Source organism: Hyperolius riggenbachi, chromosome 4 (genome assembly GCF_040937935.1).
Source record: "Hyperolius riggenbachi isolate aHypRig1 chromosome 4, aHypRig1.pri, whole genome shotgun sequence".
Classification (NCBI taxonomy): Eukaryota; Metazoa; Chordata; class Amphibia; order Anura; family Hyperoliidae; genus Hyperolius; species Hyperolius riggenbachi.
Genome location: NC_090649.1, coordinates 218,910,389 through 219,043,625, shown reverse-complemented (window position 1 = coordinate 219,043,625; position 133,237 = coordinate 218,910,389). Strand labels below are relative to the sequence as shown.

The 133,237-nt window shown below is 47.0% G+C and overlaps 1 protein-coding gene across 1 annotated transcript; it reads right to left on the bottom strand.

Moving 5' to 3' along the window:
- Positions 1 to 12,769: 12,769 nt before the first annotated feature.
- On the bottom strand, positions 12,770 to 59,501 carry TMEM14A (transmembrane protein 14A). The gene is made up of 5 exons (XM_068279361.1): positions 59,392 to 59,501; positions 48,943 to 49,022; positions 25,281 to 25,382; positions 15,920 to 16,007; positions 12,770 to 13,133 (listed from the first exon to the last, which is right to left on the bottom strand). Exons 2-5 carry the CDS (start codon positions 49,016 to 49,018, stop codon positions 13,091 to 13,093), a joined length of 309 nt encoding a protein of 102 aa, XP_068135462.1. The 5' UTR covers positions 49,019 to 49,022; positions 59,392 to 59,501; the 3' UTR covers positions 12,770 to 13,090.
- Between the last annotated feature and the right edge of the window lie 73,736 nt (positions 59,502 to 133,237).

Genomic DNA, 133,237 nt, shown 5'->3' with positions numbered 1-133,237 from the left:
TTATATAGCACTAACATCTTCTGCAGCACATTACAGAGTACATAGTCATGTCACTGGCTTTCCTCAGAGGAGCTCACAATCTAATCTCTGCCATAGTCATAGCTCTACCCAAGCCATGCCCACATTCTGATGCGTGGTAACACCCATTTTTGTGTGTGCCGCAGGACTGTCTGGGTTAGGGCGCAAAGACTGTCTTTGTCCCCGGGCGCTGAAAACCCTAGCTACGCCTCTGGTCTGAGGGGGTCTGCCTGCTGTCCCTGGGCCTTTGCTGTTTGTGGGTGAGAGGAATGTTGTCTAATTATCTTTGGGGTCACTTTGCTTCTGTTTTGGGAGAGAACTTGGGCCCACTGTCTTTACGTTTTACTGTTACATTACAGTTAGCTCTAACCGCATGTCATGGCCACACCCATTTTTTGCTGCGGCATGACATCCTCTCATGGCCACACCCATTTTTTTTGCCATTGGGTGGTTTGCATGCACTCCTGTTCTGGTCCACCCCCCCAGTTAATGTTAAGAACACACTATCACCCTCAATTCAAATACTTTGCCCACACCTGTTCTAATCCTAGACAATAAAACTAAAGTGTCGCTGCGTCCAGTAGTTTGCAGCGTTCCTGTGTCCCAGCTTTTTTGTTACTGCGCATGTGCGCAGTAATGGACAGCTGGGACCAGAGAGCTGAGAGGACGGGCAGGCGCGTGTGCATGCGGAAAAAGACCTAGAGCCCATTTATAAACGGGCTTGGGTCTACTAGTATGCTATGATAGCTATCTTTTGTACACATTTAAAATAGTGTGGTGGATGTGGTCTATGTCCCTGATAACCCGGGTGTACCAATAATAAAAGAATAAGTAGCATTGAACACCAGGCAGGCTTTTTTTGTGTAGGACTGTAAGGTATGAACCACCCCTGTTATCAAGGACAGCTGAGGCTCCCTCACACATCCACAGAATTAATCAAACACTATGCATTAGTGTTGTCCGGATCATGAACGATTCGGTTCTTTGATCCGAATCTATTTTGTGAGTCGAATCATCCGAATCATCAAAATGAGTGATTCGGATCGAAAAGGGGGCGGGGCCAGGAGCGGCACGCCCCCTCTCAGTGGGCAGCGGGGTCCTGGAAGCAGAGCAGAGATGGATTGCTCTGTTGGAGGGGTGGCTCCCCTCCCCTCCTTGCAGCCAGGGACAGGTAGATGAGAGAGAGGGGACATCGGTGCCACTGCCAGATATGTGTAGAGCACACATACTGGCTATAATGTGCTGCTCATTATAGGCTGTCTGTTCCGTACTTGTGCACAGTGAACAAATTGGAAACTTTTGGCACAGCTCAGTAACGTTACAGGCAGCGTGCTTGGCTAGGGCAGGGCAGGCACTGTGATTGCAGGGCAATATGATCCTCCTGCACTGCTCTAAACAGCTGCACTTCACTTCTGGGAATGCTTTGGAGAATGCTTTCTTCCACTGTGCGACGTTTGCATTCAAAGTATACAGATGAACATATAGGTGAAATATATGTAAAGCATATGATTGCAGCATGTGGGTATTGTGTGCAAACAAACATTTCTGCTCTGTGCTCGTCCCTCCTCCCTTCTCTGTCCACTCCCTGCCCTCTGTCCATCTTCTCCCCTTCTCTGTGTGTCCACCCCCCCTCCCCTTCACCTGTCATTTCACCCCCGAATGCTTCCCTTGTAAAATGATCCGAGATTCGGATCAAAGATCCGGATCTTTTCAATGATCCGAATCGAATCATTGGAATCATTGAAAAGATCCGAACTTCGCATCTCTAGTGCACATAAGGAAACATAGGTGCTAAACACTAGCAAATAAAAGCTTAGGAAATAGTGTATCTATCCCCTACAGCAGCTCTGTCCGGTTCAGCGTGCGGTTTGGGGCCTTTGTGTCTGTAGTGAGGCAGCTTGTGTGTAAGATGGGGGGATTGTGTGTGTGTGGTGGTGGGGGGCTTGTGTGTGATGGTGGGGCTTGTGGTGGTGTGTGTGTGTGTGTGGGGGGGGGGAACCTGTGTGTGTGATGGTGGGGCTTGTGTGTGGTGTGTGTGTGTGTGGTGTGGGACCTGTGTGTGTGTATGTGTATGTGTGTGATGGCGGGGCTTGTGTGTGGTGTGGGACCTGTGCGTGTGTGGTAGGGCGGCTTGTGTGTGTGTGTGTGTATGTGTGTGATGGCGGGGCTTGTGTGTGGTGTGGGACGTGTGTGTGTATGTGTGTGATGGCGGGGCTTGTGTGTGGTGTGTGTGTGTGTGTGGTGTGGGACCTGTGTGTGTGTGTGTATGTGTATGTGTGTGATGGCGGGGCTTGTGTGTGGTGTGGGACCTGTGCGTGTGTGGTAGGGCGGCTTGTGTGTGTGTGTGTGTATGTGTGTGATGGCGGGGCTTGTGTGTGGTGTGGGACGTGTGTGTGTGTGTGTGTATGTGTGTGATGGCGGGGCTTGTGTGGTGTGTGTGTGTGTGTGTGTGTGTGGTGTGGGACCTGTGTGTGTGTGTATGTGTATGTGTGTGATGGCGGGGCTTGTGTGTGGTGTGGGACCTGTGCGTGTGTGGTAGGGCGGCTTGTGTGTGTGAGGAAGGCATACAGCCGAAACTCGAGTCGGGAGAGGAGTCTACGTGTTTTATTACGTGCAATAAACAAGTTCTGCTTCTAGTAAGTGATTCCTAAGCGGCGGCCACTCATTTCTCTGCACTATATGTTGCCTATCTCTCTTTTAGGCTGTCCGGTGCGATTTTATTGGCGCACGGAACTACATTGCAGTGCAGCACGCACCCTACTGGCAGTAGGGCTTGAAGGACCGGAAACAGGAAGTGGTAGAGCGAGCTAGCTCTTATCCCCCGCCGCTGTGATATCGGGATTACTTGAAATACAGAGATCGGGATTACAGCAAGTATTTGGGCAGCTAGCTGTAACCTCTATTAAGGTACTGTACTGTCATCTGCTTACATCTCGAGTGGGCTTGCATAGCCCGGGGCAAGTTCCACACCCTTTTTTGCGCTGAGGTACTATACACACATGCTGCATAACTGTGTATATTGGGTGACCATGCTGCATAACTGTGAGTATTGGGTGGCCTTGCTGCATAACTGTGAATATTGGGTGACCTTGCTGCACAACTGTGAATATTGGGTGACCATGCTGCATAACTGTGTATATTGGGTGGCCATGCTGCACAACTGTGAATATTGGGTGACCATGCTGCACAACTGTGAATATTGGGTGGCCATGCTGCATAACTGTGTATATTGGGTGGCAATCCTGCACAACTGTGTATATTGGGTGGCCATGCTGCATAACTGTGAGTATTGGGTGACCATGCTGCATAACTGTGAATATTGGGTGACCATGCTGCATAACTGAGTATTGGGTGACCATGCTGCATAACTGTGTATATTGGGTGGCCATGCTGCATAACTGTGTATATTGGGTGGCCATGCTGCATAACTGTGAGTATTGGGTGACCATGCTGCATAACTGTGAGTATTGGGTGACCATGCTGCATAACTGTGAATATTGGGTGACCTTGCTGCATAACTGTGTATATTGGGTGGCAATCCTGCACAACTGTGTATATTGGGTGGCCATGCTGCATAACTGTGAGTATTGGGTGACCATGCTGCATAACTGTGTATATTGGGTGGCCATGCTGCATAACTGTGTATATTGGGTGGCCATGCTGCATAACTGTGTATATTGAGTGGCCATGCTGCATAACTGTGTATATTGGGTGACCTTGCTGCATAACTGTGAATATTGGGTAGCCTTGCAGCATAATTAAGAATATTGGGTGACCATGCTGCATAGCTGTGTATATTGGGTGACCTTGCTGCATAACTGAGTAATAGGTGGCCTTGCTGCATAACTGTGAATATTGGGTGACCTTGCTGCATAACTGTGTATATTGGGTTACCTTGCTGCATAACTGTGTATTAGGTGGCCTTGCTGCATAACTGGGTATAGTGGATGACTATGCGGCACAACTGTGTATAGTGGATGACCACGCTGCATAACTGTGTCAAGTGTTGGAGATAATGGTTGTTGCATTTCAAGTGTCAGTGGTAACGGTTGTTGCATTTCAAGTGTTGGATGTAGCGTTTGTTGCATTTCAAGTGTCGGAGGTAACGGTTGTTGCATTTCAAGTGTTGGATGTAGCGTTTGTTGCATTTCAAGTGTCGGAGGTAACGGTTGTTGCATTTGAAGTGTAGGAGGTAACGGTTGTTGCATTTCAAGTGTTAAAATGGTATGCAAACACACTGTGCGCTGATATTCGTGTTCCTCCCCACCTCACTAGACTGGCTCGCCCCCTCTGCACAGCAAATAATAAAGACAATCTCAGAGGCTGGCGCTCACAGTCTGCAGCACACCCCCACGTGTCTGCTGCGTAATACCTCCCCTGACACAAATCACATATGTTTTATTACGTGCAATAAACAAGTTCTGCTTCTAGTAAGTGATTCCTAAGCGGCGGCCACTCATTTCTCTGCACTATATGTTGCCTATCTCTCTTTTAGGCTGTCCGGTGCGATTTTATTGGCGCACGGAACTACATTGCAGTGCAGCACGCACCCTACTGGCAGTAGGGCTTGACGGACCGGAAACAGGAAGTGGTAGAGCGAGCTAGCTCTTATCCCCCGCCGCTGTGATATCGGGATTACTTGAAATACAGAGATCGGGATTACAGCAAGTATTTGGGCAGCTAGCTGTAACCTCTATTAAGGTACTGTACTGTCATCTGCTTACATCTCGAGTGGGCTTGCATAGCCCGGGGCAAGTTCCACACCCTTTTTTGCGCTGAGGTACTATACACACATGCTGCATAACTGTGTATATTGGGTGACCATGCTGCATAACTGTGAGTATTGGGTGGCCTTGCTGCATAACTGTGAATATTGGGTGACCTTGCTGCACAACTGTGAATATTGGGTGACCATGCTGCATAACTGTGTATATTGGGTGGCCATGCTGCACAACTGTGAATATTGGGTGACCATGCTGCACAACTGTGAATATTGGGTGGCCATGCTGCATAACTGTGTATATTGGGTGGCAATCCTGCACAACTGTGTATATTGGGTGGCCATGCTGCATAACTGTGAGTATTGGGTGACCATGCTGCATAACTGTGAGTATTGGGTGACCATGCTGCATAACTGAGTATTGGGTGACCATGCTGCATAACTGTGTATATTGGGTGGCCATGCTGCATAACTGTGTATATTGGGTGGCCATGCTGCATAACTGTGAGTATTGGGTGACCATGCTGCATAACTGTGTATATTGGGTGGCCATGCTGCATAACTGTGTATATTGGGTGGCCATGCTGCATAACTGTGTATATTGAGTGGCCATGCTGCATAACTGTGTATATTGGGTGACCTTGCTGCATAAATGTGAATATTGGGTGGCCTTGCAGCATAATTAAGAATATTGGGTGACCATGCTGCATAGCTGTGTATATTGGGTGACCTTGCTGCATAACTGAGTAATAGGTGGCCTTGCTGCATAACTGTGAATATTGGGTGACCTTGCTGCATAACTGTGTATATTGGGTTACCTTGCTGCATAACTGTGTATTAGGTGGCCTTGCTGCATAACTGGGTATAGTGGATGACTATGCGGCACAACTGTGTATAGTGGATGACCACGCTGCATAACTGTGTCAAGTGTTGGAGATAATGGTTGTTGTATTTCATGTGTCAGTGGTAACGGTTGTTGCATTTCAAGTGTTGGATGTAGCGTTTGTTGCATTTCAAGTGTCGGAGGTAACGGTTGTTGCATTTCAAGTGTTGGATGTAGCGTTTGTTGCATTTCAAGTGTCGGAGGTAACGGTTGTTGCATTTGAAGTGTAGGAGGTAACGGTTGTTGCATTTCAAGTGTTAAAATGGTATGCAAACACACTGTGCGCTGATATTCGTGTTCCTCCCCACCTCACTAGACTGGCTCGCCCCCTCTGCACAGCAAATAATAAAGACAATCTCAGAGGCTGGCGCTCACAGTCTGCAGCACACCCCCACGTGTCTGCTGCGTAATACTTCCCCTGACACAAATCACATATGTCTATGTTATTCCATAAAGAAGTCCATCATCTTGCAAAATACACTGGATTATGACTCAGAATGTCCACATCTTCAAAAGACAGTCAATATACACTTCTTAAGGTTTGCTAGTTGTCCCCAGATATCTCAGTAATGATTACACTTTGGATAGTGACAGCCACCACCACACCCCAGTGAGATGCACTCACCGTGTGCTGAGACCCACAATCAGGTCTGTTGACACTGTTCAAGGGTCGTCCCCCACCACTCAGGCAATATCCAGCTCCCCTTCAGCGAATCTTCTCCTCAGCAGAGTACCTCAATAAAAACGCCTCACATAGCGTAATACTGTTTCTTTATTAAAAAGTTTTAAAAAATCATTGCACTTACAATCTCCTTGATAAGTATAGGGCACAGAGTTTTTCCACGGGCTCTCCCCCGTCTGTTGGCCAGCTGGCAAGCACGTCCCCCGACAGCCTTAGGAGTCCTGACCGCCGCGCGCTCGGTCACCCTTGTCCTCCTCCGCCCGGGATCACGCCGCTTCCCACGTGCGTATGGTGTAGCGTCTTCTGCGTCTAGGCCCCGCCTGACATGTTTCGTCACTCTGGACTCATCAGAAGCTGGGGCCAGACGCTATCAGACGCTATTTCATCATCAATCTCCGCCCCCTCTCACTCGCACACCCTCCCTGCTCCCGCCCCTCCCCGTATTCCTCCTACGACAGCGCGTACCGTATTTTCTCTCAGTTTGCCCCTCGTTCAGTGCGTTATCAGCCTACCGAGGCTGTATTGGGCTGCGCCTGCCAGGTGGTTCCATGGCATTTACCCCCCTACATACAGTACATCATCCACTCCGTCCACATTCTCATCTCATTATCCGTAGACTTGTGGACAACCTATTTCATTATTTAAAACCTGTCACATATTATGCTATTTAGAACCTATCACATATTGTGCTACGCTTTTGATTATTCCCACAACATTCATTATGTTATATAACAAGGTACCATAGATGCCCCCATTAATATTATACACTGCAGTACAGCAATACATTGCATTACAACACAACATGCGCTCCCATGCATATATCATATATCCCCACATTAATACCATATATTACAGCAAAACCATGTGTGCATTAACATACGCCGGGTTCATCCGCTACTATTATAGGCCCCTCCCCTCCTGTAAGAGTAAATCTCCTGTCCCCTCATACCCCCTCAGTTATCCCTTTTGCACACTATATGCGTTTGAACCCGCCGATGTCGCTGCAGACATGTAAACGCTAAGAAATGCTCTACCATAAAATTCCCATTAGCATACAAATACTAAAAAAATGCTAAAAAGATACTCCATCATAGAGGCCACCATTGGGTCCACAGCATGGGGACCCCAAAGCCCTATTCCCCCAAAAAACATACCAAATCTATTTCTATATTCAACCCTTCTGGTCTCAGGGTCCCCATGTTGTAGATCCACCTGGTCTCCGCCTGCGAGACCTGTTTCACCCTATTGCAACCTCTCCAGTCTGGGGTCATCTTTTGTAGCGCACATTTCCCTAGGATCACAATTGTGCTCATGCCCAAAATGTGCAGATAGACTGTGGTTGGCATAACCTTTTTTGATGTTTCTAACGTGTTCTCCCATCCGCCCCTTTAGGGTCCTCGTCGTCCTCCCTATGTATTGCCAACCACATTTGCACCATGTCATATATACTACATATTTATCATTGCACGTTATGAACTGTCTGATAGGGTATTCTTTAACATTGCATTTTGTGCGCTACAAAAGATGACCCCAGACTGGAGGGGTTGCAATAGGGTGAAACAGGTCTCGCAGGCGGAGACCAGGTGGATCTACAACATGGGGACCCTGAGACCAGAAGGGTTGAATATAGAAATAGATTTGGTATGTTTTTTGGGGGAATAGGGCTTTGGGGTCCCCATGCTGTGGACCCAATGGTGGCCTCTACGGTGGAGTATCTTTTTAGCATTTTTTTAGTATTTGTATGCTAATGGGAATTTTATGGTAGAGCATTTCTTAGCGTTTACATGTCTGCAGCGACATCGGCGGGTTCAAACGCATATAGTGTGCAAAAGGGATAAATGGGGGGATGAGGGGGTATGAGGGGACAGGAGATTTACTCTTACAGGAGGGGAGGGGCCTATAATAGTAGCGGATGAACCCGGCGTATGTTAATGCACACTAGAGTTGGGCCGAACCTCCGATTTTAGGTTCGTGAACATTCGCGAACCGGGTTCGCGAACTTCCGCGGAAGGTTCGGTTCGCGAACCGCAATAGACTTCAATGGGGATGCGAACTTTGAAAAAAAAAAATTATGCTGGCCACAAAAGTGATGGAAAAGATGTTTCAAGGGGTCTAACATTTGGAGGGGGGCATGGCGGAGTGGGATACACGCCAAAAGTCCCCGGGAAAAATCTGGATTTGACGCAAAGCAGCGTTTTAAGGGCAGAAATCACATTGAATGCTAAATGACAGGCCTAAAGTGCTTTAAAACATCTTGCATGTGTATACATCAATCAGGTAGTGTAATTAAGGTACTGCTTCACACTGACACACCAAACTCACTGTGTAACGCACCGCAAACAGTGGTTTGTGTAGTGACGGCAGTGGCGGGTTCACTGAACAGGAATACAGTGGTGGGTTCACAGAACAGGTATGCAGTGGCAGGTTCACTGAACACAACAGGTATGCAGTGGCGGGTTCACAGAACAGGTATGCAGTGGCAGGTTCACTGAACAGGTATACAGTGGCGGGTTCACTGAACAGAACAGGTATACAGTGGCGGGTTCACAGAACAGGTATGCAGTGGTGGGTTCACAGAACAGGTATGCAGTGGCAGGTTCACTGAACAGGTATGCAGTGGTGGGTTCACAGTACAGGTATGCAGTGGTGGGTTCACAGAACAGGTATGCAGTGGTGGGTTCACAGAACAGGTATGCAGTGGCAGGTTCACTGAACAGAACAGGTATGCAGCCAGGAACAAGCTAAGCCTAACTAATCTTTCCCTATGAGAGACAGTCTGCAGCAGCTCGCCCTACTCTCACTAACGCAGGCACACGAGTGAGCGTAATAGCCGCCGCTGCATGCCTTTTATAAGGGGGGGAGTGGCTCCAGGGCTAGTGTAGCCTAATTGGCTACACTGGGCCTGCTGACTGTGATGTAGAGGGTCAAAGTTGACCCTCATGGTGCATTATGGGGCGAACCGAACTTCCGCAAAAGTTCGCCTGCGGGACGCGAACGCGAACCATTGAAGTTCGCATGGAACCATTCGCAGGTGAACCGTTCGGCCCAACTCTAATGCACACATGGTTTTGCTGCAATATATGGTATTAATGTGGAGATATATGATATCAGCATGGGAGCGCATGTTGTGTTGTAATGCAATGTATTGCTGTACTGCAGTGTATAATATTAATGGGGGCATCTATGGTACCTTGTTATATAACATAATGAAATGTTGTGGGAATAATCAAAAGCGTAGCACAATATGTGATAGGTTCTAAATAGCATAATATGTGACAGGTTTTAAATAATGAAATAGGTTGTCCACAAGTCTACGGATAATGAGATGAGAATGTGGACGGAGTGGATGATGTACTGTATGTAGGGGGGTAAATGCCATGGAACCGCCTGGCAGGCGCAGCCCAATACAGCCTTGGTAGGCTGATAACGCACTGAACGAGGGGCAAACTGAGAGAAAATACGGTACGCGCTGTCGTAGGAGGAATACGGGGAGGGGCGGGAGCAGGGAGGGTGTGCGAGTGAGAGGGGCGGAGATTGATGATGAAATAGCGTCTGATAGCGTCTGGCCCCAGCTTCTGATGAGTCCAGAGTGACGAAACATGTCAGGCGGGGCCTAGACGCGGAAGACGCTACACTATACGCACGTGGGAAGCGGCGTGATCCCGGGCGGAGGAGGACAAGGGTGACCGAGCGCGCGGCGGTCAGGACTCCTAAGGCTGTCGGGGGACGTGCTTGCCAGCTGGCCAACAGACGGGGGAGAGCCCGTGGAAAAACTCTGTGCCCTATACTTATCAAGGAGATTGTAAGTGCAATGATTTTTTAAAACTTTTTAATAAAGAAACAGTATTACGCTATGTGAGGCGTTTTTATTGAGGTACTCTGCTGAGGAGAAGATTCGCTGAAGGGGAGCTGGATATTGCCTGAGTGGTGGGGGACGACCCTTGAACGGTGTCAACAGACCTGATTGTGGGTCTCAGCACACGGTGAGTGCATCTCACTGGGGTGTGGTGGTGGCTGTCACTATCCAAAGTGTGATCATTACTGAGATATCTGGGGACAACTAGCAAACCTTAAGAAGTGTATATTGACTGTCTTTTGAAGATGTGGACATTCTGAGTCATAATCCAGTGTATTTTGCAAGATGATGGACTTCTTTATGGAATAACATAGACATATGTGATTTGTGTCAGTGGGGGGTATTACGCAGCAGACACGTGGGGGTGTGCTGCAGACTGTGAGCGCCAGCCTCTGAGATTGTCTTCATTTCAAGTGTTGGATGTAGCGTTTGTTGCATTTCAAGTGTCAGAGGTAACGGTTGTTGCATTTCAAGTGTAGGAGGCAACGGTTGTTGCATTTGTTGAAATGCTACCTAAATATGGGATTGTGCTGCCTAATTATTATTTTTTCCTGGGTAAACCCTGTGTAGCTGTTTTAGTTTAACATGTTACCTGAGAGAACACTGCAAATGGTGCTGTCTGATGCAAACCTGCTGAAAAAAAAAGTATTGTGTGTGCGTGTGGGGGCTGGGGAGGAGTTTACTGTGGAAAATATCATTTTCTTTCTTACATTGCAGGTTTTTTTCATATGCATTTAGGGCCTAATTTTCTGTGCAGGGAGAGGGGGCCTCTACTGCTATGTTTATGTACACCCATAAGTCTTTTATTTAACTAAAAAAAAATGTATTCAGGCCGATTTATACATGATTTTTACCACAAGGACACACAAAATCGCATGGTAAATGCATCCTATGTTACTAATAGGATGCATTTACACAATCAAACTGAACGCAGCTGTACGATGCGCTCACCAGGTTTTGTGGCTAGGTGGATGTAGTTTAGACACTGGTTATGTGTAAGTAACCCCAGTACCTTAGATGTGCCAGTAATTAAAGCAAACCTGAACTGAAAATGGCGACAGGGAAGCCCATACAGAACGGGATTCCCTGCAGGTTAAAAGCGCCGGCGGCGATCGGAGGGGTGGGAGGGATAGCGAAGGGTGGGAGGAAGCATGTAGCTAGCGCTAGGCTAGCTACATGCTTTCAAAAAAAATTGCTGCGCTGCCCCCTGGCGGATTTATTGTACCGCCAGGGAGGTTAATCTTTTTCTCCTCTCCCGCGTCCTGTTTGTCCACTGTGATCAATGGAATTCTCTATCCTCCATTTTGAAATTGGCCAATACCCCATAACAGCTTCCTGCTTAACACACTGTTAAACTGTAATATCACCCACTTGAGCCATAGGAAAACATGGACATTACCTTGCTCGTCAGCTGTCCTTTCAGTGATAACTGACAGCAACTGATATATTTCAGTTCTGACAAAATCTTGTCAAAACTGGAAGAAATCGTTGTTAGAAGAAAATGTTGAGCTTCTGAGAGGAACTGATGGCGAGGTAAGCAAGTAATATTCATTTGCATGTACATCATGTGTTTATTTTACATAATTTTACTCGGTTCAGGTTAACTTTAAAGGGATGATTGGGCAACCTGGAATCGAGCTTGTGTACAGGTGTGCCATGAGCTCAGAAATGCAAGACCTTTACATGGCGGCGACACTCGAGCACAATGTTCTCCTCCTTACCCCCTTGCCAGAAGCAGCTCTGTCATGCGCTGTACCAGGAGGGGCAGTGGGGGCAGCGGTGGGGAGGGGGGAAATATCCCCCCCTCCCTCACCTGGGACCCCTCCTTCTGCCTCTCTCCCCCTCCATTCAGCGGTGGCAAGTGCGAGCTCGGCGGCGGGGACACATGCGCAGAATTACTCACCACTTCCACGTTCCAAGCGCCGGCAGCGTCATGTCGTCACAGATCTCCGCCTTCAATCTGTGACGACATGAAGCTGCCGGCGCTTGGAACGCGGAAGTGGTGAGTAATTCTCCGCACGTCTCCCCGCCGCCGAGCCCGCACTTGCCACCGCTGAATGGAGGGTGAGAGAGGCAGAAGGAGGGGTCCCAGGTGAGGGAGGGGGGGGATATTTCCCCCCTCCCCACCGCTGCCCCCACTGCCCCTCCTTCTAGCGCTGCTTTCCCCTCCTGCTCTGTGCTGTGGGGGGTCGTGGCGACACCCCCCTGGGTGTCTGTCACCCGGTGCGCCCCGCCCCCCCTGCGCACTACAGTAAGAACGCCACTGGTGTGTGTGTTTGTGCGCGTATATATATATATATCTTTATTTATTTTTTTCCAATTACTCTATCTTAACATTTCATACAAACAACTGATAAAAACTAAGCTTAATTTATTGGGCAAAGAAGACCTGGGCCTGCCGTAGCCTTGCCTCTACTACACATCCAACACTTTAGGACATGCTCAACAAGACTTTCCTTATCACAACGTGTAACAAAATCATTTTTTCTATAAAAATAAAAAGTGGTTTAGGGGAAAAGCAAGGCCAGCCTTTATGTCATCTAAAGCAGCCGGTATTTTGATGGCATAGCAAAGGGTCCATTAGATTTCAGATAAATAAAACTCTTAAAATAGTTTTTTTATCAGCTAGGTTTATTTACTGAAGAAAATGTGATTGTTAGCAGACATTAGGTTGATATATGCAGTGTTTTATTACAGAATGATTTGTATTATGTTCTTTATCTTGGACATATGCGTCATTCAGAGCAGTCAAGCTCGCTCAAAAATTGCTATAAAAGCTACAAATTGTAAAAATCAGCAATGCAAAAATAATACAATTATTATAAAATCAGTGCACATCTTATGTTACAGTGGAATGCATAAACTGGACGTCTTGCAAGTAGGCAGCAGGAGGTCATTTGGTTGTTGCAGCTTTCTGGTGTCTGCAGATCTCTAACTGGCACTGAGCAGCAGCAGCCTTATTACCATGGAAATGCTACACAGACCATAAAAAAAATAGAGTTAAATCACAGAAGCAAGTTAAACCAGTCATTGCAGCTAATTTACAAAAAATCCGTCCCCCCTTCCATAAAATTATACCTAGCATCGGGCTGAACTGTTCCTGACCCTCTCGGTGTCCTCAATATGAGGAACTCCAAGTTGTATTCCAAATTTGTGTCACTAAGAATAACCTAACCAAGTGACGCTGCTTCCTCAGGCAGCGTCATGGCAGCATCCCGCCCACCCCTCCCTGGCCACTCACCCCCCTTCCCTTCCCGGCTGCCGCTAGATTGATATTACTTAACCCTCCTGGCGGTTCACTTATTCTGCCAAATAGGCAGAAATCCAATTTTTTTTTACATTTTTTGTTTTGTTTCATGTAAAGCTACCAGAGTGGTAGCTACATGAAACACCACTAGAGGGCGCATGTGTCCCTCTAGTGCGATCGTCGCTGGCATCAATAGCAAACAGGGGAACGCGTATATAATGCGTTCCCCTGTCTGGTTTCTCCTGTCGCCATGGCGACGATCGAAAGGACGTCATGGACGTCAGACGCCTCCAATCCAGCCCATAGCGCTGCCTGGAACTCATTGGTCCGGACAGCGCAGGGCTCTGGCGGGGGGGGGGGCCTCTTCCGCTGATGCGTGCAATTGCCGCAGAGCGGCGGCGATCAAGGTGTACGCGCGGCTAGTAAAGTACTAGCCGTGCGTACAGCTCGGGCTTACCGCCAGGAAGGTCAATTTAAACCAGTAGCGGCCAACTCATACAGCAGGACAGACTCGCCGGATCCCCCTCGGCTCGCCTGCCTGCTAGAAGACCTCAGATCGCGTGACCGGCAAAGCCGCTGTGAAGAGAGGACAGCAGTGGCTCCGATTGCACGTATACAGGAAGTACGCGCAGTGGGAGCCTCCGCTGTTCTCTCTTCACAGCGACTTTGCCGGTCACGCGATCTGAGGTCTTCTAGCAGGCAGGCGAGCCGAGGGGGATCCGGCGAGTCTGTCCTGCTGTATGAGTCGGCCGCTACTGGTTTAAGTAAGGTAATATCAATCTAGTGGTGGGGACAACTCTACTAACTACATATAACTACATATACTGGGGGCAACTATACTACCTATACTGGAAACAACTATACTACCTATACTGGGGGCAACTATATTACCTTTACTGGGGACAACTATAGGTGGCTACCTGGCTACTTAACTATATTGAGGGTGAACATTTTTGGGTGCTGTGCATTCCAAATTGGAGGGGGGGGGGGGGGGGGGGGGGTTGCGCAAAGTCTAGATCCGGCCCTGAACCTAACCTGTCCCTAGCTATTCTACTAAATCCATACTGGCACCTAATACTTTCCCCATAAACTAATGCTCCTAACTCAATACTGAGTTTAGACTAGTCCATCTCATCATGGGAAATTCTCAAGCTTTTCTTTGATTTCAACAGCATTTTCTGAACGGCAGTTGCTAAGTCTAACTTCCAAAATACTGAAATAGCGAGGCTGGCTGGTATCTTACGGTTTTGGAATTTAAAGCGGAACTGTAGATACATATCAAATACACTGTTTCACTTACCAGGGGCTTCTGCAAGCACCCACCAGCCGTCCTGTCCCGCGCCGGTCCTCCTCGAGCCTCTGTTCTCCCGCCGCCGCTCTGTTCCTTGAATTGTAAGTCGAGGCCAGCCCAGCCCTGCCAATCGTATCTTTTCTTCACGTTCCCCTCTGCAATAGCGCTATTGCAGTGGGGAATGCGAAGAAAGGACACGCTTTGCCAGAACCGAGCAGGCGCAGTGGCCCGGCGGCAAAACTGAAAGTAGCTGGCGGCGGGAGAACGGAGACTCGTGGAGGACTGGCGCGGGACAGGACGGCTGTTGGGGGCCCCAGAAGCCCCAGGTAAGTAAAACAGTGTGTTTGAAACGTATCTACAGTTCCGCTTTAAACTGCCACCATTCAGGAAGTGCTTCTGAAAACAAAGAAAACCCTGAGAATCCCCATGAAAAGATGGACTAGTCCAAAACATGTCGGTTTTATCAGCTTTTAACTGCTTACTTTTTGCGATAGTGGTCCTTTAAGTCAGGAGTCCCACAACACAGGCAGAATTCACAAGCACCCTGTACAAAATGTAAATATGGTGGAACCTAAATAATAAGTACAACTTATCTGCGGCTTCTAATGGCCCTCCGCAGACGTCCTGTGCCCGCGCCGGGACAAAACGATCCTCCAGTCCCCTCCGTGGAAAACACTTCCTGGTTTTTGCGACTTTAATGTTGCGGTTCACTGCGTGTCCTTGCTCCTGTTGACGTCACCTGCACAGAAAGCTAATGGCGACGTCAGCGGGGAGGAGGACACAGGCGGCCAGGGCCGCACAGGTGCAGTGGACTGGGACATTAAATTCTCAAAAACCAAGAAGTGAGTCGCGGCAGGAACTGGAGGATCGTTTTGTCCCGGCGTGGGCACAGGATGTCTGGGCGGGGGGGGGGGGGGGGGGGAATTGGTGGTGCGTAAGAAACCCCAAGTAAGTTGAACTCTTCCCCCCCCCCCTTTACAGTTGTACTTTCAATTGTATTATTGATAAAATGAAGGAGTGAAGTTCTCATTTGCCTATTTCACTTCAAATTACCAATCAGATTCAAGAATGTCTTTATTCTGCCAAACCTGTTTGAGTGTTTGAAGAGAAGACAGGCATGGTGAAAGGGTCTCTCTTGAAAGCAATAGAGGTGAATGTGTTGGAAGGTCGCCTCTCAGTGGATAGAAAGTTTGTGAAATCACAGGTGGGTTTATATACTCACCTAATTCCAGCTACAGCTCCCGCAGGAATGAATTTCCTGGAGTGGTTGTATCTCACACCCATGATAACACTGAGCGATCCTGCAGCAACTATAGAAAGGAAGAATTAAGTTTCCCAAAAGAGATGACAGTTTACATCTACAGTACATACATATGGATGCTTTCCGCCAGTTTACATTTTTTTTTGTTACCAATAAATGTTTATTGGTCACAGCACAAAGTTGACAGCAACACTGGGTCCTCAAAGAGACTGCCAGTTTACATTTTAGTGATGCACTTTAATTGCTTGAATGCAGTACAGACACAACCGTACCACCTCTGCACCCTTCAATATTTGGAGTGGAGCTGGTTTACTAGAGGTGGCATGCACTGAGGAGTAATGAGATTAGCATCACCCCGTGTGTTTTATCTTGCCATTTCATAGAGAATTGTCTGCGCTTCCCACTGAACTAGGACAAACTTTGGAATCATGCGTAAAGTATAAATGTTTAGACATTACCATATATACTCGAGTATAAGTCAAGGTTTTTGAGGCCAAAAAAGTGGCCCAAAAGTGGAGGTCTTGGCTTATTATACTCGAGTCAGCAGTCCCTGTTGTGATATGGAGAGCGGTGTGAGTGCGTCTAGAACTTAATGGTCTAAGTTGCATTAGGTTCCCTCTGCCATTCAGTCACAGTCTCGTCGCTACCTCCCTACAATTCACATCATTCGAGGCCCACACCATCCGCCTCTACCACCCTCTCCCTGCCATTGTTGCGGTCTTATACCGTCCTCCGGGTTCCACCCCACAATTTCTCGATGACCTTGCCTCCTGGCTCCCTCACATCCTCTCCTCTGACCTCCCCACCATCATCCTTGGGGATTTCAATATTCCCATCGATGAAGCCCAGAACTCCGCTGTGACCCGGCTACTCACCATTGCCAACTCACTTGGACTAGTACAACACACCAACACCCCCACTCACACTGCACGTCACACTCTCGACCTTATAGTCACTAAATCCACCACTATTGCAGACCTTGACATCGCACCCTTTCCACCCTCAGACCATCACCTTCTCACCTTCAACCTCCTCACGGAAGGCACCTCCAAACTACCCGCCCACCCACCTGGTCGATGGCAGCGAGACCTACGCAAGCTCAACCCTAGTGTCCTTGCTGACCCCCTCCATGCCCTCTCCTCCACTCTAACCTGCCCTAATCTTGCTGCAGCTCAGTATCGTCAAACTCTCTCATCAGCCCTAGAGAAAGCTGCTCCACCAATATTTTGCCGCAACCGACCCCCTAACCCCCAGCCCTGGCGCACTACCCATACTCGCAACCTCCAGAGGGAAACGCGCCACTGAACGGAAATGGAGGAAAACTAGACTTAACCAGGATTTCCTACAGTACAAGACCAACCTGCTGCAGTTCCACACTGCCCTTGCTCATGCGAAGCAGGAATACTTTACCAAGCTCATCGGAGCACAAGCTTCCAACCCCCGGCGTCTCTTTGCCACTTTCAACTCCCTGCTTAAACCCACCCCCCCACCCCCCGTTTCCTCCCTCTCTGCCATAGATTTAGCCACCCACTTCACCAACAAAATTGTCTCCATCCGCCAGGAAATATCCAATCTCAAATCTTCACCTCCCACCCCCTCCCAACCAGTTCCTCCTCTACTCTATCCTCCCCTCACATCATTCACTCCTACTACCACCGAGGAAGTCATCCACCTACTGCAGACTTCCCATACCACTACTTCCCCCCTTGACCCCATCCCTTCTGATTTTCTCCAGCCTCACTTCACGGAATTGGCCCCAGTCCTCACTACCCTGTTCAACCTCTCCCTATCCACAGGCACCTACCCCTCAGACTTCAAGCAGGCCACTGTACTACCCCTGCTCAAGAAACCCTCCCTCGACCCCTCGCTACCCTCCAACTACCGTCCTATCTCCCTCCTCCCCTTTGCCTCAAAACTCCTTGAGCGTCTGGTTCACTAACGCCTGACCCAGTTCCTCAATGCCAACTCACTGCTAGACCCACTGCAATCTGGATTTCGGCCTGCCCACTCAACCGAAACTGCTCTCACCAAAGTGGTCAATGACCTTGCCTTAGCTAAAGCTGAAGGTAAATACTCCATTTTCCTCCTTCTTGACCTTTCAGCAGCTTTTGACACAGTAGATCATCCCCTACTCCTCCAGTCCCTCCAGTCCATGGGCATTCACGATCTTGCCCTGTCCTGGCTTTCATCCTACCTCTCCAACCGCTCCTTCACGACCGCCTTCAATGAGTCCTCATCCACCCCCAACCACCTCTCGGTGGGAGTCCCCCAAGGTTCGGTCCTTGTCCCCCTACTGTTCACCCTATACACATCCTCCATTGGTAAGGTTATTTCCTCCATGGGTTTTAACTATCATCTGTATGCAGATGACACCCAGATCTACCTCCACGCCCCTGACATATCCACCACTACCATGGACAAGGTCTCCTCCTGTCTATCAGCCATCTCCTCCTGGATGTCCGCTAGGTTCCTGAAACTAAACCTAGACAAAATGGAATTAAGGATCTTCCCACCCCGGACATCCATAAACCTCCCAGATGTGCATGTCACTGTTAACCACACTACCATTCGCCCTACCTCTCAAGCCCGCTGTCTGGGTGTCACCCTGGACTCCGCACTCTCCTTCACTCCCCACATCCAAAACCTCACAAAGTCCTGCAACTTCCACCTTCGTAACATCTGTAAGATTCGCCCTTTCCTGACCTCTGCCACCAGCAAACTCCTCATCCATGCCCTCATAATTTCCAGCCTTGACTACTGCAATGCCCTGCTGTCTGGTCTCCCTATGACCCGAACAGCCCCACTGCAGTCCATCATGAATGCGGCAGCCAGAATTATCCACTGCTCCCATCGCTCCACCATGGCGGATCCCCTCCTTGAATCCCTCCACTGGCTTCCTATTCAGTACAGAATCAGATTCAAGATACTGTGTCTGACCTACAAATCTGTTCACAAAACCTGTCCAACCTACATTTCCGATCTTACTCAGAGGTACACACCTAGCCGCTCACTCCGCTCTTCCAATGAGCTTCGCCTAACCGCCCCCCGCATCACCCACTCCCATGCACACCTCCAGGACTTCTCAAGAGCTGCTCCAACACTATGGAACTCCCTACCTCCATCCATTAGGGCAGCCCCCTCCTTCAACATCTTCAAGAAAGCCCTCAAAACTCACCTTTTCACTCTGGCCTACTACCCCTCACAAGTGCTCTAAACCCACAGCTGAACTCTGGTCTCCTACCTCTCGTGTCCCTACCTCTCCCTTTAGATTGTAAGCCTTTGGGCAGGGTCCTCCTCCTTTTGTGTCCAACCTGATCATGCACCTCCATTACTGTGAACCCATGCTAGGCATCTGAGTGAACCTAACTTGCCTAATCTCCATGCTCCCATCCAGTGACTGACTAAGCATTACCTTGTACTCATACTGTGCTGCATGATCTGGTCTTTCTTGTATTCAGGTATTGTCATTTTGCTGTATGTCACCCCTAAATATTGTATGCATCCCTATTTATTGTCCAGTGCTGCGTAATATGTTGGCGCTTTATAAATACAATAAATAATAATAATATGTTGAGAATATAGTGGCGCATGTGATAAGAGCTGCCACTAGAGGGCATCATAACAATGAGCCCGTGACTGACAAGCTACAGAAGAATCCTTGCGGTGCAGACCAGTAAGCAAAAGAACCACTCTGCATATTCTGGGAGTAACACAAATGACACATGAAAGGTCTGGCACACATTTAGATCTGGTGATGGGGGGGGGGGGGGGGGAGGGGGCTGCCACCAAATGTGCCATCACTTCTGCACTCTGCACATGGTGTGGGGGTCATGCGGCCATCAGTGCTCAATGAAGGGGGGTGAGGGGGTACAGGTAGGCTTGCCATTAATACTGCCCCAGTCTGGCAAAGTGGCACATGGCCTTTAAAATTTGCCACAACCAACAAACTTGGGCTAGTTCAGGATAATCCAGGAGGGAAATCTACATGCTGCCTACACAGCCATTACTTACACCTGCCAAAGTGTCGGATTTAGTGTAAGCTTTATTGTCAAGTATGAGGGCAAAAACAGTCAGACGTGATTAGACAGCTGTGTGCTGAGAACCGCTTTATCTACACTTTCCAACTGCTTGAAATGTTACAAGCGGATTTTTTGCGAAAAGCAGACAACTTTATACTGTGCATTAACTGTTCTGTGTATGTATAGGGAAATAAAGTCTGCATTAATGAAAAATATAGGTTCCCTGCCTTGTTAGTTAACGGAAACCTAAACCTGGGGCTTCTAGCAGCCCCCTGCAGACAACCTGTGCCCGTGACGTCCTGGAACGATCCTCCAGTCCCCCGCTGTGGCTTAGTTTCGGTTTTCACCGACTGGCCAGTTGATGGCTACTGTGCCTATGCGGCCCTGGACGCGCGCATACCTTAGTCGCCAGGAGCGTCCTGCGCAGGAGCAGTACAAGATTTCCAAGTACTGTGCCTGGGCAGGACACGCCTGGTGATCATCGACTGTTCAGTCAATAGAAACCAAAACTAAGCCGCGGCGGGGGACCGGAGGACCGTTCCAGGATGGCGCAGACACAGGACATCAGCAGGGGTCTGGCAGAAGCCCCAGGTAATTGAAACACTTTTTTTTCCAGTTATATTTAGGAACACTTTAATGCAATCAAAAGTGGAGATGAATTTCCTAAATAATTGCTCCAGACCAATGCTGCTGCATTTCCTACCCTCAGCTTATATTCGTGTCAATCATTTTTTCCAGCTTTTTTAGGTAAAGGTTGGAGGGTCGGCATATATTAGGGTCAGCTTATGCTCAAGTATATAAGGTAATTATTTTCAGTGCTTATGGCAAAAACATATAGGAGTCGCTGTACTAAGGTTCTCCCAAGATAAAAACATAAATGATCCAGCAAATTTGGACAGCATTTTTTTGAAGTGTGTTAATGTTTTACACTCCCATCTGGGTTATAATACAATAAAATGAAAATTGGAGAAATGTTAGTGAAACAGTGTTTGTGCAATTGAAGCCATCAGCACACACGCACAGCTAGGACTTTTTAATAAATCCAGTATAGCTGTAATTTTAAGTAAAAGAAAATAAATCTCAAAAATAAAAAATATATACATACCTGGGGATTTCTCCAGCCCCCTCAGGCCTGATGGCTCCCTCTTCGTTCTCGCCTGTATCCTGCACAAATTGCCACGGAAAGTCCTTCGGACCAGGGCATACAGCGCATGCGCGGCCCAGCAACACACATGCCCCCATTGCGCTCCCGTACCCGGGAGCATTCTACGCCTGCTCAATACTACTGTGCCTGCGCTGACTGGCCCTGACTGGAAGACTTACCGCGGCCAGTTACGGACAAACCAGGCAGAGACTGAGGATGATGAGGGAGCGATCAGGACAGAGGGGGCTGGAGGAAGCCTCAGGTATGTATACATTTTTTTATTTGGCCCCATCTCAGGTACACTTTAAAGCAGTGTTCCCCAACCCTTTCCTCAAGGCTTAGCAACAGTGCATGTTTTGTAGAAATCCTCAGAGGTAGGTAATCAGCTCTGCTGAGACACTAATTACCTCACCTGTGCATATGTGTGGTTTCCTGCACAACATGTACTTGTGGTGGGCCTTGAGGACAGGGTTGGGGAACTCTGCTTTAAAGGACATCTGAAGTGAGAGGGATTTGGAGGCTTCCATATTTATTTCCTTTTAAGCTGATCCTCTGCCTTTAATACTTTTAGCCATAGGCCCTGAACAAGCATGTAGCAGATCAGATGTTTCTGACATTTCTGTTAAATCTGACAAGATTAGCTGCATGCTTGTTTCTGGCGTGATTCAGACACCACTGCAGCCGAATAGATCAGCAGGGCTGCCAGACAACTGGTATTGTTTAAAAGGTAATACATATGGCAGCCTCCATATACTTCTTGCTTCCGGTTCCCTTTACAGGTAAAAAAAATCCAGTTTACGTGTGTTGGATCACTTATGGTCTCCAGTGTTTTCCGGCTCCAGAAGATTTTAATGCATCAACTTCACTGTATCCAAAAGTGGACATAATTGAAATGCACTAAAACTCCATATATGTATAGGTTCTGGCTACCTGCAGACTAAGCACAACTGTGATACACTAGCTGTGGAAAAGGGGATAATGTGGGAAGCCTGGGAACAGAGCCGGGACAAGGTCCTTCAGCACCCAAGGCTGAGACAGCAAAGTGCGCCCCTCCATCCCTCCCACCCCAGCCGTCACACACTAATTGCTGTTAGACTAAGAGGCGCCCCAGGGTCCCCAACACCTTAATCTCTAGTTATCTGGCTTGCAGTCACTGCTATGTATGCCCTTTTCTTATTTCTTTGTGCTTCAAACACAATTGGGAATGACAGCTGAATGAATTGTGCGCCCCCTCCTACACTGTGCCCTGAGGCTGGAGCCTCTTCAGCCTCTGCCTCGGCCCGGCCCTGCCTGGGAAAGCAAGCTACAAGATAGATATGTATAAAGCACATGGCCATAATGAGAGTTTCCACCCATTATTAACGTGTAATTAAAACCGGATTACAACAGTCACGGTTTAGACAGGGCAACACATGGTCATTATGAATAATTTCATTTTGGAAATCTGTAAAAAGTAAATTATATAGCTACAGACAGCATCGCATAAACAAGGCACAGGGGCTGAGACAGCAGATTTCAGTGTGGGAAACTCATCAAAAACCAAGGAAAACCCTAAAGGGGCACTATGGCGAAAATTGTAAAATGTAAAATATGTGCAAACATAAACAAATAAGAAGTACGTTTTTTTCCAGAGTAAAATGAGCCATAAATTACATTTCTCCTATATTGCTGTCACTTACAGTGGGTAGTAGAAATCTGACAGAAGCGACAGGTTTTGGACTAGTCCATCTCTTTATGGGGGGAGACTCAGGAATTTATTCATTTTCAAAAGCACTTAGTGAATGGCAGTTGCTCTGTCCAACTGCCAAAAAACTGTGTAGCAAGCAGGGAGGCTGGCCAGCATCATTGTTTAAATGCTTTTAGGGAATATCTTCATAAAGAATAAAGGCCATGCTGAGAATCCCCTATGAAGAGTTGGACTAGTCCAAAACCTGTCGCTTCTGTCAGATTTCTACTACTTACTGTAACTGACAGCAACATAGGAGAAAAGTAATTTATGGCGCATTTTACTCTGGAAAAAATGTACTTCTTATTTGTCTGTTTGCACATATTTTAAAGTTTACAATTTTTCACCATAGTGACCCTTTAAAGATTAACTGACTTATACTTCCACAATGGGCATCAAAAAAGTAAGTAAGACCTCCTAGGTCAGTAATGGCTAACCTTGGCACTCCAGCTGTGACAAAACTACAAATCCCATCATGCCTCTGCCTCCCCGAGTTATGCTTAGAGCTGTCAGAGAATTGCAATGCCTGATGGGACTTCCACCACAGCTGGAGTGCCAAGGTTAGCCATCACTGTCCTAGGTATAAGGTAGACAGGAAGTGGAGATGGGACTTCCAACATCACAGGTAAGTGAGACCTCCTAATTATGAGGTAGACAGGAAGTAGGGCTGGGACTTCCAACATCACAGGTAAGTGAGACCGCCTAGTTATGAGGTAGACAGGAAGTGGGGCTGGGACTTCCAACATCACAGTCACAGACTGCTGGTAACAGCAGCCTCCAGCCATCAAATGTCCCCTAACCCATCAACCGAACCTCTTAGGTAATCTGATGACTGTGATTATGGGAGGCTGAGGAGAGCATTTTGGATAATATTCCTTTGTATAAAGCGTCCATATACTGTGAGACATTCCGGTCTTACATGCTACGTGATCATAATTTGGATCACTGACACTATCAATCAGGGGCATGGTGGGGATGTGGTGGTATCTATGCGAGGAGGGGGGGGGGCATGGGAAGGGGGTAGAGCTGGTCTTGCCTCCTCCCAGCTAACGCTCCTCTCCCCAGGGGCCTTTGCAGGATATTAGCGCAGTAAAGGGCTCTCACTCACCTTTGCAGCTGGCATGCTTCTTCCTCTATGCTGTCATGACCATCTTGCAACGCTGATGCATACCACGTGTCACGTACGTAATGTGAATGCTACTGCACACGTTGATAATGTGTGTCCCTATTACATGCATTATTGACTGATACCACACAAATGTTGTACAGCTGAAGCCAATAATAACACACTTAATAGGGTCACACATTACCATCCTAAGTAATGATGCTTGCATTACAAGTCATGTGTAAGATCCTTGTAACCTGTGTTATCCTGGTGTATAGCTATGAAGTAGGGCTCCCCACAAAAAATGTTGATGGGTCCCAAAACAATAACCACGCTCCCCCCCCCTGCAAGACTCATTTCTCTTTTCTATAGCCATGTGGCCCTCCCTCCCATGCAGAGCAATGCAGGGTAGCAGAAGTCCCTTACAGCTACCTGGATCAGAGCAAACTACACTCTCTGTTCTCCCGCCTGCCTCGCTCTCCTAGTAAATTTTTCCTCTTCAGGTCTCGATCCCCCACAGTTGGCTGTTGAGTGATGTCACAGCCATGCTGGCAGGATAGTGATGTGTGCAGGGGTGTATCAGCCAAGCCCAGAAGTTCATTTTTTTTAATTTTTTTTTGAGTAGAAGTTATTTTTTTTATTATATATATCGTGTGGCCACCTTTAGGCAAGATACACACATTAATATTGATTGACCAATGTTACCACTCTGATGTAGTAATGCTAACAGATTGTGAATACTATAAACCGATTGTGTATGGAAGCTCTCAAACTACATGGGGGTGGTAAAATTGGCAAGTAACTGACAATCAAAGCTGCATGTGTGTCGCACACCCTCAGACTGGTTTCACACCATAAACCAGTGTCAGCGATGCGGTGCGTCATGCCCGAAGCACTGCATTGCACCTTCAAAAACAGGACTTCAGGGAACACCACACGTTTTCCCTGTCTGGAAGTGACGCGTACGTGACGTGTGCTTGCTGTCATTTCCAGCTTCAGGTATGGTTAAGTGTATTGTTTAAATACACTTCCGCGCATGCGCACCGTAACATCGCGTCGGTAAATTTTTTAAACATCCAATCGTCGCCATAGACTAACATGACTTCTGGGCCGTCGCAGATCGCTGCAACTCGACTCAGCGCCTCAGAGTTAATGTAGTTCTTGACCTGCGTTGGGGATACGAGCCATAACGCCGTAGTATGAAAGTCTCCATAGACTTTCATTGTACGGCGGTGGGGGGGGGGGGCGGTAAAAATAAAAAATGTGAAAGGGCCCTCAGTCTTTACCTTGAAATCAATCTACCTCGCTATTAATATTACTTTACTTACTCAAAGATATTTTGATGTCACTTGGATCATATGAAACACGCATTGCCCCATAGGCTGCAAGCAAGCCAAAAGAGAGTCCCGCAATCAAGGATACGATACTGCCTGGAAAGCAAATAGGAAAACATGTAAATTAATTTTGAGTCCTCACTATTTATGTAAATGGTTAATGATGAGTTACATACATTCATTATTATTAATGTATTATTATTATTATTATCTGTCGTGACATATCACCCACTACAAGTCACCCACTATTTGTCACTACTCATCACCCACTATCTGTCAAGTCACTACACATCACCCACTACCTGCCACTATACATCATCCACTACACATCACCCACTGCCTGCCACTACACATCACCCACTGCCTGCCACTACACATCACCCACTGCCTGCCACTACACATCACCCACCACTACACATCACCCACTACCTACTCATCACCCACTGTTACTACACATCACCCACTACCTGCCACTATACATAATCCACTACCTGCCACTACACATCATCCACTGCCTGCCACTACACATCACCCACTGCCTGCCACTACACATCACCCACTGCCTGCCACTACACATCACCCACTACCTGCCACTACACACGATCCACTACCTGCCACTACACATCACCCACTACACATCACCCACTGCCTGCCACTACACATCACCCACTGCCTGCCACTACACCTCACCCACTGCCTGCCACTACACCTCACCCACTACCTGCCACTACACCTCACCCACTACCTGCCCCTACACATCATCCACTACCTGCCCCTACACATCACCCACTACCTGCCACTACACATCACCCACTACCTGCCACTACACATCACCCACTGCCTGCCATTACACATCACCCACTACCTGCCACTACACATCATCCACTACCTGCCACTACTCATCATCCACTATCTGTCACTACACATCATCCACTAACTGCCACTACACATCATCCACTAACTGCCACTACACATCACCCACTACCTGCCACTACACATCACCCACTACCTGCCACTACACATCTCCCACTACCTACTCATCACCCACTATCTGTTACTACACATCACTCACTACCTGTCACTACATATCACCCACTGCCTTTCACTACACATCGTCCACTACCTGTCACTACACATCACCCACTACCTGCTTCTACACCACTACACATCAACCACTACCTGCCACTAAACATCACCCACTGCCTGCCACTACACATCACCCACTACCTGCCACTAAACCACTACACATCACCCACTGCCTGCCACTACACATCACTCACTCCCTGCCACTACACATCATCCTCTACCTGCCGCTACACATCACCCACTGCCTGCCACTACACATCACCCACTGCCTGCCACTTCACATCACCCACTGCCTGCCACTACACATCACCCACTGCCTGCCACTACACATCATCCACTGCCTTCCACTACACATCATCCACTACCTGCCCCTACACATCATCCACTACCTGCCCCTACACATCGCCCACTGCCTGCCACTACACATCACCCACTACCTGCCACTACACATCACCCACTACCTGCCACTACACATCACCCACTACCTGCCACTAAACCACTACACATCACCCACTACCTGCCACCACACATCATCCACAATCTGTCACCACTCATCATCCACTGTCACTACACATCATCCATTACTCATCACCCACTACACATCACTTACTACCTGCCACTAAACATCACCCACTACTTGCCACTACACATCACCCACTACCTGCCACCACACCATTACACATCACCCACTACCTGCCACTATACATCACCCACTGCCTGCCACTACACATCACCCACTACACATCACCCACTTTCTTCCACTACACATCACACACTACCTGCCAATACACATCACTCACTACCTGTCACTACACATCACCCACAGCCTGTCACTACACATAACTCACTACCTGCCACTACAAATCACCCACTTTCTGCCACTACACATCACGCACTACCAGCCACTACACAACACCCACTACACAACACCCACTACCTGCCACTAGAGATGTGGCAAACTGTTCGCCCGGCGAACATCTCTGGGGGTTTTACTACTTCCGGGTCGCTCTGACCCGGAGCAGTACGCCTGCGCTGCCCGGCGGAGCGCGTCCTAGATCGCGCTCCTGTTGCCGGGCACTCTCTGCGCATGAGCGTGACGTCGTTCAGGCGGTGGGGAGTGGGTTACATACATTTTTTGGGGCACTATTTGTGGCAGTTTGTTTTGGAAGTTACAACTCTAATTTCACACATGGTTCAATTTGTAAGCAGCATGAAAGCCTACCACAGTGCATTGCACCACTGCATGCAGATTGGTCCCTTCGGCCTATAGTGCCAAAAGGGAAATCTGCATGCCCCGCCCCTCAGATTTGTAGACAGGAAGTGCATCACGCAACTTAACCGCTATACACATAAGCGCCACACCGCTGCCACAACATCTGTAAAGATTGTTGTAGTGCCATTGACTCTAATGCAATCGGGCGCTGAGCGGTACAGCTCGGCAACACGCTGCAGAGTCTGTGTCGCCAAAAGCACTTTGTCACACCACAGGTACTGTGGCCTGTCTCAATGGAGGGGGGGGGGGGGGGGGGGAGGGGAATGTGCGGCAGGAGAGAGTACTGCAATGCCAGTTGCTCTGGTCCCACCGGCTTTCTCAGGATTGCTAGAATGGCAGCATTCTCACGGCTATCTATTGTGATCTTGTCCATGCAGGATTCATGCCATTAGTAACTCCAACCCTGTATAGCTCCTATTGGCTGCCATGTTGTCTTTGAAGGAATGGTCTTACATTAACACGTGTAAACCACATGTCTGTAAATCAAGATGCCTTTTTTATGGCGCTGTGGCGTTGGATCGATTACTTAACGCCAATGGGCTGTTCATATTCATAAAATATATTGAAAATTATTTCCATTTCAATTCACGAAAGGATGGAGAAATAAGGATTATCCTTATACTGTATACACCCTTTTATACTAGGAAAAGTAAGAATGCTGCTATAAACTACATATCAGAATATTGTGTTAACAATATTGTCATCTAGTGGTTTAAGAATATAAGGGTTTGAATTTTCAAACGTCAAACTTCCCATATACATTATAGTTAGTCATACAATCCATAATAAATTTATCAATTATATACCTAATGCTGGGAATATACGGGTCTTTTTTTAGCCTATTAGATGGTTAGATAGATAATTTCCAACATGTCTGATCGCCATTCAAACCTTTTGCCACTCAATTTGTCTTGGAAGTGAACTAAAAAAAGTAAGATAAGAGAATCGCGTGGTAATCGAAAGGCAAAAACAATCGGGCGCAGAATCGAGCACCAGAAACACACACATATATATATATATATATAAATATATCTATATATATCTATATATATCTATATATATCTATATATATATATATATATATATATATATATATATATATATATATATATATATATATATATATCATGCAACTGCTGATCTATAATTACCTCATAGTTATATACAGTACGTGTACATACATTTTTCTTTAATGGTATTTCCAACAAAGCAAGCACCACACCCACAAGTAAGAGTTTGCAAAATGTCTGCAATAGTCTTTTTTCCAGCTTTTAATTTGAAAAGACTGTCCTTGTACAGCATATTTGCAATGGTTACATTTGCCACATTTAAAGCCCCTCCCATGTACAACAGCTTCTTTGTTGAGGGTTGGAGTGGCTGATCACAGTGATCTGGATCTTCTATATACAAGTTTTGAAGTCAGTGGTTCTTTTAGTGCACGTTTTAATGATGGTTTACTAAAGATGTGTTTTTTTACTTTTTCTTTTTTAATTATCATTTATCTACCTCTATTCAAATAAGCTGAGGTATCCCTACAGTATAAAGGTGGCCATACACTTATAGATTTGCAGCAGATTCGACCATCACATAGATTTCTGTCAGATGCCTGTCAAGTCCAATCTGACAGGAATCTATCTGATGTGTGCCATACACTAGGAACAGATTTACAATAGATTTCAGAATGAAATCTATTGAAAATCAATCTAAATGCATTATTGGACCATTAGATCCAATGCAACTTTATGGGCCATCGGTTTGCTGCCACCTTCCGGGCTCTTACAGGTCGCATGTAAACAGACTCACTGTGGCCATCTTGTGTCCAAATAGTAAACTACACCCTAAAGCATTTTACACACACAAATACATTGTTTTACCCAATAAATTAACTCATTACCTCAGACACTCCCCAATTATTATTTTTTTGTAATTTAAAAAAAAAATACAATTAAAAAAAAAAAACATAAATAGTTACCTTAGGGACTGAACTTTTTAAATATGTATGTCAAGAGGGTATAACACTGTTACTTTATAAACTACGGCCTTGTAATTAGGGATGGACGCAAAACTGAAAAAAAATGCAGCTTTATTTCCAAATAAAATATTGGCGCCAAACATTGTGATAGGGACATAATTTAAACGGTTTTATAACCGGGACAAATGGGCAAATACATTTCATGGGTTTTAATTACAGTAGCATGCATTATTTGAAAACTATAATGGCCAAAAACTGAAAAATAATATTTTTTTCCCACATTTTTTCCCTATTTTCCCATTAAAACACATTTAGAATAAAATAATTCTTGGCATAATGTCCCACCTAAAGAAAGCCTAATTGGTGGCGAAAAAAATATAGTTCATTTCATTGCGATAAGTAATAATAAAGTTATAGACGAATGGATGGATGGAAAGCTGAAAGGTGAAAATTGCTCTGGTGTTCAAGGGGTAAAACCCCTCAGTGGTGAAGTGGTTAACTAATGTACAGCGCTGCGTAATATGTTGGTGCTTTATAAATACAATAAATAAATAAATCTGCATATCTTTGGTAATACATGTATGCCACTGATATCCACTTATTACTGGTAAATCTTTGTAATTAATTTCTGCCTGTAATTGGTAATATCTGCGCACCATTGGAGTTTGCTTCGCAATTTATTATGTATTTAAAAATATTTTCAGTTCAAAGTTTATTTATATTATTATTTTTTATTATAGTAAACTACTTGATCAGGTCTCTTGTAGTTTATTATAAAGGGATTCTTTATAGTATTCTTCCATAATACTGTACAAAGTACAAAAACAATAGTGGGGAGATACATGAGCAGTTTAACACAATGTACAATCAGGCAACAAAAGTACAAATACATACAACTGATGTGTTGTTTCAAACCTCACTAATACTGGTACATGTCCATTTGATAAAATACACAGAAACAGGAAACACTAGGGGGCGGTCCCTGCCCGTGCAAGCTTACATTTTAGAGGGTAGTTGGGTGGAAAAACTAGGGGGTTAGTAGATGAGGCATTGAGCCTCAAATTCTGGCTATAACAAATCATAAGCTTGTCTGAAGAGGTGTGTCTTAAGGGTATGTTTGAAGATAACGTAGTAGTAGGAGGCGCCCTTGTAGTATGATTTGCACTTAGGCTTATTAAAATAAACAGTAATATATATAGTAGATCGCCTACCTTAAGAATGGACTCTCCACTCGGTAGGATGAATATAAAAATTTAATAATGATAAGCACTCAGGACAACGCGTTTCGCGGTATAAGCCGCTTCATCAGGTCAAAATAGTGCTTTAAAAAGAAAACAAGCAATAATAGACACTTCAGTAAATCTCCACAATATCATACGATTCAAATACACAATAAAAAAAACCATATCATAGATGTATACACATATGTAGTTAGTAGGTTAGATCATTAGGTTGTTGTAACGATTGTGGGATATCTCCGTGTTCAGCGCACAAAGATGTGCGCTGACACTGCGGAGGTCCTCCACAAGCGTGTCAAGATGCTAGAACCCAGCTTTTGGTGCAAGCACCAGTAGAGGGAAATTCCTGTCGGCAGAGGGCGCTGGGGAGCGCAGAGGAACCAATCCCCTGCACCTCCACAAATGCCAGACAGGAATTGCACGAAGCGCAGAACGCAATCGCAAGAGAAGCGATTGCGAATGAGAACGAGCAAAGGGACAGGTTGTATGTGTGTGCGCCAATCTAGTCGCCACCCCGCGACCGCGCACAAACAACAGCAGGTGCGAAACAGATACGCAACCGCCAAGAACGGCGAATGCCAGAAGTGACACAAGGCAGATCAGAACAGAATACGAGGATAGCAAAGGCACAGTAAATCATACAATGAGAAGATACGGAAAATAATAAACGCTAGCTAACCGCGAACACCGCACTCATTCGCAACAGTGCACGCGGTTATGCGCGGTCTCCACGTGATAAGCACAATAGAGACAAGCACGCCTAACTAACCATCAACAGACAAACACGAAACAAAGAACGTGAACGCTTGCTTAACGGTTACCTCATCGAGCCTACAGCAAGCGCCCGTATCAGACAAGACAGACAAACGAGAAACAGGAACTAGGCAGAAAGGATCCACCGCTCTTCCGCCAGAGCAAGTGTGATCCAAGCAGGAACACAGATCAGAAAGATCCACAGCCGCTAACGCTAGCGGCTAGTGCGATCTAAACAAGACAGATCAGATGAGGTAGCTGGTAGCAACCGCTGCTCCAGCTTACACTCCAGGAACTAGATCAGAAGGATCCACAGCCGCTACCGCTAGAGGCTAGTGCGATCCAAACAAGACAGAGCGATTCGCTATCAACCGCCGCTGGTGACAGCGCAATCGCGACAGACAAGACAGGACAGAATAGGCAGTACAAATTATACACAAACTGACTGCACTAACTAGGAATGCAAGGAGCACTCCCCAAGAATTAACTATACTAAGATAGCAGTGGCTGACACTCCAGGTGAGTCCAGCAGGAACAAACCTCTATGAGCAGCAAAGCATTGTGGGACACACATAGTACTTATAGTACACGCCTCCAATGAATGTGGCCAGGCAATTTGCATGACAACGTATGCAAATTCCTCAGCAAGCACAAGCTGCAAAACTGACAGAAGGTCTTCTTTCCAGAGTCCTGCAGCATGCAGACCTGAATAATGATCAAAAGGCTGCCTGCCTGCGCAGGCAGCCGAGCGGATCGTTACAGTTGTGAGAAACAGAATGTTCAACATCATATTAATATCCTGCCTATAGAGATGGCAAGTGTAGTTTTCACTATTTCGTACCTAAAAATTAAAAGTAAATGCTTAAAAAGATCCAAAGGGTCCTGTGTATAAAAGTAGCTTGCTAAAATATTTTGATATATTTAGAAAAGAGCATAGCAAAAAATCAGTATCTCCTATTGGATCCCTCAGGTACCTGTGTAGGTGAGGAAGTGTCGGGTGAGGGATACCTGGTTGGTATATGCCAGTAATATGTTCCCTGTAGGACAGTATGGTGGTCGGGACTGCGCTTAAACTAGTGGGCATAACCTGGTAGGATGTTGGGGTCTGGATAGAAATGAAGCGTAAGATCTCTTACCTGTGATCAATAGTGGAAGTTACTGGGCGCCAAACCTGGTTAATGGTGGGCGCTCAAAATTATAGTTATGCCGTCTCCGTGCTCGGAGCGGCTGTGAGTGATGGGGAGGGCATGGCTGGGCCAAGGGAGGAGGGGATGGGAGGCGACTGTAAAAATGCTGGCCACTGATAGGTCCAGTGGCACAGCGTGTATAGGGTCGCGTGGGAAGCAACGTAACTGAGGGAAACGAGGCTTGTCCGCGTGATGCGGAAGTGTTTGGGCCAGCTGGGGCTGCATGGTGTACGTGACGTGCGCACCAGGGCGGTATTGGTGCGCACGCGCGCGATGTCATAGTCGCCATATAGGATATGGGCAAAAGGAGGGGGATGGAACATTTAGTAAAGGTGCAATAGATATATTGGCTATCTACATGCTGGAGATATAATATCCTGGACAAAGTATAAAAGTGTGGTGTAGTAAGGAATAGAATGAGGGATCTGAACGAGATCCTGTATAACTAAAGCAGTGCTGCCATCGTGTGGTGGAAGAAGTACAATGCTGAGAGATTGTGTTAGAGATATAGTAGATGCATGTAATAGTATAGCAGCTGTCTATCAATAGCTAACGGGAGATCTCGGGAGGATTTTTTGTAGTAGAAAAATAGATAAAACTCTGGTATACATACAATTATCATTCTACCTATGAGACCAAAATCAATATTCATAGGGTACAGACCAGGGAAGAGCAGAATGCTCTAGTTTTGTACATTTATGTCCTGATGTCCATAGGTGGGACTTGGGTGAGGGGAGGGAGGTGGAGGAAAGGGAGGGGAGGGGGAGGTGAGGGTGGGGCAAAGAGGGGAGGAAGGAATCCGAGTGGGTGAGGGAAGGGGGAGGAAGGATGGATGGCTGGGGGGGGGGGGGGGGGGGAGGAGGAAGGAGAATGGGAGGGAGGAACAGGAAAGGAGAATCGTTCTCGCTCGTACCAAGTGTAATCAACTAGTCGGTAGTTCTATCAACATTTTGCGATTAGTATGTATATAGTATCGCAGATGAGTACCGAAATTGGGCAGTTCACAGATTATGTTCTAGGCATATATTAAGTCCCTCCGGTTGGAGTGTTCTAAGTTTAAATACCCAGAACATCTCCCTTGCCTTGAGTTTTTCGTTTCTGTTTGATACATGTGTGGGTACCTGTTCTATTGGGCAGACCTTTATTTCTTTGTGTTCTTGATTGTGTAGTTCCTTGCAATGCCTGGATAGGCCATGTTTGATGAACCCTTTTTCTATGTTCCTCCTGTGTTGTCCCCATCTGGTTTTCAGTGATTGGGTAGTTCTACCTACGTATTGAAGCCCACATGTGCATGTAAGGAGGTATATGATGAATGTGGATGAGCAATTCATGCTGTCCCTGATCTCAAATACTTCGCCTGTAGTAGTGGATTTAAAAGTTCCTTGTCTCAGTTGCAATTTCTGGCAGCATAGACAGCCTCTCTGCCTGCATTTCCAGGATCCTGTTTTACTTGTGGTAGGTTCCTCCATTCTTATATCCCGTGATCTCAATTTGCTGGGAGCTAGTAGACTTTTTTAATGTTCTGGCCCTTCTATATATGCAGTGAGGTTTTTCTTCAATCTCATTTTTTAGAAATGGGTCATCTCTCAACGTTGCCCAATGTTTTGTCAATATGTTCTGTATTGTGTTGTGATCGCTTGAGAATTTGGTAATAAAGTTGGTACCTCTGCTTAGGCCATCCCCCTCTTTACTATTTTCTATTTTCTTTCCTCCTAGGAGCTTGCTTCTCTCGGTCATTCTGGCCCGTTTTCTTGCTGCTGTAATGAGTTTGCTGGGGAAGTTTTTTTCTTTAAATTTGTCTGTAAGGATTTTGGCTTGGGTGTCATATGTTCTCAGATCTGAACAATTTTTCCTTATTCTTAAGAATTGCCCATAGGGGATGTTGTTCCTCCATGGTTTATGATGGCAGCTTTTATAGTCAATGTAGGCGTTGGAGTCAACATTCTTAAAGTGATTTCTCGATTTGATTGTTTTGTTCTCCGTATAGAGAACTACATCGAGATATTCGATCTCTCTGTTGTTGTATTTTGAAGTAAATGTTATTCCCCAGTCATTACTGTTCATATGGGACACAAAGTTGTCCCCTCAGCCTCTAAAATACCACTTCCAACCAAATTGAACAGAAGGATAAAAAACACCCAAATCAAGGACAGCAGACATATTACGGAATTCTTTATCCCTACCCAGGAATCCTTTAACAACAGTTCAGACTACAACACTATGGATAACGCCACGACCAGCTCCTCTTTTTTAGAGCTACCAACGATCCTGGGGGAACTAACACCACTGAGACCAGCAATTCCACACACAGTGGGCCATCTGGCAGTGCCTGTCATCTCCTCACCCCTGGGATCGGCCACAAGACCAGAAACCAACCGAGAAAAAGAGGGAAGAGAGGAGGAAAGAAAAACAAACACAGACTAAATACTACTACAAAAAAATCAAATAGGAACGAAGAAACGAGAACGATCTATAATCTATCATCCTACACCACAACTAAAGCGGAAGAATTAGTATTAAAACGAGGTCTTTCTTTTTGTCCCAGAAAACAGGCCAATTTATACGACCTATTTGTAGACCTAAACCAGTTCACACGTAAACTAACCCTAAAGAGGTACTTCGCCATAAAGAAGCTAAAGGGTCTTCCCAACAGAACATCTGGAACAGAGAGGAGCGGAGTTATAGTAATGGATGCTGATGACACACCTACTATTACTTATAATCCAGAAGAGTTACAAATTGAGAAATATACTCACACACAACTCCGAAATAAGTCCAACTTTTACCCGACTACCTATAGAGGACCGCAGATCGAAGGTTTTTACAACCAAGTACTAGAGGACTTTAGAAAATTAGAAGGGGAGCTCCATTCCACCACAACCACATCCAATCTCACCAAAGCAGAAGAAAGAGCCATCAGGAGCCTCAAAAACAATTCTGCAATCATAATCAAACCGGCAGACAAAGGGGGAGGAATTGTCATAATGGACAAAGTGAACTACATTAAAGAAGCGGAACGAATACTAAAGGATGAGGAATACTATCAGATCCTGGACGCGGATCCGACAGACAAATATATAACGGAACTGAAATCTCTGGTTATGAAGGCCTATGAGGAAGGAATCCTAACTGGTGCAGAAAAAGACTTTATCTTAATCAAAAACCCGACCACGGCACACTTCTATCAACTGCCTAAAATACATAAAACCACCATTAACCCACCAGGGAGACCGATTATCTCAGGTATAAACTCCATATCTTCACATCTCTCAGAACTGGTTGATTACCACCTACAACAGATGGTGAGAAAACTCCCTAGCTATCTGAAGGACTCTACTCAACTATTGAGTGAACTGACGAACATTTCCTGGGAAGATGGATACAAGTGGGTAACACTGGATGTGTCTGCACTGTATTCAAACATCCATCATAAAATCGGCTTACAGTCCATCTGGTATTTCCTACAAAGAGACACAGTGATGCCACAGAAACAAAAAATCTTTCTCATCAACTCAGTAGCTTTTGTTCTAACACATCGTTTCTGGACAATACTTATCTACAAAGACGGGGGACAGCTATGGGATCAAGCCTAGCCCCCAGCTATGCTAATCTGACCATGGGCCTCCTTGAGCTACTATTAATAGGCCAAAACAACCTCTTTACCATGAACATCATATACTACCGCAGATATATCGATGACCTGATTCTGATATGGAAAGGAGACATTCCCTCAATTGACAACTTTGTGTCCCATATGAACAGTAATGACTGGGGAATAACATTTACTTCAAAATACAACAACAGAGAGATCGAATATCTCGATGTAGTTCTCTATACGGAGAACAAAACAATCAAATCGAGAAATCACTTTAAGAATGTTGACTCCAACGCCTACATTGACTATAAAAGCTGCCATCATAAACCATGGAGGAACAACATCCCCTATGGGCAATTCTTAAGAATAAGGAAAAATTGTTCAGATCTGAGAACATATGACACCCAAGCCAAAATCCTTACAGACAAATTTAAAGAAAAAAACTTCCCCAGCAAACTCATTACAGCAGCAAGAAAACGGGCCAGAATGACCGAGAGAAGCAAGCTCCTAGGAGGAAAGAAAATAGAAAATAGTAAAGAGGGGGATGGCCTAAGCAGAGGTACCAACTTTATTACCAAATTCTCAAGCGATCACAACACAATACAGAACATATTGACAAAACATTGGGCAACGTTGAGAGATGACCCATTTCTAAAAAATGAGATTGAAGAAAAACCTCACTGCATATATAGAAGGGCCAGAACATTAAAAAGTCTACTAGCTCCCAGCAAATTGAGATCACGGGATATAAGAATGGAGGAACCTACCACAAGTAAAACAGGATCCTGGAAATGCAGGCAGAGAGGCTGTCTATGCTGCCAGAAATTGCAACTGAGACAAGGAACTTTTAAATCCACTACTACAGGCGAAGTATTTGAGATCAGGGACAGCATGAATTGCTCATCCACATTCATCATATACCTCCTTACATGCACATGTGGGCTTCAATACGTAGGTAGAACTACCCAATCACTGAAAACCAGATGGGGACAACACAGGAGGAACATAGAAAAAGGGTTCATCAAACATGGCCTATCCAGGCATTGCAAGGAACTACACAATCAAGAACACAAAGAAATAAAGGTCTGCCCAATAGAACAGGTACCCACACATGTATCAAACAGAAACGAAAAACTCAAGGCAAGGGAGATGTTCTGGGTATTTAAACTTAGAACACTCCAACCGGAGGGACTTAATATATGCCTAGAACATAATCTGTGAACTGCCCAATTTCGGTACTCATCTGCGATACTATATACATACTAATCGCAAAATGTTGATAGAACTACCGACTAGTTGATTACACTTGGTACGAGCGAGAACGATTCTCCTTTCCTGTTCCTCCCTCCCATTCTCCTTCCTCCTTCCCCCCCCCCCCCCCCCAGCCATCCATCCTTCCTCCCCCTTCCCTCACCCACTCGGATTCCTTCCTCCCCTCTTTGCCCCACCCTCACCTCCCCCTCCCCTCCCTTTCCTCCACCTCCCTCCCCTCACCCAAGTCCCACCTATGGACATCAGGACATAAATGTACAAAACTAGAGCATTCTGCTCTTCCCTGGTCTGTACCCTATGAATATTGATTTTGGTCTCATAGGTAGAATGATAATTGTATGTATACCAGAGTTTTATCTATTTTTCTACTACAAAAAATCCTCCCGAGATCTCCCGTTAGCTATTGATAGACAGCTGCTATACTATTACATGCATCTACTATATCTCTAACACAATCTCTCAGCATTGTACTTCTTCCACCACACGATGGCAGCACTGCTTTAGTTATACAGGATCTCGTTCAGATCCCTCATTCTATTCCTTACTACACCACACTTTTATACTTTGTCCAGGATATTATATCTCCAGCATGTAGATAGCCAATATATCTATTGCACCTTTACTAAATGTTCCATCCCCCTCCTTTTGCCCATATCCTATATGGCGACTATGACATCGCGCGCGTGCGCACCAATACCGCCCTGGTGCGCACGTCACGTACACCATGCAGCCCCAGCTGGCCCAAACACTTCCGCATCACGCGGACAAGCCTCGTTTCCCTCAGTTACGTTGCTTCCCACGCGACCCTATACACGCTGTGCCACTGGACCTATCAGTGGCCAGCATTTTTACAGTCGCCTCCCATCCCCTCCTCCCTTGGCCCAGCCACGCCCTCCCCATCACTCACAGCCGCTCCGAGCACGGAGACGGCATAACTATAATTTTGAGCGCCCACCATTAACCAGGTTTGGCGCCCAGTAACTTCCACTATTGATCACAGGTAAGAGATCTTACGCTTCATTTCTATCCAGACCCCAACATCCTACCAGGTTATGCCCACTAGTTTAAGCGCAGTCCCGACCACCATACTGTCCTACAGGGAACATATTACTGGCATATACCAACCAGGTATCCCTCACCCGACACTTCCTCACCTACACAGGTACCTGAGGGATCCAATAGGAGATACTGATTTTTTGCTATGCTCTTTTCTAAATATATCAAAATATTTTAGCAAGCTACTTTTATACACAGGACCCTTTGGATCTTTTTAAGCATTTACTTTTAATTTTTAGGTACGAAATAGTGAAAACTACACTTGCCATCTCTATAGGCAGGATATTAATATGATGTTGAACATTCTGTTTCTCACAACCTAATGATCTAACCTACTAACTACATATGTGTATACATCTATGATATGGTTTTTTTATTGTGTATTTGAATCGTATGATATTGTGGAGATTTACTGAAGTGTCTATTATTGCTTGTTTTCTTTTTAAAGCACTATTTCGACCTGATGAAGCGGCTTATACCGCGAAACGCGTTGTCCTGAGTGCTTATCATTATTAAATTTTTATATTCATCCTACCGAGTGGAGAGTCCATTCTTAAGGTAGGCGATCTACTATATATATTACTGTTTATTTTAATAAGCCTAAGTGCAAATCATACTACAAGGGCGCCTCCTACTACTACGTTACCTCGAGTCTAACATCCCACAATTGTGGGATTGTTATTTCTTACCACAAATTTGTGGTAAGATACCTTTTTTCGAAGGAGCTGCGACCACCTACCCCAAAGACCGAGTGGAGACGGGTCTTCTCCACATGCGCATTCGAGTGGTTGCCTCTCCAAGCAACCTATACTTGTGAGGAGCATCATTTGCATATCTAGACCAGATTGCAAGGATAATACACTATAGGGGCTCCCGGTGTCTCTGTGGCTTTTTTTCTTTTTCGTTACACAGTATGTTTGAAGATGTCCAGGCTTGGAGAATGAGGTTGAGGTATGAGGAGGATCAGGCTGTGGTAGAGAGTTCAAAAGACAAGGTGACACTTGTGAGAAGTCCTGGATACAAGAGCTGCAGAATACAGTAGGAACTGGAGAAGTGCCAGACAGTTTTTTTTTTTTTGGAAGGCAGCAGAGTAGGGTGTTACAATAGTCAAGACAGAAATGATTAGAGCATGTACAAGCATGTTAGTAGCTTCTTGTGATATTTTGAGATAGAGGCAGCAGGAGGATGTTAATATGTAGTTAATATGACAGCTCAGAGTCCAGAGTTAACCCCAGATGGCGAACTTTAGGAGCTGAGGTTATTAACAATAACTATAGGTGGTTTGCTAATCAGTGATGCTTGTTTGTGGTCCTATAATGCATGGGTCTCCTCCGTTGCTGTCACCCCAAATAAAGTGTGTAACTCAGCTACATAGCAGTGCATGCACAGAATGCTCCCAGCTATGGGGTTGTGATACAGGAGGTGCACAGTCAGAATAGCACATGCGCCGCAGTGCTCAACCCAGGCAGCTGGCACACTTTAATTGGGGCGACAGCGGCTCAACAAAGAGGGTCTGGAGGACACTGAGGGATCTCAAAGATTACAGGGGGCAGACCCAGGTAACTAAAAACCAACTTCATTTTACAGTTTAGGTGTGCTTTAAATATGTGAGTTTCTTTGGTAGCATAGTGTGTGCGCGTTACTGTAGAGAGAAGTTAAAGCATGTCCATGGCGCACGTTCTTTTTGTATTCTTTGCAGTCAACAAAAACCACCAAAAAGTGGTGTAAACTGCAAGACGACCGCTGTCGGGGTTCCAATGAGGAAACACAATAAAGAGAACCCGAGGCGGATAAATCTTAATAGGACACAGAGGCATGTTCTGTGCACAACATCATGCCTCTGTGTCCTTCTATTGCTGCCTCCAGTCCCCTCGGGCTCTGCTGCCCCCCCTTCCCCCCGATAAATAGCACCAGGCTAGCGACAATCTGCTTGTCGCTAGCCTGATGTTTACCTGCCAGCTTGTCAATCAGTTTTCCCCGCATCGCCTCCCCCGACTCCTCCATAGCGTGGCTCCCCCCGCTGCTGTCAGCCTCCGCTAGCTTCCTCCAATCGGAAGCTAAGCTGCGACCTAGGAAGTACTGGGTCGCCTCTGTGTCTTATTAAGATTTAATAAATCCTCCTCTAATTTTTATTTAAAAATCTGCTTTTGTCTCTCTGGCTATACTGATTACAATCAAATGTAGGAAGTATTTATGGCAAACTCTATATCTGCGTTTAAAGGGGGCTTATATGCTTTCCTTGCATTGAAAGACATTCATGTCTTACTAAGTAATTTCCGGCAGTGTTGTTAAGGGGATTTTATCTGACTGCCATCTGGAGTCTGGAAGAAATGTTTTCCCTTTTTAACCACTTGAGGACCGTGGGCTTTACCCCCCTTAAGGACCAGCCACTTTTTTTCCATTCAGACCACTGCAGCTTTCACGGTTTATTGCTCGGTCATACAACCTACCACCTAAATGAATTTTGGCTCCTTTTCTTGTCACTAATAAAGCTTTCTTTTGGTGCTATTTGATTGCTGCTGCGATTTTTACTTTTTATTATATTCATCAAAAAAGACATGCATTTTGGCAAAAAAAATATTTTTTTTACTTTCTGTGCTGACATTTTTCAAATAAAGTAAAATTTCTGTATGCATGCAGCGCGCAAAATGTGGACAAACATGTTTTTGATAAAAAAAACCCATTCAGCGTATATTTATTGGTTTGGGTAAAAGTTATAGCGTTTACAAACTATGGTGCAAAAAGTGAATTTTCCCATTTTCAAGCATCTCTGCCTTTTCTAACCACCTGTCATGTTTCATGAGGGGCTAGAATTCCAGGATAGTATAAATACCCCCCAAATGACCCCATTTTGGAAAGAAGACATCCCAAAGTATTCACTGAGAGGCATAGTGAGTTCATAGAAAATATTATTTTTTGTCACAAGTAAGCGGAAAATGACACTTTGTGACAAAAAAAAAAAAAAAGTTTCCATTTCTTCTAACTTGCAACAAAAAAAAAATGAAATCTGCCCCAGACTCACCATGCCCCTCTCTGAATACCTTGAAGTGTCTACTTTCCAAAATGGGGTGTGTGTTTACTGTCCTGACATTTTGGGTGGTGCTAAATTGTAAGCACCCCTGTAAAGCCTAAAGGTGCTCATTGGACTTTGGACCCCTTAGCGCAGTTAGGCTGCAAAAAAGTGCCACACACGTGGTATTGCCGTACTCAGTAGAAGTAGTATAATGTGTTTTGGGGTGTATTTTTACACATACCGATGCTGGGTGGGAGAAATATCTCTGTAAATGACAATTTTTAATTTATTTTTTTTTACACACAATTGTCCATTTACAGAGATCTTTCTCCCACTCAGCATGGGTATGTGTAAAAATACACCCCAAAACACATTATACTACTTCTCCCGAGTACGGCAATACCACATGTGTGGCACTTTTTTGCACCTTAACTGCGCTAAGGGGCCCAAAGTCCAATGAGTACCATTAGGATTTCACAGGTCATTTTGAGAAATTTCGTTTCAAGACTACTCCTCAGGGTTTAGGGCCCCTAAAATTCCAGGGCAGTATAGGAACCCCACAAATGACCCCATTTTAGAAAGAAGACACCCCAAGGTATTCCGTTAGGAGTATGGTGAGTTCATAGAAGATTTTATTTTTTGTCTCAAGTTAGCGGAAAATGACACTTTGTGAAAAAACACAATTAAAATCAATTTCCGCTAACTTGTGACAAAAAATAAAATCTTCTATGAACTCGCCATACTACTAATAATAAACCGCGAGGAGTAGTCTTGAAACAAAATTTCTCAAAATGACCTGTGAAGTCCTAAAGGTACTCTTTGGACTTTGGGCCCCTTAGCGCAGTTAGGGTGCAAAAAAGTGCCACACATGTGGTATCGCCGTACTCGGGAGAAGTAGTACAATGTGTTTTGGGGTGTATTTTTACACATACCCATGCTGGGTGGGAGAAATAACTCTGTAAATGGACAATTGTGTGTAAAAAAATCAAAAGATTGTCATTTACAGAGGTATTTCTCCCACCCAGCATGGGTATGTGTAAAAATACACCCCAAAACACATTGTACTACTTCTCCCGAGTACGGCGATACCACATGTGTGGCACTTTTTTGCATCCTAACTGCGCTAAGGGGCCCAGAGTCCAATGAGTACCTTTAGGCTTTACAGGGGTGCTCAAAATTTAGCACCCTGCCCACTTGCCAGGACAGTTAACAAACCCCACAAATGACCCCATTTTGGAAAGAATACACAACAAGGTATTCCATGAGGGGAATGGTGAGGTCATTGAAAATTTTATTTTTTGTCACAAGTTAACGAAAAATGACACTTTGTTAAAAAAAAAAAAAATTCTGCTAACTTGTGACAAAAACTAAAATCTATTATGAACTCACTGTGCACCTCACATAATACTTTAGGGTGTCCTCTTTCCAAAATGGGGTCATTTGTGGAGTCTGTCCTGGCATTTTAGGGTCTCTGCAATCATTACATGTATGGCCAGTATTAGGAGTTTCTGCTATACTCCTTATATTGGGTATACAAGTAATGCACTCTGGGCTGAAAGGAAAAATGAACAGCAAACATACCTTGCTCCACATCAATGGCAGATCTTCCTCCACATCAATGGCAGTGATAACCTCAGGAGAGAGACACCCCGTACCACCCTGCACTCAGGGTGAGCCACCAACTTATGTGACTGGGCCTCAGAACTTTAGTATACAGCATTATGCCTGTAGGATACAGCAATATGCCTGCCAATAGAGATGACTCTGTGCGGCATTAAAGCATCATCATAGGCCCAAATCACATATAAACCGGGGGTGTCCACACTCAAGGGAAATTCAAACATGCCGTCTTATATCGCCAACCCAGGACAGATCAGCAATATCAAGCATGGAAACCGATCCTTCTTCCGACTTTTATGCTTACCCATTTTTTTGGTTTTCAAGCTTACCTCTACTCCACCTGGGACAATGTACGAAAGACCACTGAGTGTGTGCCTACTCCTGTGTCTGGAGTTCCCTAGGTTCTAATAGTGTACCCGCTCGTGGTACCTCTCAAAGCACTCCCCTACGCATAGGCCAGACTGGTCAGGACATTTGGGACAATAAAAACTGGTGTCATTCCTTCTTCTAGCACTGCTGCAGACACGACAACGTTTTATTCCGATGCGTTGACCTGGGGCACACGGAATCTGATAGGCGTAATGCCTACCATGCAGTCGGCTAGTTGCATCGGGGGGGGGGGGGGGGGGGGGCTGGCACCTCCTGGATACAGGATGTCCAGAATGATCTGTTCCTGAAATTGAAGGAAAGATCCAGTTCTCCCAGCCTTACTGTAGAGAACAAAGCTGTTATAAACTGCCAATTGAATCAGATAAAAAGACACTTTCTTATACCAGCGTCTTGTTTTCCGGGTAATTAAATAGGGCGCTAACCTCTGGTCATTGAAGTCCACCCCTTCCCATGTTGACATTATATTCGTGGACGACAAGGGGCTTTTCAACGACCTTAGTTGCCCGTTGAATTTGGACTGTCGTGTCTGTGTGAATGGTGGACAGAAAGTAAACGTCCCTCTTGTCCCTCCATTTCACCGCGAGCAGGTCTTCAGTACGCAAGGCGGCCCTCTGCACCCGTTCAAGTCTGGTGGTAACGAGCCGTTGGGGGAAGCCCTGGCGACTAGGCCGCGCAGTGCCACAGCATCGGATTCCTTCTAACTTTAAGTGCTGAAAGAGGGCCACACTTGTGTAATAATTGTCCACAAAAAGATGGTACCCCTTCTGGAACAAGGGTGACACCAAGTCCCACACAACCTTTCCACTGCTCCCCAGGTAGTCAGGGCATCCGACCGGCTCCAATTTTGAGTCTTTTCCCTCATAGACCCTAAAACGACACGTATAGCCTGTGGCCCTTTTACAGAGCTTATACAGTTTCACCCCATACCGGGCGCGCTTGCTTGGGATGTACTGTTTGATGCCAAGGCGCCCGGTAAAGCGTAAGAGGGACTCGTCTACGCAGATGTTCTGTTCAGGGATATAAACATCTGCAAATGTTGATGACAAGTGGTCTATGAGGGGCCGAATTTTGTGGAGCCGGTCATAAGCAGGGTCTCCCCTTTTATGACAGGTTTTGTCGTCGTTGAAGTGCAGGAAGCGCAGGATGGACTCAAATCGTGTCCTGGACATGGCAGCAGGGTACAAGGGAACATGATGCACTGGGTTCGTAGACCAATACGACCGCAATACATTCTGTTTCATTAGTCCCAAGTGAAGGATAAGGGCCAAAAAGATTTTAATGTCGGAAACTTGGACTGGTTTCCACCCGAAAGGCTGGGCATACATGCTCTCCGGGTGCTCGGTGATGAATTATGTGGCTTTACGGTTGGTCTCAACCACAATTAAGTCCAAGAGAACCTGGGTGATGAACAGCTGCAAAAAGTCTAGGGCCGTTCCTAGATGAGCTGTCGCCACCTGGACTCCAGACTGGGCGGTGAAAGGGGGCACTACGGGTGCGGCGGAATCAGGGGATTGCCAATCTGGATGTGTCAGCACCTCTGGGAGTCTATGGGTACTACGGGCCCGTCTTCTTCTTGGTGGCTGCGACGGGGGTACTACTGCACTTGCCACCGTACCAGTTTCAACTTCCATGCTGGCGCTCACCACTTCGCCAGGGTCTACAGAAGTACTGGTACCAAGTCCAGGAGATGCTGCACTGCTGGTGCCTGCCTCACCAAGAAAAGTATCATCAGCGCTAGCACCACCCTGCTGCCCTTGAGGCGGATCCTGCGCCACCTGCGGTCTAACGACATGGGGTCTGGTACGCCTGGCTCTAGCCGGGACCAAAGCCTCGTCATCACTTTCGGTCAGGGAACCACTGCTTTCCACAGGTTCAAATTCGGACCCGGATGATTCGACGGATGATTCTTCCCAAAAGAACTCATCCGACTGGTCCATGTACCTGTATATCTCCTTATCGGAAAGCCCCCTTCTTGCCATTGTGGATTGCTAAATTTATGGGGTTTTCCTCCGAGACTACCCAGAAAAAAAGAGCACCTACCTAGCAAAAAGGGAGTATTTGAGAGGTATTGGGGTTGGTGGGAAGTGGGGTCTCAGAGGCAATCAAACAATCACGGGACAATCAAATACAATTACAGCACAATCGACTCCAATCACAGCACAAGCAAATCTGATGCACTCGGAAGGTGGTGGTTGGAGGTGGTGGGGGGGAGGGTGGGGTTGGGTGTGTGTGTGTGTGTGGGGGGGGGGGTTGGGTGTGGTGGGAAGTGGGGTCTCAGAGGCAATCAAACAATCACGGGACAATCTAAGCCGATCACGGGACAATCAAATACAATCGCAGCACAATCGAATACAAGCGCAGCACAATCAAATCTGATGCACTCGGAAGGTGATGGGGGGTGGTGGTGGGGTGGGGATTGGTGGGAAGTGGGGTCTCAGAGGCAATCAAACAATCACGGGACAATCGAAGCCGATCACGGGACAATCAAATACAATCGCAGCACAATCGAATACAAGCGCAGCACAATCAAATCTGATGTACTCGGAAGGTGATGGGGGGTGGTGGGGGTGGTGGTGGGGTGGGGGGTGGTGGGAAGTGGGGTCTCAGAGGCAATCAAACAATCACGGGACAATCGAAGCAGATCACGGGACAATCAAATACAAGCGCAGCACAATCAAATCTAATGCACTCGGAAGGTGATGGGGGGGGGGGGGGGGTGGGAAGTGGGGTCTCAGAGGCAATCAAACAATCATGGGACAATCGAAGCAGATCACGGGACGATCAAATACAATCGCAGCACAATCGAATAAAAGCGCAGCACAATCGATACAATCACAGCACAGTCAAATACAATGCACTTGGACGGTGATTAGGGGGGGGAGGGGGTCTGAGGGCGATTTGAGGGGGTGGGGGGTTGATCAGAAGCCCGCACGGGGCAGACTGAGTCCTGATCTGATGAGAGGCAGACACAGGTTACTGATCGCAGATCAGTTAGTGATTGCTGGGGAGGACAGATGTAAACAAAGAGCAGGGGATGTAATCAGGAGGGGGGTATGAGGTCGAGGGCCTGGGCAGGTGATCGGTTACCCCCGCGGGGCAGTTAGGGTCTGCTCTGATGGGTGGGGGAGCTGAGGGGTGATGGACAGGTGATAGACAGGTGATCAGAGGGGGATCAGGGGGTAAGGTAGCTGTATACAGATGTATACAGTATACAGGGGGGGTAGTCTGGGATGGGGTCTGGGGGTGATCTAAAGGTGTGGGGGGGGGGATCAGGGGTGACTAGGAGGCAGTTAGGGACCTAAACTAAGGGACAGCGTCGCTAGTTAGTGGCAGGTGGGGGGGGGGTTATAGGGGTGCAAGGGTGCTGGCAGGGGTCTGCTGGGGTGATCGGGGGGGGGGGGGGGTCTGAAGGCTGGGGTGGGAGATCAGGGGGGCTAGGTAAAAAAAAACCAATGTGGCTTGTGCACTTACAAAATGCTTCCTTCTCGCTGGTGGTCTCTGGAATAATGAGACCACGAGGCGAGGAGGAAGCATGTATAAGGCACTTTGTTTACCTAACAAAGTGCCTTATACATCCTGATTGGCTACATTTACGGATTCCTCCGCTTGCCGGCGCTGCTAAGTGGCCGGCGAGCAGAGGCTAAATGCCGGGCTTCCGAACCCCGGCGGAGGATCGTGTCACGGATGACGCGATCGCTCCGCCCATGCCCCTACAAGGACCGCCGCCATTTGTCAATACGCTGGTCCTTGCGGGGTCCACTTCCCGGCCGCCATTTGTCAATACGGCGGTCGGGAAGTGGTTAAAGGGAACCAGAGACAAACTAAAGAAAATATTTTATACATACCTGGGGCTTCCTCCAGCCCCATACACACGGATCGCTCCCACGCCGCCGTCCTCCGCTGCCCGCAGCTACGAGAACCGGCTCCCCGCTCTTCCGTCAGTCGGAGCCAGCCTATAGAGAAGTGCGCTCTTTGCGTATCTCTCCAGCAGGTGCAGGAGAGATACATAGAGAGCGCACTTCTCCTGCGTAGCTGGCTCCGATGACTTCAGTGACGGGAGCCGGTTCTCGTAGTTGCAGGCAGCGCTGGATGGCGGCGTGGGAGCGATCCGTGCGTATGGGGCTGGAGGAAGCCCCAGGTATGTATAAAATATTTTCTTTAGTTTGTCTCTGGTTCCCTTTAAAGAGAACCCGAGGTGGGTTTGAAGAATATTATCTGCATACAGAGGCTGGATCTGCCTATACAGCCCAGCCTCTGTTGCTATCCCAAACCCCCCTAAGGTCCCCCTGCACTCTGCAATCCCTCATAAATCACAGCCACGCTGCTGACAAACAGCTTGTCAGAGCTGGCTGTGTTTATCTCTATAGTGTCAGTCTGTTGCTCTCCCCGCCTCCTGCAGAATTCCAGTCCCCTCCTGCATCCCTTCCCTCCCTGCTGATTGGAGGGAAGGGACGGGGGCAGGGACCGGAGCTATGCAGGAGGCGGGTGAGCAGCTGAGACTGACACTACAGATGTAAACACAGCCTCAGAGCACGGCTGTGATTTATGAGGGATTGCAGAGTGCAGGGGGACCTTAGTGGGGTTTAGGATAGCAACAGAGGCTGGGCTGTATAGGCAGATCCAGCCTCTGTATGCAGATAACATTCTTTAAACGCGCCTCGGGTTCTCTTTAAGGCTGACCAGTACTAGACATGTAAGGGATTTTCACCTTCCTCTGGATCAAAGGAGATACATGAGCATGTAGGCTAGTGCTGGCCACCATATTTTCTGATGGTCTTATTTCAACTCAACTATGTAACTATGTAATAAATGCAAATGAAACTGGGGCACTTGCCTACAGAAGCCTTCAAGGGCCATGTGCAATTCACTTTTTTTCTCCTAGGAGATAATTTTTCATCTTCGATTAAAAATAATTTTAAAGCATGTTTCAACTAAAAAAAGTACCAAAAAAGTTGGTAAAAAAGTGCTATTTTGAGTATTTTCTTGCTTTCTGGTGGTGTAAAAGGCATTTTATTGTCAACTTTAAGAATATCACCTAGGAGAAAACGTAGGTGAAAAAGTGAATTGCATATGGCCCAAGGTGTGCTACCCTGTCTGAAGTGGTATGAACACCACCTACCTGTAAGAAGCTTCCCCAACAAGGTATAATGTTTACCACAAAGAGATGGATTGGATACAAACATTTGTGGCTTGAAACTTACCTTTCCGAGAAAATCCCATGAAACCACCAAGGGCCAAGAGGCCAGCATATCCAAAGCCAATCCAATCCAAAGCCATGATTCTGAAAAGAGCCATGCCAATAACAGTTATTTAGGGTATATGTATAGAATATGGATGACATAATGTGCAGTATTGTGAAAAGTGCTTTTCACTATGTTCACCAGTCACTGAGGCGCTACACCTGCTATTGCTGAAATTCTGTTTTGTCCCCACGTTAATTGCCCGATGAAGCGGGCTTGGCCTGCGAAACGCGTTGCACTTTTGGGGTACTATATAATAAATGTGATTGCTACTTTTCAGACAGTCTTTCGTGTCTGCTTTATGGAGGTAAGTCCACCACTTCCTCCTAGCAAATTTTAAAGGTTTTATCCACTTTTATTCTGCTGGCGCCTCTGTTCTCCTACTGCAAACGCAGTCCATGCACAAGTGGAGCTTGCAATCTTCTGTGTCTACCAAAGTCACATCTAATTATTATTACCCTGGGGCTGTACAGTAGAGCCTTGCAGCAGGACTGTATGCATTCCTCACCTCACACCCACACAATGCATATCTTGCCTAAAGCGCTGCCTGTGTGTCATACCGAAGAACAGGTCTAGTGTACACTAAGGACATTTTTTCATAAAGCAACGCATGATTTCTTTTGTGACAGTGTATCCAATTTATTTCAATGGCACCTTTCATATCACATGTGAACTGTGAGAAATCCATACAAGAAAAGTGCAGAAATGCACAGTCAGGCCTAAGAGCCACTGGCAACCCTTTTCTAAGCGATTGTGATTTGCAATAATTCTGTGGGGGATTTTCACATTGCTCAAATGAGATCACACTCATAGCATTACCTTAGGCCTCCTTTCCACGGACTGTTGATATGCCTCTCAAACTCACACAACTGCTCACTGCTGCCTGGTAACTACTTGTTGCTGCCTGATAACTGCTCACTGCTGCCTGGTAACTGCTTGTTGCTGCCTGATAACTGCTCACTGCTGCCTAGTAACTGCTTGCTGAGCACACTGCTCAACAATTCGTGGAACGGAGGCCTTAAGGTGCGTACACACATGCGACTATAGTCGTTTGTAACGATCGTTCCCCGATCTTTACCAACGACGATCGTTACAAAAAACGAACCAACGACTATTAAGGCAAACGACGAACGAGGCAAATCGCTACAAAACAAAGTTCTGTCTTGGCGGATTTTTACCACCGACGATCGTTAGCAAAAGTGGTACATCGTTGGAAACGATCGTTCGTACCAGGCTGGACATGCGTACTTCACTTTTTCTCCAAGGAACTTTACAATTTTATGCGCAGGCGCATTAAGTGCTTTTACGTGGTGTAACGTTCGTTCTAACGATGTGATCGTTACACACTTTTTACAACTAACTTTACTTCGGTCGTTCTTTCGTCAATTAAAAGTTCGTTCGTCGTCCTCAACGAACGATCGTTGTCGCATGTGTGTACGTAGCATTAGCCAGAGCTTTTCAAATCACAAAAAGCATTGCCAGTGAGTCCCAGGCCTCATCTATGCTTGTGCAATTTCACACGTGTTTGACCATGCACATAGGGCTTGATTCACTAACGTGTAATAACTGTTATCACGCCACTCTATGCGATTTGCGCAAGTTTACCGCGATTTTCGTGTGTACAATTTTTCGCAGTATTACATTTCAAAATTGACCAATCAGCAAAAGCCGTCGCACTATGGCGACCAATCCCCTTGCGTCCGCCACACGGACCTGATGGGGAACTTCTCATGCATATGCATATTTGCTGTGTCTCCAATCACAGAGACTCTAAGAGCGACAGGCGTGCGCGGAAAGAGTACACCTCCACAGTGCCGCCCTCTGCAGCACCGACCTATTGGAAAACAGCCTCCAGATGTCATGTTGTCAGGCCCCGCCCACAATGTGAGCGGACCTGACAGGAGACTGTTTCCCCGAAGGCGGAGCATTGCTCCGTCACAGTGCGGGGAAAGAAGCAGACTCGTCATCGTCTGCCCGCCCCCCGTTGCCAGGCGACATCATGGACGCCTCAATCCAGCACACCGCGCTCTATTGATAAAAGTCAGGAACAATAGAAACACTGCGCATTTAGCTATTAAGCAAACATCATACGCAGCATATGATGTTTGGGTACTTATCCGTTAGCCGGGCGCATCCGGCAGGTGGCGCTAATTACTATTCCCCCTCCAGGCCGACATGGATAGTAGGGAAAGATGTAACTCTGGTGGAGTTTTGTCGCCACCTGCCGGATGCGCCCGGCTAACGGATAAGTACCAATGTTTGCTTAATAGCTAAATGTGCAGTGTTCGGGGAAACAGTCTCCTGTCAGGTCTGCTCACATTGTGGGCGGGGCCTGACAACATGACATCTGGAGGCTGTTTTCCAATAGGTCGGCGCTGCAGAGGGCGGCACTGTGGAGGTGTACTCTTTCCGCGCACGCCTGTCGCACTTAGAGTCTCTGTGATTGGAGACACAGCAAATGTGCATATGCATGAGAAGTTCCCCATCAGGTCCGTGTGGCGGACGCAAGGGGATTGGTCGCCATAGTGCGACGGCTTTTGCTGATTGGTCAATTTTGAAATGTAATACTATATAAAGCGTGTTATATGTGATTTATGTTAGATGCTGACACTACTTGAGAAAGGAGGCTTGTCCTCCGAAACGTCGTTTGATATGCCAGCTATCTTACAATAAAGTGAAAGAGCATATTAGAAGATGGTGCCGGACTCAACTTTATTCGCTGTCAGTTATAGCTGAGGGCTGGTGCACACCAAAACCCGCTAGCAGATCCGCAAAATGCTAGCAGATTTTTAAACGCTTTTTTTTATTTTTATGAGGCGTTTTGCTAGCGTTTTGCGGATTGCTGCTGCGGTTTTCAGTATAGTAGATTTCATATATTGTTACAGTAAAGCTGTTACTGAACAGCTTCTGTAACAAAAACGCCTGCAAAACCGCTCTGAACAGGCGTTTTTCAGAGCGGTTTGCGTTTTTCCTATACTTAACATTGAGGCAGAAACGCATCCGAAATCCAAAAAATGCCTCACCCAGGCATTTTTCGTTTCTGCAAAACGCCTGCCGCTCTGGTGTGCACCACCCCATTGAGATACATTGACCAAGCAGATCCGCAGCCGCAAGCGGATCTGAAAACGCCCAAAAAGCCGCTCGGTGTGCACCAGCCCTGAGAGGAGAACTGATGTGTCTATGTTTCCCTATGGCTCAAGTGGGCGATGTTACAGTTTAACTGTGTGCTGACCAGAAAGCTGTTATGGGTAATGGCCATTTTTAAAATGGAGGACGGAAAATTCCCTTGATCACAGTGAACAAATAGGACGCGGGACAGGAGAAAGACACTGGGGAGTAGACTACATGGAAGGTAAGTATGACTTGTGTATGCTTATTTTGACTTTTAATTTTCAGTTCAGGTTTTCTTTAAGGTGCAAAAATAGATTCTTGCTCTGTGTAGCAAATTAGGCCTCCTTTCCACGAATTGTTGAGCTGTGTGCTCAGCAAGCAGTTACCAGGCAGAAGTAAGCAGTTGAGAGAGTTTGAGAGGCATTTCACTGCCTTTCGACAGTTCATGGAAAGGAGGCCTAAGTCATAAATTATTTTGGGTATTTATTGATGGTGTCATGGCAAGAGTCTTCTAAGGCCTAGTGCACACCAGAGCGGTTCGGCAGCGTTTTTCGATCCGCTTGCGGATGTGGAAACGCTTGGGTAATGTATTTCAATGGGCTGGTGCACACCAGAGCGGGAGGCGTTTTGCAGAAACACATACTCCCGGGCTGCTGCAGATTTTGGATTCGGGAGGAGTTTCTGCCTCAATGTTAAGTATAGGAAAGACGCAAACCGCTCTGAAAAACAGCAGATCAGAGCGGTTTGCCAGGCAGTTTTGTTACAGAAGCTGTTCAGTAACAGCTTTACTGTAACAATATATGAAATGTACTACACTGAAATCCGCAGCAGCAATCCGAAAAACGTAAGCAAAACGCCTCAGAAAAATAAAAAACGTTTAAAAATCTGCTAGCGGGTTTTGCTGTGCACCGGGCCTAAGGGCCCTTTTCCATGAGCAGTTGATAGGCAGTGAAAAGACTGCCGACCTCTCACAACTGCTTGCTGCCAGGGATGCTCAAATCTGGCCTGGGAGACATCCGGATAGTTGCTATCCGGATATCTCCCAGTAAAGCTGTGCGGGGGGTCAATCTTACCTCTCTGACGTCTTCTGCATTCCGTCCCTGGCGCCTCCCACGAGGCGCTCGAAGCGCCGCATCCGCCGGTCACGTGACTACAAACACTTCCTCCTTCAACCCGGAAGGAGGAAGTGTTTGTAGGTACGTGACCGGCGCTTGGAGCGCCTCGTGGGAGGCGCCAGGGATGGACCGCAGAAGACGTTCAGAGAGGTAAGATGGACCCCCGCACAGCTTTACTGGGAGATATCCGGATAGCAACTATCCGGATGTCTTCCGGACCGGATTTGAGCATCCCTGCTTGCTGCTGCCGCCTGGTAACTATGAGGCCTCTTTTCCATGGACAGTTCATAGGCAGTGAAATGCCTCTCACAACTGGTTGCTGCTGCCTGGTAACTGCTTGCTGAGCACACAGATCAACTGCCTGTGGAAAAGACGCCTAAACAATTAAATATCAGCAATTTGAGGTGTCAGGTTTGGGCATTTTTAGCTGCCTGAAAATAAAAAAAAATCATATTTAGTAACATTAAAGCCTCTTTTCCACAAACTGTTGAGCTGTGTGTTCGGCAAGCAGCTACCAGGCAGCAGTGAGAAAAGTTACCAGGCAGCAACAAGCAGTTACCAGGCAGCAGTGAGCAGTTGTGAGAGTTTGAGAGGCATTTCACTGCCTATCAACAGTTCGTGGAAAAGAGGCCTAACAATTAAAAACAGCACTGATCTGTTGATTTGCTGGCAGTTTTAGGGCCCATTCACACTTGCATTTGCAAAACGCCTGTGATTGTTGCCGGCGTTTTGCAGGAGTGATTTTTCCGCAATTTCATGCAGAAACACTGCGGCGATTTTTCCGCGATCGCGTTTAGCGCTTCTATAGCACTGAAAACGCGATCGCCGGGAAATCGCCTGAAAATGGTGCAGGCGACACGTTTGCGGGTACTTATCCGTTAGCCGGGCGCATCCGGCAGGTGGTGCTAATTACTATTCCCCCTCCAGGCCGACATGGATAGTAGGGAAAGATGTAACTCTGGTGGAGTTTTGTCGCCACCTAGAGGATGCGCCCGGCTAACGGATAAGTACCCGTTTGCGTTTACCGTCTTTGGCCGATTTGCAGCGATTAGTGCAAATTGCCCATGTAAGAACGGGCCCATACACCTTTATTACACTAGCGCTTTTAAAAAGCACTAGCGTTTGAGCGTTTTGCCGAAATTGCAGCAAACCGTTCTAGTGTGAATGGGCCCTAACGTCAGAGGAGGAATTTCCTGATAGGCCTGGTGCACACCAAAACCCGCTAGCAGATCCGCAAAATGCTAGCAGATTTTATAACGCTTTTTCTTATTTTTGTGTAGCGTTTCAGCTAGCGTTTTGCGGTTTTGTGTAGCGGTTTTGGTGTAGTAGATTTCATATATTGTTACAGTAAAGCTGTTACTGAACAGCTTCTGTAACAAAAACGCCTGCAAACCGCTCTGAACAGGCGTTTTTCAGAGCGGTTTGCGTTTTTCCTATACTTAACATTGAGGCAGAAACTCATCCGAAATCCAAAAAATGCCTCACCCCGGGAGGATTCGTTTCTGCAAAACGCCTCCCGCTCTGGTGTGAACCACCCCATTGAGATACATTACCCAAGCGGATCCGCAAGCTGCAGAAACGCTGAAAAAGCCGCTCGGTGTGCACCAGCCCATAGAGATAAATCATTGCTGAGGGTGCATGGAAGTGATTTCAGCAGCACAAACTCCAGTTCATTAACCTCTCAGCAATCACCTCTCTATTCTGATGGGGAGATTGCACCTGTGTTTTGTTTTTGTTTCATTTTTATCTGTGACACAGCTACAAACAATTTGCATTGAACCTGCATACAAATTGGCCACTTTTAGGCCTCTTTTCCACGAACTGTTTCTAGGCAGGCAGTGAAATGCCTTTCAAACTCTCATAACTGCTCACTGCTGCATGGTAACTGCTTGTCGCTGCCTGGTGACTGCTCACTGCTGCCTGGCAACTGCTTGCTGAGCGCACAGCTCAACAGTTCGTGGAAAAGAGGCCTTATTAGCAACCAGCTGACTACAAATGGAGAATGCCATGGCTGTGACAGTATAAACCTCTTTTCCGCGAACTGTGGAGCTGTGTGCTCAGCAAGCAGTTGCCAGGCAGCAGCAAGCAGTTACCAGGCAGCAGCAAGCAGTTGTGAGAGTTTGAGAGGCATTTCACTGCTTGTAAACAGTTTATAGGCAGTGACTTGCCTCTCTAAGGCCTCTTTTCCACGAACTGTTGAGCTGTGTGCACAGCAAGCAGTTGCCAGGCAGCAGCAAGCAGTTGCCAGGCAGCAGCAAGCAGTTGCCAGGCAGCAGCAAGCAGTTGCCAGGCAGCATCAAGCAGTTGCCAGGCAGCAGCAAGCAGTTGTGAGAGTTTGAGAGGCATTTCACTGCCTATCAACTGTCCGTGGAAAAGAGGCCTGTGACAGCCATGGCATTCTCCATTTGTAGTCAGTTGGTTGCTAATACAAGTGGCCAATTTGTATGCAGTTTCAATGCAAATTGTTTGTAGCTGTGTCACAGATAATAAAAATAAAACAAAAACAAAACACAGGTGTGTGTGTATGTGCAATCTCCCCATCAGAATAGAGATGTGATTGCTGAGAGGTTAATGAACTGGAGTTTGTGCTGCAGAAATCACCTCCATGCACCCTCAGCAAGGATTTATCTCGAATAGGAAATTCCTCTTCTGACGTTAGGGCCCATTCACACTAGAACGTTTTGCTGCGTTTTCGGCAAATCGACCAGAGACGCAAAATGCAAACGTGTCGCTTGCACCATTTTCAGGCGATTTCCCAGCTATCGCGTTTCAGTGCTATAAAAGCGGTAAATGCGATCGCGGAAAAATCGCCGCAGTGTTCAGTGATTTTTACGCGTGAAATTGCAGAAAAAATCCCTGCAAAACACCGGCAATACTCGCCGGCGTTTTGCAAATGCAAGTGTGAATGTGCCCTACAACTGCCAGCAAATCAACAGATCAGTGGTGCACAAGGATTTTTTATAGTTAATGTTACTAAATATGATTTTTTTTATTTTCAGCCAGCTAAAAATGCCCAAACCTGTCAGCTCAAATTGCTGATCTTTGATCGCTTAGGCATCTTTTCCACGGGCAGTTGATCTATGTGCTCAGCAAGCAGTTACCAGGCAGCAGCAACCAGTTGTGGGAGTGAGAGGCTTTCCACTGCCTATCAACTGTCCATGGAAAAGAGGCCTCATAGTTACCAGGCAGCAGCAAGTAGTTGTGAGAGGTTGACAGTCTTTTCACTGCCTATTAACTGCTCATGGAAAAGGGCCCTTAGAAGACTCTTGCCATGACACCATCAATAAATACCCAAAATAATGTATGACTAATTAGCTACACAAAGCAAGAGTCTATTTTTGCACCTTTACAGCACCTGGACTAATCCTCTTGCTGGCAGCAATCCTGCACACTCCTATTATGCATGGCATATTGCAGTTCCAACTAGTGTGATGTGATAACTGGCAAGCCACAAATGCACTGCATGCTCAGTTTTGGTGCAATTGCTTTTCTGTCCCATTCAGTACAATTGAATGGCACCCAAATTTGCATTACAAGTAAACAAAAGGAGTCTTTTCCATAGACAGTTAGGCTTTTTTTTCCACGGACTGTTGATAGGCAGTGAAATGCCTCTCAAACTCTCTCAACTGCTCACTACTGCCTGGTAACTGCTTGCTGAGCACACAGCTCAACAGTCCGCGGAAAAGAGCCCTTAAACTGCTTCTTTGTCAAGCAGTTTAGCCGTCTGGCTTCCAGCCATAAGTGCCATTCAGCTGCAATTAGGCCTTTTTTCCATGGATTGTTGATAGGCAGTGAAATGCCACAAACTCTTACAACTGCTCACTGCTTGTCGCTGCCTGGTAACTGCTTGCTGAGCACACAGCTCAACAGTCCATGTAAAAGAGGCCTTTCATGCAGCCGAGTGACTCATTTGGTAATACCACACTTGTCATAACAGACACGGTGGCATTGACTGGCGGTGGAAAACACGGCAACTGTTGTGCTCAGATGCAACTCCATGGGGGGCCACCAGTCTGCCACCCAAGCCAAGCACTAGCAGGATACAATTATTTTTTTTTTTTTTTAGCGATTTGCGCACAGCTTTCCTGGGAGATATCCGGATAGCAACTATCTGGATGTGTCCCGGGTCGGATTTGAGCAGCCCTGTTTATAAGCTATGGAAGGTATATAAAATGTTACTAAAACTATAGGCCTCGTTCAGACTATACGCGCTGCCGTCCGCATTTTGGCAGCGCGTATAGTGTGCGACACGCAAGAACGGTAGAAGGGCATAGACAGCCCTTCTACCGTTCCCATCATATGCGCTGCGTGGCAGCGCGATTGCGCTATCGCGTGCTGCACGCATTTTTGGGAATCGCAGCGCAGATCCCATTCATTGTAATGAATGGGATCTGCAGCGCAGCGCATAGGAGCGCAGATGGCGTGCGATCGGACGCGTTGCGTTCCAATCGCACAGCCATCTGCGCTGAATGATGTGAACGAGGCCTAAGTGGGTTGATAATGACCTGAGGGATCAATCCTTCCTCTACAGAAAATTGATTGAGAAGTGATTGATTCTATCACCTTGTCAACTCAATCTTAAATACAGGACAACTAAAGTGAGGAGAATATGGAGGCTGCCATATTTATTACCTTTTCAACAATACCAGTTGCCTGGCAGCACTGCTGATCTATTTGCCTGCAGTAGTGTCTGAATCATACCAGAAACAAGCATGCAGCTAATCTTGTCATATCTGACAATAATGTCAGAAACACCTGGTATGCTGCATGCTTGTTCTGGGTCTATGGCTAAAAGTATTAGAGGCAGAGGATCAGTTGGACAGCCAGGCAACTGGTACTGTATAAAAGGAAATGCATATGGCAGCTTCCATATACCTCTCGCTTCAGTTTAAGCTCCGTACACACGAACGACACTGGAGCACATTTGAATTCAGCAATGGTACAATGTCTGCCTGTCGATCGGATCGTTATTGGAAGTGCTAAAATGAGAACCCAGAAATGGAGAGATTGATTGTTATTGTTCAATATGAACGACTAAACACAGATCATGGTCCGAACCGATCCATTACTGTCATCGTTGGGACACTTTCTTTGAATGATTCTCAGCCAACCTGTCCTTCCTCATTGTCGGTTCACATTGCACAGATTTAAAAAAACGATCCGTTTTTAGTTTCAAATAGATCAGTTTTTCATCTATGCGTTCTGTTCCGATGCCCGTCGTCACCCGCAACAGATCCTCCGCTCGATCCAGAATTATCTCAGACTCCCTATACTAGCGTTCCGATTTCTGAACAGATCCGTTATGAACTAACTGATGTGAACGGATTCTATTGCTTTCCACAGGATCTGTTTGCATCTGAGGGGATCTGTTCCGTTTCTTTCCGCTACACGGAATGTTTTTTAGTACAAGGTCAACTGCTCCTCTTTAATTTTTAGTCACGCTGGCTAAGTGGACAACAGCAGAAATCAAATGAAAAATCAGATAAACTCTGCTAATGTTGTACCACCACTTCAATTGCTACAGTGCTATGTGATCGTCAGTCCACCACTGTTCCTCCGCCCACCGATTGATGGAGAATTCCCAAAAAGCCCAATTATCCTTGCCATCGATAAACTGACCAAATTTGTTTGAAATAGAACATCAGGCATGTTGGTGGCAAAAGATCCAAACCGATTTAAGATACTGATGGAAAAGTTGGTAAGTGTATAGCCAGACATCCTTTAATATCTGTATATCGAGAACACAGAGGCTAGAAGTTGTCATGCTGAGGTTTATTAGTACTGTATTTGGATCACCCCCATGCAGTCAGATAACCTGAGCTGTATATCTGCTCAGGATCACAGACTTAGCACAGCCAGGACAACAGCGTGTAGCAGAGTTGATCAGTGACACTTGGCAAAATTCCCTGACTTCAGTAGTGTCACCAGCTGCCCACCTGTCAGCCTGCAGTGACTTCAGTAGTGTCACCAGCTGCCCACCTGTCAGCCTGCAGTGACTTCAGTAGTGTCACCAGCTGCCCACCTGTCAGCCTGCAGTGACTTTAGCAGGAAGTTGGGACAATCTGGGCTAGACATACATTGCAGCGACACAATGTGCTTGTATTCTAGCAATAATCACTGCTCAATTAATAATTCTGCACCTATTAATAATAAAATACTGCCAGAATCCACAGCCCACACCTACCTCCCGTTCTAGCTCCCGCCTCCAGGCTGTAACCTTTCAACTATGACACAAAAACTACAGAAGTAAAGTTTCTCAACTTCCTTGTTGCTGCCCATTACTTCCCTAGTTTGCTGTCTGCAGCTTGGCAATATAATCAATACGTTTTGTATCAGGACTTGATAGGATCAATCCAACTCTTCAACCTCACGCCCCTCAAAAAAAACAGAAAAATAAAGTTTTCAATTACAAATTTGCAAACATTGGCATTTTCCCGTTCAGTCGGTCTGTTACTGCCATCTTGTGGCAGCAGCTGGTATTGCACTACTGAGGGGTTTTTTTATGTGATGATCACACCTAGCTTCCTTTGGAAGGTGGAAGTCTGGGGCTAGCAAATCTCTGCTGACTCATGCAATTGATTTGGCAATCTCAGTTACTATCTTCTAGAAAAACAAAAGTTTGCTTTCCTAAAACAGAAAGAATTTGCGATAATTCAGGTTGGAGTGAGCTTGAGATGTCTCCCAGAGCAACACTGCTGAATATATGCAAATTACCCATTGTACCCTTAGAAGCTAAACACACCTCCAGAACCGCTGGATTGCAATGATGTGTCAGCTTGTTAATTTGTACAGAGCCATAATAATCCAACATGCATACAGACTGTTTCGGACTGTTTGATCCTCATCAGTGCATGGCATGGATTAATTTGGCTCTATGGAGTAGGGCTTGTGAATCCGAGAGGCACAGACTAACCAGCGAGCTCATGGTGACCCAGAACTCATTGGAGTGTGTAAGGGACTACGATGGTCCTAAAAGCCCCCTTACTAAGATGTTAAGAAAAACAAACGTTTGCTTTCCTAAAACAGAAAGAATTTGCGATAATTCAGGTTGGAGTGAGCTTGAGATGTCTCCCAGAGCAACACTGCTGAATATATGCAAATTAACCATTGTACCCTTAGAAGCTAAACACACCTCCAGAACCGCTGGATTGCAATGATGTGTCAGCTTGTTAATTATCTTCTAGGTGGGACTAATGAGAACAATAGGAAAAATTTTTGCATGTCCATCACAAAACATCAGTCAATGTAAATCTGGGTGTGCGAGTGACACAAAGTACTCAATGCATGGTGAATAGCTCCAGCAAACAAATCAGCGTTATCCCTTTGACAATTGAGCTCGTGCACAGTTGTTCTCCAGCTTGGTGGCTTCCACTTTTGCACTTTGCTGAGTTGGATAACTTCCTCATCTACCTTAGATCAAAATGTCTGCTTGGCACACAGTGAAGTGGCGAGTCTGTATGGGATTTATCAGTGCTGGACAAGGAACGGGCAGGGAGGTGCCTGCTTTAATGGTAACAGTAAATTCGGGCGCCTGAGGCTAGTGGACAAATCGGGCGCCGCCATTCACTCCTATAATAAATATCGTTTAATGGGCGCCCGATAGGAAAAAAGGGCGCCGGAGAAAACTAACGTTTTAAAAGCGGCGCCCGGAGACTTAATGTTTTATTACTGTTTCTCATGATTACACATTATTTAATGATTTATACATTTTTAAATATTATTTTTAAACGAAAAACAGTACAATATTTTTTTCCAAACATTATTTTTAAACGAAAAACAGTACTTTTTTTTTTTAACATTATTTTTAAACGAAAAAACCAACAGGGGGGTCTTAGGTTTAGGCACCAACAGGGGGTCTTAGGTTTAGGCACCAAAAGGGGGGTCTTAGGTTTAGGCACCAACAGGGGGGTCTTAGGTTTAGGCACCAACAGGGGGTCTTAGGTTTAGGCACCAACAGGGGGGTCTTAGGTTTAGGCACCAACAGGGGGGTCTTAGGTTTAGGCACTAACAGGGGGGTCTTAGGTTTAGGCACCAACAGGGGGGTCTTAGGTTTAGGCACTAACAGGGGGGTCTAGGGGTTAGGGGTAGGTACAGGGAGGGTTACTTAGGCACCAACAGGGGGGGTCTTAGGTTTAGGCATCAACAGGGGGGTCTAGGGGTTAGGGGTAGGTACAGGGAGGGTTACTTAGTAATTTTTTTTTTAAACGTTATTATACGTTTCACTATTTAAACGAAAGATTAACGTTTTTACAATTGCCGATTTAATGCACATTATTTAATGATTTATAACTTTAAAAAACATTAATTTTAAACGAAATACAGTACAATACATTTTTAAACGTTATCCATGCTTATCGTTAAAAACCCGGCGCCCTTTTTTCCCAGCGCCCCTTTTTAACGTACGCTGCTTTAATAGCACTTCCAAGAAAGGACTGTGGAGGTTGCTTTAACACCTGACACCTGAAGCAAGAGGGCTATGGAGGCTGCCATATTTATTTCCTTTTAAACAATACCAGTTGCCTGGCTGCTGTGCTGATCTTCTGCCTGTATTACTTTTAGCCATAGACCCTGAACAAGCATGCAGCATATCGGGTGTTTCTGGCATTGTTGTCAGATTAGCTGCAGGGTTGCTTCTGGTAATATTCAGACACTGCTACAGCCAAATAGACCAGCAGGGCTGCCACGCAACTGGTATTGTTTAAAAGGAAATAAATATGGCGCCCTCCATATCCCTCTCCTTACAGTTGTCCTTTAAAGGGACTCTGAAGTAAGAAAGATATGGAGGCTGGCATATTGATTTAATTTTAAACAATATACATTACTTGGATGTCATGCTGATCCATTGCCTCTAATACTTGTAATATATCCTGAGTAAGCATGTAATAAGTGTATGGCCATCTTTATACCAGTTGCCTGGCTATCCTGCTTATGCTCTACTACTTTTAGCCATAGACCTGGAACAAGCATGCAGCAGATCGGTTGTTTCTGACAAGAAAATAAATACAGTATTGCAGCCTCCATATCATTCTCGTTACAGTTCTCCTTTACTGGATCTTAGAACTTAACGAAAGAACATACAAGAGCCAGGATGGTGGACTACAACTATACACAATTTATGTTAGAATGTGGTCACCCACAAACTGCATCAATAAAGATAAATATAATGAATACATATCTTACTATTAATGTCAATATAAAAAAATATATAAAATGGATTATTGTTAAATTTCCCCAATAATTGCAAACCTTCATAATACATATGTATTCAAAAATACATAAACACCAGTCTCCATCAGACCTGGGAAAAGGTCCTCCAGCACCCAAGGCTGAGACACCAAAGTGCGCCCCTCCATCCTTCCCACCCCAGCCGTCATACACTGATTGCTATTAGACTAAGAGGCTCTTCAGGGCCCCTACACCCCACTCCCCCACCCCCACTCCCAACAGCTTAATCTCTAGTTATCTGGCTTGCAGTCACTGCCATGCATCCCATTTTCTTATTTTTCTCTGCTTCGAACACAATAGGGAGATAATAGCTGAGTGAGTTGTGCACTCTTACAGGCTGGAGCCTCTCTCGCCTTTGCCTCGGCCTGGACCTGGTCTCCATTACACAAAATAATATTGCCAGGCCCGGATTTGCATCACAGGAGCCTAAAGGCACAGATACCCTGGCACACTAGACTTCGCCCTCCATGAATCCCAAGTGTGCTGGCTGGCCCCACTGCCACTTCTCCCTTACTTCCTTTGCCCATCACTAGCTACAGATGTTCCATAGTATTAGGTAGCCAGAGGTACCCTCAGCATTAAGTAGCTAGTGAATGCTGAGAGCTGGGTGAGTAACGTCTCATTTAGGGCCCGTTTCCACTGTAGCGGAAACCGACGCAAATTGCGTGGGGAAACTCTGTTATAGGGGACTATGGTGCCGCTGGCCGAATCGTTTGCGTTAGGGATTCGGCCAGAACCCCTCGCAGAATTCGCTCGGGAGGCAGCGAATCCCATAGCCGTGCATGGCACAGCTGATGGGATTCGCCTGCAATCCCGCACACCCGCTCAGTGCCGGCGCACGTCTCGCTGACGCGTGCCGCACAAGTGGGAACGGGCCCTCACACTCTGCTCAATACTTTGCATAGGGAAGGAAGGAGAGAGGCACTCGGGGAGGGAAGCCTTTCCATCATTAGGCGACTGTAGGCATGTGCCTTATGGTAAATCCGGCCTTGAATATTGCACATAGTCTCATCATTGATAAAAAGTCCATGTTGATAAGTCTATGAAATTAAATAAATAAACCAATATGATCCACAAACATAACACTACAATCATCAATTTTATCTTTTAAAGGGAACCAGAAGGGCGAAAAGTGCCCAATTTGAGTAGCTGCCTCGGGTGAGGGAAGCCTCTTGATATCTAGAGGCTTCCCCCGTTGTACCTCTTCCTCGCTGTTCCAGCGCTGGGACCCGCGCAAGTCTGAGGTCGGCAGCACTGCGCAGGTGCAGAGGGCTCATACCTGTGCACTAGCATGAAGGCAAACAGTCACTAGTGGCGGCTCTGTGCTACTGTGCAGGTGCGAGCCGTGCTGCGGCTGTACAGGGCAGCCATGCTTGTCCTCGTACAGGAGCGTTACCACAAACTTCAGGTCCCAGCGCTGGAACAGATGGACGAAGGGGGGCGGGGAAGCCTCTGAAGCCTCTTCTGAGTCAAAGGAAACCTAAACCGAAAGGCAAAAACAAAGAGTTTCACTTACCTGGGGCTTCTATCAGCCCGCTAGGTAGACATCCTATGCCCGCACCATCAGTCACCGATTTCGTTTTCCCTCAACAGGCCAGTTGATGGCGACTGTGACTGCGCAGCCCTGGCCGTGCGTGTCCTCTATAATGTGTTACGCAGGGGCTGTCCTCAAAAAATCTCTTACTGCGTCTGTGCAGGACTCTCCCGGCATCAGGAGCATGATTGAGGATGCGAGTGGGCATCGACTGGCTAGATGGGGAAACGATTTGCCGCAACGGGGGACTGGAGGATCGGTGACTGATGGCGCGGGCATAGGATGTCTGCAGGGGGCTGGTAGAAGCTCCAGATAAGTGAAACTCTTTTTTTTTTTTCTCTTTTGGTTTAGGTTTATTTTAAGTACAATATGTAAATAAATGTGTGTGCTTGCTTTTTTTTTCTTCTTTCAGGTTCTACAATATTATACAATAGTGACATCTAATGGCCTTTTATGTTATAACATTAAGGTACTTCAGCTAACCTACAGTATTTACTAAAAGAACAGGGCGACACCTACTGGCTGTTTTATATATAACATATAATTAGAATTCCTAAATCTATTATTCATCTGAGATAAAAATCATATTTTCAATTCAAACCATAAGGGTGCAAAGTATACAGAGTTCAAAAATCTATTTGCTTTGTATTTTCAAGAGTTCTGCCTTTATTGCTTCATCTTCAGTTGTATTTTAGTTTTATCATCAATAACCCAAAATATCATCCTACTTATATCTTGTGCATGCTTCTCTTTAAAGTGTAAAGGGATAGAATGGTTTGTGTGTTCCTTGAAAGGTTTGGTCGTCTTGCATATTATTATTAATTATATAGCGCTAACATCTACTGCAGCACTGAACAGAGTATATTGTCTTGTCACTAACTGTCCCTCAGAGGGGCTCACAATCTAATCCCTACTGTAGTCATATGTCTATGCATGTATCGTGTAGTGCATGTATCATAGTCTAGGGCCAATTTAGTGGGAAGCCAATGAACTTATCTGTATGTTTTTGGGATGTGGCAGGAAAACAAGGGTGTCTGGAGGAAACCCACACAGACACAGGGAGAACATACAAACTCCTTGCAGCTAGTGCCCTGGCTGGGATTCGAACCAGGGACGCCCAGCGCTGCAAGGCGAGAGCGCTAACCACTACGCCACCATGCTGCCTACATATGGATGGGCAATACAGCAAATATATTATGTGGCAACGTAAAAATTATTTTATTTTGTATGCTTTCCCAGTTTGATTATTCTGGAACTGCGGCCATTGTTTTAGGGAATATTGAACTGGCTTGGCACCCATAGCACCTCCCACATCTATAAAATCCCACCTAATCCACCTAAGTCCCCATAGTGAATATTAAATTCTGTTATAATTGCACCCTGAGCGTCCCTATCCCTATCTTCAGTTTCTTTGATCTTTTTCCTTTGATCTTTCATTGCAATGCTGTCCCTAATGTCAGTCAGTATTTCCTTTGCATATCCCAACAGTAATTGTCCCAAAAGTACTTCTGATTATATAAAATAGTCTTCTACTTTTGAACAGTTTCTATACAGTCTTAAAGTGTACCTGTAGGGAAAAAAGTGCCCCTAAGGGCTACTCACCTCAGGAGTGAGGAGCCTGTGGATCGTCCAAAGGCTTCCCCTTTCTCCTCTACCGGCCCATTGCAGCTCTGTCCCCTCTGGAAAAAAAACGCTTGTCGACGGCTCACATACGTGCAGCAGAATGGATGCACTCGCCTTTCTTTTGAATGAGTCCATGCTACTGAGCAAGCGTGAGCCGGCTGCCTAGTAGCACTGACATGATCAGGCTCAGCTTTTTCCACAGCAGCCCAAGTGAGTCCGTGCTACTGCACAAGCGTGCTGCGGCCGTGCACCCGCATTCTTTGGAAGGGACAGAGCTGGACTGGTCTGGCAGAGGAAGAGGGGGAAGCCTCTAAAGCACAGTTCCCCAACCCTGTACTATAGGCCCACCAACAGTACATGTTTTGCAGAGATCCACATACATGCATGCACAGGTGGGGTAATAAGTCTCAGCAGAATTGTGTGGATTTCCACAAAACATGCACTGAGATGACAAATCTAAAAAATTAACTGATTCTATACTAAAAACACAGTTCAACTTCAGGTTCACATTTGTTTCCATCAAACAGAAGGTATTTGCGATAATTCAGCTATAAGTGACCAACTTTGGTTTCCCAATCCTGATGCAAATCATCTTTTTCTGCCCCTGAATGCAAGTCTGCACATCCAGAACCGCTGGTGAATAGTGAGCCGGTGCTAATCAGTTTTACAGAGCCACATCAATGGAAGAATGCATATACAATAAAACCTTGGATTGAGAGTAATTTGGTTTAAAGTAGATCTGTAAGGGAAAAAGTGCCCCTGGGGAGCACTTACAGCAGGAGGGGGAAGCCTCTGGAACCAAGTATGCTACCCCGCCCTCCATAGCAGAGGGGATACAGTGCTGGGAGCCCCCGAAGCGCTCGCCAACACTTGTTGACATGCATGCAGGCACAATAGAGCCTCTCTGCTTGGTCTCTGGTGGAAATAGCCGAGCCAGATGGGATCCGCACTACTGCCCAGGTGCACGCCATATGCCAGCAGGCAGAAGTAAATATTGTTGGCGTCTTCTTCAGGCGCTGTATTTATGTAGATTAGGAGAGCTACAGGGAGATACAAGGATAAGTACATAGTAAATCAATTGAAGAGACCAAAGAGTTTTTTTTTGTTTTTGTTTTTTTAATAAAGATGAGATTAAATGTTTAATGTATCAAAAAAGTGCAAAATTGGTTCACAAATCTTCAAATCATCCCATGAAAAAGGTGCAACAACAATATAGCAAGAACAATTGTTTAGAAAGACGACAACGTCGACTTGTTTCGGGTAGACCCTTCTTCAAGCCTTCACAAACAATCGTGTACATCTGCACTTTATACACAACACAAGATGGAACAACATCTGGACCAAAACTAAGTCAGGAATATCCATCTGGAATGTTAAGAGGGCAACAAATGGAACAGAATCTGGACAACAACCAAGCCAGGAGTCACCACTTCCAATGAAAATAAACACAGCTGATCGTAGTGATCATGAAGATAAACAAGTGCCTCACCTGTCCACATTCCCCTGATGATTGCAGCCCACCTCCATCTTCCTCAGCAGCCAGCCCATACTGAAGCATGTACTGGCCTGGCTTGGTGATGTCTTCAAGCCAGGACCTCGGTACAGGCTTCATTACAGGGCTGGCTGCTATGATAAATGCTCGTTGCTGGAGAGGGGGGGAGGTGTGTTATACTCACCCAGCATCGCATCCTGTTGCCGATCTCTGCATGGGGGGAGGGTGGGGGGACCACTAGACTACCAGGGAATGTTTCAAGAAGTAGGGGGGAACACTAGATCACCAGGGATTATCTAAAAAGGAGGGGGGCACTAGATCACCAGGGAAATGGGATCCTCTGGTCCTTAATGGGGAATAACATGCCAGTCCTGAAAGGGTTCATGTTTAACACAAAGCTATGGCACTGCATCCTCTACAGCTTGGGCAGTGTAATTATTCTCTCACATAAGTATGTGCCTCCACTATCTATATCTGTGAATTCTATAAACAAATTACATTAAAGGGTTGGTCACTCCTATTTTGGAAATAATGCTAGTAAATCACCAGAATCCATAGATGTAATATTTCTATCCTGAGTGGCTACATACGGTAAATGCAATCATATCTACATTTATATCTGCTGCAATCATCACAGCCATGGAACTTGTTCCTGCTACCCACATCAGGGAACAGTGCTTGACTGTAAAGACTACGTCATATGAAACGCATAGCTTGGAGTCTATTGTATATTCTAAGTATCCATGCAGGAAATGGTGTCAGAGCAAGGCAAGTAGAGAACTCAAGCACTGCATGAATACAAGGAGATAAGAGATACCGGAAATTGTGCATTGTGTAAATGTGTAATTTGTAACGGAGCCACCATGGGAAGAACAGAGGGAGCAGGGATGATGGGGACCTCACTGACTACTAGGGGTTGGAGGAAGCCCCAGATAAGTTCATTTGGCCATTTTAGATTACAGTTCAGGGTCCCTTTAACTGTATTATGTCATAAATAATCTCTCCTCGTGGTTGATTCCTGAAAGTTGGGCAAGGTTGCTGTGCGCAGGAAGTGCAAGGCAATTTGCCAATACTTACGCCAGGTGCATAAGGCGCCCTTAGAGTATGCGGGGCCTGGGGCTGGGGCGAGTGTCCCATGTGGGGCCTTGAGCCATAAGTTTAGGCCATATACCCCATACCACCACACTCACTCACAGGCTTGTCCACATCTAATGCAGTATGCCTTGTTGTTGTTTTAAAAACTTGTTAAAGGCCACTAAGCCAACCAATATAGGAACAATTACAATGCGTAATGTAATCAAATGGCCAATGGTACTACCATTGGCCGTTTGATTACATTACATATTGTAATTATTCTTATATTGGTTAGTGGCCTTTAACCAACTGATGGGTGCTAGGCTGAATGGGGAATCCAAAGTTTGTATTTCTATCCAGACACGCTTCCCAGCCAGCCCTTTACTAGAGATGGCCCGAATGGTTCGCCCGCAAACTTATTCGTGCGAACTTCGGTGGTTCGCGTTCACAAACTTTATGGTGGTTCAACCCGCCCCCTATACTACATCATTAGGGTCAACTTTGACCCTATACATCACAGTCAGCAGGCACAGGGTAGCCAATCAGGCTACACTCCCTCCTGGAGCCCCCCCCCCCCTTATAAAATGTAGGCGGCATAAGCCATTTTGCTCACTCATGTGGCTGCAGTAATTAGAGAAGCGAGAGGTGCTGCAGAGACATTAGGGAAAGCTTAGTTAGGCTACAGTTAAGCTTGTTAGGTTGCTCTTTCTTGCTGATACTTATTGCTAAAAATCACTCCTCATCCTCAACAGCTCTTTTGAGAGCTTGTGATCTTTGTGTGTGTGTGTGTGTGTGTGTGTGTGTGTGTGTGTGTGTGTGTGTGTGTGTGTGTGTGTGTGTGTCCCACAGACACTTGTGTTGCATATACAGCCCAGTCAGTCGCAGCTGCTGCTGGGACCTTGGCTCCTTGGTAATTCCTACTGTGCCACCACCAGGCCCAGCACATTCAGTGACTACCTGTGTGTGTGACAGCCGTACATTTGTAATACCCATCACTGCATATACCTACCTGTTGTTCACAGTGCATCCACCTACCTACGTGTGCAGAAGGCAGTGTCACTGTGCCTGTTCGGTACCTGTGTGTGTGTGACAGGTGCACATTTTTAATACCCATTACTGCATATACCTACCTGTTGTTCAGTGCACCCACCTACCTACGTGAACGCACACAGTGTCACTGTGCCTGTTCGGTACCTGTGTGTGTGTGTGTGTGTGTGTGTGTGTGTGTGTGACAGGTGCACATTTGTAATACCCACCACTGCATATACCTACCTGTTGTTCAGTGCACCCACCTACCTACGTGAGCGCACACAGTGTCACTGCACCTGTTCACAGTACCTGTGTGTGTGACAGCTGCAAATTTGTAATATCAGTCATTGCATAATTGTTCACAGTATCTGTGTGACCGCACGCTGTGTAATATACCACTCCGTGCAGAGGCAGGGGCAGACCCAAAGGCAGGCCACCCGGCAGGTCTGTTCAAGGTTGTGCTGACGTGATTTCGTGCGGCCCTGGATCAAAGTATAGTGCTCAGAAGAAGGCACGTCCCATCAACTCCCAAGATTGTCAGGACATGGTTCACTATTTAACACAGAACACCTCATCTTCTGCAGCCACCAGTGCTACTACAAGCACCACATTCGCTGCATTTGACACTTCGCAGGAATTATTTGGTGGGGAATTAACTGAGGCACAGCCATTATTGTAACTGATGGGTGCTAGGCTGAATGGGGAATCCAAAGTTTGTATTTCTATCCAGACACGCTCCCCAGCCAGCCCTTTACCAGAGATGGCCCGAACGGTTCGCCCGCGAACTTATTCGCGCAAACTTCGGTGGTTCGCGTTCGCGGTGAACCGCGAACTTTGTGGCGGTTCGACCCGCCCCCTATACTACATCATTAGGGTCAACTTTGACCCTATACATCACAGTCAGCAGGCACAGGGTAGCTAATCAGGCTACACTCCCTCCTGGAGCCCCACCCCCCCTTATAAAATGCAGGCAGCATCAGTCATTTCACTCACTCATGTGGCTGCAGTAATTAGAGAAGGGAGAGGTGCTGCAGAGACATTAGGGAAAGCTTAGTTAGGCTACAGTTAAGCTTGTTAGGTTGCTCTTTCTTGCTGAAACTTATTGCTAAAAAGCACTCCTCATCCTCAACAGCTCTTTTGAGAGCTAATGTTATTCTTGTGATCTTTGTGTGTGTGTGTGTGTGTGTGTGTGTGTGTGTGTGTGTGTGTGTGTGTGTGTGTGTGTGTGTGTGTGTGTGTGTGTGTGTTTGTGTGTGTGTGTCCCACAGACACTTGAGTTGCATATACAGCCCAGTCAGTTGCAGCTGCTGCTGGGACCTTGGCTCCTTGGTAATTCCTACTGTGCCACCACCAGGCCCAGCACATTCAGTGACTACTTGTGTGTGTGACAGCTGTACATTTGTAATACCCATCACTGCATATACCTACCTGTTGTTCACAGTGCATCCACCTACCTACGTGAGCACACGCAGTTTCACTGTGCCCGTTCGGTACCTGTGTGTGTGTGACAGGTGCACAATTGTAATACATATTACTGCATATACCTACATGTTGTTCACAGTGCACCCACCTACCTACGTGAGCGCACGTAGTGTCACTGTGCCTGTTCGGTACCTGTGTGTGTGTGACAGGTGCACATTTGTAATACCCATCACTGCATATACCTACCTGTTGTTTAGTGCACCCACCTACCTACGTGAGCACACGCAGTGTCACTGTGCCTGTTCGGTACCTGTGTGTGTGTGTGACAGGTGCACATTTGTAATACCCACCACTGCATATACCTACCTGTTGTTCAGTGCACCCACCTACCTAAGTAAGCGTACGCAGTGTCACTGTGCCTGTTCAGTACCTGTGTGTGGGTGACAGGGGCACATTTGTAATACCCATCACTGCATATACCTACCTGTTGTTCAGTGCACCCACCTACCTACGTGAGCGCACGCAGTGTCACTATACCTGTTCACGATACCTGTGTGTGTGACAGCTGCAAATCTGTAATACCAGTCATTGCATAATTGTTCACAGTACCTGTGTGACTGCACGCTGTGTAATATAGCACTCCGTGCATATCTGTTAACTGCACCTGTGTGACAGCTGCACATTGTATTGTAATACCAGTCACTGCATACCTTTCACTGCACCTGTGTGACTGCACGTTGTATTAGTCAAGTCAGTGCATAACTTTCACTTCATCCCCCCCGATATGGACAAAACAGGCAGAGGCAGGGGCAGACCCAGAGGCAGGCCACCCAGCAGGTCTGTTCAAGGTTGTGCTGACGTGATTTTGTGCGGCCCTGGATCAAAGTATAGTGCTCACAAGAAGGCACGTCCCATCAACTCCCAAGATTGTCAGGACGTGGTTGACTATTTAACACAGAACACCTCATCTTCCGCAGCCACCAGTGCTACTACAAGCACCACATTCGCTGCATTTGACACTTCACAGGAATTATTTGGTGGGGAATTAACTGATGCACAGCCATTATTGTTACAACGTATGAATGCGCTAAGCAAGTTACACCACCTCATATGTCTGAGCTAGGCAACACTATGGCCGTAACGTGTGAGGAGGAGGATGATAAAGTACCTGCTGTTGGTGCAATTTATGAGGTGTCTGAGGCAAGCGAAGCTGGGGAGGATGATGATGATGATTAGTATGAGGATACGGATGCCACGTGGGTTCCTAAGAGACACGATGACCAAGGAGACAGTTCAGAGGGGGAGTCAGAGAGGAGTAGGAGGAGACGAGTTGCTGAAAGAAGCAGGGTGAGCTCGTCATCAGAAACAGCTTTTGGCAGTGTCCGGCGCCATGTATCGCCACCTATGGACAGCCAGCCAACATGCCCTTCAACGTCAGCTGCTGAGGTCACCATAGTGCCCACACCCCAGGGGGGCTCAGCGGTTTGGAAATTTTTTTGTGTGTCTGCCGTAGATCAGAGCAATGCCATCTGTTCTCTCTGCCTCCAAAAATTGAGCCGTGGAAAGGCCAACACCCACGTAGGGACAACTGCCTTACGAAGGCACATGCAGAAAAGGCACAAACTGCAATGGGAAGAGCACCAGAGGAAAAGCAGCACACAAAAGAAAAGCCACCCTCCTTCTCCTCTTCCTCCTTCAGGTGCATCATCTTCAGCCGCTTTCTCCCTTGAACCTTCACAATCACAGCCACCCTCCTCCACTCCGCCTCTCACCTTAAGTGGTTCCTGTTTCTCTGCCCACAGTAGCAGCCAAGTGTCCGTGAGGGAAATCTTTGAGCGGAAGAAGCCTATGTCTGCTAGTCACCCCCTTGCCCGGTGTCTGACAGCTGGCTTGGCGGAACTGTTAGCTTGCCAGCTGTTACCATACCTCTGAGACCTTCCAAAAATTTGTGGCCATTGGGACACCACAGTGGAAGATACTAGGCTCAGGGCCGGCGCTACCATTAAGGCAAAGGAGGCAGCTGCCCCAGGGCCCCAGAGCTTGTAGGGGCCCCCAGTGGCTACAAGTGGCTACAAGAGGAAAAAAACAATTTCAAATCGGCCTTATAGTGTTTGAGAAAATCGATTTTAAAGTTTCAAAGGAAAAAAAAAACACATTTAAAAACCTGCCGACTTTAATGGTTAATAGCAAATCCACCTTAAATGCTAAAACCCCTAAATTTGAAGGATATGTTAAGGAGATCATTAGGAATAAGAGGAAAAAACAATTTTTCAAAAAGACCTTATAGTTTTTGAGAAAATCGATTTTAGTTTAGAAGGAAAAAAGTATAGTTTTAAATGCGGTAAATGTAACTTTTAGTAGCAAACCTAACAGTAGTGTAATTATACATGCATCAAACGAAAGAGCAATACATTTCCTGACGGGGTTTCCAGGTAGTCCATACGCAGCCGCAGCGCTTTGGCCAGGGATTGCTATACAGCCGCAATATGGCTGTATGAAGATCCCTGGCATTTTTTCCTATTTTCCCCCAAAAATTTTATGTTTAGAGTGTGGGAATTTTTTTTTTTAAATTATGTGAAACTTTTTAACCCCTTGTCCCCCATGCAGGCTGGGATAGCCAGAATGTGGAGCTCTGACCGATTGGGACTTCACACCCTGACTATACCAGCTGCAAAAAAGGTCCCCTAATGCCGATTTTTGTTCCGGGGTATATGTTGGGGGGGGCCCCCAGGTTTATTTTGCCCTGGGGCCCCATTGTTGCTTAAACCGGCCCTGACCAGGCTGCAATTATTTCTCCAAAAAGGCGATACCCAAACTGTACCATGAAGTTGAGAGGCAAGTGGTGTCATCTCTGGCACACAGCGTTGGGTCAAGGGTCCATTTGACCACGGATGCCTGGTCTACCAAGCACGGTCAGGGCAGGCACATTACTTACACAGCCCATTGGGTCAACCTGGTGACTGCTGGAAAGGAGGGAGTACGTGGCTGTGCAGCGGACCTAGTAACACCTGCACGGCTTGCAGGCAGGCCTGCTGCCACCTCCTCTCCTCCTGCTACATCCTCTTCGCTGTCGTCTTCCTCCAGCTCCCCAGGGCCTATGCTGCATGCCAGGTACGACGGTGTCACGCCATCTTAGACATTTCTTGCCTCAAAGCCGAGAGTCACACTGGAGCAGCTCTCCTGGCTGCAGTTAACAAACAGGGGGATCAGTGGCTGATCCCGCACCAACTGGAGATCGGCAACGTGGTGTGTGACAATGGCAGCAATCTCATTTCGGCTTTGAATTTGGGAAAGTTGGCACATGCACCCTGCATGGCACATGTGCTAAATCTCATAATTCAGAGATTTGTGTCTAAGTACCCAGGCTTACAGGACATCCTGAAGCAGGCCAGGAAGTTGTGTGTGCATTTCAGGCGGTCTTACACAGCCATGGCACGCTTTGCGGATATTCAGCAGAGAAACAACTTGCGTGAGACGCTTGATTTGCGTTAGCCCGACTCGCTGGAATTCGACCCTGCTGATGTTCCACCGCCTGCTACAACAGGAGAAAGCCGTCACCCAGTATCTCTACAACTACAGTAGAAGGACACACTCTGGAGAGATGGGGATGTTCTGGCCGAAGAACTGGACGCTCATGCAAAATGCCTGTAGGCTCATGCGGCCGTTTGAGGAGGTGACAAACCTGGTGAGTCGCAGTGAAGGCGCCATCAGCAACTTGATCCCGTATGCTTTCTTCCTGGAGCGTGCCGTGCGTAGAGTGGTGGATCAAGCTGTGAATGAGCGTGAACAGTAACAGGAACAGAAGGAAGAGTTGTGGGATCAATTCTCATCAGAACCAGATGTTTCCTCAACACCTGCGGCAGCACAGAGGGGGAGGAGGAGGAGGAGGAAGAGTCATGTGGGGAAGAGGAGTCAGACTCAGATGATGAGGAAGGTTTTTTTTTTTTTTGAGGAGGAGGCGGCGGCAGAAAAACAACCGCAGCAGGCGTCGCAGGGGGCTTGTGCTGCTCAACGTTCCCGTGGTATTGTCAGTGGCTGGGGGGAAGGAGGAGAACTTACCTGACATTACTGAGGAAGAGAAAGAGGAGATGGATAGTACGTCTGGATCCAAATTTGTGCAGATGGCATCTTTCATTTTGATCAGCCTGTTGAGGGACCCCCCGTATAAAAAAACTCAAGGGGAATGAGCTGTACTGGGTGGCCACGCTACTAGACCCTCAGTATAGGCACAAAGTGGCAGAGATATTACCAACTCACCTGAAGGCAGAAAGGATGCAGCACTTGCAGAACAAGCTGGCAACTATGCTTTACAGTGCGTTTAAGGGTGATGTCAAAGCACAATGGAATAAAGGTACCACTGCCAGTAATCCTCCTCCCATGTTCACGCAGGCAAGGACAGGATGCTCCAGCGATCTCATGGTGATGTCGGAAATGCGGACATTCTTTAGTCCAAAGCCTCGCCTTAGCCCTTCTGGATCCACCCTCCACCAACACCTCGACCGGCAATTAACCGACTACCTGGCCTTAAGTGTGGATGTAGACACTGTGAGCAGCGATGAACCCTTGGACTACTGGGTGCGCAGGTCTGACCTGTGGCCAGAGCTGTCACAATTTGCCATCAAACTTCTGTCTTGCCCTGTCTCAAGCGTCCTGTCAGAAAAGACCTTCAGCGCAGCTGGAGGCATTGTCACTGAAAAGAGAAGTCGCCTAAGTCACAAAAGTGTTCAGTACCTCACCTTTATCAAAATGAATGAGGCATGGATCCCGGAGAGCTACTGCTCGCCCGAAGACTAAGTCAGTCCCCACACACAGCATCTCTGCCTGCACGCCGTGTGACTGGCTGCCTGCCCCAAGACTAAGTCGCTCCCCACACAGCATCTCTGCCTGCAGGCCGCTTGACTGCCTTCTCCGCCACCACCAACAGGGTCCAGGACACCAGGCGGATTCCTGAATTTTTAAGGCCGCTGCCCCCCCCCCATTTGGAATGATAGCACAGCACCGCCAATTTTCACCACGCGTTATAGCCGCTGGGCACCCCAACCTCCCTCCCCCCCAAAAAAAAATGCCCCAGACTCAGTATAGGTAGGTAGCCAGGTATAGGTGCCCCCAGTATAGGATCTCATGTGTAGGTGTCCTCAATATAGGTAGCCAAGCATAGGTGCTCCCAGTATAGGAAGTCAGTTGTAGGTCCCTCCCTCAGTATAGGTAGCCAGCTATAGGTGCCCCCAGTACAGGAAGTCAGGTATAGGTGCCCTCAGTATAATTAGCCAGCTATAAGTGCCCCTTTGGAAGCCGGCGCCTGGAGCGGTCGCTCAGGTCAAAGGCCGGCTATGCGTGTACATGCCTGCCTAATTTTTCTGCCTGCACTGCAGCTGCAACAACAAAACAAAAGGCATGTACATGTGCCAATTCCCCTTCGTAATCATTACCTTGCTGCAGTGAAGGGGCTTGCGTATCACAATGCAGCAATGAACGCCGGCTATATGAGTGTCCCGGTTAGGGGGGGGGGGGCACACCCAAGATAATAAGGTCGTTGCTTCATTGTGGACAGACCAAACTCGATCAGCTGGACAGTCACTGTTGTTCTGTAATTGAGCTACCTCAGCCCGACCATATGGGCTGGAAAGCCGCCATCACCTGCACTCTCATCATGGTGCGCACCAGTCCAGCACGGCCGTCACCACACAAACAGCAGTTTGCAGTCACTGCATACCTTTCACTGCACATTGTATTATACCTGGCAGTCAGTGCATACCTTTCACTTGAATGGATGGCAGACTTGCCCGCCATAACAGATTGTCATTAAAGGATTTAAAGTTGATTCGTCTCATATACAGCAGGGCCTCGAAAGTCCTCCTGTATTGTTATTTTTTGTCACTACCTCAGGACTTGCATACCATGCCTGCTGCCTTCCTTGGATGTGTGGTGGTGGCAGCCGTTTCTTAGGCTCCCACTCCGGACTGGAATCGAACCAGGATTCCTTGGCCATTACCCTTGGTCACCATGGTACTGAGAAAGTACCATCGAAAGTTTCACACAGTTGAATGAATGGCAGACTTGCCCTCCATAACACATTCTTGGCAAATGCTTTCGATTTGGTTCGTCTAACGCTGGGTCAAGAGTCCATCTGACCCCAGATGCTTGGTCTGCAAAGCACGATCAGGGCAGGTACATTACTTATACAGCAAATGGGTCCTTACTTCGAAGTGTGGTGGTGGTAGCCGTTTCTCAGGCTCCCACTCTGGACCGGAATCGAACCCTAGTTCCCTTGCCATTACCCGTGGTCACCATGGTACTGAGAAAGTACCATTGAAGGTTTCACACAGTTTAATAAATGGCACCCTTGCCCTCCATAACAGATTTTCGTTACAGGTACTGAACAGCCAGCAGAAAAAGTAATTTAAAAAAATAGATGTAAGCTTTAACTATGGTAGAGAAAGAACCACCGAAAGTTGATAAGGCAGTCAGACATTACCTGATATCACTGAGTGAGGAAGTGCAATCTCGCCATGGTGTGCAGTAGTCCAGTATGGCCATCACTACACAAACAGCTGTTTCACAGTGAGTTTGGTCTGTCAGTGTGAAGCAGTACTCTAATTACATCTGATTGATGTATACACATGCAAGATGTTTTAAAGCAATGTAGGCCTCCAATTTAGCAGTAAAATGTGATTTCTGCCCTTAAAACGCTGCTGTGCGTCAAATCCAGATTTTTCCCCGGGACTTTTGGCGTTATCCCACTCCATGCAAAAACTCAGATGTTAGACCCCTTGAAACATCTTTTCCATCACTTTTGTGGCCAGCATAAATGTTTCTCGTTTTCAAAGTTCGCCTCCCCATTGAAGTCTATTGCGGTTCGCGAAAGTTCACGCGAACCAAACTTTTGTGGAACTTCGCGTTCGAGGTCCGCGAACCGAAAATTGGAGGTTCGAGCCATCTCTACCATTTACCCATCCCAACCAGCCTAGCACAAATCCCCAGCTCTCCAAGGCAGCCTTAGCACCCATCCCCAGCTCCTCAGCCAGCCTAGTACCCATCCGCAGCTCCCCAGTCAGCCTAGTACCAGGGATGCCCGGATACCCCTTTTCAAAACTCGAATTGATCCGGATACGGATACCCAGATATCCGGATTGGATATCCGAATCCGAACTTCGCGGTATCCGGATTGATGCGGATATCCGAACGCATTATCCGCGGATATCTGACCTATTCGGATAGCCGCATAGAAAACTGGAAGTGGCCTTTAAATTGCTTTCAAAATTTTTTTAGGGTATATGAGGCATGTAGCATTATTATTTTTTAAAGGGGAACACTAATTGATGATGTGAGGACTTAAAATCCTCTCCCCTCCCCCCCCCCAAAAAAAATTGGCTGTCAAAGTGTCAATTATTCAGGAGGACTAGGTTCCAGGACCAGGAAGCGGTCGTACTGCCACAACTGGGACAGCACAGACACTTCCAAAAAAATTACACATAGTTCACCGTGGCACTTGGTGGTACCACGGCTCAGTAAAAACATTAGGAGAGGTTCCAGGAAGCAGTCACACTGCCGCAGTTGGGGCCTAGTCCCCACAACTGGGACAGCACAGACACTTCCAAAAAAATTACACAGCAATTGTGTTAACATAGTTCACCGTGGCACTTGGTGGTACCACAGCTCAGTAAAAATTTTTTGAACCAGGCTTATGATGATGACTCAAGAAGACGGAGCCTGGAGGTTGTGGTGGTAAAGGGTGGTAAGGCAAGCATAGTGATTTTTTCTTTCCAGCCACTTCATCATTTCCCCCTCTTGCCAACAACAGGTGCCAGGAATTCACCAACCACCCAAGAATGGTTGATTTTGAGAAACGTCAAGTCTGTCCACAGACTGGGTGGACAGACGAGAGCGCTTCTCAGTTACCATGCCACCGGCCGCACTAAAGCACCTTTCGGACAGCACGCTGGAAGGGGGGCAAGCAAGGACTTCCAGGGCATACTGTGCCAGCTCGCTACAAATATCCAGGTGCTTGACCCAGTAATCCAAGGGGTCCACAGGGGTGTTGCTCTCAAGGCCACTGTAGGACCCCATATAGTCTGCCACCATCCGGGTCAAGCGCTGGTTCTGGCTTTGAGAGCCACATGCTGCTGCTGCAGGCACCTCCTCACTCGGTAGCTGTACCGGCGTGGTGTACAGCACCTTTGTGAGAGACAGCAGATTTGATGGGCGCCTGCTGCTGATGGACGCAGGCACCTGCTGCTGTGCTGGCTGAACTGTGACAGTAGGGGGGGGGGGGAGTATGGGGGAAGGCTTTCTCCAAGCGCCGAACCAGGGACCGCTGCAACTCCCTCATTTGGAGCACAGGGTCTCCTCCTGCAGGCAGGAACTGATGCAGCTTCCCCTTCAGCCGTTGGTCCAGCATCAGGGTGATCCACATGTCCTTCCAACCACGCATCTCTTTGACCCTTGGGTCCCTGCGCAGGCACTGCAACATGTGCGGTGCCATGGGGAAGAGGGCTGCCATCTCTGCCGACACATGATCTTCATCATCCCCAGTGCTGTCCTCCTCCTCTGATTCCTGAGCCTCCCCCTGCTCTTTCCACCCCTGCACCACTGCAGCTGCACTCAGCTGTGTCCCCTCATCTTCAGGGTCAGGGACCTCCAACTCCTCCAAGTCCTCCACTCCAAGTCCTCAAGCTCCTCTTCCTGACGCACAGAGGTGGACTGTGGTTGTTGCTGCTTATGTTAACTGGGTACTATACTTGTTACTAGCATTCCGTGTGCTACACTTCTTGTGTAACACATATTGCTAGTGGTGTAAATATTTATTACGCAAGTAGTGTGGTATTGCGTGGTTTCCTAGAAATGCATGTGTTGGATAATGCCAGTTGTACCATTTGTGCAATGTGCATAATGTATCTGCTGTATGAGTAACATTGCTGTGTGCTACCTGCTAACAGCAACTTTACTGAACTTTAATCAACCCCCTTATCATTTTATTTCATGAATTATCGCTCATTATCTGGCTTACCTCACGATTTATGTCTCCTCGGGGTTGAGTCACTAAACCGTGCTAACTCCTAGCACAGCCGCGCTATGCGCATAACAGTTTTACACATTACATTGCAGTGGTACTTTCTAAAGTGCTAACGATCGCCAGTGATTAAAAAAAGCTGCTGAAATTGCTAGTAAAACGCTTCACTGTGAATGAGGCCTTAGATGTCTATTAAATAAGGCAGCACAAAGCTAGTGGCTGCAACAATTTGATCAATTGTAGACTAGATTGCTTCAGAAATCATGCCTAATATCTTCTGGTACAAGGTGGTGGCAAGGAAAACAGTGGACATTAGGAAGATATTGACTGATTACCTGATCCACCATACAATTGCATGCTGTATGTTGTATGCCTAGCTGTATTGGGAGAGAATAAAGGATCTTTGAGTTGGTGAGTGTGCCAGCTTTTTAGAAGGTAATGATAGCAAAGATGATGTTTTTGAAATTCCCCAGCTGTTCTTCCCCTAGGCAGGTGGTGTGCTTACAGAATGCTTACACACTCAAGATCATCACTTGAAAACAGACTGTGGGTAGGTACTCCAATTTATTCTGTATTCTGCAATGATTACATTAAGAGCACCTCTCTGGTTTATAAAGCATAATGATTATTCCTGCACAGACGCAGCCCTCCATTTCTGACTATTCCAGCTGTAGACATAAATGAATGATGGTATGCAAGAACGCATATATGAAAAGAGGGTGCAGGGAATTGCCGCTAGTAAAATATCACTAAAATTAGTGATTTTGATAGTAAAATATTGGTAATATTTACTGATATCTTACTGTGGCTAAACTTAACCCTACTCTCACACACCCTTCCCTGGTGGTGCCTGACCCTAAGACCCCCCGTGGTTCCTAACCCTAAGAACCCTCCCCCCACCCGGTGGTGCCTGAAACTAACCCCCTTGGTGGCACCTAACCCTAAATCCCTCTCCTAGAGCCTTACCCCCTCTTCCGCAAAGCCGCGAGATGCAGCTATGAAGGTAAATTTCAGGCGCCCGCTATGCAATACCGCCGTTTGCTTTTCCACAAACCAATTTGGTTTTCCGCAAAGGCTGTCCACCGAAGTTGCCCCCTCTTACCACTAATCGGGTGTCTCCAGGCACTGAAATGCAACTTCATAGCGGCACATCGCGGCCATTTTGAAAGCTGCGAATTACAGCAAAGAAGGTAAAATTTGGTACCCTGAGGTGCTCGCTGCCGTGCACCAAAATTTCCCTGTCATGCCACAAAATGCAGCTTTTATTATAGGCGCCTATTGCGGCGCTGTTTCTTCCAAAAAGGCTCCTGACCCTTTTTGCCTGCTTCATGCAAGAACTGGCTGCCAAATACTGTAACTATTTTAGTGTAGAGTAGTGATGCTTTCATGAGTGCTTACTCATGATGCAAATGAGCTTGCTGCAGCTGAGCGGCTGGATGAGAATTGGCTATTTACCCATAATTCCGCCCTGAGTTCCAACAGCTTTCACGCGTCCTATTAGTCGCGTTGCAAGCCTCACCAAGGTGCACTTCCTCCATCCGGCTTGAAGGAGGAAGTGCACCTTGGTGAGGCTTGCGACGCGACCAATAGGACACGTGCAAGCTGTTGGAACACAGGGCGGTGGCGGAATTATGGGTAAATAACCCATTCTCATCCAGCCACCCAGCTGCAGCAATTAAAGCTCATTTGAATCACGAGTAATCACTTGTGATTACTCATGAGAGCATCACTAGTGTAGAGCAGGGTGTTAACCACCCTGCAACCGCCTAACGCCGATGGGCGGCCGCAGAGTGGCTCTCCTGGGACTGCCTAACGCCGATTGTCATCATCGCAGTCTTCGCAAGATTAGCAAGGAGCAAGTGCTCGCTCGAGCGCGCGTTCCCTGCAGGGGGTACAGGAGGCCGCCACGAACAGCCTGCCAGCCAGTGATCAGAGCTGGCATGCTGATTACTGAAAAAGAAAAGTTAAAACCATGTGTACAGTGCTGCGGTCTAGTGCAGCGCTGTACAAAGTATTTGTCACTTAACTGTCCCTCTGATGGGCTCACAATCTAATCCCTATATTTAGGCATAGGCCTATATTGGTATAGCATACTGTATGCATCCTAGTGTAGGGCCAATTTGGGGGAGGGGAGGTGGATAGAAAAATTGGAAAATAAACGCTCTTTAAAAAAAATAAAAACAAAATAACAGCAGCAATCAGAGACCACCAAAAGAATGGTCTATTAGTGGGAACTTTTGGGAAGAAAAGGAGGCAAGATTCCTTTGGCTAAATTGTAAGGCCAATCAATAAACTGTTAAAGAATAGAGATGGTCCGACCGGTTCACACACAAACGTATTCGCGCGAACTTCGCTGGTTCGCGTTCGCGAACGAACGCGAACTATATGCGAGTTCGACCCACCCCCTATACTACATCATTAGGGTCAACTTTGACCATCCACATCACAGTCAGCAGGCACAGGGTAGCCAATCAGGCTACACTCCCTCCTGGAGCCCCCCCCCCCCCCTATAAAACACAGACAGCGTCAGCCATTTCACTCACTCGTGTGGCTGCAGTAATTAGAGAAGGGAGAGAACGTGCTGACATAGGGAGAGCTTAGTTAGGCTCTTGTGTTAGGCTTGTTAGGTTGCTCCTTCTTGCTGATACTTATTGCTAAAAAGCACTCCTCATCCTCAACAGCTCTTTTGAGAGCTAATGTTGTTCTTGTGATCTATTTGTGTGTGTGTGTGTCCCACAGACACTTGTGTTGCATATACAGCCCTGTCAGTCTTGGTAATTCCTACTGTGCCACTGCCAGGCCCAGCACATTCAGTGACTACCTGTGTGTGTGACAGCTGCACATTTGTAATACCAATCACTGCATATCCACCTGTTCAGTGCACCTACCTACCTACGTGAGCGCACACAGTTTTATATACCACCACCAGTCGCTGCACCTGTTCACGGTATCTGTGTTTGGCAGGTCTGTACGAGGTCGCACTGTCGTGATTTTGTGCGGCCTTCGACCAAAGTACAGTGTTCAGAAGAAGGCACGTGCCATCAACCCCCAATATTGTCAGGACGTATTTGACTATTTAACAAAGAACACCTCATCTTTCTCAGCTTTTGCACGTAAGCGTGACATATCTTCTTCCTCCTTAGAGATGGGCTGAACCTCCGATTTTAGGTTCGCGAACCGGGTTCGCGAACTTTCGCATAACGTTCGGTTCGCGTTAAAGTTCGCAAACCGCAATAGACTTCAATGGGGATGCGAACTTTGAAAAAAAAAATAATTATGCTGACCACAAAACTGATGGAAAAGATGTTTCAAGGGGTCTAACACCTGGAGGGGGGCATGGCGGAGTGGGATACACGCCAAAAGTCCCGGGGAAAAATCTGGATTTGATGCAAAGCAGCGTTTTAAGGGCAGAAATCACATTGAATGCTAAATGACAGGCCTAAAGTGCTTTAAAACATCTTGCATGTGTATACATCAATCAGGTAGTGTAATTAAGGTACTGCTTCACACTGACACACCAAACTCAGCATGTAACGCACCGCAAACAGCTGTTTGTGTAGTGACGGCCGTGCTGGACTGGTGCGCACCATGGCGAGAGTGCAGGTTTTGGTGGCTTTACAGCCCATATGGTCGCCTGGCTGATGTAGCTGAATGACAGAACAGTGACTGTCCAGCTGATCAAATTTGGTCTGACCACAATGAAGCAACGACCTTATTATCTTTTGTGTGCCCCCCGAGACACTCATCTAGGCGCCGGTCATTGCTTCATTGTGATACGCAAGCCCCTTTACCATGGCAAGGTAATGATCACGAAGGGGAATGGGCGCATGTACATGCCTTTTCTTTTGTTGTTGCAGCTGCCCGCAGTGCAGCCAGAAAAATTAGGCAGGCATGTACACGCACCAGAAAAATTATTACAGCGGCCGCTGCTAGCAGCGGCCTAAAAAATTCAGCAATCCGCCTGGAGTCCCGGACCCTGTTGGTGGTGGCGGAGAAAGTAGTCAAGCGGCCTGCAGGCAGACATGCTGTGTGAAGGGACTGGGAGCGACTTAGTCTTCTTGGGGCAGCCCAGGCAGCCAGTCACACGGCGTGCAGGCAGAGATGCTGTGTGTGCGGGGACTGACTTAGTCTTGGGGCGGGCAGCAGCCCTCCGGGATCCATGCCTCATTCATTTTGATAAAGGTGAGGTACTTAACACTTTTGTGATTTAGGCGACTTCTCTGCTCTGTGACAATGCCTCCAGCTGCGCTGAAGGTCCTTTCTGACAGGACGCTTGCGGCAGGGCAGGAGAGAAGTTGGATGGCAAATTGGGACAGCTCTGGCCACAGGTCAAGCCTGCGCACCCAGTAGTTCAAGGGTTCCTCATCGCTGTTCACAGCAGTGTCTACATCCACACTTAAGGCCAGGTAGTTGGCTACCTGCCGTTCCAGGCGTTGGTGGAGGGTGGATCCGGAAGGGCTACGGCGAGGCGTTGGACTAAAGAACGTCCGCATGTCCGACATCACCATGAGATCGCTGGAGCGTCCTGTCTTTGACTGCGTGGACACGGGAGGAGGATTAGTGGCAGTGGTACCTTGCTGGCGTTGTGCTGTCACATCACCCTTAAAGGCATTGTAAAGCATAGTTGACAGCTGGTTCTGCATGTGCTGCATCCTTTCCACCTTCCGGTGAGTTGGTAACAGGTCCGCCACTTTGTGCCTGTACCGAGGGTCTAGTAGTGTGGCCACCCAGTACAGCTCATTCCCCTTGATGTTTTTTATACGGGGGTCCCTCAACAGGCAGGACAGCATAAAAGATGACATCTGCACAAAGTCGGATCCAGTACCCTCCATCTCCTCTTGCTCTTCCTCAGTGATGTCACGTAAGTCAACCTCCTCCCCCCAGCCGCGAACAATACCACGGGAAGGTTGAGCAGCACAAGCCCCCTGCGACGCCTGCTGCGGGTGTTCTCCTGCCGCCGTCCCCTCCTCCTCCTCCTCCCCCAAAGAAACACCTTGCTCATCATCCTCTGAGTCTGACTTGTCTTCTGCACACGACTTCTCTTCTTCCTCCTCCTCCCCCCTCTGTGCTGCCGCAGGTGTTGAGGAAACAGCTGGGTCTGATGAAAATTGGTCCCATGCCTGTTCCTGCCGTAACGGTTCCTGGTCACGCTCATTCACAGCTTCATCCGCCACTCTACGCACAGCACGCTCCAAGAAGTAAGCGTAGGGAATTAAGTCGCTGATGGTGCCCTCACTGTGGCTCACCAGGTTGGTCACCTCCTCAAACGGCCGCATGAGCCTGCATGCATTTTCCATCAGTGTCCAGTTGTCGGGCCAGAACATCCCCATCTTCCCAGACTGTTTCATTCTACTGTAGTTGTAGAGGTAGTGGGTGACGGCTTTCTTCTGTTCTAGCAGGCGGGAGAACATGAGCAGGGTCGAATTCCAGCGAGTCGGGCTATCGCAAATGAGGCGTCTCACCGGCATGTTGTTTTTCCGCTGAATTTCCGCAAAGCGTGCCATGGCTCTGTAAGACCGCCTCAAATGCCCACAGACCTTCCTGGCCTGCTTCAGGACATCCGCTAAGCCAGGGTACTTTGCCACAAATCTTTGAACAACTAGATTCATGACATGTGCCATGCAGGGTATGTGTGTCAGCTTCCCCATATGCAAAGCGGCAAGCAGATTGCTGCCGTTGTCGCACACCACGTTGCCTATCTCCAGGTGGTGCGGGGTCAGCCACTCATCCACCTGTTTCTTAAGAGCAGCCAGGAGAGCTGCTCCAGTGTGGCTCTCCGCTTTGAGACAAGACATGTCTAAGATGGCGTGACACCGTCGTGCCTGGCATGCAGCATAGGCCCTGCGGAGCTGGGGCTGTGTAGCTGGAGAGGAGAACTGCCACTCAGCCAAGGAGGAGGAGGACAGCGAAGAGCATGTAGCAGGAGGAGAGGAGGTGGCAGGAGGCCTGCCTGCAAGCCGTGGAGGTGTCACAATTTGGTCCGCTGCGCCCTGCTTGCCATCGTTCACCACCAGGTTGACCCAATGGGCTGTGTACGTAATGTAGCGGCCCTGCCCGTGCTTGGCAGACCAGGCATCCGTGGTCAGGTGTACCCTTGACCCAACGCTCTTCGCAAGAGATGACACCACTTGCCTCTCAACTTCACGGTGCAGTTGGGGTATGGCCTTTCTCGAAAAATAAGTGCGGCCTGGCATCTTCCACTGCGGTGTTCCGATGGCCACAAATTTACGGAAGGCCTCAGAGTCCACCAGCCGGTATGGTAACAGCTGGCGAGCTAACAGTTCCGCCACGCCAGCTGTCAGACGCCGGGCAAGGGGGTGACTGGCCGAAATTGGCTTCTTCCGCTCAAACATTTCCTTCACGGACACCTGACTGCTGCTATGGGCAGAGGAGCAGGAAGCGCTCAAGGGCAGAGGCGGAGTGGAGGAGGGTGCCTGTGAAGGTGGAAGGGAGAAAGCGGCAGAAGCAGATGATGCACCTGAAGGAGGAAGAGGAGAAGGAGGGTGACTTTTCTTTTGTGTGCTGCTGCTGCTTTTGCTCAGGTGGCCATCCCATTGCTGTTTGTGCCTTTTCTCCAGGTGCCTTCGTAAGGCACTTGTCCCTACGTGAGTGTTGGCCTTTCCACGGCTCAATTTTTGTTGGCAGAGCGAACAGATGGCTTTGCTCCGATCTGAGGCACACACATTAAAAAATTTCCACACCGCTGAGCCACCCTGGGATGTGGGCACTATGGGGACCTCAGCAGCTGATGCTGAAGGGCAAGTTGGCTGGCTGTACATAGGTGGCGATACATGGTGCCGGACACTGCCACCAGCTGTTTCTGACGAAGAGCTGCCCCAGCTTCTTTCAGCAACTTCTCTCCTCCTACTACTCTCTGACTCCCCCTCTTAACTGTCCCCTCTCTTCATCTCCTCTATTGGGAACATACAGAGGATCCCTATCATCGTCATCATCGTAATCATCCTGCCCAGCTTCGCTTGCCTCAGACAAATCCAAACATGCACCATCAGTAGGTCCTTCATCCTCCTTACACGTTACATCCATAGTGTTGCCGCGTAACTCAGACATATGAGCTGGTGAAAATTCATCTGGCTGTAACAACAATGGCTGTGCATCAGTGATTTCAACACTAAATAATTCTTGCGAAGTGTCAAATGCAGCGGAAGTGGTGCTAGTAGTAGCGCTGGTGGCTGAGCAAGATGAGGTGTTCTGTGTCGCTAAATACTCAACCACGTCCTGACAATCTTGGGAGGTGATGGGACGTGCCTTCTTCCGAGCACTGTACTGTGGGCCAGGTCCACACGAAATTACATTTACACGACCTCGCGCAGACCTGCCGGGTGGCCTTCCTCTGGCTCTGGCACTACCTCTTCCTCTACCTGTTTTGTCCATATCGGGTATGCACGGAGTGGTATATCACACTGCGTGCACTCACGTAGGTAGGTGGGTTCACTTAACTGCACAGGTATGCGCACTGATGCGGTGGGTTCACTGAACAGAACAGGTATACAGTGGCGGGTTCACAGAACAGGTATGCAGTGGCAGGTTCACTGAACAGAACAGGTATGCAGTGGCGGGTTCACTGAACAGTACAGGTATACAGTGGCAGGTTCACTGAACAGAACAGGTATGCAGTGGCGGGTTCACTGAACAGTACAGGTATACAGTGGCGGGTTCACTGAACACAACAGGTATGCAGTGGCGGGTTCACTGAACAGGTATACAGTGGCGGGTTCACTGAACAGAACAGGTATACAGTGGCGGGTTCACAGAACAGGTATGCAGTGGCAAGTTCACTGAACACAACAGGTATGCAGTGGCGGGTTCACTAAACAGGTATACAGTGGCGGGTCCACTGAACAGAACAGGTATGCAGTGGTGGGTTCACTGAACACAACAGGTATGCAGTGGCGGGTTCACTGAACAGTACAGGTATACAGTGGCAGGTTCACTGAACAGAACAGGTATGCAGTGGCGGGTTCACTGAACAGTACAGGTATACAGTGGCAGGTTCACTGAACACAACAGGTATGCAGTGGCGGGTTCACTGAACACAACAGGTATGCAGTGGCGGGTTCACTGAACACAACAGGTATGCAGTGGCGGGTTCACTGAATAGGTATGCAGTGGCGGGTTCACTGAACAGTACAGGTATACAGTGGCGGGTTCACTGAACACAACAGGTATGCAGTGGCGGGTTCACTGAACAGGTATGCAGTGGTGGGTTCACTGAACACAACAGGTATGCAGTGGCGGGTTCACTGAACAGTACAGGTATACAGTGGCAGGTTCACTGAACAGAACAGGTATGCAGTGGCGGGTTCACTGAACAGTACAGGTATACAGTGGCGGGTTCGCTGAACACAACAGGTATGCAGTGGCGGGTTCACTGAACAGGTATACAGTGGCGGGTTCACTGAACAGAACAGGTATACAGTGGCGGGTTCACAAAACAGGTATGCAGTGGCAGGTTCACTGAACACAACAGGTATGCAGTGGCGGGTTCACTAAACAGGTATACAGTGGCGGGTCCACTGAACAGAACAGGTATGCAGTGGTGGGTTCACTGAACACAACAGGTATGCAGTGGCGGGTTCACTGAACAGTACAGGTATACAGTGGCAGGTTCACTGAACAGAACAGGTATGCAGTGGCGGGTTCACTGAACAGTACAGGTATACAGTGGCAGGTTCACTGAACACAACAGGTATGCAGTGGCGGGTTCACTGAACACAACAGGTATGCAGTGGCAGGTTCACTGAACACAACAGGTATGCAGTGGCGGGTTCACTGAACAGGTATGCAGTGGCGGGTTCACTGAACAGTACAGGTATACAGTGGCGGGTTCACTGAACACAACAGGTATGCAGTGGCGGGTTCACTGAACAGGTATACAGTGGCGGGTTCACTGAACAGAACAGGTATACAGTGGCGGGTTCACAGAACAGGTATGCAGTGGCAGGTTCACTGAACACAACAGGTATGCAGTGGTGGGTTCACTGAACAGGTATACAGTGGCGGGTCCACTGAACAGAACAGGTATGCAGTGGCGGGTTCACTGAACACAACAGGTATGCAGTGGTGGGTTCACTGAACAGGTATGCAGTGGTGGGTTCACTGAACAGGTATGCAGTGGTGGGTTCACTGAACACAACAGGTATGCAGTGGCGGGTTCACTGAACAGTACAGGTATACAGTGGCAGGTTCACTGAACAGAACAGGTATGCAGTGGCGGGTTCACTGAACAGTACAGGTATACAGTGGCAGGTTCACTGAACACAACAGGTATACAGTGGCAGGTTCACTGAACAGAACAGCTATACAGTGGCGGGTTCACAGAACAGGTATGCAGTGGCAGGCTTACTGAACACAACAGGTATGCAGTGGCGGGTTCACTAAACAGGTATACAGTGGCGGGTCCACTGAACAGAACAGGTATGCAGTGGCGGGTTCACTGAACACAACAGGTATGCAGTGGTGGGTTCACTGAACAGGTATGCAGTGGTGGGTTCACAGAACAGGTATGCAGTGGCGGGTTCACAGAACAGGTATGCAGTGGTGGGTTCACAGCACAGGTATGCAGTGGTGGGTTCACAGAACAGGTATGCAGTGGTGGGTTCACAGCACAGGTATGTAGTGGCAGGTTCACTGAACAGGTATGCAGTGATGGGTTCACAGCACAGGTATGCAGTGGCAGGTTCACTGAACAGGTATGCAGTGATGGGTTCACAGCACAGGTATGCAGTGGTGGGTTCACAGAACAGGTATGCAGTGGTGGGTTCACAGCACAGGTATGCAGTGGCAGGTTCACTGAACAGGTATGCAGTGATGGGTTCACAGAACAGGTATGCAGTGGCAGGTTCACTGAACAGGTATGCAGTGGTGGGTTCACAGTACAGGTATGCAGTGGTGGGTTCACAGAACAGGTATGCAGTGGTGGGTTCACTGAACAGGTATGCAGTGGTGGGTTCACAGTACAGGTATGCAGTGGTGGGTTCACAGAACAGGTATGCAGCCAGCCAGGAACAAGTTAAGCCTAACTAATCTTTCCCTGAGAGACAGTCTGCAGCAGCTCGCCCTACTCTCACTAACGCAGGCAGCACACGAGTGACCGTAATGGCCGCAGCTGCCTGCCTTATATAAGGAGGGGGTGGGGCTCCAGGGGCTAGTGTAGCCTAATTGGCTACACTGGGCCTGCTGACTGTGATGTAGAGGGTCAAAGTTGACCCTCAAGGTGCATTATGGGGCGAACCGAACTTCCGCAAAGGTTCGCCAGCAGGACGCGAACCACCGAGGTTCATGTGGAACCGTTCGCCGGCGAACCGTTCGGCCCATCTCTATTCCTCCTGCTCTGAGCCGTGGAAAGACAAAGACCCGCATAGGGACAACTACCTTACGAAGGCACATGATTACAAAGCACAAACTGCAATGGGATGGCTACCTGAGGAAAAGCAGCACACAAAAGCAAAGCCACACACCGCAGTGTAAGATACCAGGCCGCAATTATTTCTCAAAAAAGGCGATACCTAAACTGTACCGTGATGTTGAAAGGCAGGTGGTGAGTCTGGTGACATCTCTGGCACACAGCGTTGGGTCAAGGGTCCATCTGACCACGGATGCCTGGTCTGCAAAACACGGTCAGGCCTGCCCGAAGACTAAGTCAGTCCCCACACACAGCATCTCTGCCTGCCCCAAGACTAAGTCGGTCCTCACACAACATCTCTGCCTGCAGGCCGCTTGACTGCCTTCTCCGCCACCACCAACAGGGTCCATGACTCCAGGCAGATTCCTGAATTTTTAATGGTGCGTGTACAATCATGCCTGCCTAATTTTTCTGTCTGCACTGCAGCTGCAACAACAAAACAAAAGGCATGTACATGTTTCAATTCCCCTTCATGATCGTTACCTTGCCGCGTTGAAGGAGCTTGCGTATCACAATGAAGCAATGACTGCCAGCTATATGAGTGTCTCGGGGGGAGCACACCCAAGATAATAAGGTCGTTGCTTCATTGTGGACAGACCAAATTTGATCAGCTGGACACTGTTGTTCTGTCATTGAGCTACCTCAGCCCGGCGACCATATGGGCTGGAAAACCGCCATGGCTTGCACTCTTGCCATGGTGCGCAACATTCCAGCACGGCCGTCACGACACAAACAGCTGTTTGCGGTGCGTTACGCAGTGAGTTTGGTCTGTCAGTGTGAAGCAGTACTCTGCAAGATGTTTTAAAGCACTTTAGGCCTCTGATTTCTGCCCTTAAAACGCTGCTGTGCATCAAATCCAGATTTTTCCCCGGGACTTTTGGCGTCTATCCCACTCCTCCAAGCAAAAACTCAGATGTTAGACCCCTTGAAACATCTTTTCAATAAGTGGCCAGTGTAAATGTTTCTAGTTTCCAGTGTGATTGGACAGGCATACGAGAGGCTAAATACCCATAAAACACCCCCCTCGGGGGGCGGAGCCGGACATGGCGCGGTGAAGACGTCTCTGAACAGAGCTCCGGGCACACAGCTACTTTCAGCCCGTTATGGAGGCTCCTGCTGACCAGCAACCCACCACCGAAACGCCCAATACGAAGGGGAGCAGAAAAGCTATCAAACCAGCCCCGGCTGCCTCTGCAAACCCCACTACTTCGGTAGCAAAATACTTCACAGGCCCCACCACGAGACACATGACGGACAAGATGGCGGAGGCTTCTTCCTCATCAAGACAGGCCTCTAGACAGGCAGACACCGGAGCATCTAAGAACCTAGAGGAGATCTGGGAATTTCTCAGAAGTCTCCCCACGAAACATGACATGGAAAGACAGACGGAGCAACTCCAACACATCACTAAATCTGAAATTGCGAATCTGCGCACCGACCTCTCCGCCATTTCTGACAGAATGAATGGAGCCGAGAGAGACATAGAAGACCTCCAGTCTGAGCTCCGCAAGCTAAAAGAGGCCCAGGGGAAGCAGACGGGTTTGCAGGCCCTCTTTAGATCCCAGATAGAGGACTTGCAGAACCGTAGCCGACGGAACAACGTCCGCATAAGAGGCTTACCGGAAGCTACTAGATCCGAAGACTTGATCCACACAGTCAGGGCCATCTTTGAACGCCTGCTGGAGCGGCCTCAGTCCACACCGATCAGGGTGGACAGAGTTCACAGAGCTCTCCGCCCGATACCGCAGGGCGCGGCACCTCCGCGGGATGTCATCTGCAGAATACACTATTTTGATGTGAAGAATGACATAATGGCGGCTGCACGTCGACATGGACCGGTCGACTTTGACGGAGCCTCTATTACATTATATCAAGACCTGGCACCATTCACACTAGCACAGAGAAGAGCTATGCATCCCCTCTTACAAGTCTTGAAGGAGCAAGATTTCACATATAGCTGGGGCTTCCCATTTCACCTATTTGCGAAAAAGGACTCTTGTTCCGCAACCCTCAGAGCACCATCCGAGCTGGCAGATTTCTGCAAAACCCTGGGAATCCCCGAAGTAGCCCTCCCGCTCTGGGACCCGGACGCTTTGCTTCTAAATGGACCACCGAAACCAGCCAAGTCTGCCAGAAGAAATAATAATGTCGTGAGTATGACTGGCACAATCTATCAGTGCTAAACTGTCTGATATACGCCATGATACTCTGATCTGCATAAGACTCCCTATGGCATGCTATGTATACACCCATGTATGTTATTTCCTTGAGCTAGAGGTCCACGACCTGGCTCTTTTCTGCATAAAAATTTGGAAATAAGGAGCTGTAGAACCAACCCGTCTACATGGAACGTATTGCTATATTTTCTGCCTTTCATACTCTTTTACCCGCCGTTTGTGGGGCTAATACTGAAGGGCATGCCAACGGGAGATGGCTCAACACTTTAAACCTCCCGGGTACACCGGCAAACGAATGTTCCCCCTTCCAACGTGCCCTGAGGGCCACATGGAACTTTTCTCTCTGCTTCTTTAGTGTGCGGACTTCTTTAGAAGCAGATTTCCCGGTGATGTGTTGTGTGTTAAATTTTATATTTCCCATATGCTCAGGCTTTCCCACCTCGTGAGGAAGGAAGCCTATTCCCAGTGCTATGTGTCTCCTGTCCCGTCTTGAATCTTTAAGCTATAATAGCTAAGTCAGTTTATAATATTGTTGATATACTGTGCTGCCTAAACTTGCGATATGTTGAAGTATTATCTGTTGCAATGTTACTGTTATAATATGCTTTGGTGCTGGCACGCTGGACTCTCTGGGGGCCCCTCTACAAATACCTCTACTACCAAGAAAATGCATTATCTGATATTTGGATGGCTTATACAGTGGTTGGCAAGGATTGCCAACACCCTTGACCTGTCTACTTTTTCTCTTTCTACCTTTTCTCTACTTCGGCTTTATGCCATCTTTCACTGGTTTCTCAAGGACACTCTCCCCTTGTGGTTACAAAGCATTTTGTGGTTTGATGTTCATTAAAGTACAATCTGTCAATGCCAGGGGTTTAAATATACCAGAGAAGCGAAGGGCACTCCTTCGCTCCCTACACAAACAGCGGGTCCAAGTGGCATTCTTGCAGGAGACGCATTTTAAAGGCCCTATCCCACCTAAATTAACAGATAAATATTTTACAAAAGCATACTTCAGTTCCTCCCCTGACTCTAAAACTAAAGGGGTTGCTATCCTCCTAGCTAAATCCATTGAGATGTCTCAACTGCAGGAATGCCGTGACTCAGCTGGCAGATTCCTATTTATTAAGGGTACCCTTCTTCATCGAAGATTCACTTTTGGGACCATGTACGCTCCTAATAGCGGTCAGGGAGCTTTTTTGACCAGGGTACTGGAGACGTTAGACTCTTTCTCGGAGGGTGGGGTGATCCTAGGAGGGGACTTCAACCTGGTGCTGGACCCCACATTGGATAACTCTGCGGGTCGGAGCTCTTTCTCAAATAAGGCACTCAAACAATGCAAATCCCAGCTGGCAAAACGACAACTAGTGGATGTTTGGCGATTCCAGCACCCCACTACTAGAGATTACTCTTTTTACTCTAAACTACACAATGTTTACACTAGAATTGATTTCATATTAATTTCCCAAAATCTTCTCTCTGAGCAGATATCAACAGACATAGGCCAAGTAATCCTTTCAGATCATGCGCCAGTCACGCTTTCTATAGGCATTAGACCCAAATCTTATCTCCCGCGCACCTGGCGCCTTAACGCCTCCTTATTACAACAACCAGATATCAAACAGAGGACTTCCTCCGCGTTAGAGAGATATTTTGCTATTAATGATAATGCTGAGGTATCTGTCCCCACACTGTGGGAAGCACATAAATGTGTAATTAGGGGCCACTTTATCCAGGAAGCCAGTCGTCTAAAGAGGGAAAAAGATGAAGCAATTACTAAATCACTGAATCTGATTAGAGATTTAGAAATGAGACATAAGGCCTCATTGTCAGAGCCTGAATTAGCTATGTTGGAGTCAGAAAGAGAGAAACTCAGGGGCCTTCTTTTCTTTAAGGAAAAGCTGATTGCCACCAAATGCAAACGTATATTTTATGAGTGTGGTAACAAGTGTGGCAAACACCTAGCTAGAGCTCTTAAAACACAATACGCACATTCCAATATCTCCAGTATAACCGACTCCAAAGGTCGTAAATGCATTAAAAATGAAGAAATTGCGGAAGCATTCCGTACTTTTTACCACACTCTGTACAACTTGAAGAACCAATCCTCCCCAAAAACAGCCCTCTCTCATAGAAAAGATATTACCCATTATCTCCGCAGATCAGGCATGCCTTCTCTCCCTGAGGACATAGCATCTGAGCTAGAGGAACCTATCACTGAGGACGAGATCAGGCAGGCCGTGAAAGAGTCCCCAGTTGGTAAGGCTCCGGGCCCCAATGGTCTCCCAGTAGACTATTATAAGTCATTCAAGCAAATCCTTTGTCCCTACCTGGTCAGGGTTTTCAATAGCCTTACACCCGAGGAAGGAAATCCAAGTAGTCTCCCCCGAGACATGTTATCAGCACACATAACGGTCATCCCAAAAGCAGGTAAGGACGCCACCTTGTGCTCTAGCTACCGTCCAATCTCACTTTTAAATGCAGACTTAAAAATCATGGCGAAGGTAATGGCGAATCGACTATCCCCTCATATGCCGTCCCTGGTCCATTTCGATCAGGTGGGCTTCATTGCTGGTCGAGAGGCGCGGGACAACACCATTCGCACTCTGGATACCATTGAGTGGCTCCAAAGGACGGGCTCCCCAGCTCTGCTCTTGTCTACAGATGCTGAAAAAGCTTTTGACAGGGTAGACTGGGGATTCCTTGAGGAAACACTTATACATATCGGCCTGAGACGCAACATGCTAACCCGTATCTTAGCCCTCTATAAAGGCCCGACAGCTCATGTGAGGGCGAATGGTGTTGTCTCGGGTCCTTTTTCAATATCCAACGGTACCCGGCAGGGCTGTCCCTTCTCCCCTTTGGTTTTTGCCCTTACCATTGAGCCCTTTCTGTGCTCTATTCGCAAATCTAGGGATGTTAGTGGGGTCACGATTTCTGGAGAGGAGCACAAGGTGGCTGCCTATGCCGATGACCTTTTATTTTATCTCACAAATCCGATCATTTCACTCCCTAACCTGATAGGTGAATTGAATGACTTCAAATTGATCTCTAATTATAAGATAAACCTGGACAAATGTCAGGCCATGGGAATTTCATTACCTATACCCTTAGCTAACCAACTTCGGGCCAACTTCCCATTTAAATGGACATCCTCGGCACTTACCTACTTGGGAGTACAGATACCCTCTGATCTTGCTCTCACGTATCAACTGAACTTCCCTCCTCTTGTACGCAAACTCTCACTCGATCTCCAAGACTGGGATAGACCCCACTTCACATGGTTTGGCCGAATAAACATAATTAAAATGAACATCATGCCCCGTCTCTTATATTTATACCAGGCCCTTCCTGTCACGCCACCCCCTGAACATTTTAAACAAGTCAAAAGGTTATTTATAAATTTCATATGGCGCAAGAAACCCTCTAGGATCAGATACTCAGCTATTACTCTACCAAAAGAGCAAGGAGGACTTGCAGTCCCAGATGCTAGTAAATACCATGCCTCAGCCGCCTTAACGCGGGTGGTGGACTGGCACAGACACTCTGCTCAGAAGAGATGGGTGCAGGTTGAATCAGCTCTGACTTCACAGGATTTGAGCTCACTGACCTGGGTTACTCGGGTTCCCCCCTCCACCTCAGTAGCGGTCAGGGCGTCTCTCAGTGCCCTGGTCAAATTTCGCCTTAGCGCAGAGCTCTCTCCATGGCCATCCCCCTTAATGCCAATCCTCGATAATCATCTATTTAAACCAGGCTGTCACAGTAACGCATACGTTGAATGGAGAATGGGTACTTGCCTCAGGGCTAGTGACCTCATTAGAGGACAGGCCTGGTATACGCTGGAGCAGATCCGTGAATCTCGCAGCTGCCCTTTTTTGGATCTTTGGAGCTACCTCCAATTCACCCATTTTCTTAGCTCTATCGGACCCCGGACAGCCTTTTCTAGGCCCCTTACTCCCTTTGAATCACTCTGTACAGGTACAGGCCCAATTAGGAAAGTTCTATCTACAGTCTATCAGCTCCTGTCCTCGGATGAGACCTGGTCCATATCCTTGAAAGAGAAATGGGAAGCGGACCTCCAGAGATCCTTTACCGATAAGCAGTGGGATAAGTTAATCTTAATTAATCAGAAAGCAGCTATCTCTTCAAGAATACAAGAATCAAATTATAAAATTCTGACCAGGTGGTATCTCACACCCACCAGATTACATAAAATTTATCCCACTGCTGATCAGAGGTGCTGGAGATGTATGCAACATGATGGTACTTTACTACACATTTTTTGGCACTGCCCGTTAATCAGAGGCTTTTGGTCAGAAGTCCAGCTGTATATAAAAGAACTTACAGATGCAGATCCAATTTCTGATCCGGCCTTCTATTTATTGCACCACACAGATAAACCTCTTAAAAAAATTAAAAAATCCCTTATGAAACACCTCCTCCAGGCTGCGAGAGTCTTGATTGCCAGACATTGGAAGGACATTAAACCTCCTTCCATACTTGAGTGGGTAGCAGAACTTAAATTTATATGCGAGATGGAATCTTTGACAGCAGCAATTCATCAAACTGAGGAACAACACTCCCGCACCTGGATGCCATGGCATGAACTTCTAGAGTCTACCCGCTATAGATCCCTATTAGCTGGAACTAACACCTAAAGATATACACACATGCTAAGATTCCCCCTGGCAAGACACCCTCTTAACATGGCACTTTGGTTACATAGCACAAGGGGCAGAGTGTCCAATCTCTCTTTCTTCCTCTTCTCTCTCTCTTTCATTTCCTTGTTCTGATACTTCTTTCTATAAACCCTTGATATATGTAATTATCTAGATACCCCTGGCGAGTCGGTTCGGTCGAGAGGTCTGCCACCCCATACATCTAATCTCTTCCATCTGCTTAAACATTGGACTGCAATCCTACTGGTCCAGTCCCCAACTCCTTTCAGGGGGTGATCCCGGGATGTGTTGCCCCATAGGGCTCCCGGATCTCCAATGTTTTTTATTCCCTTTTTCTGGGCCAGACATTAGACATTTAACATTAACCTTTAGCCCATCTCCATTTCCCTGCTGGGTGTAGGGAATTTATCCCTCAATGCCCGACAGCCCACAGTCCAAGTAGTGGCGGATTATTCTCGACCGACCCAGATGTAGCCAATCAGAAATGCAGGCCATGTATACTCTATTAGCGACAGCGCTGGATTGCTGTATTCTCCTATGCCTGTTATTTGTTTTATACATGCCTATATAAGCCTGTACCTGTTGGACTTGCTACTGTTTGCTATGTTCTACATTTTTTGTATCTGAAAAATTTAAAATAAAGAATTTGAAAAACACACCCCTCAACTTGTGTCATCGCTGCAGGCAGGCTGGCTCACCTCGCGTCTGAACCCACTAGGACTACATTACCCATAGGCCTCCCAGCGTCACTAAGTGAGGTTTTTAATCATCAATTAAAGACTTTATTACGCTATGGGAGCATCTGTTTAGTCTTTTTAGGAGGGGCATTCCCTGAACTGTTGGAGGAACTGTGTTAATATATATACAAGTGCATTGAGTTGTTTGTGATTGGACAGAAACTACGTTTGGTGAGCGCAATTGTTTTGCATTTGGTGCAGGATCGCACACCTGGTGGTTTTTGAGTGTACCCCCAGATGAACACTTGGTGATAGTGAGCCTTGGCTGGCACCAGTGCTGTACACTGAGGGAGAGGCTGGTCACAGTGTTCACGGTTGCATTGGTGCAGGGATGCTAAATGCTGAAGGATACTGCACTATGTGTCACAGGAGCCCTAGTGGTCGGAACGCACATTGCCTTCCAATCGGTTTCAGCACACAGACCATGCAAGCTGTGGTCGCGATCAGTGGGCAGAAACCGACAGAATTTGGGCAGCAGCCAAACCAGAAGGGAGCCTGTGGGTTACGGAAATACACTTTACACACTATTTCAGGGTATAACTGCCACCACTTCTGCTTTCCTGGACCAGAAGCACCCACTGACTAGCTATTTCTAGACCTGCAAATAAACGGTTAAACACACTCTATTCTGTCTAGCTAACAACAAAAGTAGCGTCTCTCCAGAAGTCTGGGTTCAATTTCTGTGTGCTGAATAATAGGGTAGCTGAACAAACAACTGACGTTAGCATTGGTTTATTAATGCAATATAAATAATTAATATATACAGACAATCATTAAAATCAACAATCATTGAAACATTAATAGCCAGTATGAAATAAAAAGGGAGAAAATACTTAGGGTTTGTGGAAATATGCCCGTTCTGGGAAAATCATAAGGTTCTTTGTTTCAGTCAGAGCAAGATGGCCGAACAAGATGGACGCTAACCATGTGTCCTCTGGCTAGCAGCAGACAGCTCTCATACAGATGGAATTTGGAGGACTAAGGTCTGCCTGCCAGCCATGTGCTTTTGATGAAGCTGGTTTGGGGGTGTCGCAATGAGATTTTAGGGCTAAACTTATAAAATGCCGTAACTCATGAAAGATACATGTCATATCTAGGTGGATAGCAAATTCATACTTGTCGGAAAATACAGATTAATATGACATCAGACATGGCTAGGGCAGCGGGTCAGGTTCCTGAGAAGATTCATACCGCAATAACCGGACGGGCAATTGCAATGAATTTCATATCAGCACGTTGGCCAGATTTTACTGAATAAGACTATATGAATTTCATAGCTGTGCGATATACGGTTTTTGTATAAGGACAGGAAATCCTACCACACATGCTTTCAGATCTGCCCTTCATAGGTGCCATGAAGTCTGTGGGAAGAAGGTTTGGAATAGGCTTCCTGCTGTGAGTAGCTTCCTTGCTCTCCCTGTATGAAAAGGGCTCACCAAATGGTGGGGCAATTGACATCTGCCTGGGGTAATTAGAAATAAACAAACATTCTCCTGGACACAGGCCTGGCCCAAGCTAATTAACAAATCAAAAGACATCCTGTATCTAAGTACTGCTAGCTCTCTGCTGAGGAAAGAGGGAGCCAAGATTGACTGCAGATGCTCCTACACAACCAATCTAGATTCTAGCACGTCAATGGCAATCGGTGCAATAAACCGATTGTGATTGCGTTCTCGTTTCCCACGGCTGTTCCGTGACACTATGTACCTTTTATTGTCTTTTATCTGAGGAACTGAAGCCTAGTAATAAGGAGAAAGAAGATGAACTGAAATGGATTCTAAGTGCCTATGCGATATATGCTGTTTGTGATTGAGCAGCATTCAAATCTGGTGATCGCACTGCATTGTATTTGCTGGTGTTCGCATGCTAATACATGTCACCCTAGCTTGTTTATTTTTACTGCTTAGGGTTCCTTTAACCACAATGTGGTCTGGTTCACACGGGCTCCTGACAGCATGTTGTTCAAAAGCTTTTCTGCAAGTGTCAGAAAAGTATTTGATATCTTCAAGTGGTTTGTGGCATTTTTTACCCCGCGGGGGGACATGACGACGCGTGTGAACTGGCCCTAAAGCTAGCTTTCATTGCTGCATCATTTTTCACTGTAGCTTTAGCAAACATTTCCTGATGTGATTGCAGTCTGCCTTTTAATTCTTTGTCAATTTTTCTTGATGTGTATATATAGCATACTAAGCACCATGTTTGGTGTCAAAATGCCGATGTATATTGCACTCTTTCATCACTGACACTGTCTCTTAGCACAGAATACAGACCAGTTTGTCTGCTCAATTCACAAACTTTCTGTAACGATCGGTGAAGCACAGAGAGGATCTGATTACCAGTGATCTGCAGAATCACTGGGAATACAGATGTATACCAGATTATACGTGATCTGCAGTATCACTGATAATCCGATATACTAGCTAACCTCTGTTCACCTGAGTAGAGTGTAGTGTTGGGTGTAACAGTAACACTTAGAGGACTAGGCCTCAGTGCAGCAAGGAGTACTGCACAGATTCCTTCCGCAGACCTGAGCTCTCCAAGACGGGAGGAGTCAGACTGACAGTAGGAAGGACAGACTGGAAGTAACCTTCAGGAGGAAGGATTACTAACAGAGCGAGGACCCGCCTCTAACAGTAAGGTCGGTTCTCGAGGTCGGACAAGCCAAGTCGTACACACACGGACAGATAAAGTACAAGATCAGGAGGCAAAGGCGGAGTCAAAGTACAGGCAGGGTTCAGCAACGGGGTATCAGATATATCGGGGTACAAAATCAGGAGGCAAAAAACAGAGTCAAGGAACGAGCCAGGGTTCGGCAACAGAGTATCAGAAATATCGAGGTACAGGATCAGAGTTCAGAAGGGTAGTCAAGGCAGGCAAAAGTCATAACAGATAATCACAATCAAACTAGTACTTTAGCTATCAAAAGAATCTAGCTAAGTGTAGGATTACAGCTCCAGCTGGTCCCGGCACACTTGCGGATCTGACTACGGATCTGGGTGCTTCCACGTATGTGATCGCACGCCAGACAAAGAGCAAGTGAACAACCAGCAGTATATATACTCTAGGACCTTTCCAGGACCTCCCTAATTGCTGGTCCAATGGGAGCAGTGGAATTTGTCAGCTGACCCAGCTGGTCAGCCGACTCCCTTCTAACTGCTATTTAAACTCTGCCTCTGTGCTCGCGCGTGTGTAAGTCTGAACCTTGGTGGACTAGCAGTCCCAGCCACACCAGTACTGTCATGCAATGTATCTAGTGTGGGGGCCGCCTCTGATGCGGATTCCGCCGTTACCAATGCGGATTCCGCCGTTACCAAAGCGGATTCCGCCGCACTGCCTATGCGGCATGCGGCGTTTTTTCCGCGTTGTGACGCCATGCTGGACGCGGAAACAGCCGCCTCACCCTGAGAGACGGCGGCGTTTCCGCGTTTCCTTACAGTACCCCCCCGAGGAGTGGACTCCGGACAACTCCTACCAGGTTTCTCGGGATGCAAGGTATGAAACTCCCTCCTTAACTCGTCTGCATGCATGCGTGAACCCGGTACCCATTGTCTCTCCTCAATGCCGTACCCTTTCCAATGTACGAGGTACTGGACCGAGTTTTGTACCGTGCGGGAATCTAAAATCTTTTCCACTTCATATTCAGGTTGGGCATCTACTAACACAGGAGGAGGCGGAGTGGGACCCACCTGGACTGCGGGTTTAGGAAGTGATACGTGGAAGGACCTCACTCCCCGCATGCTGGTGGGAAGATCAACGGTATATGTGACCTCGTTGATCTTCCTAGCAATCGGGAATGGACCCACGAACCTGGGACCAAGTTTGTCCGAAGGTTGTCTCAGGGTCAAGTGACGTGTGGATACCCAGACCAAGTCCCCTGGTCGGAACCTCCACTCCACTGAGCGTTTTTTGTCAGCTTGACCCTTCTGACTCAGAAATGCCTTTTCAAGGTTACTTTTTACCATCCCCCAAAGGTCCCTAAATGACTTTTGCCAGACCTCCAGGGCTGGGAACGGAGTGGAGACCACAGGAAGTGGGGAGAACTTAGGTGATCTCCCCGTTACTACCTGGAAGGGAGAAAATCCAGAGGATGAGTTCTTTAAATTGTTCTGAGCAAACTCTGCGAAGGGCAAGAACCTGACCCAATAGTCTTGCGCCTCTGCGACATAGCACCTCAAGAACTGCTCTAAGGACTGGTTTATCCTCTCGGTCTGGCCATTAGTCTGAGGATGATATCCTGATGAAAATGATAACTTAATTCCCATAAGCTGACAAAAAGCCTTCCAAAATCGGGAGACAAATTGGACTCCCCTATCAGAGACTATGGGCTTGATTCACAAAGCGGTGCTAACCTACTTAGCACGTCTAAAGTCTTTAGACGCGCTAACCAGGGTGCTAAGTAGGTTAGCACCGGATTTCTCAATTTAAATCTTTACGCGCGCAAAGTTAGCGCGCGTAAAGATTTACGCGCGCAAAGTTTTACGCGCGCTAAGTCCCATAGGCTTTAATGGGCACTTCGCGCGGTGCGCCCTGTGCTCTGTGCAGTACGCGCGTAAAGTTTTACGCGCATAAAGTTTTGTGCGCGTAAAGTTTTATGCGCGAGAAGCTTGTTTAGACGTGCTAAGGGGGTTTTCACAGGCGTGCTAACAGTTAGCACCGCTTTGTGAATCAAGCCCTATGTCTTCAGGAATGCCGTGCAATCGAAAGACATGCGTAATGAATAACTCGACCAATTCCTGAGCCGAGGGGAGTCCTTTCAATGGCACAAAGTGGGCCATTTTGCTAAAGCGGTCAACTATGACCCAAATGACCGCCATGCCTTCGGATCTGGGAAGTTCACCCACAAAATCCATGGACAGGTGGGTCCATGGCTCACTCGGGGTGGGCAAAGGCTGCAGAGTGCCGACAGGTGCCAGCCGGGAGGGTTTGCTCCTGGCACGTATCGCACACTCCCTCACATACTCCTTACAATCCGCTGCTAGAGAGGGCCACCAGGCACATCTGGCCACCAGATCCTGTGTTCTGGATGCCCCTGGATGCCCAGCGTTCTTATGCATATGAAACATCTCCAGTACCTGGAGACGAAAAGGCAGAGGGATAAATAGAACCCCTGCGGGCTTCCCTTCCGGGATGTCCTGCTGAAAGGGGATCAAAGTCTCCTTCCAATCCTCCCAAGTTCCAGTTGCTGCCAATATGAACCTCTGGGGAACAATGGTCTCGGAAACGGAGGGCTGTGCTGTCTCTGCCTCAAAACACCTGGACAACGCATCCGCCTTAACGTTCTTGCTACCTGGAGTGTACGTAATAATGAAACTAAACCTCGAGAAAAATAGCGACCATCGAGCCTGACGAGGGCTCAACCTCTTAGCCCCCTCGATGTACTCTAAGTTTTTGTGATCGGTGTAAACCGTGATGGTATGCTCAGCTCCCTCTAACCAATGTCGCCATTCCTCGAAAGCCAATTTAATAGCCAAGAGCTCCCTGTTGCCAATATCATAGTTCCTTTCTGCAGGGGAGAACCTCCGAGAAAAGTAAGCACACGGATGCATTCTACCCTGCAAACCTGACCGCTGAGACAGCACAGCCCCCACCCCAACCTCCGAAGCATCCACCTCAACAATAAACGGAAAGGACGTATCCACATGTCTGAGGATGGGTGCTGAACAGAATAGGCTCTTCAGGGTGGCAAACGCCCGTACAGCCTCAGGAGACCAGTGAGTGGTATCTGCCCCTTTTTTAGTAAGACTGGTAAGGGGAGAGATGACCGTGGAGTACCCCTTAATAAATCTCCTATAATAATTGGCAAAACCGAGGAAACGTTGGAGGGACTTTAACCCAACCGGCTGAGGCCACTCTAGAACTGCGGAGACCTTGGCGGGATCCATAGCCAGGCCCGTGGTGGAAATGATGTACCCCAGGAAGGAGACAGAAGTCACCTCAAAAATACATTTTTCAAGTTTGGCATACAAAGAGTTCTGCCTAAGCTGATTTAACACAAACCTCACATGGGTTCTATGTTCGGAGAGGTTGTTGGAGAAGATAAGGATGTCGTCAAGGTAGACTAGAACGAATCTCCCCAACACCTCTCTGAAGACCTCATTGATGAGTTCCTGGAAAACGGCCGGGGCATTACAAAGCCCGAAAGGCATTACCAGGTACTCATAATGCCCATCTGGAGTATTAAAGGCCGTTTTCCACTCATCGCCCTTTCTTATGCGTATGAGGTTGTACGCGCCCCGCAAATCCAGTTTGGAAAAGATCTTGGCACCAGTGATTTGAGTGAACAAATCGTCTATCAGAGGCAGGGGATAGCGATTTTTCACTGTAATTTTGTTAAGGCCGCGATAATCAATGCAGGGTCGCAGGCCTCCATCTTTCTTTTTAACAAAAAAGAACCCGGCTCCAGCAGGAGACCGGGACGGGCGAATGAAACCTTTGGTCAAATTCTCACGGATATAATCCTGCATGGCCAATTTCTCAGGTCCCGACAAATTATACAAATGGCCCCAAGGAGGTACACAACCTGAACGGAGATCGATGGGACAGTCGAAAGGGCGATGTGGGGGCAGTTTGTCAGCTGCCTTGGGACAAAATACATCGGAAAATTCTGAGTACTGGTCTGGCACACCTCCCACCTGTATTCTAGTTTGCCCCAATGTTACCTTTCCCAAACACCATCGAGAACAATGAGGTGACCAGGAAGTTAGCTGACCCGTGGCCCAGTCTATTTGAGGTGAATGAGTTTGCAACCACGGCATACCTAGGATAATAGTGGAGGTGGACATCTGTAACACAAAAAAACGTAACTGTTCCCCATGTAATACCCATATGGCGACTTTCACCTCCGGGGTCTGTGACAGTGGGCGCTCTCGTTGCAAAGGAGAATCGTCCACTGCTGTGACCAGAATGGGGGGACTTACTGGAGTGAGGGGAATACCCAACTCCTGAGCAAATTCAAGATTCATAAAGTTAGCCGCTGAGCCAGAATCAATAAATGCTTCAGTGGCTACTGACTTATTCTCCCATGTAATGGTACAGGGGAGAAGCAATTTCTTCTCTTTGAGGGGTGAAAATTGTGTGCCTAGGGTGTCACCCCCCACTACTCCTAGGCAAAGTCATTTCCCGACTTGTTAGGGCAGTTACGCACCCTATGCCCTGCCTCTGCACAGTATAGGCATAGTCGTTCCGTCATCCTCCGCCTTCGCTCCACCTGGGTCAGTCTTGACCGACCAATTTGCATTGGCTCAGGTGGAGGCAAGGCCGGAGAGGGCGAGACAGGCGGAGATGCTGTTACTGAGGATGCAGCGGATGTTGCTGCGTACGAAGTCACCCTGACACGGTGACTGCCCCTAGCCTGCCTCTGATGGCGTAGCCTGCGATCAACTCGAATGGCCGATGATATGGCCTCATCAACTGTCTTATGCTCGGGTATGGTTAACATTAGGTCGGAGACCTCCTCCGACAACCCAGACAAGAAGTAATCCATCAGGGCAAAGTTGTCAAATCTAGCGGTGACTGACCACCTACGGAACTCTGCCGCATAATCCTCGACCGAACCTCTGCCTTGCCGCAAAAGTTTGAGCTTCCGCTCTGAGGACGCAGCAAGGTCAGGGTCGTCATAAATTACGGCCATGGCCCTAAAGAATTCCTCTACCGAGGTCAGAGCAGTATCAGTAGGAGGCAGGTTATATGCCCATGACTGGGAGTCACCAGTCAGCAAAGTTTTGATAAAGGTGACCCGTTGGGTCTCAGTCCCCGAGGACCGGGGTCTCAACTCGAAGTACGATAACACTCTACTCCTAAAATTCCGGAAGTCAGACTTGTGGCCGGAAAATTTATCAGGTACAGGCATGCGAATGTCGTCACTAGGAGGGGATCGCACTGAATCAACTGACGTCTGGAGGGTACGCACTGAGCCTGATAGGGCATCGATTAAGGCTTTGTGCTGGCCCAGTGCTTGATAGATACTGTCCACCGAAGTGGCAAGTGCAGTCAGTGGATCAGCGCGCTCCATCTATCTTTTGGTCTGGCGTTCTGTAACGATCGGTGAAGCACAGAGAGGATCTGATTACCAGTGATCTGCAGAATCACTGGGAATACAGATGTATACCAGATTATACGTGATCTGCAGTATCACTGATAATCCGATATACTAGCTAACCTCTGTTCACTTGAGTAGAGTGTAGTGTTGGGTGTAACAGTAACACTTAGAGGACTAGGCTTCAGTGCAGCAAGGAGTACTGCACAGATTCCTTCCGCAGACCTGAGCTCTCCAAGACGGGAGGAGTCAGACTGACAGTAGGAAGGACAGACTGGAAGTAACCTTCAGGAGGAAGGATTACTAACAGAGCGAGGAACCGCCTCTAACAGTAAGGTCGGTTCTCGAGGTCGGACAAGCCAAGTCGTACACACACGGACAGATAAAGTACAAGATCAGGAGGCAAAGGCGGAGTCAAAGTACAGGCAGGGTTCAGCAACGGGGTATCAGATATATCGGGGTACAAAAACAGGAGGCAGAAGCAGAGTCAAGGAACGAGCCGGAGTTCGGCAACAGAGTATCAGAAATATCGAGGTACAGGATCAGAGTTCAGAAGGGTAGTCAAGGCAGGCAAAAGTCATAACAGATAATCACAATCAAACTAGTACTTTAGCTATCAAAAGAATCTAGCTAAGTGTAGGATTACAGCTCCAGCTGGTCCCGGCACACTTGCGGATCTGACTACGGATCTGGGTGCTTCCACGTATGTGATCGCACGCCAGACAAAGAGCAAGTGAACAACCAGCAGTATATATACTCTAGGACCTTTCCAGGACCTCCCTAATTGCTGGTCCAATGGGAGCAGTGGAATTTGTCAGCTGACCCAGCTGGTCAGCCGACTCCCTTCTAACTGCTATTTAAACTCTGCCTCTGTGCTCGCGCGCGTGTAAGTCTGAACCTTGGTGGACTAGCAGTCCCAGCCACACCAGTACTGTCATGTAATGTATCTAGTGCGGGGGCCGCCTCTGATGCGGATTCCGCCGTTACCAATGCGGATTCCGCCGTTACCAAAGCGGATTCCGCCGCACTGCCTATGCGGCATGCGGCGTTTTTTCCGCGTTGTGACACCATGCTGGACGCGGAAACAGCCGCCTCACCCTGAGAGACGGCGGCCTTTCCGCGTTTCCTTACACTTTCATTTGCTTTCCCATCTTTCATTAAATAATTTTCTTTGGCATTAACTTTTCTCTTCTTGGTTATTTTGGTTTTGATTATTGATATATCTCATCTCCGCTCATTGAACCGTTGAAGTAAAAACACTGCACTCTAGTGGCAGGATGTCACAAAATCGAAGTGCACTGTGGCAGATGTATGGGAAATATGTGCTTTAAATTAGCGTAGACCCTAACTGAGACAGACAATCATGAGCTTTTAAAACTCTTGCAGGCAACATAAAATTATGATTATTCACCAATAAAAAAATAGTTCAAATGTAATATCGTTAGTAAACTAACAACAGTTACATATGAATAGTAACTTTAACCACTTCCCTACTAAGGCCTCTTTCACAGTAGGACGTTGCGTTTTGATGCGACCTTAAAGTCGCAATGCAACTTAATGCCCCGTTATCATTGCATACAGTAGAGCATACAGGCAATGAAAAGTATGTTTCCAGGTCATTACTGAGCATGTGCAAACAGTCCAAAGCAGCTAATAACGTGTATAACGCACTGCATGCAGCACTTTTACTTAACGTGCAGTGTTAGTCACCAACACACCATGTGCACTGTGAATGAAGCATTGATTTTTCATTGCAGTGAGTTATTCTGCGTTAAATGTTGTTTTAACGTGCAACTTTAACGTCGCACTGTGAAAGAGGCCTGAGGGTTTTTTTTCCCCTTCTGGACCAGAGCAATTTTCACCTGTCAGCGCTCCTCCCATTCATTCTTCAATCATTTTATAACTATGGCACTTATCACAAGGAAATTATCTATATCTTGTTTTTGTCACCCCCAGTTAGTCTTTTTTTTGGGTGGTACAAAAAAAATGGAAAAAAATCATTATTTCTCAATTTTCGGCCATTATAGTTTTAAAATAAAACATTCTACTGTGGGTAAAACCCACACATTTTATTTGCCCATTTGTACCGGGTACAGCGTCCATCACTAATTACAAGCCCATAATTGCAAAAATAACAGTAATATACCCCCATGACATATACATTTAAAAAAAAGTTCAGTCCCTAGGGTAACTATTTATGTATTTTTTTTTTATATACATGCAATTTTTTTATTTGGGGAACTATGTGAGAGTGAGGGAGGTAAGGGGTTGATTTTAATGATATATATGTTTTTTATTTATTAAAAAAATGTATGTAGGTGTAATTGTACTATTTGCCCACAAGATGTCCTCACGCATTTTATTCCTGCCATGTACTAACAATATGCGTGCAAGTGTAAATTTGTTTGTTACAATGGCCACAGGCATCTTTTTGGTGCCAGTGATCATTGACACCGGCACTTAGATAGATGAATAGTAACTGCATTCCCATTCACTGATCTCCGGGCTAATGGGCGGCAGAGAACGCATGCGGGAGCAAGCACACGGAGGCCATTCACAGCAAGAGACGAATATCTGCATCCTTGTGCGGGAGCGGAAGATCTGCGGGGCGTAGACATACTGCCACAAACTGCATAACTGGTTAAATTTGGCCATCTTTTCTACAGAACAATCAGCAGGTAGTCTGCTCTTATCAAAACACAATAATTGACAATACTTATGGCAATATCTGGACTGTGTAAATGTACTATAATCCATTTAATTAGGATTTACATACTTAACACAGTGAAATCTCTTCAGGCTAGGGATAAAGAAGAAATCCAGGCAAGCCACCTGGGTCCTCAGGGCATCATAACTATAACTGTAATTGCCAACTATTTTTTTTAATTATCATAACACAAAAAAACTCACACAAAGTTTCCATTGCTGTATCATTTTCACAGCCTTCAGCATTAGCTGATTCAAACCACCCATAATTAAAAATGCTCTCAGTTCAATTAGTCATACCCCAGCAGGCAACTGTAGTAAATAAATGAAATGGCCAGGGGTCACCAAGCAAATATGAGTGCTTGGATCTGACAAAAAGGGGCTTAATTATGACCAAGTGGTATGTCAAAACTCATATAAGATATACAAATAGATAAACTAATAATACATTGAACTTGCAAAAATTAGCAATCCTCTTTAATGTATATACATAGTAAAATACAAATATATCTATATATACAGGTCCTTCTAAAAAAAAATAGCATATTGTGATAAAGTTCATTATTTTCTGTAATGTACTGATAAACATAAGACTTTCATATATTTTAGATTCATTACACACAACTGAAGTAGTTCAAGCCTTTTATTGTTTTAATATTGATGATTTTGGCATACAGCTCATGAAAACCCAAAATTCCTATCTCAAAAAATTAGTATATCATGAAAAGGTTCTCTAAACGAGCTATTAACCTAATCATCTGAATCAACTAATTAACTCTAAACACCTGCAAAAGATTCCTGAGGGTTTTTAAAACTCCCAGCCTGGTTCATTACTCAAAACCGCAATCATAGGTAAGACTGCCGACCTGACTGCTGTTCAGAAGGCTATCATTGACACCCTCAAACAAGAGGGTAAGACACAGAAAGAAATTACTGAACGAATAGGCTGTTCCCAGAGTGCTGTATCAAGGCACCTCAGTGGGAAGTCTGTGAGAAGGAAAAAGTGTGGCAGAAAACGCTGCACAAAGTGAAGAGGTGACCGGACCCTGAGGAAGATTGTGGAGAAGGACCGATTCCAAACCTTGGAGGACCTGCGGAAGCAGTGGACTGAGTCTGATGTAGAAACATCCAGAGCCACCGTGTACAGGCGTGTGCAGGAAATGGACTACAGGTGCCGCATTCCTCAGGTCAAACCACATTTGAACCAGAAACAGCGGCAGAAGCGCCTGACCTGGGCTACAGAGAAGCAGCACTGGACTGTTGCTCAGTGGTCTCCAAAGTACTTTTTTTTGGATGAAAGCAACTTTTGCATGTCATTCAGAAATCAAGGTGCCAGAGTTTGGAGGAAGACTGGGGAGAGGGAAATGCCAAAATGCCTGAAGTCCAGTGTCAAGTACCCGCAGTCAGTGATGGTCTGGGGTGCCATGTCAGCTGCTGATGTTGGTCCACTGTGTTTTATCAAGGGCAGGGTCAATGCAGCTAGCTATCAGGAGATTTTGGAGCACTTCATGCTTCCATCTGCTGAAAAGCTTTATGGAGATTATTTCATTTTTCAGCACGACCTGGCACCTGCTCACAGTGCCAAAACCACTGGTAAATGGTTTACTGACCATGGTATTACTGTGCTCAATTGGCCTGCCAACTCTCCTGACCTGAACCCCATAGAGAATCTGTGGGATATTGTGAAGAGAAAGTTGAGAGACGCAAGACCCAACACTCTGGATGAGCTTAAGGCCGCTATCGAAGTATCCTGGGCCTCCATAACACCTGAGCAGTGCCACAGGCTGATTGCCTCCATGCCACGCTGCATTGAAGCAGTCATTTCTGCAAAAGGATTCCCGACCAAGTATTGAGTGCATAACTGAACATAATTATTTGAAGGTTGACTTTTTTTGTTTTAAAAACACTTTTCTTTTATTGGTCGGATGAAATATGCTAATTTTTTGAGATAGGAATTTTGGGTTTTCATGAGCTGTATGCCAAAATCATCAATATTAAAACAATAAAAGGCTTGACCTACTTCAGTTGTGTGTAATGAATCTAAAATATAGAGTTGGGCCGAACCTCCGATTTTCGGTTCGCGAACCGGGTTCGCGAACTTTCGCGAAAGGTTCGGTTCGCGTTAAAGTTCGCGAACCGCAATAGACTTCAATGGGGATGCGAACTTTGAAAAAAAAAAATAATTATGCTGGCCACAAAAGTGATGGAAAAGATGTTTCAAGGGGTCTAACACCTGGAGGGGGGGATGGCGGAGTGGGATACATGCCAAAAGTCCCCGGGAAAAATCTGGATTTGACGCAAAGCAGCGTTTTAAGGGCAGAAATCACATTGAATGCTAAATGACAGGCCTAAAGTGCTTTCAAACATCTTGCATGTGTATACATCAATCAAAGTAGTGTAATTAAGGTACTGCTTCACACTGACACACCAAACTCATCGTGTAACGCACCGCAAACAGCTGTTTGTGTAGTGACGGCCGTGCTTTACTGGTGCGCACCATGGCGAGAGTGCAGGGACGGATCAAGACCAAGTTGCGCCTGGGGCAAGGTCAGGTTTTGGCGCCTAAAGGTCAGGTTTTGGCGCCTAAACTGCCTTTTATTTTGCTGCCTTTTTAAGAATTCAACAAACTGCGCCAGGGGCAAGATACCCGCTTGCCCCCCCCTAGATCCGTCCCTGCGAGAGCGCAGGTTTTGGTGGCTTTACAGCCCATATGGTCACCTGGCTGATGTAGCTGAATGACAGAACAGTGACTGTCCAGCTGATCAAATTTGGTCTGACCACAATGAGGCAACGACCTTATTATCGTGGGTGTGCCCCCCGAGACACTCATCTAGGCGCCGGTCATTGCTCCATTGTGATACGCAAGCCCCTTCACCACGGCAAGGTAATGATCACGAAGGGGAATGGGCGCATGTACATGCCTTTTCTTTTGTTGTTGCAGCTGCCCGCAGTGCAGCCAGAAATATTAGGCAGTCATGTACACGCACCCGAAAAATTATTACAGCGGCCGCTGCTAGCAGCGGCCTAAAAAATTCAGCAATCCGCCTGGAGTCCCGGACCCTGTTGGTGGTAGCGGAGAAGGTAGTCAAGCGGCCTGCAGGCAGACATGCTGTGTGGAGGGACTGGGAGCGACTTAGTCTTCTTGGGGCAGGCCAGGCAGCCAGTCACACGGCGTGCAGGCAGAGATGCTGTATGTGCGGGGACTGACTTAGTCTTGGGGCGGGCAGCAGCCCTCCGGGATCCATGCCTCATTCATTTTGATAAAGGTGAGGTACTTAACACTTTTGTGACTTAGGCGACTTCTCTTCTCTGTGACAATGCCTCCAGCTGCGCTGAAGGTCCTTTCTGAGAGGACGCTTGCGGCAGGGCAGGAGAGAAGTTGGATGGCAAATTGGGACAGCTCTGGCCACAGGTCAAGCCTGCGCACCCAGTAGTTCAAGGGTTCCTCATCGCTGTTCACAGCAGTGTCTACATCCACACTTAAGGCCAGGTAGTCGGCTACCTGCCGTTCCAGGCGTTGGTGGAGGGTGGATCCGGAAGGGCTACGGCGAGGCGTTGGACTAAAGAACGTCCGCATGTCCGACATCACCATGAGATCGCTGGAGCGTCCTGTCTTTGACTGCGTGGACACGGGAGGAGGATTAGTGGCAGTGGTACCTTGCTGGCGTTGTGCCGTCACATCACCCTTAAAGGCATTGTAAAGCATAGTTGACAGCTGGTTCTGCATGTGCTGCATCCTTTCCACCTTCCGGTGAGTTGGTAACAGGTCCGCCACTTTGTGCCTGTACCGAGGGTCTAGTAGTGTGGCCACCCAGTACAGCTCATTCCCCTTGAGGTTTTTTATACGGGGGTCCCTCAACAGGCAGGACAGCATAAAAGACGACATCTGCACAAAGTCGGATCCAGTACCCTCCATCTCCTCTTGCTCTTCCTCAGTGACGTCAGGTAAGTCAACCTCCTCCCCCCAGCCGCGAACAATACCACGGGAAGGTTGAGCAGCACAAGCCCCTTGCGATGCCTGCTGAGGTTGTTCTCCTGCCGCTGTCCCCTCCTCCTCCTCCTCCTCCTCCCCCAAAGAAACACCTTGCTCATCATCCTCTGAGTCTGATTCGTCTTCTGCACACGACTTCTCTTCTTCCTCCTCCTCCCCCCTCTGTGCTGCCGCAGGTGTTGAGGAAACAGCTGGGTCTGATGAAAATTGGTCCCATGCCTGTTCCTGCCGTAACGGTTCCTGGTCACGCTCATTCACAGCTTCATCCGCCACTCTACGCACAGCACGCTCCAAGAAGTAAGCGTAGGGAATTAAGTCGCTGATGGTGCCCTCACTGCGGCTCACCAGGTTGGTCACCTCCTCAAACGGCCGCATGAGCCTGCATGCATTCTCCATCAGTGTCCAGTTGTCGGGCCAGAACATCCCCATCTTCCCAGACTGTTTCATTCTACTGTAGTTGTAGAGGTAGTGGGTCACGGCTTTCTTCTGTTCTAGCAGGCGGGAGAACATGAGCAGGGTCGAGTTCCAGCGAGTCGGGCTATCGCAAATGAGGCGTCTCACCGGCATGTTGTTTTTGCGCTGAATTTCCGCAAAGCGTGCCATGGCTGTGTAAGACCGCCTCAAATGCCCACAGAACTTCCTGGCCTGCTTCAGGACATTCGCTAAGCCAGGGTACTTTGCCACAAATCTTTGAACCACTAGATTCATGACATGTGCCATGCAGGGTATGTGTGTCAGCTTCCCCATATGCAAAGCGGCAAGCAGATTGCTGCCGTTGTCGCACACCACGTTGCCTATCTCCAGGTGGTGCGGGGTCAGCCACTCATCCACCTGTTTCTTAAGAGCAGCCAGGAGAGCTGCTCCAGTGTGACTCTCCGCTTTGAGACAAGCCATGTCTAAGATGGCGTGACACCGTCGTACCTGGCATGCAGCATAGGCCCTGCGGAGCTGGGGCTGTGTAGCTGGAGAGGAGAACTGCCACTCAGCCAAGGAGGAGGAGGACAGCGAAGAGCATGTAGCAGGAGGAGAGGAGGTGGCAGGAGGCCTGCCTGCAAGCCGTGGAGGTGTCACAATTTGGTCCGCTGCGCCCTGCTTGCCATCGTTCACCACCAGGTTCACCCAATGGGCTGTGTAGGTAATGTAGCGGCCCTGCCCGTGCTTGGCAGACCAGGCATCCGTGGTCAGGTGTACCCTTGACCCAACGCTCTTCGCAAGAGATGACACCACTTGCCTCTCAACTTCACGGTGCAGTTGGGGTATGGCCTTTCTCGAAAAATAAGTGCGGCCTGGCATCTTCCACTGCGGTGTTCCGATGGCCACAAATTTACGGAAGGCCTCAGAGTCCACCAGCCGGTATGGTAACAGCTGCCGAGCTAACAGTTCCGCCACGCCAGCTGTCAGACGCCGGGCAAGGGGGTGACTGGCCGAAATTGGCTTCTTCCGCTCAAACATTTCCTTCACGGACACCTGACTGCTGCTGTGGGCAGAGGAGCAGGAACCGCTCAAGGGCAGAGGCAGAGTGGAGGAGGGCGCCTGTGAAGGTGGAAGGGAGAAAGCGGCAGAAGCAGATAATGCACCTGATGGAGGAGGAAGAGGAGAAGGAGGGTGGCTTTGCTTTTGTGTGCTGCTGCTGCTTTTGCTCAGGTGGCCATCCCATTGCTGTTTGTGCCTTTTCTCCAGGTGCCTTCGTAAGGCACTTGTCCCTACGTGAGTGTTGGCCTTTCCACGGCTCAATTTTTGTTGGCAGAGCGAACAGATGGCTTTGGTCCGATCTGAGGCACACACATTAAAAAATTTCCACACCGCTGAGCCACCCTGGGATGTGGGCACTATGGGGACCTCAGCAGCTGATGCTGAAGGGCAAGTTGGCTGGCTGTACATAGGTGGCAATACATGGTGCCGGACACTGCCACCAGCTGTTTCTGACGAAGAGCTGCCCCAGCTTCCTTCAGCAACTTCTCTCCTCCTCCTACTCTCTGACTCCCCCTCTGAACTGTCCCCCTCTTCATCTCCTCTGTTGGGTACATACAGAGGATCCCTATCATCGTCATCATCGTAATCATCCTGCCCAGCTTCGCTTGCCTCAGACAAATCCAAACATGCACCAACATCAGTAGGTCCTTCATCCTCCTTACACGTTACATCCATAATGTTGCCGCGTAACTCAGACATATGAGCTGGTGAAAATTCATCTGGCTGTAACAACAATGGCTGTGCATCAGTGATTTCACCACTAAATAATTCTTGCGAAGTGTCAAATGCAGCGGAAGTGGTGCTAGTAGTAGCACTGGTGGCTGAGCAAGATGAGGTGTTCTGTGTCGCTAAATACTCAACCACGTCCTGACAATCTTGGGAGGTGATGGGACGTGCCTTCTTCCGAGCACTGTACTGTGGGCCAGGTCCACACGAAATTACATTTTCACGACCTCGCGCAGACCTGCCGGGTGGCCTTCCTCTGGCTCTGCCACTACCTCTTCCTCTACCTGTTTTGTCCATATCGGGTATGCACGGAGTGGTATATCACACTGCGTGCACTCACGTAGGTAAGTGGGTTCACTTAACTGCACAGGTATGCGCACTGATGCGGTGGGTTCACTGAACAGAACAGGTATGCAGTGGCGGGTTCACTAAACAGAACAGGTATACAGTGGCGGTTCACTAAACAGAACAGGTATGCAGTGGCGGGTCCACTGAACAGAACAGGTATGCAGTGGCGGGTTCACTAAACAGAACAGGTATGCAGTGGCGGGTCCACTGAACAGAACAGGTATGCAGTGGCGGGTCCACTGAACAGAACAGGTATGCAGTGGCGGGTTCACTAAACAGAACAGGTATGCAGTGGCGGGTCCACTGAACAGAACAGGTATGCAGTGGCGGGTTCACTAAACAGAACAGGTATACAGTGGCGGTTCACTAAACAGAACAGGTATGCAGTGGCGGGTCCACTGAACAGAACAGGTATGCAGTGGCGGGTTCACTTAACTGCACAGGTATGCGCACTGATGCGGTGGGTTCACTGAACAGAACAGGTATACAGTGGCGGGTTCACAGAACAGGTATGCAGTGGCGGGTCCACTGAACAGAACAGGTATGCAGTGGCGGGTTCACTAAACAGAACAGGTATACAGTGGCGGTTCACTAAACAGAATAGGTATGCAGTGGCGGGTCCACTGAACAGAACAGGTATACAGTGGCGGTTCACTAAACAGAACAGGTATGCAGTGGCGGGTTCACTAAACAGAACAGGTATGCAGTGGCGGGTCCACTGAACAGAACAGGTATGCAGTGGCGGGTTCACTTAACTGCACAGGTATGCGCACTGATGCGGTGGGTTCACTGAACAGAACAGGTATACAGTGGCGGGTTCACTAAACAGAACAGGTATACAGTGGCGGTTCACTAAACAGAACAGGTATGCAGTGGCGGGTCCACTGAACAGAACAGGTATGCAGTGGCGGGTTCACTTAACTGCACAGGTATGCGCACTGATGCGGTGGGTTCACTGAACAGAACAGGTATGCAGTGGCGGGTTCACTAAACAGAACAGGTATACAGTGGCAGTTCACTAAACAGAACAGGTATGCAGTGGCGGGTCCACTGAACAGAACAGGTATGCAGTGGCGGGTTCACTTAACTGCACAGGTATGCGCACTGATGCGGTGGGTTCACTGAACAGAACAGGTATACAGTGGCGGGTTCACAGAACAGGTATGCAGTGGCGGGTCCACTGAACAGAACAGGTATGCAGTGGCGGGTTCACTAAACAGAACAGGTATACAGTGGCGGTTCACTAAACAGAATAGGTATGCAGTGGCGGGTCCACTGAACAGAACAGGTATACAGTGGCGGTTCACTAAACAGAACAGGTATGCAGTGGCGGGTCCACTGAACAGAACAGGTATGCAGTGGCGGGTTCACTTAACTGCACAGGTATGCGCACTGATGCGGTGGGTTCACTGAACAGAACAGGTATACAGTGGCGGTTCACTAAACAGAACAGGTATGCAGTGGCGGGTCCACTGAACAGAACAGGTATGCAGTGGCGGGTTCACTTAACTGCACAGGTATGCGCACTGATGCGGTGGGTTCACTGAACAGAACAGGTATACAGTGGTGGGTTCACAGAACAGGTATGCAGTGGCGGGTCCACTGAACAGAACAGGTATGCAGTGGCGGGTTCACTAAACAGAACAGGTATACAGTGGCGGTTCACTAAACAGAACAGGTATGCAGTGGCGGGTCCACTGAACAGAACAGGTATGCAGTGGCGGGTTCACTAAACAGAACAGGTATGCAGTGGCGGGTCCACTGAACAGAACAGGTATGCAGTGGCGGGTTCACTAAACAGAACAGGTATACAGTGGCGGTTCACTAAACAGAACAAGTATGCAGTGGCGGGTCCACTGAACAGAACAGGTATGCAGTGGTGGGTTCACAGCACAGGTATGCAGTGGTGGGTTCACAGCACAGGTATGCAGTGGTGGGTTCACAGAACAGGTATGCAGCCAGACAGGAACAAGCTAAGCCTAACTAATCTTTCCCTGAGAGACAGTCTGCAGCAGCTCGCCCTACTCTGACTAATGCAGGCACACGAGTGGCCGTAATGGCCGCCGCTGCCTGCCTTATATAAGGGGGGGTGGGGCTCCAGGGGCTAGTGTAGCCTAATTGGCTACACTGGGCCTGCTGACTGTGATGTAGAGGGTCAAAGTTGACCCTCCATGTGCATTATGGGGCGAACCGAACTTCCGCAAAGGTTCGCCTGCGGGACGCGAACGCGAACCACTGAAGTTCGCATGGAACCGTTCGCAGGCGAACCGTTCGGCCCAACTCTACTAAAATATATTAAAGTATAATGTTTATCAGTACATTACAGAAAATAATGAACTTTATCACAATATGCTAATACTGTACAGATCCCTGTACACATGAGCGGAACCACAAACAGCTAATCAGATTTCACCTATTCACGCCAAGTGAAAAAAGTAAAAGGCTGCCATTCTTATAGTAATAAAGCCAGAGTCCCCAAACTTGACACAGTTGGTCACTGAGGTTACAAATTTAGGGAAAGTGGGTGGAGCATAAAACAGCCAATCAAATTTCAGCCGTTCAGTTTAAAGTGGACCTGAACTCAGAACTTCCTCTCTGCTCTAAAACAACCTTTAAACAAAAATATTTCTTTCTTACAGCTGATAGAAATCCTAAAATAAATCTGCAGTGTGTATACTTCCTGCTTTCATGGAAGCAGCATATTGTTAACATCCTGTGCTTTCAAATGAGCTTATCTGCCATCTCTGCCATGGCAGTAATGTGACACGGGTAGAGATCAAATTACAACCTGTGATTAGACACAAATGAAAGGGAATTAAACAGGCTAAACTTTCTAAATGCATACAGGTTGAATTTATTGTATCTATGTTTTTCTTTTGTCCTTTGCAAGAGTTCAGGTCCACTTTAAAGAGAACCTGAAAGAAAAAATAAACACACACACACACACACACACACACGAACCTAAACTGAAAGAGAATAAAATGAGTATATGACCCTGCGGCAGAGTGCGCCGACAGGGTCATATGCATAGCGCACCCATCATGCCCTTCACTGCCTGTCGCCACCCCTGACCCAGCGACGTACTCCTTCCTACACAAGAAGTAAGTCACTGGGATTCCTGGCTTCCCTGATGTATTCACGCTGTTCCAGCACGCGCCCCTCACCATTGCCGACAACAAATTAAATTTTTTTTGCGTCACCCATTGACTTCCATCATTCCATTGCCACTAGGTCACCGCGGAAGTCGCACTTGTTGACTGGGGCAGGTCAGAATCGGAAGCTTCCATAGCAACACAACACAGTTAGTGTACTGGGCCCCATACATTTTCTTTGCTGGTGCGTTACCCTGCATGCATAAATGGTAACAACGCAAAAAGGTGCCCAAGTGTGGAAGTGGCGTAAAACATTCTGGTTGCCTCTGGCAACTTCAAACATGGCGTTTTAATGCATCGCTTGCTTCTGCCATGCTATGCACTTACTCGTCTGTGATGGTGAACAGGAACATGTGTTCTCTAAACCAATCAAAGTGCCTGGGAATGAATGTATCACGATTAGCCAAGCTACTCCAATAATGTGCAGGAAACCAGGATAGATGCTATGGTGCAGTTTATTTACAGTGAAGATAAACAGGACATCCATACCAAGCAGGTTTTAATACATTTTAATGCAGTTTCTTGAACAGTACAGTAATTGCAGATTAGACATCCAAGAACAGGATTCATCATGGGATATGCAGGATTTCGGATTTGCATAATTTGTGCAACTGAATTTGCAAGACTCAAGAGGCTTGATTCACTTAAAACAAATAGCATGCCTTATCCGAGTTAACACGCCTTATCAAAGCTAACACACCTTATCATAGTAGCATAGCGAGCGCTACAAACTTATGCCTGCTAATTGGCAATGACAAGAGCTCCACTCGTCCTGCCCTGAGACCCTGCGGGTTCGTAGCTCTCGCTATGCTACTCTGATAAGGCGTGTTAACTTTGATAAGGCATGTTATCTCTGATAAGGCATGTTAACTCGGATAAAGCATGTTATTTGTCTTAGTGAATCAAGCCCTTGTCTCCTCTGAACCTAAGGATCCTTACAGAATGATCATGGTTTTGCTGGAAGCCATATTCATTCATTAAAATGAAAGTAAAACAAAAACTTACTCCATTCACAAATACTTCCTGTGAACACAGGATAGTGTGTAGCGCCATCTAATGGCCAAAAAGTGAAATCAAGATAAAATTAACTCCTGCCTGACATCTAACCTAATTTCCCGACACCTTAAAGTGAACCGAGCACCTTTTTTATCATTCAGGACATTTCTATAGCACATGAAAAATGCATGCCGACAATCTGTTTCATTATTAAAATAAACTTTCATTTTACCTTGTATTTTACATTCAAAGTAGATTAATTACCCTGTTTCAGCAGGGCTGCCCGGCCGTCCCCGGCCGCAGAGCTTTCAGGTTCCTAATTGTTTTATTGGGCTAATTACCAAGAGGTAAACAATGCTATTAGACAACAAAGGGGGTTAGTAATTAGGACTGTTTCTTGAAAGACCTAGTTTGTGTCAATGTGTCAAGATAGCATCTCTGACTTCTGTAAATAAGGAATGTGAGAAGGGGAGGGGGGAACATGGCAGCTTCTATGCCAGGAGAGATTCCATTGAAAGAGAATGTGCTCAGTTCCCTTTAATACAAACTAATCATACTCTACCAATATTAACCCCGCTCTGTCACCTATTCCAAACCTTATAATTGTAACTACTAAAGCTAACCTACCCCTCCCCATCTCCTAACATTAACCCTAATAAAAGCCTAACCCTAAACAGTACTCACTTTTCATCATCTGCTTCAGTGTTTGATTGCCAATCCATTCTTCTGCTCCTGTACAACTATTCCAGCCAGTCACAGAGGTACCTGGATGCCAGTCATTCAGTGACAATTCCATGTACTCAACAATTCTGTCAGCATGGGCTAGTGCCAAATCCATTGTGCTGAATTGACCTGCTGCACCATATAGTTAACGGTGAAAACTTTTTTTATGTACCTAAAGTAGAAAAACAAATTTAGCAGCCTTGAGGGATAATGAAGTCATTATGCAACTTATCTTACAGATGTAGCAAAACTAATTGTTCCCACTTTACATCACTTTCTAATAACCAAACTAAGCATACCCACATACAACAGAAAACAGCTGGGTAATACACACAGTCAATAAAGTATAATGTTATTCACACTTTCCAACCCTGCATTGAAGCAAAAGACCTAATGAAACTGTAACAAAGTAGGAAATGAGTTAATACAAATTAATTTTAGATTAAATGAACATTGGCAAAATGATGATAAATCAGCATATTGTAATTATATCCTTATTTAAATATTTAACCAGTCCCTAATGATCTCATAAAATTGTGTAAGGCAGAATGACTTTTTAATGAAAATATTCATGAGATCATTACTGTCTGGCTTCTAGGCACAAGCAGCCAAACCTACTAGATATATTGCAGCATAGTTTCACAGCCATTGCAAAACCAAAGGTTAGTGTTTGAAATCTCGACATAAATTGTGCCCCGCAGACATTCTGCAACATATGCTAAGCAAATGTCATTTCTCTCTGCACAATTCTTCCAATGGCTTCTCTTGCATATTTCAAATGTGTTTAACCCACCTATCTCATCTCAGTACCAGCTTTGGGTGTTATAAATAGACAGCTTAGGTTACAGAAAATTGAATAGCGGAAGTAATAGAGGCGCCAAAAAAGTATAAAATAAGTTAAAAACCGTCTAAAAGGAGGGAAATGGGTGGATTCACCTCCCCCAAATGTACAAATGACAAGGCTGATATAGCCATAAGATTTTATAATTCTATTTATTAACACAATTCTCCAATAGTGATGCAACGCGTTTCACGGGCAAACATCCCGCTTCATCAGGTAATATAATAAGGAGAACACTGAAGAAAAGAAACGGGGGGGGGGGGGGTTGGTTAAAGTTCCAGAGTGAGCAAAGCTGAATTTTGGTGTCATTGTGGTGTTTACTTCCTTGGCTTTAGATATGGATCCTAGTGGTGTGGTTGGTGGAATGGGTCCTGGAGGGGGTATCCATGGTGGTGGGGGAAAGGGTGGATATTGTGAAGGCGGTGGGGGAATTGAAGGAAGTGATGGGGGTGGAATATTGAGGCTCATGAGTGGTGGTGGTGGTGGTAGTGAGGGATTGTGTGGTGGTCTTGGGCCTGTGGGGGGGGGAACCTGGTTTTACGCTCTCTTTCCCTGTGCTCCGCATAAGCTAGTCTGTCTCGATTTCATTTCTTTAATTTAGTATCAATTGTGTCGGCTTCAAATTTCTTTAAACGTGCAACCAGATTCGACATAAGTGGGTGGTATTGTTTATTTCTGAGGTGTTTAGACAAAATTTCTTTACAATCTTGAATAATGGGTTGAAGTTCCTCTATTAATTTAGTGCGTTTTTTAATGATCCTCTCCATCATCCCACCTGTACAAGATTCTAGATATATATACCAGTCTTCAGTGAACATGGCATCTTTAGGGAAAGCAGTTAAGGTTTTGATACGAATACCATCAGGAGAGATTTTCTCGTCAATATAAGTTTGTTGCATTGCTATAATGTTGAAGAATTCGTCTTTTAATGCTTGTTCTAGTTTATTGAAGGTGGGCTTTAGGTCAATGTCCGGTTCTGAGGTAGCAAGAGGTGGATCAGTTTTGTCCTCTTGTGGTGGTGTGGAGGGAAGAGGTAGGAAGGTCTATGTATGGATTCATGAATTTGTATTTCTATTTTTATCTATATATTATATTATATATGATATTTAATGAGCACAACTGAATTTAATGAACTGCTTCCACATAGACTAAACGAGGGTCTTTGTTGTGAGTCAAATACAGGCAGACTTGCATATGTATATGGGTAGGGATATGCATATGTGTATGCTATATGTATGTAGGCTAGTTTTGCAGGAGTTTGTTCTAACAAATATAACAATCCAGATAATATTATAAAGACTACAAGAATACTCCTTTCATGATGATGATTGTCTTATAACATGAAAAATTTCTGCTACTGTATTGAGCACTTTCTAGCATCAAATTTTCCACTTTTGTATTGTTTTTTCTCCCCCCTCCTTCTTTCTTTTTTCTTGTTCCATTTTCCAAAAAAAAAAACCTCCCCCCGTTTCTTTTCTTCAGTGTTCTCCTTCTTATATTGCCTGATGAAGCGGGATGTTTGCCCGTGAAACGCGTTGCATCACTATTGGAGAATTGTGTTAATAAATAGAATTATAAAATCTTACGGCTATATCAGCCTTGTCATTTGTACATTTGGGGGAGGTGAATCCACTCATTTCCCTCCTTTTAGACGGTTTTTAACTTATTTTATACTTTTTTGGCACCTCTATTACTTCCGCTATTCAATATCTTAGTCCACCCTTGGTGGAGGGGTGTATCCCCATTTTTCTGATCTATAGAGAGTGACTTTTTAGACCTGAGTGGGGTCAGGTTACAATTCTCCCCACCTGCTGCATCAGTGGTTGCCTATGTGGTAACCCTGACTTGTGAGTATAACCTTTAAATTTACCATATCCCCAATTTTTCTAAAATACTACACTATATTTTGGCTCTCGGTCTGTTTTATCCCTGTCTTTCTAGGTTACAGAAATGCACAGCATTCCAATAAAGTGAAACAGAGTACCTGACAACAAAATGGCTCTTTAGCACTTCTTATAACACTTACAAATAAAGATTAGTTATTTTTTCTTTGTCTTGCAGCCACTCAACTTCCAGCAGGTCCAATACTATGTTTTTAACCACTTCAATCCACAGGCTGTTTTACCCTTCCCGCCAAGAGCCATTTTCACCTTTTAGCGCTCCTCTTATTCATTTGGCCATAACTTTATCACTGCTTATCACACCTAAATGATCCATATCTTGTTTTTTCTGCTACAAATTAAGCTTTTTGTGGGTGATGCTTGATTTCAGTAATTACTTTATTTTCTATACATTGTAAAGAGGAAAATAATAAAACAAATACACTATTTTTCCAATTTCATGCTATAGTTATATAGTATAGTATGGTATAGTATAGTCAGGCCTGGATTTACCTCATAGAAGCCTATATGCACAGATGTCCTCGCTCCCTAGACTTCCCCCTCCATGAACCTACAAACCCCAGTCGAACTGCACCACAAATGTGCTGGCTGTCCCAGCTGTCGCTTCTCCCTTACTTCCGTTTCCCATGATAGGTAGCTACAGATGCCCGTTAGTATTAGGTAGCCAGAAGAACCCTCACTATTAAGTAGCTAGAGGTGCCCCTAAGTATTAAGTAGAGATGGCCTGAACCTACTATTTTCGGTTCGCAAACTTCCGCGAAAGGTTCGGTTCGCGCGAACTTTCGTGAACCGCAATAGACATCAATGGGGAGGCGAACTTGGAAAACTAGAAACACTTATGTTGGCCAGAACAGTGATGGAAAAGATGTTTCAAGGGGTGTAACACCTGGAGGGGGGCATGGCGGAGTGGGATAGATGCCAAAAATCTGGATTTGACGCAAAGCAGCGTTTTATGGGCAGAAATCACATTGAATGCTAAATTGCAGGCCTAAAGTGCTTTCAAACATCTTGCATGTGTATACATCAATCAGGTAGTGTAATTAGAGTACTGCTTCACACTGACACACCAAACTCACTGTGTAACGCACCTGCAAACAGCTGTTTGTGTAGTGATGGCCATGCTGGACTACTGCGCACCATGGCGAGATTGCTCTTCCTCACTCAGTGATATCAGGTAATGTCTGACTGCCTTATCAACTTTCAATGGTTCTTTCTCTACCATTGTTAAAGCTTACATGTATTTTTTTTAAATTACATTTTCTACTTGCTGTTCAGTACCTTCAACGAGAATCTATTATGGAGGGCAAGTCTGCCATTGTGACCACGGGTAATGGCCGGGTAATTAGGGTTCGATTCCGGTCCGGAGTTGGAGCCTGAGAAACGGCTACCACCACACATCCAAGAAAGGCAGCAGGCATGGCATGCACGTCCCGAGGTAGTGACCAAAAATAACAATATAGGAGGACTTTCGAGGCCCTGCTGTATATGAGATGAATCAACTTTAAATCCTTTAACGAGAATCTGTTATGGCGGACAAGGATGACACCACTTGCCTTTAACAAGAATCTGTTATGGAGGGCAAGTCTGCCATCCATTCAAGTGAAAAGTATGCACTGACTGCCAGGTATAATACAATGTGCAGTCACAGATGCAGTGAAAGGTATGCACTGACTTGACTAATACAATGTGCAGTCACACAGGTGCAGTTAACACGTATGCGCGGAGTGGTATATCACACTGCGTACACACACGTAGGTAGGTGGGTTCACTGAACACAACAGGTAGGTATATGCAGTGATGAGGTAGGTGCACTTAACACAACAGTTAGGTATATGCAGTGATGAGGTGGGTGCACTGAACACAACAGGTAGGTATATGCAGTGATGAGGTGGGTGCACTCAACACAACAGGTAGGTATATGCAGTGATGAGGTGGGTGCACTGAACACAACAGGTATGTATATGCAATGATGAGGTGCGTGCACTGAACACAACAGGTAGGTATATGCAGTGATGAGGTGGGTGCACGGAACACAACAGGTAGGTATATGCAGTGATGAGTATTACAATGTGCACCTGTCACACACAGGCAGATACAGGACAGGCAGAGTGACTCTGCGTGCACTCACGTAGGTAGGTGGGTGCACTGTGAACAACAGGTAGGTAGGTATATGCAGTGATGAGTATTACAATGTGCACCTGTCACACACAGACAGATACCGGACAGGCAGATTGACTCTGCGAGCACACACATAGGTAGGTGGGGGCACTGTGAACAACAGGTAGGTAGGTATATGCAGTGATGAGTATTACAATGTGCACCTGTCACACACAGACAGATACCGGACAGGCAGAGTGACTCTGCGTGCACTCACGTAGGTAGGTGGGTGCCCTGTGAACAAAAGGTAGGTAGGTATTTACAGTGATAAGTATTACGATGTGCACCTGTCACACACAGACATATACCGGACAGGCAGAGTGACTCTGCGTGCACTCACATAGGTACACTGGCGAATGGAGGGGGCTATTCTGGGTGTCTGGAACACCCCCCCCCCCCTGCACTGAGCTGTGTATTCAGCCAGGGAAGCCCACATAATATAAACAGCCTCATTCTCCCTCCCTTCTTACTTCTGGTGCCTCCCTCCAGCTAATAGAATGATAGAGGCAGCCGAGCTTCCCCCACAAGAAGATGCAGCCTGCAGTGAGAGAATGTTGATTCTGGAGTCCCGGACTCTCCACAGCACAGAAGTGTCAGACATGATGCAATTAGAGGGCAGGCAAGCTGGTAAATATGCACAGCATGATGCAGAGCTTGCCTGGACTCAGGGTCCATGGGCAAACATCTGTCTGGTCTCTCCCCATTGTTATAATGACTGCATGTGTGGATAAGGTGTAAAACAAGTTGAAACGTTTTTGACAGTCCCTAGACTCCAGGAGGGCTTCTTTCTGACTTGTGTGGGAGACTGGCAGGGACAGAAGTCCGATTACAGGCAAGTAACCTGTCTGATGTGGGACTGCAATACAGATAAGTTCTCTGCTCCATCTCAGACTATTCTCAATTTCTCCACTCCTCTCTCTGGGCTAGTGCAACGCCAAAATGACAATAGCAATCGCTAGCAATTTGTGAGTGTGATTTTGTGAAGCGCTTTTCAGAGCGATTTTTGAATGAATCGCTCAAAAACATGCTACATGCAGTATACGTGCGATTTTGAAAAAGTCACAACGCTGCTGTGAGAACACTGTCATAGGGTAACATTAGCCAAGCGCTTTGCAAATCACTGTTGATTTGAAAAACACTCAGAAGCTCCCTCATTCACCTTTGTTTCCCTCTTCCCCTAGTGCGGCTGTGTCTTCTTGTCATACAGGAAAGCTAAATAAGTGCAATTCTGGTGAGGCAAAATATTATTATTTAGTATTTATATAGCGCCACCATCTTCCGCAGATGCATATATCCTTGCATCATATGGGTATTGCTTGCGATATGTGACACTATGTGGCATATTCCACTGAATTGTCCAAACTAAGTCTATCTCCCGTTCCTCTCTCGGGGAGTTGTTCCAGCGCTGTACCCCGTTCAAATTTGCTGCTACCAGAAGCCCTCAGAAACACTCGTGTCCTTGAGTACTTCCAAAGATAGGCAGCTCCGTAATACGCCAGCGCACTTTTGTGCATTGGCAGTATGGAGCCACCTGTATTCGGAAGCACTCGAGGACATAAGTGCTTCTGGACCTTTCATGAATCCCCCCCTTAAAAATCCTGCGTTTGCCCCTGAGGTAGGTGGGTGCACTGTGAACAACAGTTAGGTAGGTATATGCAGTAATGGGTATTACAATGTGCACCTGTCACACACACAGGTAGTCACTGAATAGCACACAGTGGCAGTGGCACACACACAGTATGAATTATCAAGGCTGCCTATGCAACACAAGTGTCTGTGGGACACACAGAAAAAAAAATAGATCACAAGAACACGATTAGCTCTCAAAAGAGCTGTTGTGGGGTGCTATTTTAGCAATAAGAATCAGCAAGGAGCAAGCTAAGAAGCCTACAAGAGCCTAACTAATCTTTCCCTATGAGAGAGTCTGCAACAGCTTTCCCTTCTCTCACTATTGCAGGCACACGAGTGAGTAAGATGGCCGGCGCTACCTGCCTTTTATAAGGCGGGAAGTGGCTCCAGGAGGGAGTGTAGCCTGATTGACTACAATGTGCCTGCTGACTGTGATGTAGAGGGTCAAGGTTGACCCTAATTGTGCACTATGGGGTCAAACCGAACTTCTGGAAAAGTTTGCGGTTCTCCGCGATTGCGAACCCCGGAAGTTCACCAGGAACCGTTCGCCGGCGAACCGTTCGGGCCATCTCTAGTATTAAGTAGCTAAAGGAACCTCAGTATTAAGTAGCTAGAGGTGCCTCAAATATTAGGTAGCCAGAAGTACCCTCAATATTAAGTAGCTAGAAGTGCCCCCAAATATTAGGTAGCTAGTAGAACCTTAGTATTAAGAAGCTAGAAATGCCCCTGACTGAGATCTGGTCAGTGGAATGTCGAGGGCAGGGTGAGTAGCCTCTCATTTACACTCTCATAAGGACTCTGCATAGGGGAGAAGGTAGGCGTTTGAGGAGGGGAGTGAGACGCCTTTTCATCATCAGACTTATGGCAAACCCGGCCCTGAGTATAGTGTAGTAAAATAAACAATGCTACTGTAGATTAAACCCACCATTTTATTTTCCCATTTGCCCTGGCTGTCACAACATTTAAACTATGTTCCTTGTACAATATATGGTGAGTATATATTATTTGGAAATAAAAGTATAACTCAATGGGTCTAAATGCAGAAGTGAGTGCCTCTGGGTTAATAACTAGGATTTTTTTAAAAATGTATCCTTATCCAGAGGCGTATCTAGGGAAAACAGCGCCTATGGCAGGTACTGAAATTGCACCCCCCCAACGTATATAAGTGTAAATCTAGCCTCAAGGATACCCAACTTGAAAAAAATGGTTGTTCTTTTACTTACCCGAGTCCTCTTCCAGCCTTTGTAGTCTTTTGGTTCCCTCACTGTCCTCCTGGTCCTCATCCTTGATGTGTTTTGTGGCCCGGTAAAGTGTGCGACTTAGAGTCGTGCATTACTGCCTATGCGCTGGCCTGGCGGTACACCTAATTGATTGCCCTCTCATGGCTGCAAGCATTCTGCCCCTGGACATAACGTTCTATGGGAGTGCGATCAACAGCCAGGCCAGCGCATGTGCAGTAGTGCACACAGTTTACAGGGCAGCACAGGGAATTAAGGATGAGGAGCGGGGGGACGAGGGAACTACAAGACTTCAGGGCCTGAATTCTGGAAGTAGCCCCAGCCCAGGTAAGTAAAAGTTAACTTTTACAAGTCATCTCTGTACTGAAGCTGCACCTCTGGCAGATTTGTAAAGATGGCTGCACAGTGAAAGATTCAGACACTCCCACAGTCCCCACCTGCTTATGTGCCCCCCCCCCCCCCCCCCCCCGTCACAATTGCCTGTATGTAGATGGTAGGTGGCCTTGGCCCAATAAATAGAGCTCACCAGATAACTGATAGCCTTAAGAAAGTTGTCCCAACTTAAAGCCTGGGACTAAGCATGTGACAAACCTGTAAGGCAGGGACCGTATCCATGAGGCTGCCAAAGTAGCGGAGGCACTTACAGACTGAGGTGCTGGTGGCAGTTCTAGCTGTCAAAGAGTCATGTCAGCTGGAAAGGGAAGCCACTGTTCACACAGAGCCTGAGCAAGGCTGCCTGTGTCGCATACCCCCATAACCTAGCATACACACGCAGCACTCGCTCCATCAATCACAGCAACATCATGGGGTGGAGCTATCTCGTATGGCCGCTCCTGCAGCCATTGAGATGCTAAGCAATAGGACTGCTGTGGGCAGGTAATGAAGCAAGGAGGTAATTTGTGCAGCTACGGCATCAGGAATAATGCCTACCGGAGGTTTCTGCGCAGCCCTGTCCAGCTCTTCCCTCTCCTCCTCTAGTCTCCTCTTCATCCCCATCAGCCCTGGTGGCATGCATGCAGCCATTCAGAAGAGGAATGCGAGCAGCAACGATGTTGCCAGGTTGACGGCGAGAAGCTGGCAGTGGGGAGGTTAATGGGACACAACACACTAGTGTCAGATACAGTCGTCTCCCCCTGTAACATGCCGGCGGGCGGTGGCGGCGTGTAAAGGCAACAGCACTGGCAGTTAGCCAGCTAGCTCACTGGGAAGATGCCAGGACCAGGAGGACTCGGACCTAAGGGAGGCATGATTCATTTGCTTAGTGGTGATGTGTTTCCCCCCCCCCCAGGTGAGTGACAAGGCACGTATATGGCACGTACCCTATGTGCACCCCTCTAAATACACCTCTGCTTTTAAGGGATAGCATGGATTCAGGCATCAGGAAAGGGTTATGTTAAGAGGAGATTAGAGTTAAGATTTAGGAAGTAGGGAACATTGAGGACCCTTTCACATAAAGTCTGTTGAGTTGGGTTGCAACGGACAATATATATTCGCATTTATAGTCCTACGGGGCTCTTACATCTAGTGTGGTGCGGCAGGTTCACACTTCACACACAGAAGCTCACAGATTTCTGGGCATTAACAGGGCAATGCATGTATTTACAATGGGAGTGAGGCATACTTTCATTGTATGTATCCCTTGCTGTATGATTGCATATGGATTGCTTGCACATCTTGGAGTTACCGTGCATGCTGAATGCGATATACAGGTTTTGTAAAAACAGACACTGCCATCCAGATTATGTATTTTTCAGAGAAACACAAATCAATAGCAAGAGAATACCAAATTACATTTAAAAGTATTACACCAACGTGGCTCTGTAGTCTGGCTGCAAAACTGTCCTGCTTGCTAAAGATAGTCAATGAGATGCAAATAATTCTGATTTGATGTAAGATTATGCAAATGTATGCATCTTGAGAATGCACCAGTCAAATCCATCAATCAAGGTGAAATGTAATTCGCGGTGGCATAGCTGAAGAGCTGTGGGCCCCGATGCAAGTTTTACAATGGGGACCCCCAAGCACTCTATACATAACAATTGATGTGGCGCACCAAAACCTGCCAATGGCAACTACAGTGTCAGAGGTGAAAGGAGGGGATTTGAATGAGTTGGTTGTTTAGTTGGTCAGCGCATGTGTACGTACTGGCCATGCAAACGACAAGTCGTTGCGTTTCGTCATGTTGGGCGGTTGATCATGCGTTAAGTTTAGCTTTCAGAGGAGATCTAATTAACGTGAATAAATCATCAGAGGACAATGTAAAAGCTTGGAAGATTAGCTTTTTGTCCCTAGGCTTCTGCAAAGGGCAAGGGGACATAGCCTGCGTATGGAGAAGAATTTTTTTTTTCACTTATTCAGGCAGGTTAAATTTTATCTGATTGCCATCTGGAGTTGGGTAGGATGGGTTAACTGGTCCAATCCATGTAGGTTTTTCTGCCTTTCTCTGCATCAACTGTACCATACTTTCCGGTTGAACTTGGATGAATGGATATCTTTTTTCAACCGTACTAAGTATGGGAACTATGAAACAAACACATACAACAAAGGAGACTCCAAACTACTGAACTTCTGATGGCCAGTGCTTATTGCGTAATGTGCACTACACAAATGGCACACACACTGGTAAATATGATGTGCACTATTTATTCATAGCAAATTTACCAACATTTAGTGAATCAACTTCACAGTCTCTGTTAATATATCTATACAGGTTTATTAAAGGACAACTGACCTGAGAATGATATGAAGGCTGCTATATTTATTTTCTTTTAAATAATACCAGTTGCCTGACATCCTTGTTGATGTTTTATGCATCAGTAGTGTCTGAATCACACACCTGAAATAAGCAAGGGGCAATTGCAGTCACATTTATGTCAAACGTCTGATCTGCATGCTTGATCAAGGTCTAAGCCTAAAGGTTCGTATACACGTCCGATAAAGATCGTTCGTTACGAACGATTCGTGACGTTTACACGATATTCAAATTAGACGGAAAAGATCGTTCGTAATGAACGATTGTGTACACACGTGAACGATATAAGTATAAAGTACTGAACGACGAACGATTAAAAAATGCGTGCGCAAACGGAAGTGACGTTATGACAGGCAATAAGAACATGCGTTATCGGACGATCTTTGTACACACTGCAACGACTGAACGATTATCTTTCGAAAAAATCCGCCGGGTTGGATCGGTCCGATTGAACGATAACGATCGTTATCGTTCACAAAAACGATCGTTCACACTTTTTGAACGCACGATTATCGTTCCGATTGTCGTTATCGTTCGTTTTTGAACGATCGTTATCGTACGTGTGTACTCAGCTTTAGGGTCCGTTTCCACTATCGCGGTTTCCGCCACGATTCTGCAGAGTTTCCCCGCACTTGAATCGCACGGGGAAACTCTGCCATAGGGGATAACGGCGGCGCGGCCAAATCACTTGCAAGAGCGATTCTTCCGGAACCCCCCGCAGAATTTGCAGCGGAGGCTGCGATTCCCATAGCCGTGCATGGCATGGCTCATGGGATTCGCCTGCGATCCCGCCCACCCGCTCAGTGCCGGCGTGCGTCTGCGAGACGCACGCCGCACTAGTGGAAACGAGCCCTTAAAGTATAAAGCTAGGCAATGTGCATTGTTTAAAAGGAAATAAATATGGCAACCTCCATATCCCTCTCAGGTCAGTTGTCCTTTAACCACAGTCTAATTGTTCCATGCATTCCTAAGGTTCCTATACACTTGATTTTCCTGAAATTTTAATCCATTCCCCCAAAATATCCGATCAATTGACTTTCAGCTGATTTTTATCCAAAAATCAATTGAAAATATCGATCAGACAGGATGGAGGATCTAGGTCTATTTGGGGTGGGGCAAGAGTGCTGATAGATCAACAGCCCATAGCGTTGCACTGCATTAAACAGTGCAACCCTGCATTTTGATCAATTTGCAATAGATTCCCTTTTGAATCCTATTGGAAATTGATGTGCAGTATGTGGTAGGAATCAATTTTTTTTCCTAAATCAGTTCCTTCCAGAGAGGACTCGATTATTTGGCTATATTGGGTGGCAATCTATAAAGGCTCGTACCCACTATGCAATTTTCCCAACCATTTTTCCAACAATTAGGAATTATTTGGAGCGATGATCGATTGATTTCGCGATCTCCTGATTTGGGTACAAGCGTGCAATTACACAAACAACGTTTAGCGATGTGCAGCAATAACAACCGTCATTGGAAATTTGATCTTTAACCACTTGAGGACCACAGTGTTAAACCCCCCCCCTAAGGACCAGGCCATTTTTAGTAAAATAGGCCACTGCAGCTTTAAGGCCTCCCTGCAGGTACAACTCAGCACACAAGTTATTTCCCCCCTCCCTTCCCCCTTCCTTTTTTTCCCACCAACAGAGCTTTCTGTTGGTGGGGTCTGATCGCTCCCCCAGTGTTTATTTTTTTTACAAATATAATTATTTTTATCATAAAATTCCCTATTTGTTTTAATCCCCCCCCCCCCCCAGCTAATCACCTTGACCGGCTGCCATAGGCATCAGCCTATGACAACTGATCACTTCTGAGCCTCTGGAGGGGACAGCTGTGTCCCCAGTACAGTGCTGCCTTAGATCGCAGCATTGTACACTGTTATTAGCGGCGATCACTGCTGGGCGGCTGCTCTATCATTCAAGCAGGGATGCGCGCATCGGCGTGCGATCCCCTGCAAACTCCGCCCCAAGGACTTTACGCCAATCGACGTTAGGTGGTCCTGGGGCTGGCGCCGCATTCACGCCCATCGGCAGGACGCAGTCGCCTAGAGGTTAAGATTAGAAATGGCTCGAACCTCAGATTTTCGGTTCGTGAACCTCGAACGCGAACTTCCGCAAAAGTTCAGTTTGCGCAAACTTTCGCGAACCGCAATAGACTTCAATGGGGATGTGAACTTTGAAAACTAGAAACATTTATGCTGGCCACAAAAGTGATGGAAAAAATGTTTTAAGGGGTCTAACACCTGGAGGGTCCCGGGGAAAAAACTGGATTTGACGCAAAGCAGCGTTTTAAGGGCAGAAATCACACTGAATGCTAAATTGCAGGCCTAAAGTGCTTTAAAACATCTTGCATGTGTATACATCAATCGGGGAGTTTAATTAGAGTACTGCTTCACACTGACACACCAAACTCACTGTGTTACGCACCACAAACAGCTGTTTGTGTAGTGACGGCCGTGCTAGACTGGTGCACACCATGGCCAGAGTGCAGGCCATGGCGGTTTTCAAGCCCATATGGTCACCGGGCTGAGGTAGCTTAATGACAGAACAACAGTGACTGTCCAGCTGATCGAATTTGGTCTGTCCACAATGAAGCAACGACCTTATTATCTTGGGTGTGCCCCCCCCCCCAAGACATTCATATAGCCGGCATTCATTGCTTCATTGTGATACGCAAGCCCCTTCACCGCGGCAAGGTAACGACACATGTACATGCCTTTTGTTTTGCTGTTGCAGCTGCAGTGCAGTCAGAAAAATCAGGCAGGCACACACCAGAAAAATTATTATAGCGGTCCAGGAATCCGCCTGGAGTCCTGGACCCTGTTGGTGGTGGCGGAGAAGGCAGTCAAGCAGCCTGCAGGCAGAGATGCTGTGTGGGGACCGACTTAGTCTTGGAGCAGGCAGTCACACGGCATGCAGGCAGAGATGCTGTGTG

Excerpts from the sequence above, each read along its gene's own strand:
- TMEM14A (XM_068279361.1), bottom strand. The coding sequence starts at position 49,018 with ATGGCTTTGGATTGGATTGGCTTTGGATATGCTGGCCTCTTGGCCCTT. Across the intron at positions 25,383-48,942 it reads CATGGGATTTTCTCGGAAAG|GCAGTATCGTATCCTTGATT; the intron begins GTAAGTTTCAAG and ends TTTGCTTTCCAG. Across the intron at positions 16,008-25,280 it reads TGACATCAAAATATCTTTGA|TTGCTGCAGGATCGCTCAGT; the intron begins GTAAGTAAAGTA and ends TCCTTTCTATAG.